Source organism: Sarcophilus harrisii, chromosome X, assembly GCF_902635505.1.
Source record: "Sarcophilus harrisii chromosome X, mSarHar1.11, whole genome shotgun sequence".
In the NCBI taxonomy this organism is placed as follows: Eukaryota; Metazoa; Chordata; class Mammalia; order Dasyuromorphia; family Dasyuridae; genus Sarcophilus; species Sarcophilus harrisii.
Window position 1 is genome coordinate 44242509 of NC_045432.1, and position 144179 is coordinate 44386687.

Here is a 144179-nt window from a genome sequence, read left to right on the forward strand (position 1 = left end):
TTCTTTGCTTTTCAATTCACAAATCCTACTCTAGTGATTCTTTTTTTTTCAATTCACAATTCTTACTTTCCTGAGATTTTTTATTTTTTCCAATTCACCAATTTTGTTTCCCACCTTCCTAAATTTTTAACTTTTTCAATTCGTTTTCAGGAAGTTTTTTGCTCTCTTTTAAAAGGCTTCTCTTTCCTTTCCCCATTTTCTTCTAACTCTTTTGGGACTTTTTGGTTCTTCTTGGGACATTATGTAAAGGAAGGACAATCTGTCATTTTGCTGTTTGAGGTTCTTAGGTTTGCACCTGCTCTTTTTCTCATAAACTGTCGTTGTTCTTTTCATCTTTTTTATTCATTTTTAAAAACCTTTGGGTGGTCTCCTAGGCAAAGGGGTTACCACTTCCCTGCAGACGGGGAAGATGTAAACCGATTTCCGGCTCCGGTATGGATCTCTGGGTGGGGATTTTCCCCTTCCCCAACAGGGGTGGTTAGAGGCCATAAAACTGTTAGGGCGGTGGTTATCGATTGCCCTGGGCTGAGACTAATGGTGAAAGTGTCACCCCAGGCCGGGCCTCTTGTGGGACTGTGGTTTGGACTGCCGCAGAATGCAACGCCACAAACTCTCCCAGCGTCTCTGCCTGGTCCTCGCCCTGGAAAAGCTCATGGCACCACTCCCCCCTGCGCAGATTGGAGGCTAACCCGGGCTGTGTCCTCCCCGGCGGATCACAACTGCCCAAGGAAAAGCCCCTTCTGCGGGTTGGGGATGGCGCTTGTGCTGAATCTGCCTTCACCCTCGGTTTGGACTCTCCTCGGAACCTAATTTCTCCCCAGTCTGCCCAATCTCCCCCCTGGCCCGGGAACCAACCTTTTTGGTGAGACTGCAGATTTTCTTCGGGTGGGTTGTTCTACTACTTATCTTTACAGTTGTAGCAGTCAAGACTATTTTTGAGGCTCGATTAAATTTGTGAGGGTAAAGAGAAAATTAGAAGACGCGGTGTCTTCTCCGCCATCTTGGCTCCCGCCCGTTTTTTTCTAAGTCATTAAAATAGTTTCTTGGGTCGTTGATTGGCACTAAATAATTTTAGATTAATTTAGGGAGTATTGTCATCTTTATTTATTCCTTTTCCAAGGCCAAAATTTTAATTATTTAAATCGCTTTATTTGTGTGGAAAGGGTGTTTTGTAATTTTGCTCAATAATTCCCTGATTTTCCTTTGGTAGATGGATTCCCAAATTTTTATGCTATTGATTATTTTGAAAATTTCTTTGTTCTCTTGCTGTTGGATTTTGTTGGTGATGTTAAAATGCTGAGGTTTATTGGATTTATTTTTTCCTAAATTTGCTGAAATTGTGAATTATTTCTAATAACTTTTTTAGTGTCTCTGGGGTTCTCTAAGGTATACCATCATATCATCTGCAAAGGTGATGGTTTGGTTTCCTCATTACCTACTCTTTCCAATTACTTTCTCCACTCTTATTTGAGGCTAGCGTTTCTAATACAGTTTGAATAATAAGTGATCTGGGCAACCTTGTTTCCTCCGTCTTACTGAAAGGTTGTTTTCCCTATTGCATTGATGCATGAAGATTTTAAATAGATGCTCCTGACTGTTTTAAAGAAAAGTCCACTTATTCCTATCATCTCAAGTGTTTTTATTAGGAATGGATGTTGGATTTTATCAAATGCTTTTTCTGCATCTTTTGAGATGATTATATGGTTTTTGTTGATTTGGTTATTGATAGTCAATTATGCTAATAGTTTTCCTAATATTGAACCAGCCCTGCATTCCTGGTATAAATCCTACTTGCTCATGGTGTATTATTGAGGGAATGATTTTCTGTAATCTTTTTGCTAATATTTTATTTAAGATTTTAGCATCAATATTCATTAGGGAGATTGGTCTATAATTTTCTTTCTCTTGTTTTCATCCTACCTAGTTTAGGTATCAGTACCATGTCTGTGTCATAAAAGGAATTTGCTATGACTTCTTCAATCCCTATTTTTTTTTCAAATAGTTTATATACCATTGGAGTTAATTGTTCTTTAAATGTTTGATAGAATTCACATGTAAATCCATCTGGTCCTGGGGATTTTTTTCTCAGGGAGTTGGTTAATAACTTGTTCTATTTCTTTTTCTAAAATGGGACTGTTTAGACAATTTACTTCTTCCTCTGTTAATCTAGGAAAGCTATATTTTTGAAGGTATTCTTCCATTTCATTTAAGTTATCGAATTTATTGGCATAAAGTTGGGCAAAGTACCTCCTTATTATTGCTCTAATTTCCTCTTCATTGGGAATGTTCTCCCTTTTCATTTTTAAGACTAACAATTTGATTTTCCTCTTTCCTTTTTTAAATCAGATTTACCAAGGGTTTGTCTATTTTGTTGTTTTTTCATAGAACCAACACTTAGTTTCATTAATTAATTCAGTAGTATTTTTTTTTACTTTCAATTTCATTGATCTCTCCTTTTATTTTTAGAATTTCAAGTTTGGTGTTTGGAGGTTTTTAATTTGTTTCTTTTCCAGCATTTTTTGTTGCAAGCCCAATTCATTAAGCTTCTCTGTCTCTATGTTATGCAAGTAGGCCTCTAAAGATATGAAATTTCCCCTTATTACTACTTTGGCTTCATCCCACACATTTTGGTATGACGTCTCATTATTGTCATTTTCTTGGGTGAAGTTATTAATTATGTCTATGATTTGCTGTTTCACCAATCATTCTTTAGTATGAGATTATTTAGTTTCCAATTATTTTTTGTTCTTTTTTCCCCTGGCTTTTTATTGAATGTAATTTTCATTGCATTGTGATCTGAAAGGAATGCATTTACTATTTCTGCCTTACTGCATTTGAGTTTGAGGTTTTTCTGTCCTAATATATGGTCAATTTTTGTACAGGTTCCATGAACTGCTGAGAAGAAAGATGCTCCTTTCTGTCTCCATTTGTTTTCTCAGGGTCTATCATATCTAACTTTTCTAGTATTCTATTTACCTCTTTGACTTCTTTCTTATTTATTTTGTGCTTTGATTTATCTAATTCTGAGAGTGCAAGGTTGAGATATCCCACTATTATGGTTTTGCTGTCTATTTCTTCTTGCAGCTGTCTTAATTTCCTCTTTCAAGAATTTAAATGCTACACAACTTGGTGCATATATATATATATATATATATATATATATATAATATTGATAAAGCTTCATTACCTATGCTACCCTTTAGCAAGATATAGTGTCCTTCCTTATCTCTTTTAATTAGATCAATTTTTGCTTTTGCTTGATCTGAGATAAGGATGGCTACCCCTGTTTTTTTTACTTCACCTGAAGCATAGTAGAGTCTGCTCTAACCTTTTCCCTTTACTCTGTAGTATCACCCTGTTTCAGGTGTATTTCCTGTAAACAACATATTGTTGGATTCTGGCTTTTAATTCAGTCTGCTAATCGATTCCTCTTTATGGGAGAGTTTACCCCATTCACATTTATGGTTAAAAGACCAATTCTGTATTACTTGCCGTCTTGTTAACCCCTGCTTATGCTTTTTTCCTTTCCTTACCCCTTATCCCCCTCCCCAATATTAAACTTGTAAACACCACTTGCTTCTCACAGCTCTCCCTTTTTAGTATCCCTCCCCCACCTCAGAGTTCCTCCCCTTATCTTACCCCTTTTCCTCACAATTTCTGTATTCCCTTCCCCTTAGCTTACTTCTTCCCTTTTCTCTTTTCCCTTCCCACTTTTCAATGAGGTGGGAGAAGTTTCACCATAAATCGAATATGTCTAATATTTTTCTCCTTAAGCCAATTCTGATGGCAGTAACATACACATTATGTTCATCCCCCTCCATTTTTTCTCTCAGATATAATAGGTTTCCTTTTCCTCTTCGTGAGATGTAGTATCCCCACTTTACCCTTTTCTGGTACAATTTCCTTTTCACCTCTAGTTTCTAAAACAAAGTATACATGTGTTCTTTATATATCTTTCTAGCAGAAATATAGTTACCAAGATTTCTTTTTACCTTTTTAGGTTTCTCATAAGTTCTATATTTGTACATCAAAATTTTTGTGAAGTTCTGTTTTTTTCATCAAAAATGGATGAAATTCACTTATTTCTTTGAATTTCCATCTTCTTCCCTGGAAAAAGATGCTCATTTTGGCTGGGTAAATTGTTTTTGTCTGCATACCAAATTCCTTAGCTTTTTGGAGTATCTTATTCCAGGCCCTTCAATCCTTTAACATGTACCCTGCTAGATCCTGGGTAATCCTTACTGTGGCTCCTCTATATTGGAATTGATTTTTTCTAGCAGCTTGCAGTATTTTTTCCTTAGTCTGATAGTTCTGGAATTTGGCCATTATATTTCTTGATGTTTTGATTTTAGGGTTCCTTTTCAGTAGGTGATCAATGAATTCTTTCAATTTCTATTTTACCTTCTGTTTCTATAACTTCTGGGCAATTTTCTTTGATAATTTCCTGGAAAATAGTGTCCAGGCTCTTTTTTTCACCATATTTTTCGGGAAATGCAATAATTCTCAGATTGTTTCTCCTAGATCTATTTTCCAGGTCTGTTGTTTTTCCAAGAAGGTATTTGGCATTTTTTTCCATTGTTTCATTTTTTTGGTTTTGCTTGACTGATTCTTGGTGTCTCTTCAAATCATTCGATTCCATTTGTTTGATTCTGATTTTCAGTGAAGTATTTTCTTCACTCACTTTTTAAATATCTTTTTCTAATTGTCCAATTGAGTCTTTAGTGAGTTGTTTTGTTCTATGGAATTTTTTTCCATTTCACCAATTTTATTTTTTAGAGAGCTATTTTTTTTCCAACTCACTAATTCTGTTTTTCAAGGATTTTATTTCTTTATCCACTCTATCTTTAAATGAATGAGATGACTTATCCAGATTCTCTTGCCAAGCTTCCCTTTCCTTTTCCCATTTTTCTTCTAGCTCTCTTGTGAGAGTCTTTTTAATTTTTTCTATGAGAGTCTTATGTGTTGAGGACCAGATCATATCCCCCTTTGGTGAATCATCTGGAGACAGTCTGTTTTTAGTCTCCTCAGGGTTTAGAGTCTGCTTTTTCTCCATATAGAAGCTATGAATAGTTAGACTGTGCTTTCATTTTTTGCTCATTTTGTCAAAGAAGAGTCAAAGAAAACAAACTAAAAAGAAAAACAAATGGTCTGGTTTTTTTTGGGGGGGAGGTAGGGGGGGCTGGGCCCTGGATGGTATTACTGGGCTTCCTCTACAGACTGCAGGGGGCAGCAGGGAGGCACTAGAGGGACAGCAATGGATGCACTGAATCTATGCTCTGAGACTCTGAGAGTGTGCTGAGACACTGTGGGTAGGTGTGGCCATGTTCCAAGAGACCCTATCTTTTTGGGATTATAGTCTTCACCTCCTGTGTTTTTAGCTTCTCTGCTTGTCTACTGGCTTGCTGCCAGGGCAAAGTAGCCAACACTGTGTTAAAGATATCCCCACAGAAATAGCTGAAATCACACTCTAACCCACTCTGGTCTGCTCAGCTGTGAGCTGCTTTCCTTACTCTATCTTCTGTGCTGCTGCTGCCTGCCTTCAGTTTGTGCCCAATCTATCCATCCCCATCAGCAAGCAAGAACAGACCTTTTCTGGCACATTTGAAGGATATCTTCTCTTGGTAATTATTGATGCTTTTTTTTTTTTTCAGTCAAGCACTAATTCCGAGGCTTGTCATGAAATAAATTATTCTGAGAGAAAACACCGAGCTTAGGTAGATGTGTGCATCCTCTCTGCTATCTTGGCCAGAAATCTATTTGATTATTTTCAAAACTTTTTAACTTTCAAAAAATATGCATGAGTAATTTTTCAACACTGACCCTCACAAAACCTTGTGTTCCAATTTCCCCATCTTTCCTAGATAGTGAGTAATCCAATGTATGTTAAACGTATGTGTGTATGTGTGTGTTAAATCCAATATATCCAGACATATTTATACAGTTATCTTGTAGCACAAGAAAAATCAAATCAAAGGAAAAAAATGAGAAAGAACATAAAATGCAATCAAACAATAACAAAAAAAGTGAAAATACTCTACTGTGGTCCACACTCAGTTCCCACAGTCCTGGGTGCACATGGCTCTCTTCATCAAAAGACCTTTGAAACTGGCCTGAATTACCTCACTATTGAATAGAGCCACTTCCATCAGAACTTGTCATCGTATCATCTTGCTGTCATTGTGTGCAATGTTCTCCTGGTTCTACTCACTTCGCTTAGCATCAGTTCATGTAAGTCTCTCCAGGCCTCTCTGATTATTGAATTCTTATGCCAGCAAAGAGAGAGTGCACTACTCAGTATGTTTAGAATCTTGGAGTTGAGGCAGCTGGTTTAAAGTCCATTGTTGCAGGTGAAAATCTGTGAGCTGGAAAAATGGTGAAAAAGCATTTTCATTATATGTGTATATCATTACCAAATACATGTAAATACAGTCAGATGTGAAATCTAAAAGGGATCTTAGGGATTATCTTGTCTATTTCATTTTTTCAAGAAAGAAACTGAAACCAAGAGAGAAGAGACTTGCCTAAGATTCTCCTACTTATTGGTATCAAATCTGGTTCTTTTTCACACTGCATGCTACTTTTCTTGCCACTGACCTGCTTAGCTCTAAGACTAGAATGGGAGAAGAGAGAAGGTATTCTTTTAAACAAAAGTAACTAAAGGTTTCACTTCTCTTCAAAGGTAGTAGTGAAATATCCTGTACCAATATTGACTTCTTTTTTAGGATGTGGATATATTGAAAAAGTAGCTCTTTTCCTTATAATTGGATTTATGTAATCAATAATGTGATTTCTCAAAACTAGTTAATAAATTTAGTTGATTAAAGCTTGAAGAAATTAAATAGAACCATTGAGCAGGAACAAATGAATAGATGTGTTTAAAAATACAGCAACAGTGTGTTTGGGGTACTCATCCCCATTTGACTCTTGAACTAGTTTGACTTTTTTAAAAGATAATTTTTTTCTTTTATACCTTTGTCCAATTCAAAGTAAATTCATTAAACCCCTTCTTTGTGTAAAAAGAAAGGCAGGGTGCTATAGAGAAGTCAAGGAGTTGTTGATATTCCATGATGAATGGCTCTTTGTGATATCATGGACCATAGTACAAAAGTGCTGGCCATGGGGTTTTCTTGGCAAAGATACTGGAGTGCTTTGCCATTTCCTTTTATAGTGGATTGAGGCAACCAGAGATTATGACTTGTCCAGAATTATGCAGATAAGTGTTGGAGGGTAGATTTGAATTTAATCTTCCTGCCTTCAGGACCAGGGTTGTGCCTACTGAGCCAACTAGCTGCCTCAAGTCAAGAAGATCCACCATCAAGTCTTGTCTCTTATAGTATCTTAGTGTCCATGGACAAGGCATTTAATCCGTTGTTGCCCCAAGAAACTTTTTTTTTCAAGGACTGATATACTTAACGATCTCCATTTATGTTTTATTGAATAATAATAAAGTTTTATGTACACATATACATATGGATTAACACAGGTCTAAATATAAACATGTATTTTATACATCTGTGTGTTTTATTTAATAATCTTATTTAATCCTCACATTAGTAATATTTTACAGATGCAAAAACTGGGGATCAAAGTGATTAAGTGACTTTCCTGAAGGTCCCATATTAGAGAGTTAAGATCAAATCTAAGTCTTCTGACTCATGAGTACAATTTTTAGTATATCTTGTTGCCTCTAGAGTTTAGATCTATAGATCCATCTGCTTATCCATCAAACAGGTAAGCATTTTTTATTAAATTAAACAACAAAGTGATTTTTAGTAATGCTAGAAATGCTCTTACCTGGCATTCATGCCTCTAACTAAACCTCGTCTTGTGCTTAAGGTTTGTTCTCAGGATACTTCTTAAGACTAAATTACAGAAAGTTCCTTATTTGCTTTCATTTTGAAAATTCTCCACATGACTAAAATCATGTCTGGATCTCCCACCTCCAGAGTGTTCAAGTCACCATGCCAAGTGCCATGGAGATAGAGAGAAAGAGAAAGGAAAAAAAAAAACAAAACTCTCTTGTACTCCAGGAGCTTAGATTCCCTTTTTGAAGGTGGATTAGGGATAGGGAAAGCTCCATTAATTCGTATGCATGACTGCCATGAGTGATGGTTTTGTTTCTTGATTGCCTCATTTTCTTCAATGTCTTTTTTCTTCTCTTATTGCTATAGCTAACATTTCTACTGTGACATTGAATAATAGTGGTGATAATGGGCATTTTTGCTTCACCCCATCTAACTGGGAAGACTTCTAGCTTTTTTTCACAACAAAATTATTATTTTAAGGAAAACTCCATTTATTTCTATGCTTCTGGGTTTTTAAAAATAAAAGTGAATGCTGTATTTTGTCAAACTTTTTTTTATACATCTATTGAGATAATTATGTGATTTTTGTTGTTTTTGTCCTTTGACATGGTCAGTTTTGCTGATAGTTTTCCTTGTAGTGAACTGGCTCTGCCTTACTGGTATAAATCCCACCTAGTCATAGTGTATAATCTTTGTGATATATTGCTCTAATATCCTCATTAGTATTTTATTTACAAATTTTGTATCAATATTCATTAAGGAATTTGGTTTATAGGTTTTTTCTGCTTTTGCTCTTCCTGCTTTAGATATCAGCACCATATTTGTGTTATAAAAGGAATTTAGTTAGACCCCTTCTTTGCCTATTTTTTCCAAATAGTTTATATTGTATTATTATTAATTGTTCTTTAACTGTTTGGGAGAATTCTTTTGTGGATCCATCTGGCCCTGGGGATTTTTTTCTTAGGGAGTTCATTAATGCTTTGTTCAATTTCTTTTTCTAAGTTAGGACTATTTATTCTCTTTCCCCTTCTATTAATCTGGGAAATTTGCATTTTTGTAACTATTCATCCATCTGATTTACCTTGTCAGGCTTTTTGACATAAATTTGGGCAAGATAGCTGCTACAAATTGCTTTAATTTCATCTTTGTTGGCGATACGTTCAACCTTTAATTTTTGTTATTGGTCACCTGATTTTCTTATTTCTTTTTAAAAATCAGATTAATCAATGGTTTATCTTTTTTTCTTCTGGGTTTTTCTTTTCTCTCAAAAACCTGGCTTCTAATTTTATTTATTAGTTCAGTGGGGTTTCTTACTTTCACTTATGAATCTCTCCTTTGATTTTTGCCACTGCTAATTCTTGGTCAGGAGAGTGACTTGGTCAGACTTGTGCTTTAGGACCATTGGTTAGAGAGGAGAAAATAGAAGGCAATTAGGAATCTTCCAAAAGTTTAGAGAACCAGGTGATAAGGATTCGAAATTGGGATGATGATCTTGTGAGTTTAGAGAATCTGTGTGTTCCATTGTCATTCACACATTGTAAAGAACTAAAGGAGAGACCACAGCATATCTGATGGGCCTTTTGTAAATGAGAATACATGGATAAGGGCTGCACAGGATAAACAGCTGAGGATAATTGATGCATGTTGTGGTCCTTTTAAGAAACTAGTCCTTTCAGATTGATTTATTCCTTTCTGATTCCCAACCCCTCCTAGCAGATGTATTATCAATTCAAGAAGCTAGGAATTTTGATTCACAAATCCTGGTCAAAAGCACACCTTTGATTTCCAATAGGAAATCTGGCTTGTCTCAGCCCCCATCAGATCTGAGCCAACTTGGGATTCTACCCATAGACCCCTTTAGCTAAATCTTTCATTATAAAAGAGCCAAGCCAGAGTCCTCTCTTTTCAGAGGGTCGAAACATGCCATCACCATGCTTGGTACCAAGGACTCTGTGCCCACTGGAATCCTGTTTCCTGTGCCCTCTTATCTTTACCTTCACCTATTTCCTTAACTAGACTTTAACCTTACTTCCAAATCCCATAATAAATCTCTTTTATCAATCTAGGTTTTGGGGACTGTAAATTCCTTTACAGGGGACTCTTGCATCATTACTAGACCTCATTTAACTCCGTATCCTTGCGCCGAGTCCAAAGCGGTTGCAGAAGAGCTCTATTTGACCCCCTCTACCCCAAACCTGCCACTAGGCCTCAATTAAACCCTAATTTCATTTAGGTATCCCAAATCTAGACCTCATCATAATGAATTGCAATCTATTCCACAGGAGAGAATATCTCTATTGATGAAATGAAAGATTCATTGAGGTAGCATGTGAAATTTCATGACATTTCATGAAATGTCACTAAATTCCTGAACGACTGGCAATTATTAGCATGTATTCAAAACTTTAAAAACTTATTGCAAGTAAGCTAGACAGGCCATAAAGATTCCCCAAACAATTTTGGTGTAGTCTCTTGGGTCAGCTGGGATATATGGGGATAAACTCTTCAGGAGTTATGCTCTTGCAGAGACTACTCAGAAAATCAGCCTGACTATACATCCTTGGTTTTTGCTGACACAATACGTCAGCTACTGCTAAAATGGCTTTTGAATCCCTGGGGCAAATGATTCTCTTTTGCTAACAGAGATGTCTGAATAGAGGATCAGCTCTTCTACTATATAACAGTTAAATGATGGCACAGTTAACATCAGGGATGAAAATGTTTTTTTTTTCTTTTATGTGTGTAGATGTAGAAGTCATTATAGAGATTAGGATACTGTGTAGATAAAGAGTATTAACCTCTCCCAAGATCCCACTGGTGACTCCATGCCTGAGTTAGGATCAGAATGTAGAATCCTTCCCTGATTTCTTGCCTTTGTTTAAAAGACAAGCATGATAAGAGGATGTATAAATTGATGTGTTATATGAAGGGATAGTAGGGGCACATATCTACCATGCTAGAACTACCAAATACTTTCTCAACTACCGTGTCCCACTGCCCAGGAAGATAGTTTACTTCTATGTCAATACTTGTGATTTTAGTTAAACATGGATTCTAGGAATGGTCAAGATTATCTAAAGCAACTGACACCAATGCAGGTCCATAAAGAATATGCAGGCATTGGAAAATTGCATATGCAAATACATCTTGAGGTTAAACTGCACCTGTGTTTACCAAAATCTTTGTCAATCTTTTCCACTTTTTACAGTTGAGGAAATTGAGACAAATAGAGTTTTAAATATCTTCACCAGGGTCACAAGAACTCATGGACAAGACCTTTAATCTCTCAGTACTCCCAGAACACTTCTTAAGACTAAATTATATTACCTAAACTAATCTATTTATTCAGCGCTATACCAATCAGAGTCCCAAAAAACTATTTTAATGACCTAGAAAAAATAACAACAAAGTTCATATGGAAAAACAAAAGGTCAAGAATTTCAAGGGAATTAATGAAAAAAAATCAAATGAAGGTGGCTTAGCTGTATCAGATCTAAAATTATATTATAGAGCAGCAGTTACCAAAACTATTTGGTATTGGCTAAGGAATAGATTAGTTGATCAGTGGAATAGATTAGGTTCAAGGGATAAAACAGTCAACAAATATAGCAACCTAGTCTTTGACAAACCCAAAGATCCCAGCTTTTGGGATAAGAACTTACTGTTTGATAAAAATTGCTGGGAAAATTGGAAACTAATATGGCAGAAACTAGGCATTGATCCATACTTAACGCCGTACACCAAGATAAGGTCAAAATGGGTTCATGACCTAGGCATAAAGAATGAAATTATTAATAAATTAGAGGAACATAGGATAGTTTACCTCTCAGACCTGTGGAAGGGGAAGGTCTTTATGACCAAAGCAGAACTAGAGATCATTACTGATCACAAAATAGAAAATTTCGATTATACCAAACTGAAAAGTTTTTGTACAAACAAAACTAATGCAGACAAGATTAGAAGGGAAGCAATAAACTGGGAAAATATTTTTACAGTCAAAGGTTCTGATAAAGGCCTCATTTCCAAAATATATAGAGAATTAACTCTAATTTATAAAAAATCAAGCCATTCTCCAATTGAAAAATGGTCAAAGGATATGAACAGACAATTCTCAGATGAAGAAATTGAAACTATTTCTAGTCATATGAAAAGATGCTCCAAGTCATTATTAATCAGAGAAATGCAAATTAAGACAACTCTAAGATACCACTACACACCTGTCAGATTGGCTAAGATGACAGGAAAAAATAATGATGATTGTTGGAGGGGATGCGGGAAAACTGGGACATTGATGCATTGTTGGTGGAGTTGTGAACGAATCCAACCATTTTGGAGAGTAGTTTGGAACTATGCTCAAAAAGTTATCAAACTGTGCATACCCTTTGATCCAGCAGTGTTACTACTGGGATTATATCCCAAAGAGATTATAAAGAAGGGAAAGGGACCTGTATGTGCACGAATGTTTGTGGCAGCCCTTTTTGTAGTGGCTAGAAACTGGAAACTGAATGGATGTCCATCAGTTGGAGAATGGCTGAATAAATTGTGGTATATGAATATTATGGAATATTATTGTTCTGTAAGAAATGACCAACAGGATGATTTCAGAAAGGCCTGGAGAGACTTACACGAACTGATGCTGAGTGAAATGAGCAGGACCAGGAGATCATTATATACTTCAACAACAATACTATATGATGACCAGTTCTGATGGACCAGGCCATCCTCAGCAACAAGATCAACCAAATCATTTCCAATGGAGCAGTAATGAACTGAACCAGCTACGCCCAGAAAAAGAACTCTGGGAGATGACTAAAAACCATTACATTGAATTCCCAATCCCTGTATTTATGCCCACCTGCATTTTTGATTTCCTTCACAAGCTAATTGTACAATATTTCAGAGTCTGATTCTTTTTGTACAGCAAAATAACGTTTTGGTCATGTATACTTATTTTGTATCTAATTTATATTTTAATATATTTAACATCTACTGGTCATCCTGCCATCTAGAGGAGGGGGTGGGGGGGTAAGAGGTGAAAAACTGGAACAAGAGGTTTGGCAATTGTTAATGCTGTAAAGTTACCCATGCATATATCCTGTAAATAAAAGGCTATTAAATAAATTAAAAAAAAAAAAGACTAAATTAGAGAGTGTCTGAAGTCAAAGTTGAATTCAGTTTTCCTGACTCCCAACCCAGGACTTTGGGCTCTTTGATACCAGCTCCCTCTCAACTTATAAGTAAGGTAATAAAAGAAAAAGTGTGTGTTGAGAGTGTAGTGCCTAACAAAAGATTATAAGTGGAACTCAAATGGTTAGAAATAAGGATGTGTAAGGGTCTTTGGAACTATCTTAGTGAAAGGACTAATTAAGGGTGTGAAGCTACTCCTGGCTTATTTTGTGACCAAAAAAATTTGTGGAGTTAAGGATAGAATCATAGTTTGAGAATTTGAAATTTGGAAGGAACCTTAAAAATACTTCAGTCTTGATACCCAGAGAATATTTAGTGCTTTTAAATGAACAGTAAGTTAGTGAAGGAACTGATCAGACAAGAGGGAATGTCTCCAACTTTCTGCCTTGTGCTAAAACTTCCATAAACTACATGAATGGTTTTAATAAGCTTGCTTAATATTTGAGTACTAAGGAGATTTTTACTGTATGGTTCCTGATTTCAAGGTACTTAAATTCCAAGTCACCATGACTTAATTTCTGAATAAAACATAAACCTTGCCAGGAGGTAATCCTCTATTATTCTCTTTTATTTTTGAAATGAAAGTAGACTGGCTTAAGGGGGTTACTCCTTGATGAATTCTCAGATATTTCCTACCTGGTTCCCATTTTAAAAAATCAACAAAATGCAAGTGTCCAGGAAATAATTGTAATTGATTTTTAAAAATAAGAAATTTGAGAAGTGTGCAAGAAACAGACTTAATACTTAATCATGTTAATAGCTCATTGTACTATCACTTTTATTCTAATTCAGATAAAGTGTTATGTCAAAGAGAATGTACTGTGAGAAGTGAGATATTTCTAGAGAATTTTGAATTGAAAGAACAAGGTTATTGGAAGTCAGAGAAAAGAACCCAGTTATATATTTACATATCACAGGCTTTTGATAGCTTTTAAATGGTTGGAGGGTTTAAAATTTTTTTTTATTACCTCCAATTTTGAAATATATTTTATAGTTCTTTGAGGTTTTCATACCTTAAAAAAGATTACAGAACATGAGATGTGGGGAAAGTGCACTCCCCGATGAGTGAGGAAATCTGAGGAGGCATGCTGGCAGAGAAAGCATAGAAATATCACCTGCTGAAACATGGTTTCTTACAAGTTGAATTTTATAAACATGGTTTTCTGCCCCCTAGAGAGGTTGAATAACACTTAGTCGGAAGTCCACATGGTAGGATAATTACCTAGTGTCCAAGTCAAGCCTCCCCAAATACACTTGTTCTTTTCAAAAGTCTAAGGAAAACAAACATGAAAGCTGTTTCTTGGTAATATAGCCATTCAGATTTTATATCCACCGGAACTTCTCTCAACTCTTCTGTTCAAGTTGGTTTCATTTGATTAGTTGCTCTTTTATTTGCATACTTCTCTCTCCCTTTAGTCTAGTTCTTCTGGCCTCTGTAAAATCTTATAACAAACACCAGTTTGTCATTTAGCATTGGGGTCTATACAAACGGTTTTTCAACATGTGGTTCATTGTGTACTAACACCCATTTCCATATGTAAACAGTGATATCATTCGTTCTTCGTAGGAGCCCTGTGAGTTAGGTCATTTAGATTTTATTATCATTTTGCAAGTAAAGAAAATGAAATGACTTAGCCCAAATCATGCAGATAGGAAACAACAGAGCCAGATTCTAACCCAAGTCCTTTTAGCTTCTCCTGCCTCACAGCCACCAGCTGGGATTATTTACCTAGCTATAAAATTGGATGTCAGATACTCTCTTTTTGTAGGGATTTTGAGACTGATTTGAAGGATTAGATGTAATACGCTATTGATGGCAGGAAAGTATTTTTGATTTAAGCAAATTGGTGTTATTTATTAACTTCTTTACAGAGATAACTTCTTGGTGAATTTTAAAAATTCTTTATATCAGTTGTCACTCATCTGAATGATAATATAGTCCTTTGTGTTCCTTTGGTGCTGATAGTTCTTATTAATTATTATCTCTTCAGTTGTGCCTCTTAGGTCATCTCTTAGAATGAATGAATGAAAATATTTATTAATCATTTACTGTATTCCTGGTACTGTTTTAAGGACTGGGGATATAAATAAAAGCAAACGAATATCCCCTGTTGATATACTCTCTTAATTCCAATTTGAAGTGGCCATTTTGAAAGTAATATGGTGGCCGTGACTCATGCTGACTTATATACAGGTAGGAAGTAGCGTAGGTAAAAGCTCTGAGGACAGGCAATAACATTATTGAAAAGTTTCCTCATTCTTCTTGACCCCTCTGCAGTATTTAAATGTTGTTCATCATCTGTTCCTCCTGGATACTCTCTTTTCTGGATTTTTTCTATTTAATTTATTTTTTAATTAAAAAAGTATTTATTTTCCTTTCCTTCACCCTTCTCCTCCCTGAAAAAAAGAGAGACACAAATCCATGTAATAAATTAGTCAAGAGAGCAAATTCCCATACTGGTCATGTCCAAAAATGTGTGTCTTATTCTATGTTTGTTTATGATCTCTCTGAAAAGAAACTAGGTAGCAGTTTTCTTCATCATTTCTCTAAAATAATGATCATTTCATTGAACAAAATTCTTGAACATAGTCTTAAAATTTAGTTTTAAAATCTTGATGTTTACACTAAAATTCTTCTCCAGGTTCTGCTCACTTCATTCTTTTTCAGCCTATATCTTCTCATGTTTCTTTGAAGCTGACTTTTTCATATATAACAGCACACTCACATTCTATTTTATTTAAATACCATAGTTTGTTCAGTTACTCTGAATTTGGTGAGCATCTTCTTAAATTTCAGTTTTGTGACACCACAAGGAAAGCTACTTTAAATATTTTGGCGGGGATATAGGACCTTTTCTTCTTTCTTGGATCTATTAGCCTAGTAGTGATATATTCCTGGGTGTAAGTAACTTTTTGGCATGGTTCCAAATTTGCTTTCCAAAATGACTAGATAAGTTCATAACTCTACCAACAGTGCATTACTGTGCTTCTTTCCCACAGCCCCTCCAATAGCTGTCATTTGCATTTTTTGGTCAAATTTGCCACTGATGGGGGTGAAGAGTTGTCTCAGAGTTGCTTTAATTTGCAGCTTTCTAATTATTTGTGATTTGAGTGTTTTTTCATGTGACTATAGATTATATTTCCTCCCTTGAGAACTGCCTGTTTGTAGCTTTTGGCCACTTACCAATGGCAATTGTTGTTATAAATTTAGATCAGTTTCCTTTATGTTATTGAAATGAGGCCTTTTTCTGAGAATTTGGATATGAAAAAAATTTTCCTAATTGACAAGCTCCATTCTATTCTCATCTGCATTGAATTTGTACAAAGTCTTTCACATTTTATGTATTTCCCTCCATCTTATTCTGCTATTATTTTTCCTTCATTATTCCCTGCCTTCTCTTGCTCATCTAGCTCAGAACTCTGGCCACAGAGTCCATTATCCTTGCCCATCCCTGTTGCATTGTTCCTGCCCTGGTCACTTAACTATCGGTTGAATATGTGATTTTTGGCAGGAACATGATCCATTGTAGTTTTTGCTTTCATTTTCTGCTCACTACTTGGATTGTCACTCTTCAGAAATCATTGCTGGAGCTATTATAGGAGAATCTGATCTATACTACTAGTATATCCTAACCCATTGTCTGTGTACCTTTTTGGGATTTTTGTGACACTGCTCCCTCTTGGTTATTCTGTCTGTCCAACTGATCCTTCTCCATCTTCTTTGCTGGTTCTTTATGCATGTTACACCCACTGACCTGATTGTCCCAAGGCTCTTTACTGGGTTCACTTCTCTTTTCAACACATAATATCTCACTTTGTAGTATCATCAGCTCCCATGAATTAAATTATCATCTCTGTGCAGAATATTCCCAAATCTATATATTCTGAGCTAGTATTTTTCATGAGCTCCAGGCTCATAAAAATGCCTCATCAACAGTGACTTTAAGTATCTCAAGCTCAAAGTTCCCAACCTCACCATTTCCAAAAAAGAACTTGTCATCTCCCCCCTCCCAAAAAACCTGCTCTTTTGCACTTCTCTGTGATTGTGCAGCTTACCACCTTCTTCCTACTCTCCCAGGCTTACAACCCTGATGTTTTTCCTTTACTCCTTACTCCTTTTTACTCTGCATAGTCAGCCTGTTGTTTGTTCTTGTCATTTCTGCCTAAAATGCCATGCCCTTCCTTCTCTTGAGTCAGAGAGCTGCTGTTTCGTTACAGGCCCTCAACATCTCTTGCTTGGTCTGTTATGATGATCTTTTAATTTTCCTTTCTGCCCCAGGTCTCTTCCCATTCTTATCCATCCTCCATTCTGCTGCCAAAGTGATTTCTCTGAAGTATAGTGCTTCCCGTGTTATCTTCACTCCCCATCTTCTAATCACTGAACTACAGTGGCTCCCTAACACTTCCAGGATGACATGTCAGTTGGCATTTAAAGTTCTTCATAGCCAGATTTCTTATGCTTTACTCTGAACCTCCCCTACTATGCCCTCTTTTTTATCCTGAAGCTTAGCACTTTAAAAACGCTTGTTCAATATTGGTATTAAACCTTTCTAAACTTCAGGCAATTCTAAGAGTATAAGTTATAGGTCAATTGCCATATGTCTTAGAGGAGCATTTTCTCACAGCAATAAAGAATGATTCTTTGATGTATTGGTAGATCTGCCTATTAAAGGTGAATATTAAATGGTGAATCTATTGTAGAAGATGAAGCCTTTCCCCTTTTAACCAGATAATTATAGCTCACATTTATATAATGCATAAGATTTGCAAAGTACAGACTATGAAATAAAGAATGGGAGGAAATTGGCATGCCCATTGTAGAAAGCTACAACTGGGAGTAAAAGAATAAAATCAGAAAAGTAAAATGTAGGCTAACTGGTAGGGCATTCTTTGGGCAGCATTTTCCCAATACAAATAGCTCACCTTTTGAGTTTAGAGTATGTGACCTTTTTGATTTGAGAAGAATTTTGCCTGAGGAATGGATATTTGTAATGTAATGGTGATCCATCTTAGAGAAGAGCTAGGTTAGAAAACAGTCTTTTGGTCCTCAAAAATATAGGTGTTAATTGTTTTCCATTTCAGAATATGACACAAACACAAATTACAATAAGTACATTGCATTTATCCTTTTAAATATTAAAAAAAAAAACTAAAGATGAGTACCAGTGAGTTTATTTCATAGTGAGATCAGTCATTTGGTTTTCCAAAGAAAGCTAGTTGTCAAGGTCAGAATTTCCAAACATTTCTGCTTCACTGAAATCTATTGTTTACCACTTTCCTTGCCCTCTAATTGATATTCTGCATTTCTTAGCACAACACTTCTTGGCAGCTCCTTCCTTAAAATATATTTGGACTTTTGATTTCCAATTTGCAAATGGGCCATTATTTTAATCTAGCCTTTAGAATAGATTGGCTTTATTTGAAAAATAGAAATCAAGGCAATCGCTTGAGAATGATGCAGGTCCAAGCTGAAGAACATTGCTTTATCTTTAGTCATTCTCTTTCCCTCAGATATGATATTAATTTACTTACTGATTATAAGTAATATAATCTGTTTTGACCTCTGAATTAGATAAGGAAACATTATTTATGTTTAGTATGATGCAGGTTGGAGTCCTGATATGACAAACACAATTTAGGATATCTAGATCTATTCCTTGACCTGTCATGTGGAAATTTACTGTTACCAAGGTTAATATGCATTCTTGCAGATTGTGTGGAAAAGAACTCCAATGTATATTTTTATCCCAGTAAATTGTCATTTTAAAAGAAAACATTATTACTAATAGATGACTCTTTCTGCCTTGAATGGCCCTGAAACCATCTAGTTTCTCATGATATTTTATCCTGACCCCTAAAAACCTTGGAAAGTAAAAACCTAAAATAACTTTTCTTTACTTAAACATAACTTTATTTTCTCTCCCTCCTACCTCTTGGCCCATTAGAAAAAAAGAAAGAAAAAGAAAATCTTTGTGACAAAGAAGCAAAATAAATTTCTTCATTGATCATGTCCAAAAGAATGTTTCTGCACCCTAAGTTTATTAGCTCTTGTCTGAAGGTGGGCAAGATGCTTCATCTTAAGTATTCTGGAATTGCAAGTTCTTAAGTCTTTCAGAATTGTTTGTCTTTAACTCGTTGCTATTTTTAATCGTAATTTATTTTTCCCCAATTATACATCAAGAAAATTGTTAGCATTCATTTTCATAAGATTTTGAGCTCAACATTTTTCCCTTTCCTCCCTCCTCTATCTTCTGAATATGGTAAGCGGTTTGATATAGGTCATACATGTGCTATCACATAAAATATATTTCCATACACAGTTGTAAAAGAAGAAACAGACAAAAAGGGGGGAAATCATGAGAAAGAATAAATTAGTACGTGATGGTGGTGGTGGGGAAGCTTCAATCTGCATTCAGAGTCCATCATTCTTTATCTGGGTATGGATAGCATTTTCCTTTGTGAGTCCCTTTTTACTTATCTTGGATCATTTTGCTAGTGAGAAGAGCTGTCTTTCATAGCTGATGAGTTCACAAAGTTGCTGATACTGTATACAATGTTTTCTTGGTTCATCTTATTTCACTTTCCATCAGTTTTTTCAAGTCCTTCCAGGATTTTCTGAAATCTGCCTATTCATCATTTCTTAAAGCCCAGTAGTATTCTATTACATTCACATACCACAGCTTGTTCAGCTGTTCTCCAATTTTTACGTTTCCCCTCAATTTCCAATATCTTGTCATCATGAAAAGGGCTGCAGTAAATATTTTTGCACATACAGGTCCCTTTCCCTTTTTTATTATTTCCTTGGGATACAGACCTAGTAGTAATTTTGTTGGGTCAAAGGGTATGCAAAGTTGGATTGCTCTTTGGGCATAGTACCAAACTGCTCTCCAGATTGGTTGAATCAGTTCACAACTTTCTCAACAATATATTTGTGTCTCAATTTTTCCACATCCTCTCCAACTTTTATTACTTTCCTTTTTTGTCTTATTGGCCATTCTGTGTTAGTGTGAGGTGGAGTTTTGAGTTGTTTTAATTTGCATTTCTCTAATTAAAAGTGATTTAAAGTACTTCTTTATATGTCCATAGATGACTTTGATTTCTTCGTCTGAAAACTACCTGCTCATATCCTTTGACTAATTTCTCATTTGCTGAATGGCTTGTATTCTTATAAATTTTACTCATTTCTCTCAATATTACTTAGTGTCAATTACTTCTAATATTTCAAATTTTATAATTCTCTCCCTCCCTCCCTCCATGTCTGTCTCTGTCTCTCTGTTTCTCTGTGTCTCTCTTTCTCTCTCTATCCTTCCCTGTCTCCCTCCTTCCCTCTCTCCATCCTTCCTCGTGTCTCTCTCTCTCTGTCTCTTGTCTCTTCCCGTCCCTCTATCCCTCCTCTCTCTCCTCCTCCATCTTTCTCTGCTCTCTCCCTATAGATCTGATAGCTAGACTATTTCTTGCTCTACTAATTTGCTTATGGTGTCACCCTTTATGTCTAAATCATGCACCCATTTTGACCTTAGTTGGTCTATACCTAGGTTGTATCTCATTGTTTACCAGTTTTTGTCAAATACAGTGGTACCTTGGTACTCATCATTAATTGGTTCCAGAAATCACAATGAATGGTGAAAACAAGTACTGAATGAAATTTTCCCATAAGAAGTGTATCTCCAGTATAGGGGCAAATGGGACTTCCATCTGTGGAGAAACAAGCTAGCCTTCTTTCTTCTGACTCAACTCACTTTCTGAAAGGAGCTATGACCTTTGTGCTCTCTGCTTAGTCCTTCCCATTCAAGCTTCCTTTTTGGGGAGAAGGGTTTTGTTGGATGTGGAGACAGAAGCTGTGGTTCTTGACTAACATCCGGGGTTTGGGGATGCCAGTCTGCCTCCACCTGGGTTCTTGCTGCTGCTACTATTGCTTCTCATTCTGTTGAGGCCAGCTGCCCCTTACCCTTTCCAGTACTACTGTTTTGGGAGCTGAAAAGACTTTATATAACAGGAAGTGTCCCATGACTTGATCTGCCCATTGAGGTGCACAATCTAAACATTCTGGGATCCAACCTGACAGATGTATGCAGCACCATCTTTGCTGGAAAGGAGCTTCCCACAGTGGAGGACAATAATCTTGGCAGTGGAGGCTGGGAAGTATGCCTGGCCAACCTCACATCACTACTGCTCAACCAAGACAACAACCAAGTGTGATGAGTGCCAAGCAAGTATATGCTGAAGCATTTTTTTTTCGACTCAAAATGCATTGCATACTGAATTTGATGAGTTTTGAAGCAAATGAGTACCAAGGTACCTCTATAATCAGTTATTATCGCAAAAGCTGAGGTCTTTGGTTTTATCAAACACTAAGTAACTGTGGTCACCGATTGTCATGTTTTGTGTACCAAATCTATTCCACTGATTCACCACTCTATTTCTTAGCCAGTATCAGATAGTTTTGATGATTGCTGCTTTATAATATACTTTGAGATCCGTTATTCCTAGCCTATCTTCCTTTGTATTTTTTTTTCATTAATGTCTTTAATATTTTTGACCTTTTTGTTCTTTCAGATGAATTTTGTTATTTTTTTTCTAAGTTTATCATATCATTTTTTTTGAAGTTTAATTGGCTTGGCACTGAGTAAGTCGATTAATTTAGGTAGAATTGTCACTTATTATAGTGGCTTGGCCTACCCATGAACAATTGTTATTTTTCCAGTTGTTTAGATCTGACGTTATTTGTGTGAAACATGTTTTGAAATTGTGTTCATATAGTTCCTGGGTTTGTCTTGCCAGGTAGATTCTTAAGTATTTTATATTATTTATAATTATTTTAAATAGAATTTCTCTTTCTGTCTCTTGCTGCTGGGATTTATTGGTCATATAAAGAAATGCTGATGATAGGCTTATCTTGTATCCTGAAACTTTGCTAAAGTTAATTATTTCAAGCAATTTTTTAGAGTTCTCTATACCATCATATCATCTGCAAATAGCAATAGTTTTGTTTCCTCATTGCCTAGTCTGATTCTTTTTATTTCTTTTTTTCTCTTATTGATATGTTAATATTTTAGTATTACATTGAATAATGATCACAATGAGCATCTTGCTTCACTCCTGATCTTAATAAGAATGCTTCTAGCTTGTTATTATTCATTATTTATAGATAACGCTTACTCTTGGTTTTAGATACTGCTTATAATTTTAAGGAAAGCTTCATTTATAGCTATGCTTTCAAAATTTTTAAAATTAGGAATGGATGCTGTATTTTCTCAAAAGCTTTTTCGGTGTCTGTTGAGATATTCATGATTTCTGCTGGTTTTGTTATTGAGTTTGTCAGTTATCTTGATAGTTTTCCGAATGTTAAATCAGCCCTGCATTCCTGGTATAAATCCCATCTGGTCATAGAGTATGATCAGTGTGCTATATTGCTGTAAATGCTTTATTACTGTTTTGGTCACATTTTTTGCATCAGTATCCATTAGGGAAATTGATTTATAATTTTATTTCTCAGTTTTAGCTCTTCCTGGTGTAGGTTTCAGCACCATATTCATGTCATAAAAGGTATTTGAAAGGTATTCCTTCTTTGTCTATTTTTAGTATTGGAATTAATTGTTTAAAGGTTTGGTAGAATTCACTCTTCAACCCAACTACCCTTGGGAATTATTCTTAGAGAATTAATTAATGGCTTCAATTTCTTTTTCTCAGAAGGAGTTTTTTTAGGCTTCCTAATTTTTGATCTGTTAATTTAGTTATTTATTTTGTTATAAATATTCACTGATTTTGCTCAGATTGTCACATTTATTGGTACAGAATTGGGCACAATATTTCCTAATATTGCTAAAATTTCCTCTTTATTTCACTGTTTTCATTTTTGATGCTGGTAATTAGATTTTCTTTTTTAAATCAAATTAACCAATGGTTTATATATCTCATTGTTTTTTTGTTTCATAAAACCGGCTCTTAGAATTATTTTTTAGCTCAATATTTTTCCCTTTCAATCTTATCTTACCTTTGATGGTGAGGATTTCCGATTGGATGTTCAATTGGGAATTTTTCATTTGTCTTTTTTCATGTTTTTTAAAGTGGTATTCTTAATTCAATGATCTGTTCTTTTTCCATTTTATTGATGAAAGACTTTAGAGAAATAATTTTTTCCTAAGTACGCTTTGGCAGAATTCTGTAAATTTTGGTATGTTTTCACATTGTCATCATTTTCTTTTTTTTTTTTTTTTAATTTAATAGCCTTTTATTTACAGGTTATATGTATGGGTAACTTTACAGCATTAACAATTGCCAAACCTCTTGTTCCAATTTTTCACCTCTTACCCCCCACCCTCTCCCCCAGATGGCAAGATGACCAGTAGATGTTAAATATATTAAAATATAAATTAGATACACAATAAGTATACATGACCAAACCGTTATTTTGCTGTACAAAAAGAATCAGACTCTGAAATATTGTACATTTAGCTTGTGAAGGAAATCAAAAATGCAGGCGAGCAAAAATATAGGGATTGGGAATTCAATGTAATGGATTTTAGTCATCACCCAGAGTTCTTTCTCTGGGCGTAGCTGGTTCAGTTCATTACTGCTCCATTGGAAATGATTTGGTTGATCTCCTTGCTGAGGATGGCCAGGTCCATCAGAACTGGTCATCATATAGTATTGTTGTTGAAGTATATAATGATCTCTTGGCCCTGCTCATTTCACTCAGCATCAGTTCATGTAAGTTTCTCCAGGCCTTTCTGAAATCATCCTGTTGGTCATTTCTTACAGAACAATAATATTCCATAATATTCATATACCACAATTTATTCAGCCATTCTCCAACTGATGGGCATCCACTCAGTTTCCAGTTTCTAGCCACTACAAAGAGGGCTGCCAGAAACATTTGTGCACATACAGGTCCCTTTCCCTTCTTTATGATCTCTTTGGGATATAACCCCAGTAGAAACACTGCTGGATCAAAGGGTATGCACAGTTTGATAACTTTTTGAGCATAGTTCCAAATTGCTCTCCAGAATGGTTGGATGTATTCACAGTTCCACCAACAATGTATTAGTGTCCCTGTTTTCCCACATCCCTTCCAACATTCCGCATTAACTTTCCCTGTCATTCTAGCCATTCTGAAAGGTGTGTAGTGGTATCTCAGAGTTGTCTTAATTTGCATTTCTCTAATTAATAATGACTTGGAGCATCTTTTCATATGGTTAGAAATAGTTTCAATTTGTTCATCTGAGAATTGTCTGTTCATATCCTTTGACCATTTATCAATTGGAGAATGGCTTGATTTCTTATAAATTAGAATCAATTCTCTATATATTTTGGAAATGAGGCCTTTATCAGAACCTTTGACTGTAAAAATGTTTTCCCAGTTTGTCATCATTTTCTTTAATGAAATTATTAAATTTTCTACTATTTGTTTTTTAACACACTAATTATTTAGGATTAGATTATTTAGTTTCCAATTAATTTTTAACCTAACTTTCCATTCCCCATTTTTTGAATGTAATTCTTATTGCCTTATGATCTGAAAAGAATGCTTTAATATTTTCATCCTTTTAAATTTGATTTTGAAGGTTTTATATTCTATTACATGGTCATTTTTTCGTGTAGGTACCATGTCCTGTTGAGAGAAATATTCCCTTTCTCTTCCCATTCAGTTTTCTCAAAAAAATCTATCATATCTAAATTTTCTAATATTTGGTTTACTTCCTTAGTTTATTTCTTGTTTGTTTTTTGTTTGGATTTATTGAATTTTGAGAAGAGATATTTGACAAGGTCCTCGACTAATATAGTTTGTTTTTTATTTCTTCTTGTAATTTGCTTACTTTTCCTTTAAGAATTTGGATGCTGTATCAACTGTTACACATATGTTTAGTATTTATATTGCTTTATTGTTTATGGTAATTTATAGCAAGATGTTTCCTTCCATATTTCTTTTAATTAGGTCTGTTTTTGCTGTTACTTTGAGATCAGGGTTGTTACCCCGCTTTTTTTTTTTTTTTAAAGCTGAAGCATAATAGATTCTGGCTCAGTCCCTTATGTTTACTATGTATGTGTCTTTTTCTGCTTCAAGTATGTTTCCTAAAAAACATGTTGTACATTGTATTTAACATATACTTTACCTATTTAACATGTATGGGACTACCTGCCATCTAAGAGAGGCGGTGGAGTGAAGGAGGGGAAAAATTGAAACAGAAGTTTTGCAAGGGTCATTGTTGAAAAATTATCCCTGCATATGTTTTGTATATAAAAAGCTATAATCATAATAATTAAAAAATGTTGTAGAAGTCTGTAGGACTGCTATCACTTATGTTTTAGTGCTTCCCATTCCCATTTACAGTTATTATTACTGCCTATTTCCCTCTATCCTATTCTGCTTCCTCTTTGTTCTCTTTGTCCTTTCACCCTTTCTCTCCTCACCAGTGTATTTTGCTTCTGTCTACCACTTCCCCTGATCTTCCCTCCCTTCTGTCAGTCCCCCTCTTTACTTAACAGCTTCCTCTCCTACTTCCCTGTTGAGCAAGATACATTTTTATATTCAACTGATTGTATTTATTATTTCTTTTTTGAGTCAATACAGATGAGAGTAAAGTTCAAGTGTTGCTTATTGCCCATCTTACCCTCTTTCCCTCCAATGTAATGGGTCTTTTGTGCCTCTTCTTGTGAAATAGTTCACCCCCATTCTACCTCTTTCTTCATTTTGTACCTGACGTACTCCTCTTTCCAATTCCTTAATTTTTTTGTCATTTTCTCAAATTCACCTTATACCTGTACCCTCTGTCTATGTATATTTCTTCTAGCTGCAGTATTAGTGATACCATTTTTAAGAAATACAAGAATCAAAAAATAATAATAAAAAAGAAATACAAGAAACACTTTTCCATATAAGCATAAAAATAATTTAGCTCTATTGAACCCTTATATTTTCTTTCCTCTTTTTACCTTGGAGCTTAACTTTTTTATTTAGTTCTGTTCTTATTACGAAAGAAGGCAGTGTTGCCTTCTATTTCATTGGATGTATTCTTTCCCTCTCTTGATGTAATATTTTTAATTTTGCTCTAATTTCTGCTCTGTAACTTTCCTTTCTATTACTTAACCTCCCCCCACACAAGAATCCCTCCTTTGTTTTCTTCCCTCACCTTTTGCTTCCCCATCCACCCATCCCTCCCCTTTTTATTTCATTACTGATTTTGGAGGGAGCTAGACTCTTCATGGTATATATGTAGTATAGGCCTATTGAATCCATTCCTGATGTGAGTAGGTTTTCAGAACTATGAGCTCTCCTCCCCACTCTTATGCATCAGTGTTAAGTCCAAGCTAGCTCCCTGGAGGCCTCAAGGATCAACCAGAGTCAGGACAAGTAAAAGTCCTTTGGATTTGTCAAACATTAGATTGCTATAGTCATTGCCTATTTTGTCCTGTGAACCTAATGTATTCCACTGATCAACTACTCTCTTAGGCAGTAGCAAATGGTTTTGATGACTGCTGCTTTATAATATAGTTTTAGGTGTGGTACCTTCCTGTGTGCAACCTTGTTTCACTCCTGATCTTATTTGCAGTGGTTCTAGTTTGTCCCCATTACAGAAATCCCCATTACACATGATGCTTACTTGGTGGTTTTAAATAGATGCTACTGATTGTTTTGGAGAAAAGTCATTTATCCTATGCTCTATAGTGTTTTTAATAGAAATGGGTTTGGATTTTATCAAATGCTTTTTTTGGGTATTTATTGAGATGATCATATGGCTTTTGTTAATTTGGTTATTGATATAATTAATTATGCCAATAATTTTCCTAATATTGAACCAGTCCTGCCTTCCTGGCATAAATCCTACTTGGTCGTGGTGTATTATCCTGGTGATAACTATCTGTAATCTCTTTGCTAATTTTTTTTTCAGATTTTTGTGTCAATATTCATCAGGGAAAATGGTCTATAATTTTCTTTTTATGTTTTGACCCTACCTGGCTTAGGTATCAACAACATGTCTGTGTCATAAAAGGAATTTGGTAGGACTTCTTCTTTCTTTATTTTTCCAAATACTTTGCATAATATTGGAGTTAATTGTTCTTTAAGTGTTTGGTAAAATTCACATGTAAATCCATCTGCTCCTGTTGATTTTTTTCTTAGGGAGTTGATTATTAGCTTGTTTAATTTCTTTTTCTAATATGGGACTAAGTAATTTATTTCTTCCTCTGTTAATCTGGACAATCTATATTTTTGTAGATATTCCTCCATTTCCCTTTATTGACACACATTTGGGCAAAATAACACCGAATTATTGCTTTAACTTCCTTTTCATTGGTGGAAAGTTTCCCTTTTTCATTTTTGAGACTAACAATTTGTTTTTCTTCTTTCCTTTTTCTAATGAAATTAACTAAACGTTTGTTGTTTTTTCATAAAATCAACTTGTTTTGTTTCATTCAATAATTTTTTAACTTTCACTTTTATTAATCTACCCTTTTATTTTGAGAATTTCAAATTTTGTATTTAATTGATGGTTTTTAATTTGTTCTTTTTCTAGCTTTTCTACTTTATATCCCAATTCATTGATCTTCTCTTTCTCTATTTTATATGTAAGTATCTAGAGATATAAAATTTCCCCTACTAACTGCTTTGACTGGTTCCCACAAATTTTGGAATGTTATCTCTTTATTGTCATTCACTTGAATGAAATTATTGATTGTGTCTATGATTTGTTATTTCACCCATTTATTCTTTAGGATTAGATTATTCAGTTTTAATTACTTTTTGGTCTATTTTCCCTGCCTTTTATTGCATGTGATTTTTATTGTATCATGATCTGAACATAAGGCATTTACTATTTCTGCCTTCTTGCATTTGATTTTGAGGTTTTTATGCCCTAATACAAGATCAGATTTTGTTTAGGTTCCATGAACCACCAAGAAAACAGTATTCTCCTTTCTGTCTCCATTCAGTTTTTTTCCAGAGATCTGTCATACCTGACTTTTCTAAAATTTGATTTACCACCTTCTTTCTTATTTCTTGTGTGGTTTGATTTATCTAGTTTTGAGAGAGCAAGGTTGAGATTTCCCATTAGTATAGTTTTGCTGTCTATTTCTTCTTGCATCTCTCTTAATTTCTCCTCTAAGGAATTCGCATGCTATATCACTTGGTGCATACATGTTTAGTATTGATACTGCTTCCTTATCTATGGTACCCTTTAGCAAGATATCATTCCCTTCCTTATCTCTTTTAATTAGATCTATTTTTGCTTTTGCCTGATCTGTGATCAGGATCACTAACCCTGCTTTTTTTTTTTTTTTTTTTTACTTCACCTGAAGCATAATAGACTCAGCTCCAGCCTTTTACCTTTGCTCTGTATGTATCACTCTGCTTTAAAAATGTTTCTTGTAAACAACATATTGTAAGATTCTGGCTTTCAATCCAGTCTGCTATCCACTTCTGTTTTATGGCAGAGTTCATCCCATTCATTGCTATGGGCCAGAACTTGAAACAAGGTGCTAAGTCAGTGGAATTCATAGAGACAATATTTATCTAATTTAGCATGGTACTTAACAGTTCTCTATTTCAGTATATGTTCTTAGTACTTAGTAGAGTTCCACAAGATTCACACCTTTAAGAGAGCATATATAAGCTAGGAAACTAAACCAAGAGTCAGTCGGGGAGATTCAAAAGCCAGAGAAGGCAGTCAGGAAGAACTAAAGAAGACAGAGAAATGGTGGCAGGCTGTCCTGTGGAGAACATTGAAATCAGGATCTGGAAGGCCTCCAGAAAACTAGCTGAGCCCCAAATGAAGGAGATAAGACTCTGAAGGGAACAATAAAGGATTTGGATTTTTAACTCTTGGCTACATTTGGGGTGATTACTGAACTGAAACAAAGGCTGCCTCCAAAAGCCCCCCAAGAAACCTGCTCCCAGAGAAGATTACATTTTAGAGAAGAACGTTACAATTCACATTCACAGTTGAAATGACTAATTCTGTATTTCCTGCCATCTTATTTACTCCACATTATACTTTTCTCTTTCCTTTCCCCCTTCTCTCCTCCCCAGTATTTTGTCAAACAGCCCTCAGCATTTACAGCTCCTACTCCTTTTTTACACCTTTCCCCTAATACTTCTGTTTTCCCTTCACTTATTCTTTCCCTTTCTTTTGTCCTTTTCCCTCCCACTTCCCTATAAGGTGAGATAAGTTTCTATGTGAAACCAAATGTGTCTGATATTCTCTCTTTTAGCCAAATTTGATGAGAGTATTCTTTCCTCAATTATAATAGGTCTTCTTTGCCTCTTCATGAGGTGTAGTTTCCCTCATTTTACCTCAATTTTCTTCTTTTTCTGGTACAATTACTTTTCCACCTCTAGTTTCTTTTTCATATTTTCACAATAAAATAAAATTATACCCACACTCTCTAAGTTTTGTTTAGCTCTGATCTTTTCATCAGAAATAAATGGCATTTACTTTATCATTGAATGTTGGTCTTCTTTCCTGAAATATAGTTGATTCTTGGCTGCGCTCCAAGTTCCTTTGCCTTTTGGAATATCAGATTCCAGGCCTTTTAAGGTGGAAACTACTAGGTCCTGGGCAAAGCTGATTGTGACTCCTTGATATTTGAATTGTATCTTTCTGGTTATTTGCAGTATTTTTTCCTTGATCCTGTAATTCTGATTTTTAGCCACAATATTCCTTGGAGTTTTTATTTTAGGGTCTCTTTCAAGAGGTGATTGGTGAATTCTTTCAATAGCTACTTTACTTTCTGGTTCTATGACCTCAGGGCAGTTTTCCTTGTTGATTTTTTGAAAGATGATGTCTAGGCTTTTTTTTTTTCTTCATGGCTTTTAGGAAGTCGAATAATCCAATAATCCTTAATTGGTCTCTCCTAGATTTATTTTCGAGGTCGGTTGTTTTTCCAAGGAGGTATTTCACATTTTCTTCTATTTTAAAAATTTTTTTGGTTTTGTTTAACTGATTCATGAAGTCTTATTGAGTCATTCGCCTCCATTTGTTCAATTCTGATTTTTAGTGTAGTATTTTCTTTAGTTACCTTTTTTAGTTCCTTTTGTATTTGGCCAATTGGATTTTTAAATGAGCTGTTTTGCTCATTGAATTTTTTTCCGTTTTGTGAATTCTGTTTTTCAACGAATTGTTTTCTGATTTTTCTATTTCATCATATATATTTTAAGGAGTTTTCTTCAGATAATTTTTGGTTTTCCTTTTCCATATTCTCTTGCAAAGATCTCATTTCCTTTCCCCATTTTTCTTTTAACTCTCTTTTAAGATGCTTTTCAAAATATTCAAAGAAAGCCTTTTGAAATGGGGACCAACTCATATCTCCCTTTGGGGCTTCAGTTGGCATTGATTTGCCTTCAGGAACCTTAGGATTTGTTCTTTTCTCTCTCCAAAGCTATCTAAGGTCAGACTTCTTTTTACTTTTATGCTCATTTTTTTAAGGGTTGAGCTTTGATCTTAAGGCAAAGTGGTGAGAACCACTTTAGTTTGCCCTGGAGCAGTTCTGCTGACTGACTGATAGTGCTGGTTAATTTGAGCCAGGTCCTGCTTTCTTCTGGTGCTCATTGCCTTAAAATTTGCCTTTTGTGTTTGCTTCTGGGTATTTTACAGTAAATCTGCTCAACCACCTGCTTACAACCAGGACAGAGTATTCTCAGAGGCTCACAGAAGATTCCCCAGTGCTCTGGCTTCATGCTTCAGCTCCTTGTCCCAGGCTCCCTATCCTGTGGTCTGGGCTTGGCATACTGTCCCCCTTCCAGATTGAAACAGACCTGTTCTGAAGTTCTTCAAAATTATTTTCTTCTCAAAATGTGTTGCACTTCAAATATTTGTGGGTTCTGCCATTCTAAAACCAGTTCAGAGGCTTAATCTGCTGTTAGTTTGAGAGAAGGTCAGAGGAGATCACAGAAAGCCATGTTTGCGCTCTGCCATCTTGACTCTGCCCCAGCTTCCTTCTCTCTTTTAGGCCTTTGGAAATAGGATTCTTCCACTCTTTGAATGTGATGTCACCTCCAGCATGGTTTTCCTTTGGGTTTACTTGCTTCAGTCTGGCTGTTATTCCTGACTTTGTTTTCTTTAGCACCATTTCTCCTCCTTGTGCATCATGTTGGGGACTGTTCCCTTAGTGTCTGGATGTGGTGGGTTCAGTTTTATTAAGGGACAACTGTTTGTAATTTAGTTTTTCTTTCACAGAACCTAGTATAATTGGCTCTCAGCTCCCAAACAAAATCATTCAGAGTTCTTTTTCCACTATTACACTTAAATGGTTCTCTTCTTTAGGTCATTAATGACACATTTGGCACTCTAATACATTTACATACAATATGTATTTCCATTTTTAAAATATGATGAGCTGCTTACTTTATCATAGTTCTCATTTTATATTTATATTCCAGAAACAGAAAATTCTTTGGAACAGACAGATATTATTTCTGTCATTTTATAGAGGTTGTCTTCCATTTTTTCTCACTGCAGAAAGGACCAAAAGCATTTACCGGCTTGTCATATGCTTCATGTAGCTGCCTGTGTTGTTTTTGTGCCTATTCCCATTTTTTTCCCATTAGGGATAGACTTGAAAGGACATCATTCAGCTAGAACTAGCTGTAGGATTTACAGAAATCAGACATGTATAGCTTGTAAACACTGAAACAAATTGTTTTTACACGCAAATATTTACATAGAGTAATTTTCAGAACTGTTTTAAAAATTGTCTTTCTCAACCTTTTTCTTAAGAGAAGTTAGTTGTAATATCATTAAAACAAAATATCATACTTTACATCTGTGAATCTAAGGGCTGGCCCCTGCTTCCTTACTAGGAGAGTAAACTGCACCAAGTTTCTGTGACTCCTTTGACTGTTAATAAAAGGTACCCAAAGTGACTAGTAATGACAGTACAATAGGAGCACTGGTCTTACCTGAGCCTTTCTGGGTATTAGATCCTAGATTTGGAAAAGGAAAAGTTGGACTAGGCTGTAACCCCTAAGGCCACTTAGAGACCTTATCCATCCTTTTTCTCAGGTAACTTTTCTATGAAAACTAAAGGAATAGAACAGGGCTTTCACCTAAGCCTAGGACATTGTTTGTGCTTAATTCAACTTGAGTACTTGTATTAGAGTTGGTTAGGAAGATACTTCTGGTGAGAAAAAAAGGACCAAAGATACTCTAGGGGGCAGAGAGAAAGAAAAAGAGAGTCTTTGAAACAGAACACATGTAGGGGCCAGCCAGTTCATGTAAAAAAAAAAAATCAGTCCTTCCTTTCCCTCAAAAAAAAAAAAAAGAAAAGAAAAAAGTCATAGATTCATTGGAAAAAATTAGGCTGGATTTGGAAAAAAAAAAAAAAAAAACAAGCTATTACATGAATCTGTTGACTATGATAAAGTACACTGGGGAAATTGTGTTTTTAAAAATTCAACAGAAATTTTAAAAAAATTTACAATTCATATTTTTAATCTACTAATCCAGTTTAATTCAACAGACTTTTACTAAGTGTTTACAGGTGAGTAAGCAGGTCATTCTGGGCATGAGAACAGCCTGTGCAAAGACAACAGAAGCAGCAGATGAAAAGCTGGATTTGAGGACCAGCCCAACTCCCTCTATGTTCTCCTGGAACCTGGCCAGCTTCTGCCTTGTCCAGTACTTAAAAGCAAAAGACCCAAGACTTCTCATTGGATAAACTAAAAGGACATAACATCCTTGACCATTGGCCACCATTGATGTCTTCCTCCCACTGGTCATGTACCTTTCAGCAACTTCACTAATTTGCTGCATCCCTATATTCAAAGTTCATCCCTCCAGAGATCAAGGCCCAGGGTCCCACCTCTGGGAACAGGGATCATGTGACACAATACTGAGAAACAGAGAGGCTGAGCCATCTTAGGATAATTGGAGGAGACCTCCCAGGTCATCTTGCTTAATCTTATCTGAAATAGGATACCCTTTCTTTAGATATGCAGTAAGAAAAATAGCACCACCTCACAAGTAGCCATTATGCTTTCAATGACTCTAGCAAGTTTTGCATACTTGAATTTTCCTCTTTAGAACTTAAAATATTTCTGTGGTTAATCCCTTTATAGCCAAGCTAAACAATTCTATTTTCTTTTATATTTTCAAAGTGTGACTTGTCTCTGGGATGGGCCTATGTGAAATAATGCACTACTACCCTGTTATATACTTCCCCCAAAGTGGGGGGAGGAGTTTCCTTTTCTCACTCTCATAAATTCCTTTAGGAGACTTCTACCTTGCCTTACCTGGGGACAGTTTCAATTATATTTACTGAGATTATGGCTCTTAAATCTAAGTGGTTCCTCAAAAGAGCGAACTTAAAAGAAGTGACTAGAGCACATTATGAATCTGACATGGTACAAATAATTTAATCCTACATATAAAAGAATTAATGAGCATCAAGGAATCTTAGAACATATTAACAATTAATAATGAGTAACAACATATAACTATAGTCATAATTTGCATATATGGTTTATATAAGTAGATTATACATCTGCCAGTCAGGCATTTTACATTTCACCTCAGCTGTATATTGTTCAAATAACTCCTAGTATATATCTGGCAAAATAGGCTGACTTGAGCCAATCTTCTTGTCTCTGGCTGTCCATTATAATGCATAAGCTCCTTCCTGCTTTCAGCTAACTGACCCTCAAAGTCTCCAGGCCTTTAAAATTCACAGTTGTCTTACAATTCTGATCCCGTTCACAATGGAATGCTGTTTTTACCTAAGATCATGAAAGAATAAGGAAAAAGAACAAATATATAAGTACCTAATTGTGTGTCAGACATCTTGCTAAGAACTCTACAAACTTCCCTATTTTGTAGTTGAGGATACTGAGGCATGCCAAGCTTAATTGATTTGCCCAGAATCAGTTTCTGAGGCTGGATTTGAATTCAAGTCTTCTCAGTTCAAGCCCAAAGCATTATCTACAATGCCTAAAGATAGACTCAAAAGCTTCCCCTCCCAGTAAAGCTCCTTGTCCCTCATTAGTATAACAGGATTGAAAAAGTTCTGTTCTTTCCCATGCCATACTGGATTCATATGATGCCACCTTCATAGTAGCAGCCAAAAGGATCAGGTCAGAAGCTATTGCTTCTTTGAGAAGATACAGAATCTGTCTCGCTGTTTCTCTCTGTGTCTCTCACTTTTTCCTTCTCTGTCTGTTTCTCTCTCTGTCTCTTTCTTTGTCTCTCTCTCTGACCCCTCAGTCGCTGACATGGGGAGAGGAAAACCACGGCCAGGGGAATACTAAGTTTGTCACATTCCATCCTTTCAGTGCTGAGCCTCCACATGAGCAGAAGCACCAAAGAACATGGTAGTTACCAAAAGGCCCAAGCGCTAAGTCATTGTGTTAGTGGAGTTCCTGGAATTTCTTAGAGGACTTCTAAAATTTTATACATTTCATGAAATGGCCCTTATAGGCCCTCTGCCATGGTAGACTTTCAAATATTTGAAGGTAGCTGTCATTCTACTACCTTTCCCCCAATTCTTCCCTCATTTCATCTTTAAAATCTCTTATCTAAATGCTGCAATCCTAATTCTAGATGGTTTGTGAGACCTCTTCAGATCCTAAATCCTATGATCATATGTGTATATGCAAAGGAGGGATAGTTGTTAGATGTTACTATTTGTCTGTGGATTGAATAGTACAACACAGAGAGTCATTATAGCTTGTCACTATATAGGGCTATACATGTATCTTATGTGAAAGGAATGAGCTGGTTACAGTTACTTTAAAAACCAGACAGGAGCAGCTCAGTTATGTGTTGTCACAGATAAAGGCTGTATTTTTGTCAGTTGGATTGGGAAGGTACTTGGTTTGTAAATGATGGGTTTTCCAAGATGGTCTTTCAAAATATGATTCCAGCTTACCTTTGAAGACTTAGTACACATTACTACTCTTCCAGCAATCTGTGTTATAGCTAAAAGAGGGTCCTTGCCAAACCAGATACATGACATTCAATCTTCCTCCGCTGTGCTTTTGTCCAGACTATCTTCCATGCCTGTAGTACACTCCCTACTCCAATCTGATGCCTCTTGGACTTTCTAGCTTCCATCAAAGCTCAGCTCAAGTTCCTCTAACACATGGTCAGTACTTAATAAATGATTGTTGACTCATTGATTCATTGGCTTATTCAGCATCACACAGATATAATATGGTAACTGTTCAGGGTTTGACTTGACATTCTATCAAACGTGCACTGAATATTTCATGTGTGTTTTCATCTGAACCTTGACTACTTTATAACTAAGCAGAGGAAAAAAAATATGAACGTTTAATATAATTCAGTGGGAATATTTATTTTCTCAATTAAATAGTTTTCCTTTTCCTTTTTGTTTGTTGGCTTGCAGAAATTTAAAGTTGAACCTTAGGGTGTGTGGCAGTGGATATTGCAGTTGATGGTGGTGGTAGGGACATTGGTAATGATTTTAAATGGACACAAGGGTAGCTTCATTACAAAATAGATTTTTAAAAATTCCTTTATTCATTATGGAGAGTTTAACAGTGATTTTTACATTTAAAATTCAGTGTTTGGGTTTGTCTACAATAAGATTTTCTCAGCGTTTTGTTCTCAGTATTTTTATATTTTGAAAAATTATTGAGATTCTGTCCAAAGAGTTTTTGTTTATATCGGCTGTATTTATAGATATTTACCATGTTAGAAATAAAAAGTAATTTTGAATTTGTAGACCTTTTGAAGGGTTTTCAGACATCCCCAGATTTTCCGGACTATACTTTGAGAACCATTGGTCTATAAGACATGACTAAATAAAAATCCCTGTAATTACCAGTTCAGCACTATTTCTGAATTTTAACAACATGGCCTCATGACGTGAAATATTTTGATAAAAAGAAAGTGTTCACCAGCCTTATGGGAGCTATTTGAAATGGAAAATTACATTTTACTCAGCACTTTAAAACTGTTGTGAGTTTACAGGTCAGACCTTTGATGGAGTCCATGCTTGGCCATACAAATAAAAAAGTAAAAGATTAAAGAGATAATAGCTAGAAATCTGTATTTTAAAGTTGCCAACTTAATATGGATATGAATATGTATAACCAACATAATAGACCAACACTACAGTTTTCTCTTAGATACATTTTTCCTGTATTAAAAGAAGTTTTTATTGTTACATTGTCATTTGATGTACCATATTTTTCCCAGTAGACACCCAAAGTCACCATTAAATATATTACCTGAAAATAGTTAAGCGAAATGATTTAATGGTGATAGTATATTTACCTTTGTTTAAGAAATGAGCAGAATCAGATCTGGGCTTGAGCTTGAATGGGGTTGTATCGATTTATCTCTTTCAAATTTCTTACCTTTTACTGTTGTCTTTATTTACATTTAATGTAGCCATTGTGTATGTTGTTCTTTTGGCTATGCTTTCTTCATTTTGCATATGGTCAAGGGAAGCTTCCTATGCTCCTTTGAATTTTTAACACTGTATCTATTTTTTTGGTTCCTGGTTATTGTACCCACAATCATGATTATTTGTATTTACCTGGTGATCCCAGTGACTCGGAATTCCTGTAGTTCTGTCTCAATCTTCTCATCCCAAAGATTCAACCTAACTTCACTCACCTTTTTCACCATACCCTCTGGAATATCTGTTCCATAGGCAACAAACAAACTCTCCTTCATCTTAAATGTTTTCCTCTCCTATTGTTGCCATTTACTAATTCTTACTGAGCTCTGACTTTCCCAATGATACAGTCTCCTTGGCCACCCTTTATGGTGCTGGCTGAACCTTGACTCATTTTCTTTGACTCTGGTTGAGGCAGGAGAGTTGACATAGTCCTTACTTCCCATTGCCATGCCCAGGTTTTCTGCCTACCTCCATCACACACTGACTGATCTTCCTTTGAAGTTCCTGTGATACATATCTATCATCCAATAAAAACCCTAGTGGCTGTTGTCTTTAGACCTCACCCTGATCATTCCCCTTCCTTTGGTTTGCTGCCTGCCATCATTCTAGAAAATTTCAGTATACATATTGATTTACCCAAAACACCCTAACCACTCAAATACTCAATATTCTCATTTCCCATAAGCTACTCCTTTACCCTACATCTGCCACACACAAAGATAGTCTTATTCTTGATCTTTCCATTACTCATCATCTGTCTTCCAGGATTTTGAAATCACCTTATCTGAACATACACTATTGACTTTTCACGTCCATGTGTGCTTTCCCTTCCAAAATCTTACTCTTCATCCATATCATTACCTTCAATCCCTTGACCCCTCAGTTCTCTCCCAAGTCTTCTCCTTTCATTAGCCATTCTTTCCTCTTCTCCCTATCTTGTTCCTTTGATGAACCAATTCACTTCCACATTGTTCCGCTCTCTTGACTCTCTAGCCCTCTTATCATATTGTCACTTATACCTAGACAAGCCTCAGCCTTGGATTGCTTCTACACAAATGCTGTTGAATAATGGTAGAGAGAAATCATGCAAACATTCTGACTGTCTGCTACAAATTTATATTACAGAAACTCATTTGAACTGCTAGACAGTTGTACTGTACCTCCCCTGTTAACTCACTGTCCTATTCTCCTCCAAAGTACTTGCAAATTTTTTCATCCCTTCTCACACTTCCTCCTTCCCCCTTTCTATCAGCGGAGGATCTTGCTTCATATTTTATAGAAAAAAATTGAACCCATTCACTGTGAACTCTCTACTCTCCCCCTTCCTCCTCTTGTGTCACAAGGAGATACCTTCTGCCACTTTCTCTTCCTTCATCCCTGTCTCATATGATGAACAACCTTACTCCTTATCAAGGCTAGCCCCTCCACTTGTTTGTGATTTGCATTACATCCTGTTTCTTCCAACAGACTGCTCCTTCTGTCATCCTCACTGTTTTCCTTATTTTGAATCTCTTGGCTCATTCCTACTCCCTACAAATATACCCATGGCTTCTCCTGTCCTGAAAAAAAATCTCAGTTGATTATTCAGTTCTTACTAAATATTGCCCTATATCCCTTCTGCCCTTTGTAGCTAAACTCCTTGAAAAGGCTGTCTAAAATAGATACTTCAACTTTCTCTCATCTCACTCTTTTATCAACCCCTTACAATCTAGCTTCCAACCTCATTAGTTCACTGAAACTGCTCTCTCCAAAGGTACTCTTGAACTCTTACTTGCCAAATCCAGTGACCTTTTCTTATGCTTTTTGCCTCCTTGATGTTGTCTTCTCTCCTGGTTCTCCTCTCACCTATGTGACCTTTCCAGTTCTGTCTCTTTTGGTGGATTCTCTTGCAGATACTATCCTTTAACCATAGGTGTCTCTCTGGGTTCTGTGCTGGGCCCTCTGCTATTCTCTCTCTGTATTACTTCACATGGTGATCTCATCAGTTCCCTTGGATTTAATGACCTTCTCTATGTTGATGATTCTCCAGTCTGCTTTTTTTTTTTTTTTTTTTTTGCTACAGTCTCTCAGCTGACCTCCCATTTCACATCATCAGCCGACTGTCAGGCATCTTAAACTAAGTAGTAGTACTCTGGTATGATCACCTCATACTTGGATTATTGTAATAGCCTGCTGGTTTTTCTGCCTGCTTTATGTCATTCCTTTTTCATTCTACTTAATTATCTACTCTTTATCTTATATGTAGCCTATTTTGTGTGGATTTGTTTTCCTGTTGCCTAGTCCATTTGACTGTAAGCTTTTTTATTATTATTATTTTTATTATAGCTTTTTATTGACAAAACATATGCATGGGTAATTTTTCAACATTGACCCTTACAAAAACTTCTGTTCCAACTTTTCCCCTCCTTCCTCCCACCCTCTCCCTTAGATGGCAGGCAGTCCCATACATGTTAAACATGTTAAAATATGTGTTAAATACAATATATGTATACATAATTTATACAGTTATGTTGTTGCACAAGAAAAATCGGATTTAGAAAGAAGGTAAAAATAAGCTGGGAAGAAAAACAAAAATGCAAGCAAATAACAACAGAAAGAGTACAAACGCTATGTTGTGGTGTACACTCATTTCCCAGATTCTTTTGCTGGGTGTAGTTGGTTTTGGTCATCACTGACCAATTAGAACTGAATTGGATCTTCTCATTGCTGAAGATAGCCACTCCCATCAGAATTGATCCTCATGTAGTATTGTTGTTGAAGTATATAATGATCTCCTGGTCCTGCTCATTTCATTCAGCATCAGTTCATGTAAGTCTCTCTGGGCCTTTCTGAAATCCTCCTGCTGGTCATTTCTTACAGACCAATATTATTCCATAACATTCATAAACCACAATTTATTCAACCATTCTCCTATTGATGGGAATTCACTCAGTTTCCAGTTTCTGTCCACTACAAAGAGGGCGGCCACAAACATTCTTGCACATCCAGGTCCTTTTCCCTTCTTTAAGATCTCTTTGGGATATAAGCCCAGTAGTAACACTGCTGGATCACAGGGTATACACAGTTTGATAACTTTTTGAGCATAGTTCCAAACCGCTCTCCAGAATGGCTGGATGTATTCTCAACTCCACCAACAATGCATCAGTGCCCCAGTTTTCCCACATCCCCTCCAACATTTTGCATTGTCTTTTCCTGTCATCCTAGCCAATCTGACAGGTGTATAGTGGTATCTCAGAATTGTCTTAATTTGCATTTCTCTGGTTAATAATGACTTGGAGCATCTTTTCATAGGACTAGAAATAGTTTCAGTTTCATCTTCTGAAAATTGTCTGTTCATATCCTTTGACCGTTTATCAATTGGAGAATGACTTGATTTCTTATAAATTAGAGTCAGTTCCCTATATATTTTGGAAATGAGGCTTTTATCAGAACCTTTAACTGTAAAAAATATTTTCCCAGTTTATTGAGACTGTAAGCTTCTTGAAATCAGTGACTGTCTTTTTCTTCTTTGTATCCCCAGAACTCAGCAAAGTGTCTGGCATTTAGAATCTATTTAATAAATTTATTGACTGGCATGGGTCTTTTCTTGTTTTTAGGAAGCTCATAAAAACTCATTAGGGATTCTTTTGAGTCAATATAGTAACTTTTCTTGCATTACTAGAAATTATTTTCCAGAATGATTGGAGTAATTTGCAACTATATTATCAGTGTATTAATATGCCCATTTTCTTCATATGTCCTCCAGTGTCGAACTTTCCCATCTTTTGTACTTTGATATTTTGGATATTTCAGAAATTTTTAATATGCATCTCGTTAATTGTTAGTGATTTTGAACATATTTTCAGGTAGCTGTTAATTTGTGTTTCTTATTTTGAAAATTGTTCCTATACTTTGTCTATTGTGGTATTATTTATATTTTAATCATATAGATTTATGTCGATTCCTTATGGATTTTAGATGTCAGAGAGAGCAAAATGAATATAGGAAGAAATATTCTTTTGCTTCTTTTTTTTCTCTTACTAATGGAGAAAAAAGGAGAGAGAATTGAGAGAAAAACAACAAAGAGAAGCTTTCTTTTTGTACAACACCAGTAGGTGTTGCTGTTGCAGTCAGTCAGCCTTCCAGTCCATTTGAATCTTTCCCAGGCCTTTTCCTTTCTCTTCCCTGGAGATTGTTTTAGGGTGGGATCTTTTCTCTGGTCAGTGCCCAGCACAGTTAAAACAATTACCTCACCTTTTAACATCTGGACAATATTATGTTACTCAGATCCACACACCCGAGTTCTTTGTTTTATGGAATTTGAATCAGATAGGAACTTACACAATCTCCATAGCTATGAATCCCTAATTAGGAAAATTTCTAGAGATTTGACTGTGCTAATTTAAACTTGTGTATCACCTACTAACTCCTGGCCTTTTTAATGCTTGAAGTAAAAATTTGGAGATAGGAAATGTTTAGATAAATTAAGTGTTTAGAGTATATTACAGTATTAGTGAAGTTGAGGAAAAGGCAGACCTTGGGGGGGAGGAACAGAGGACTTTAGTTCTTGAAGAAATGAGTGTGACTAACAGCTTCAGTTCTAGTCCTCTGTTCCTAAATGTTTGCAAGACCTAGCCACTCTCCTAGATCTTTTCCTTCCCTGCAGTAACCCAGCCCTTCTTTTAAATTCTCTTTTTCATTTTCTCCTTTCAATTGTTGTCCCTGAGCTACTAATTCCATTTCAGCTTGCTAAATCCTGGGTTTCTCCAATACTGCTACTGCTGCTCAGCTCTTAGTATCTATCCCCAACTTCTTCCTCTCAGTCTATCTCTCCTAAACACTTTGTGACCCTTAAAAAAAAAACCCTGGGAGTGATTAAGTCCACCTCCAGGCTTTAAAATTGTATTAGCACCAAACTGATTGCTCTTAGTACTAAGAGGGTTTGTTTGTCCCTCCTAAGTATAAATCCCATGGTGCCAGTTCTCAAGCCCCTATTACATCTCTGGATTTCTTTCTGTTTATTTGAGTGAAACAGAAAGAAACTTAGAGGAGGAGAGAGGAAGAGTGAAAGAACCAGGGGAAAAAACAAACAAAAGGGAAGCAAAGGAAAGTAAAAAAGGAAGAATAAAACCAGAAATAAAACTAGGCAAAACAAGAGAAAAAAGGAAAAGGGAAAGAAAGAATTCTTTTATTTGCAGTTTGAATAAAGGCATATACAAAAAACTAGGTGGTACAGTGGATAGAATGCCCTGGAGTCAGGAGGATTTATCTTTGTGAGTTCAAAGCAGACCTAGGCAAGTCCTGTTTGCCTCAGTTTCCTCATATGTAAAATGAACTGGAGAAGGGGCAAACTACTTGACTATCTTTGCAAAGAAATCTTTAAATGGGATTATGAAGCGTTGGGCATCACTGAAAAATGACTCAACAGCATAGCTTGCTTCTAGTTGGCAGGCTTAGGATGCAAAAAGATTGAGCTGTCGAGTCTTGGAATGAATCTAGTAAAATGAAATTCAATAGATGTAATTGTAAAGTCTTAGACTTGGTTTTAGAAAACAGCTGCGTAAGTACAAGCCAAGAAAGACATGGTTAGATGGCAGTTTGCAAGGTAGCTAAGAGCTCACAAAGTGATGTATTTTGAAAAGCTAATGCAGCCTTGGGCAACATTTTAATAGGGCATAACTTCCAGGAATAAGAAGATGATAGTATCACTAGTCCCTGAGTCAGACCACATCTGGACTATTGTGTTGAGTGGTAGATGCCACAGTTTAAGAAGGTCGTTGATAAGCTACTGAATGTCCAGAAGAAAGCAGCAAGGATACTGAAAAACCTTGATTTCATGCCATTTGAGACTTGGTTAAAGGAACTGAGCATGTTGAACTTGGAGAAGAAGACACAGGGGCTCATAGGATAATTGTATTCCAATATATGAAGGGTTGTCCTGTGAAAGCATGATTAGACTCATTCTCTTGTTCCAAGAGATCCAATTGGAGCCAGAAGTATTAGGTGAAAGTTGTAAAAAATGCAAATTTAGGTTTGATATTAGGAAAAATGTCCTAATAATTGGAGCTTTTCATCTAAAAGTGGAGTGGGCTTCTTTGGGAGAGAATGACTTTTCCCTCACTGGAGCCCTTCAAACAGGTCTTTTAAAACTGGAGGACAAAGTAGAAATAAAAAACACTAATTACTTCAAGCAACCACAACCGCCCCCCCCCCCCAATCTCCCAGTAACATTATAGCAACAAAATCTACAAACCCATCCGGTTTGAAGAAAGATGATTTCAAATAGTGAGGATGAAAAATTTCTCTTACCACGTAATCAAGTTCACATATGATTCTTCAGTTACCAGTATAAAGGATCGGAGAGCTTACAAATAGTATTCCAAAAGAGAAGGGATATAGAATTATAGCCAACAATCACTTACCCAGCAAAACTGAGTATAATCCTAAATGGAGAAAATGATTTTTAATGAAATTAAGGATATTCGAGAATTTCTGATGAAAGGACCAGAGCAAATACAGGACTGGGTGGTAGAGTAGATCTTAAGCATCTTAACCTCTGTTTGCCTCAGTTTCCTCATCTCCAAGTTGAAGTAATAATTGTACTTACCTTCCAGGGTTGTTGTAAGGATCAAATAAGAAGATTATTGAGCTTTTAGTACAGTGCCTAACACTTAGTAATACTCTATAAATGTTAGCTGCTATTTTAAAAAAATATTATTATGGTGACTCAAGTGGGAAACATCAATGACCCATTGTAAAAGACTAAACAAGGATAAACTGTTTATATGCTAATATGGGGAGAGGAAGTAAGTGTCCCTCTTGAACCCTATTATTATAATGGGACATAGAAGGAGCCTAATTAGCATGAAAGTCTGAAACTGATTATGCTTTTTATCTTTATGATCATAAAATAATGGAAAAGATGGAGAAATAATGGAAAAGAGTATGTTAAAGGAGTAAAGAGAAAAAGGAACTTAGGGAAATTTATGTCATATAATTGAGATATGAAGAAGAAACCCTATATGGTCATTTAAGAAGGATTGAGGGGGATACCTAATAATAGAACTTCAGTCTCATCAACTACTTAACGTATGGAAAAATACACAAATACAAATGGATACAGAAATATATTTCACTAAATAGGCAAACAGGAACAAAAGGGATAGAGAACAGAGATGGGAAAATAAGTAGTTTTCATGGAAGAATTAACCATAAGCAAAACAAATTTTAACCTTAGATGTAGATTGTGAAAATGGATTTGTAAGGATAAAAAAAAATTTATAGAATGTGCTTGGGATTTGGATGAAGGGAAAAGAAGGGGGGGGTGGTGGAGGGGGTAGGGGAGGAGCAGAAGTAGATTATTTAAAACGGGGAATAATAGTACACAGCACTCTAAATCACGTTGTTCTTTGTAAAGCCAGAGATAAGGGCAAAGGGAGAGAATGAAGAGATAGGATGAAGGAGCAAGCCTAGTAATCATAACTCCAAATTTGAATGGAATGAACTCACTGATAAAATGGAAGAGGATAATAGAATGAATTAGAAAGTGGAAGTCAACCATATATTATTCACAAGAAACAAACTTAGAAGATAAGAATTCACATATAATTAAACTAAGCAACTAGATAAGAATCTATTATGCTTCCTTTGGTGTTAAAAAAAAAAAAAAAAGCAGGGTTAGCAATCATCCCTGCTTGTTTGCAAAATCAAACAATGCAATCACTATGTAGATTTGATTAAAGAAAAATAGGGAAACTTGATTATGCTGCAAGCCACCATAGACTGAATTAATATCAATATTTAATGTTTATGCTCTAAATGGCAAAACATTTAAAAAAAATACATGAAGCACAGGGGAAAGTAGCCTTGGTGTTCTGCCTTTAGGCATAGATCAATCTAATGAATAAAAAAGCAAATAGAGAATTTAAGGACTTGAGAATTTTAGAAACATTATAATTGATAGCTTTCTAGCAGTTATTGAAGAACAATAGAAATTAATTTACATGTTTCTCAACTGTGCTTAATAATTTTACAAACATTTCCAATGTATTTATGCCATAAAGACCTGACAGAAATTCAGATATTAAGTATATCTATTACTGTCCACAATATAATAAAAATTATATTCTATAAAGTGCCTTTTAAGATAGTATTAAAAATCATTTAATTTTAAAAATTTTAATAGTTTTTATTTTTCCAAATATGTATAAAGATAATTTTTAACATTTATTTTTGTAAAATTTTGTGTTCCAAATTTTTCTCCCTCCCTGCCCCCTCTTCAAGACTGCAAGCAATCTGATAAAGGTTAAATATGTACAGTTCTTTTAAACATATTTCCATACTTTACAGGTTGTGCAAGAAAAATCAAACAAAAAGGGAAAATACCGTGAGAAAGAAAAAAAAATCAAACAACAACAACAACAGGAGAAAAATAATTGTTTTGCTATTCATTTAATCTCCATAGTTCCCTTTGATGTAGATAGTATTTTCCATCATGAGTCTGTTGAAATTGTCTTGAATCATTGCTTTGTTGAAAATTCCCAAGTCCATCACGTTTAATCATCACATAATCCTGTTGGTACTGTGTACAACGTTCTCTTGGTTCTGCTTACTTCACTCAGCATTAGTTCATGTCAGTTTTAAAATTAATTTTAAAGAAAATAACAGTTCTAAAGAATTGGTATGTCACACAGATCACTGAAACAATATATAATTTCCTTAAAGATAATTACAACAGTGAGAAAACATATACATATTTTTGGTTTGTAACCAAATTGTTCCTGAGGAATAAGTTTCTATCTTTAACACTTTCATCAGGAAAAAAGAGGAAGGGCTTCAAGCCTCAGCCTTGGGGCGCTCTCACGATCAGCTGCCTTAACTCCTACTCATGTGTTAAACAGAGCTGGAGAAAATCAAGAAAGCATAATGACAGAGTTCACTTCAAATTTGGGTTACATCACCTTAACTGAACTCTCACTGCTACAAGTCAATATTTGTATACTTCCTGATTAATCCATTATTCCACTAATTACAGCAGCTTTTCTAAACATTTTCATCCATCTTCAAAATCTCCATGACTCCCCATATTATTACCTTCTCTGCTGAGGACTTAGCCTAATATTTTACAGAAAAAATTAAGCTCATTCACTGAAAACTCACTCTTATTTTCTCTTATCACCCAGGTGAGTTCTGCTAGTATCTCCTCCTTTTCTCTAATTTTACATGAAGTGGTGGCTTTTCTACTTGTCAAGCCAAAACTATCTACATGTGCAAGTGATCCCTTTCCATCCATTCTTCTCTAACCTTTGACCATTCATTACTTATTTATTTATTTAAAACTTTATTTGGGGAGGCAATTGGGGTTAAGTGACTTGCTCAGGGTCACATAACTAGTAATTGTCAAGTGAATGAGGCGGGTTGAACTCAGGTCCTCCTGACTCTTGGGGCCAGTCCTCTATCTACTGGATCACTTATCTGCCACAACTCATTTGTTTTCAATTTATTTGTGACTCATATATTGTATCTAGGATATACTGCAACATATTCAACATATATAGGACTGCTTGCCATCTAGGGGAGGGGATGGAGGGAGAGAGGGGAAAAATTGGAACAGAAGTGGGTGCAAGGGATAATGTTATAAAAAAAATTACCCTGGTATGGGTTCTGTCAATAAAAAGTTATTATAATAATAAAAAAATAAATGTTGCTCCATAAATTTAAAAAAAATTTTCTTTGTGACTACTGGTTGCTTCTTTACTGCCTAACAACATATCTCCCCCAACCTCAAAAAAATTTGTTTATCTCTACTAGATATCATCCTCTCTCTTTTCTCCATTTGGTGGCTAAACTTCTTGGGAAGCCTGTTTACGTGAGATGTCTCTATTACCTTTCTTCTTAGTCTCTTAACTCACTAAAATCTGGCTTCTGATCTCATTCAACTGAAACTTTTCTCTCTGAAGTTACCAATTAATTTCTAAATCTAATGGCCTTTCCTCATTTACCTTTTTTGGTCATACTGCAGCCTTTGACACTGTCAATCACCTTCTCCTTCATACTGTCTTCTATCTAGGCTTTTTAGACAAGAGTATCACCTGGTTCTCCTCTTCTCTATCTGCTTCTCTTTTGTTAGGTCTTCATTTAGATTATGCTGTCCTACAATGGGTGTCGCATATGATTCTTTCAGGTGCTCTCTTCATTTTTCCCTCTATACTGTTTCACTTGATGATCTTCAGAGAGTGCCATTGAATCCAGTCATGGATTCAATTATCACCTTTTTGCTAATGTTTCACTAACTTACTTATCCTATACTAATATCTCTGCTGACCTTCGGTCTCCTATTTTTAAATGCTTATTGTTTATTAGACATCTTAAGGTGAAGATGTGTAAAACTGAACTTGGAAGGAGAAAATAAACAGTTGGATTTTATCAGCTGGCTGCATTTGAAGTGATTATTACTTGGAACTGAAACTAAGGCTGCCTCCAGAAAACCTCCCCAAGAAACCTGCTCCCAGAGAACCATTATATTATAAAAAAAGAAGAGAACACCACACCCTACCTGAGTACATCTTCCAGTCACCTGTCAAAGTGATGTCCCTAACTCTCAGGCCTTTCTCAGTGAATTCCAGTAACTCCCTAACATTTTTAGACTAAAATATAAAACCCTCCATTTGGTAATCAAAACCCTTCATCTCCTTTCCCCACCTTTTCAGTATACCTTATACCTAGCTTGTCTTCTTCATTCCCGTGATGCTGGCCTGTTGCTGTTCTTTGAACAAGACGTTCCATCTCTCATTTCTGGGTATTTCCACTTGACAGTCATATTCTTGGGATGCACTACCTCCTCACCCCTATTTCTCTCAATTCTTTCAAGCTCAAACTATAACCTCACCTACAGGAAACTTTTCTTGATCTTTATTAAATTGTAATGCCTTCCCTCTGTTGATTATTTCCAATTTATTCTGTATATAGCTTGTTTCCATATAATTGTTTACATGTTATTACTCCTAGTAGATTGTAAGGTCCTTGAGAGCAGGTACAGTCTTTTACCTTTCTTAAAAAGGAAATCCCCAGTGATTAACATCATTCCTGCCACATAGTAAGTGCTTAATGAATGTTTATTGACTGCCTTGTTAAATAAAAATAAGGTTAAGAATAAAATTAATAATCATTAATTAAATTTTTTTTAAAAAAGAAAGAAAACCAAATGATTAGTTTCAAAAGTGAAAGTACTTATAAAAAATGAGAAAAACTATGTCAATATGTATATGTCAATAAAACTGACAACTGACATTGAATTGATACAAAAACATTAAATACAATGATCAACAGAATAAGAAATAGAGAATTTAAGTAGCCATATTCAGAAAAATAAATTTCAGAAGTTCTAATCAGACTTCCAAAAGGGAGAACACCCACAATCAGATGAATTTATAAACAAATTCTTTGGAAACAGTTAGAAATACAATTTCTAATATTACATAAACTGTAGAGATCCTATCATTTATTTCTATGATATAAACATAGTCCTGATATGTAAACTTTGGAAAGTCACAATAAAGAGAACTATAACCAATATCCCTAGTGAACAGTGATAAAACATTTAAAATATTTTTAAAAAAAATTTTTAAAAATTAGTACAATATATCAAAAAGAATATATATTATAACCAAGTTGTTTCATGCCAGGAATACATAGTTCATTCAATATTGTTAAAAGTCTAAATAGACCATATTCATACAAAAAAACAAAAATCCTAAGATTGGATAGATGTAGAAATCTTTGGATATAATCCACTATCCATTTGAGAAAAAAAAAAAAAACAGTAATGAATAGTTTTTCCCCCTTAATATGATGTGTAACATTTGTTGAGAACTAAAAGCTGGCTTTGGAATCAACTATAGGCCTCTTCAGTAAAATCAGGGGTAAAGCAAGGATGTGCATTGTCTTTTTTCTTTAATAAAGCTAGAAACACTAGCTATAGCAGTAAAATGAGAACCAGAAATGAAGAGTACTTAGTCAAGGTAAAGAGGAAGGAACATCGTAACTTTTTGCAGCTAATTTGTTTGTCTTTGGCGAGATAATTATGAAGACTGAATATGGATCAAAGCTTAGTATTTTCTCTTTTTTGGTTTGTTTTTCCTTTCTTCCCAGTTTTCTTTCCCTTTTGGTCTGATTTTTCATGAGCAACATGACAAGTGTGAAAGTATGTGTAAAAGAATTGCACATATTTAACCTATATTAGATTGCTGTCTTGCAGAAGGGGTAAGTTGAAGAAAAAAATTTGTAACACAGTCTTGCAGAAATTAATGTTGAAAATGATCTTTACATGTATTTGGGAAAAAAAAAAAGCTGCTATTGAACATTTTAAAAAAGAAAACATGTTCCCGTTTACAAGAAAAAATAACTACACAACATGAAATACTTGGAAATATACATATTAAGACAGAGGGACAATATGAAAATGACAACAAAATATTTTAAGGAAGTATAGTTCTAATTGTATGGATATGAATTGCATATGGGTAGGCTGAACTAAAATAATTAAAATGACAATACCTAAATTACTTTAATTATTAACTGTCATTTCAGTCAAACTAACAATGGATTTAATAACAAAGCTCAAAAATCTCAAAGGAAGTCACTAAAAAAAGTGGGAAAGAAGAACCTTAAACTATATATAATGTTTGTTGTAATGTATAAATATATGAAAGGTAGGATCAGTAAATGATCCCTAAATCCCTGGTTGATCAGTTACATTCCTCTAAAAATGAGGGTTTTCTGTAATAACATTATTTTTAATGGAAGCATTAAGTAACTTTTTTTTTGCCCGTTAGAATGAGAGGGCAAAGAGAGGTTGGACTTGGGATTAACCAACCAACAGCAACAAAGTCACCTAGACAGGACTATAAATCATGGATTGCAGTAAACTATCATTCTAATAGTACACAGAGATTCTTTTGGTCAGTGTCTGGTTGATGAATTCTTCCTTATCAGTTGCTGCCTTACTCCAACTATAGAGCAGTAATCAAAATGCTTTAGCACTGGTTAAAAATTTAAAGAGGTTGATGAATGGGACCGACAGGTATGCAACATGCAGAATGTGACTCACAGGAAGTGAGTTTAGTAACCTAGTGATCAATAAACTTAATAACCCTGGCTATTGAAGTAAAGACTTAGTATTGTACAAAACATACTGAGAAAACTGGAAAACATTCTCTTAGGTATAGACCAATACCTCAAACCATATATCAGATTAGCTCCAAATGGAGACATGAATTAAATGTAAAAGTTAAGATCATAAATTAGTGGGGGAAGAAATTTTTTTCATACATATGCATAGAGAAAGAGTTTATGATCTTTCATCAAGACTAGCATTCATTTGTTAAATCAGTGGATGTTATCAGTAGCCCCAAAATATTCTGTTGTTAAATTAGTTTGGAAAACTTTATTTTTTTTTTGTGTTTCTACATCTGTTTTCAAGAACATGAATATGTATGTTCCATAACTTAATTTTCTGTTTTCCTGCTAAAGCTTTTCAATTTTGAATTTTGAAAAGTTGTCTTGAACAGAACATAATAAGAGGAAAATAATTAAGTTTTGTCTTGTCTCAGGAAATGAAGGTTTTTTCTTTGGGCAACTCAAACAGAAGGGGTAGTAAATGGTACTCTAGCTTTGACCATATTAGCCTGCTGCCCTTTGTGGGAGGCCAACATAAGGAGAGATTGGATTGTGGTGTACCAAGATGGTACCTTGGCTTGATTGCAAAGCTCTAAGTGAAATGCATTCTTTAAAAATGTGTACATTCAGCAGGAACATATGGGTATTTTGCAATCTTGAAAGGATAACTATGCACCATTTGGCACAAAGGCAATTCGTGGCTTTGCTTGTTTGATTGATTCAATAGATGCTCATTGTTTTTAACTATATATTGGACTTTCTTTTATCTTATAATAAAATAACAAGCAAACAAACAAAAAACTATACAGTTACCAGGATCTGAACTATCATTTTCCTCATAAGAAATGTGTCAAAGAAATGAAGACATTTTTCGTACTCCATGAGATCTCTGCTATTAAATATAATTCATAGGTGATAAAGAGTTTCAATTGCAGTTCATCATTAGCATTTTCATGTTTATCAAGTTTTATTTTCACTGTTTTTTGAAGCGTACCTATTAGGCTCCAGAGATGGGAAAATAGGTAAGTTACTATCTCTGCCTTGGGCCTTTTTTCCTCATTGAAGAAGTGCACACAGAATTGATATATCAAAGATAAATAACACAAGATAGTTCAGCACCAAATAAGTAGTGCAGGGCTTTATCACCAGCAGCAGTATTACAGACTTGAATTGGTCAGAAAAAGGTATCATATATGGGATGGAAAAAAAACTAGACTTTAAAGGAATGAACAAAATTGTGCTGACTAAAGGTAAGATGACACCTTGAGACTTAACCATTACCTAAAACTGCTTTCCCTCCAAAATAGCAAACTCTGTTTCACAGTCTTTTCTCTTGTCATAATATCCTGTCCTTATAACTCCTCTGGCTCACAAATCTTAAACTTGCTTTGTTATCTGCCATTACCTCTGCTCTTCTATAATTACCTCTCTAGCACCCTATTCTGATTTTTCTTTCTCTTTACAATCCAGACTCTATAGTTGGCCATTTCAACAAGCCACTGTCTTTCACCATTGGTACTGCCCTCCAAACTTTCTCCATAGTTATTTTAATTTTCTCTTATTCTATATGGTGTATTGGAGGGTTTTCTCTAGATCTCTGGATACTGGGTAAGAATGGAGCTCATGGACTCACTATCCATAATAATTTATTCTCATTACATAATTGTCCCCCCCACTTTCTAGTCATGCTTTTCTAATGATATTCTTTAGGCCTATTCACCTAAATATTTATTTGTTATGTATATTTCTATATCTATATTTGTATATAGATATAGATATTTCACCTAAATAATTTATTTGTTATAAAAAAGAAATAATAAAAAACAAAAGAGACCATTTCATTTATATTAAACTAAAGAACTTTTCCATAAATACAAGTATAACATTAAGAATAAGAAAAGTTACAGACAGAATGAAGTTTATATTAGATATAATTTATAAAAGTTACTGTGGGCATATATCCATATGCACATATGTACATGTGCATGTGTATATTTTGTTTTTATCTATGTTTGTATCTCTAGCTATGTTTGTATCTCTGTCTTTATACATCTAAATTGATCTATACATAGAAATATATTTACAGATGATGGTAATATAGATATGTTAACATAGACAGAGATAAGCAAGTAATTTCAACTTATTCTTTAACATATACTGTGGAGTTAAGAGGTGGAAACATAAGAACTCAGCAAGACCATTAAAATTTCTAACATTAACAAACACAATCATGAACATTTCATTGTACACAGTAGAGCCCAAAGACATGAAACTGAGTATCTTTTTTAAATTTTTTTTTTATTTAATAGCCTTTTATTTACAGGTTATATGCATGGGTAACTTTACAGCATTAACAATTGCCAAAACTCTTGTTCCAATTTTTCACCTCTTACCCCCCCACCCTCTCCCCTAGATGGCAGGATGACCAGTAGATGTTAAATATATTAAAATATAAATTAGATACACAATAAGTATACATGACTAAAACGGTATTTTTGCTGACAAAAAGAATCAGACTCTGAAATATTGTACAATTAGCTTGTGAAGGACATCAAAAAATGCAGGTGGGCATAAATATAGAGATTGGGAATTCAATGTAATGGTTTTTAGTCATCACCCAGAGTTCTTTCTCTGGGCATAGCTGGTTCAGTTCATTACTGCTCCATTGGAAATGATTTGGTTGATCTCCTTGCTGAGGATGGCCAGGGCCATCAGAACTGGTCATCATATAGTATTGTTGTTTATAATTATTATAATTATTATTTATAATATATTATATTATATTATAAGTATATAATGATCTCCTGGTCCTGCTCATTTCACTCAGCATCAGTTCATGTAAGTCTTTCCAGGCCTTTCTGAAATCATCTTGTTTGTCATTTCTTAAAGAACAATAATATTCCATAATATTCATATACCACAATTTATTCAGCCATTCTCCAACTGATGGGCATCCATTCAGTTTCAGTTTTAACACTAAAAAAGGGCTGCCACAAACATTCAGTGACATACAGGTCCCTTTCCCTTCTTTATGATCTCTTTGGGATATAAGCCCAGTAGTAACACTGCTGGATCAAAGGGTATGCACAGTTTGATAACTTTTTGAGCATAGTTCCAAACTACTCTCCAAAATGGTTGGATTCGTTCACAACTCTACCAACAATGCATCAATGTCCCAGTTTTCCTGCATCCCCTGCAACAATCATCATTATTTTTTCCTGTCATCTTAGCCAATCTGACAGGTGTGTAGTGGTATCTTAGAGTTGTCTTAATTTGCATTTCTCTGATTAATAATGACTTGGAGCATCTTTTCATATGACTAGAAATAGTTTCAATTTCTTCATCTGAGAATTGTCTGTTCATATCCTTTGACCATTTTTCAATTGGAGAATGGCTTGATTTTTTATGAATTAGAGTTAATTCTCTATATATTTTGGAAATGAGGCCTTTATCAGAACCTTTGACTGTAAAAATATTTTCCCAGTTTATTGCTTCCCTTCTAATCTTGTCTGCATTAGTTTTGTTTGTACAACAACTTTTCAGTTTGGTATAATCGAAATTTTCTATTTTGTGATCAGTAATGATCTCTAGTTCTTTTTTGGTCATAAAGTCCTTCCCCTTCCACAGATCTGAGAGGTAAACTATTAGAGTGTTCCTCTAATTTATTAATAATTTCATTCTTTATGCCTAGGTCATGAACCCATTTTGTCCTTATCTTGGTGTACGGTGTTAAGTGTGGATCAATGCCTAGTTTCTGCCATATTAGTTTCCAATTTTCCCAGCAATTTTTATCAAACAGTAGAAACTGAGTATCTTTTATGGACAGGTTCAAATATCTAATAAATTCACCATGTTATTTTATAAGCTGTCCTATTTTTCTTCAATTCACTCTGGTCTTCCTTCTGTTCTTTTTGGTGCATTTATAAATACTTCGGTGACATTTATTTATTCTAGTAGCGAAGGGAGAGTGTGGTGCTAAGGGATCCCTTATCCTTATTTTGTTTTTCTCCCTTCTAATCCCTCTTCTCATCAAAGAAAACACACACACACACACACACACACACACACCAACCACCACACAATAAAACAAACTTTTTTCCTATAGAGAAATATCGATATCTCTGTATGCATCTATATCTAGATCATGTTTTCATGTTGTCTCCCCCTTTAGGTTGTAAGCTCCTTAAGGGCAGGAAATGTCTCTTTTTATATCTCCAAAGTTTAGAACAGTTCTTGGCACACAACAGGAACTTAATAATTCGTGATTAATTGATGTAGTATAGTGTGTTTAACTATTCCCTAACCATTTAGTACCATTTGTGTTTCTTGTTCTTTGCCACTAGAAAAAGACCTGTTATAAATACAGAATGTTCTAAAAGTTTTAGTGCAGTTTTAAGCTTAATATTAGTATTTAAACTGCAATGAAGGTTTTGGGAAACCTTGTATTTTTATACAAAGAAAGAAGTCCTTTTTTTATTCATTCTGTTTGGGGTACACACCTAGTACAGATATCACTTGTTGAAAGAGTATAAGCAATGCAGTAATTTCATGGATGTGGTCCCAAGTTGCTATACAGAATATAAGGAAGATGTTACAGCTGTATGGGGTGACTAAAAATTGGACAAAACTAAAATGACTTATCAACAACAACAAATAGAAACAAAGAGAAATTAGAAAAGTACCAAACAACTTGAAATTTTTAATCTTGTATAATTGTCTACTACCTAGGGGCCTGTGTGGAGAGAGATGAAAAAGTTAATCTTCCTATTTTTACTCGCTGCCAAATACTTTATTTCAAACTACATGATTTTGGAGTCTCATTTTTTAAAAATTAATTCTTCAGATGTTTTCTAGACTCAATTACAAAGTTTTGCTGCAATTTCATTTGCATGTCTGTGATTGTTGATGACCATCTTTCTAGTAGTGCAAATCATAGCTCTTTCATGCCTTTTTCTATGTGATTTTTGGGTGTGTCTCCTAGTAAATCTTCCTCAGGGGTCTAGCCCATGTACATAGTTTACCAAATGCAATAGAGTCTTATGGCATCTCCCTGTGCAATTCTATGTTCAGTTCATTGTGTATCTATAATAACTGTCCTGAATATAAATACCCTGATGGACTAAATCATTGAGATGCCAGTACAGTGGGATATTATATAGTCTGAACAAGATGCAGTATTTACTTGCTTTACCCAATTCAGATAACTAGGCCATTCTTCTGAATAGTTTTAGTTCTATCTTATTGAGGAAACCCTGTAAAATTCCAGGATTAGATGTGCTGAGCACATCACAGTGTCAGAGAATCTTTCCATTCTCAATGAGTTCCTCTTGCTTTTGTCCTCTGAGTGTGATACTCCTTGCAACAGAATGTTTTATTTATTTTGAATTTTAAGAAATGATTCCTTTTATTTGCCTTTACCTTTAGCCAACTCCAACAAAATTCAGATGTTGTACTGACCCTTTAGAGTCAGGAACTGATCTGACAAGAAGAGAGAGTGGATTTACTTTTTTTTGCCTATATTGACTTCCAAATGATAAAACACACAGATGGAATTATCTAACAGATGGCTAGAGATATGATGTGAGGGTTGAAAAAAGTGGTCAGTACTGAAAATGTGGATTTGATGAGAGTCACACAGAAATAATATCTGAAATCCTAAGAGCAATTCATTTTAGAGTTAGTTAGTTCTAAGAAGAAGTATGTGGAGAATGAAGACTAAAACCCTGAGAAGTAGACCCCAGGTTGAGCTTAGGTTTAGGAGGAGGAAGTGTAACTGGTCTGAAGAAGACAGGTAAGATGGAGATAGAAAAATATGATAGAGAGAAGGATATTTGATGGAACAAAATCCTAGAGAAAATAGGAGGACATGGAATGAAGAATGTGGGCAAAGATGGGATGTTTTCATTTAGATGTGTTCTGGAGTATACTTCATTTTCTTTTGGAAAAGAAGGAATGCAGAAACTAGGCATTGATCCATACTTAACGCCGTACACCAAGATAAGGTCAAAATGGGTTCATGACCTAGGCATAAAGAATGAAATCATTAATAAATTAGAGGAACATAGGATAGTTTACCTCTCAGACCTGTGGAAGGGGAAGGTCTTTATGACCAAAGAAGAACTAGAGATCATTACTGATCACAAAATAGAAAATTTCGATTATACCAAACTGAAAAGTTTTTGTACAAACAAAACTAATGCAGACAAGATTAGAAGGGAAGCAATAAACTGGGAAAATATTTTTACAGTCAAAGGTTATTAAAGGCCTCATTTCCAAAATATATAGAGAATTAACTCTAATTTATAAAAAATCAAGCCATTCTCCAATTGAAAAATGGTCAAAGGATATGAACAGACAATTCTCAGATGAAGAAATTGAAACTATTTCTAGTCATATGAAAAGATGCTCCAAGTCATTATTAATCAGAGAAATGCAAATTAAGACAACTCTAAGATACCACTACACACCTGTCAGATTGGCTAAGATGACAGGAAAAAATAATGATGATTGTTGGAGGGGATGTGGGAAAACTGGGACATTGATTCATTGTTGGTGGAGTTGTGAACGAATCCAACCATTTTGGAGAGTAGTTTGGAACTATGCTCAAAAAGTTATCAAACTGTGCATACCCTTTGATCCAGCAGTGTTACTACTGGGATTATATCCCAAAGAGATTATAAAGAAGGGAAAGGGACCTGTATGTGCACGAATGTTTGTGGCAGCCCTTTTTGTAGTGGCTAGAAACTGGAAACTGAATGGATGTCCATCAGTTGGAGAATGGCTGAATAAATTGTGGTATATGAAAATTATGGAATATTACTGTTCTGTAAGAAATGACCAACAGGATGATTTCAGAAAGGCCTGGAGAGACTTACACGAACTGATGCTGAGTGAAATGAGCAGGACCAGGAGATCATTATATACTTCAACAACAATACTAGATGATGACCAGTTCTGATGGATCAGGCCATCCTCAGCAACGAAATCAACCAAATCATTTCTAATGGAGCAGTAATGAACTGAACTAGCTATACCCAGAAAAAGAACTCTGGGAGATGACTAAAAACCATTACATTGAATTCCCAATCCCTATATTTATGCACACCTGCATTTTTGATTTCCTTCACAAGCTAATTGTACAATAATTCAGAGTCTGATTCTTTTTGTACAGCAAAATAAATGTTTTGGTCATGTATACTTATTGTGTATCTAAGTTATATTTTAATATATTTAACATCTACTGGTCATCCTGCCATTTAGGGGAGGGGGTGGGGGGTTAAGAGGTGAAAAATTGGAACAAGAGTTTTGGCAATTGTTAATGCTGTAAAGTTACCCATGTATATATCCTGTAAATAAAAGGCTATTAAATAAAATAAAAAAAAAGGAAAAGAAGGAATGAAGAAGTCGAGATATAGAAAAATATTTGGAATTAGAAAGGAGCATGGATGCAGGAACTCACTCCTACTGAACTTAGTCTTCTCAATAAAGGAGAGAGCTCTTCTACTTTTCAGGAGGGATAGCTTGGAATCTGAGCAGCGTGGAAAATATTTTTAATAGCTATTGTAGGGAAAAATTAGGAAATTGGAAAGGAAAGGTTTACAAGGAAGTCTACAGGAAGAGTTAAACTCTTATTTTTAGATTTCGAAAGGTCAATCTTGAATTCCCAAATCACACATCAAAGTTAATTTTATTGATTACATTTTTTAAATTGCACCTGTCATGAAACCATGCCAATAGACATATACAAAATGAAAGCATTAAAATAGATAAAATATAACAAGACCAGAATATTGTAAACTCAATTAGTTATTTAAAAGCCATTAGCCTTAAATGTTAGCCAGTCAAGGGAAAAAATCCCATTTTACAAAAGCTGAGTTTTGAAGGTCAGCTAATGGGAAGTGGATAAAATTAGGAGAGGCAGGGAGTTCAATAAGGTGGCCTTTTTAGTGCAAAATACTTAGCCTTGTTCTCTTGGTAGAAGACTTAGGAAAGCTTTTTTAGACACATTCTTAGAGATCTCAATTGTCTTAATGGTAAACTGAAAGGAAGAAAATTGATTACTTTTGAAGTTGCACAGACCTTAAATCATAGGGAGCTCTCCCAGACATATGTGGGCTCCAATATTAGAATAAGTACTACCTGAAAATTCATTTTTGCCTAACAGGTGTATTAAGAGCTGGTGGTAATGATTCAAATCACCAAAAGATAATTTATCGGATTCCTTTGAAGAATGAGCTGTCCTGGATATAAAATATAATTGGATTTCCATTTAACTTTTCAGGAATAAACATATTCCATAATGTATCAGAACTGTTGGCTAATTCAGACAATAACAGATCAACAGATCTTTTATCAACGGATTTTTAAAAGTTACCTACTGTGTTCAAGACATCATGCTGGATAAAAAGCCAAAATTACAAGTAAAGCCCTACTCGGGGACCTCATATTTTACTGGTAGGGATGTAACACATATACAGATAAATACATTTGAGGAGAGAGAAAGAAGTAACAAGGAGGCAACTAGGGCAGTGCAGTGGAATGCCTGGCCTGCAGTCAGAAAGCCTCATTTTGACCCTGAGCAAGTCACTTACCTCTGTTATTATTACCCTGTTAATCGTTTACCTCAATTTCCTCATCTGTAAGAGCTGTGGAAAGAAATGACAAACTTGCATTCTCTTTACTAAAACCCCCAAATGGGGTCACAGAGTCTGAGCAAAATGAAAAATGACTAACAAAAAATGGGATTAGCCCAATGATTGCTTTTCCTGCCTTTCTCACATTGAGTGATCTAAGAAGGAAAGGGAGGAAAGTTGGTTTTTGAGCAGAGGAGTGACTTGATTTGGCCTGTGTCTTAGAGGAAAGGAATGCAAAAAGTCAGTCTCTTGGTTATTTGGCCAACAAAGGGGATAGGTGACATGTGTTTTCATTGGTATGGGCAGCGTCTTGGCGAGTAAACTTCCTCTACCAATAAAGAAGAGCATTGCAGAGAAGGAGAAGACAGTGAAAAGGCAACAGAGGTGGTAGAAGAAGAAATACAAATGTCTTACATTGAGATTTACGGGTTCCACAGTAGCTGGATAGCTCAGTGACACAGTAGATAGAGCATCTAGCTTGGTCAGGAGGACACATCTTCCTTAGTTCAAGTACAGCATCATACACTTATTAGCTAATATGACTGGAAAGAAGAGAACCGATCTGAGTTTCATTTTGGGAGGAAGAACTGCCAAGACTTGAAACCTGATAGTGATAGAATGTGGCAAGTGGAAGAAAGGGAAGATTCATAAGCTAATTCAAGGTTTCAGATTTGGGTACCTGGGAAGATGATAGTGCCACGACAAGAAATAAGTAAATTAGGAGGAGTGTGAGCAATGTTAATTTTGTTTCCTTGGTTAAAATACCAAAATGAACATCCAGGCAGAGTTCAAGCTGTGTGTTGATGGAGTGGCTCATCAGTGTAAGACTAACCACTAGATAAAGAACTGTTCTTACCTACAGCAACTTACATGTTAACTTACTAGAACATGGTGGAATTTTGATCTGAGACTAGGAAGAAGGAACCATACAAGATCAAAACTGTCTGGGAGTACTGAAATTGAAGTAAAATTCATACTTCAGTCTAAAAGGAACCTGATATATCACATTTGGTGAAACCTTCCACATAAAGAAATAATTACTTCTTTAGCAGTTCTGGTAAGTTGTCAGCCACCTCTGTATGAAAACATTAAGTGATATAGAACTCACTTTCTTAGACTGCTCTGTTGCTCGAGAGCTAAAGTTATTGGGCATTTCTTCTTTATATTGAGTTGAAATGTGTTTCCTTAGAATTTTTTCACTTATCCTAGTTCTTTCTGAGGCAATAAAATTGCTATTTTTTTGTCTCTAAAAGATCTTCCAATAATTGCAAAAAGTAATGATAGCTCCACTTTTCTTCTGAAAATATAGCCCCAATTTCATCAATCCTCACTTATTTGGCATGGTTTCTAGAACGTTTTCCTGATTGCCATTCTCTGAATATATCAGTGTTCTTACTGCTCAAAAGGTAATTCTCATATGTGGTCTTACCAACAGGGACTGAAATGAGAATTATGTGAAGCTTTGAAGTATATAATGTTAATAATGAAGACTGTTAGAAATTAGTGCAACCTCCCCATTTTATATGTGAAGGAAGGATGCAGAGTTTGTGGCACAGATGGAACTAGAACTCAGCTAATTTGCCACGCAAAAGCTTTTTCTTTTTTTTAATAATAGCTTTTTGTTTTCAAAATATATTCAGAGATGGTTTTCAGCATTCATCCTTGCAAATCTTGTGTTCCACATTATTTTTCTCCCCGTCCCCCTCACCCTCTCCCACAAACTGCAAGTAATGCAATATATATTAAACATGTACAATTCTTCTATACATATTTCCATAATCATGCTGCACAAGAAAAATCAGATCAAAAAGGAAAAAAATGAGAAAAAGGCAAGTGAACAACAATAAAAAAGATGAAAATACTATGTTGTGATCCACATTCAGTTCCCACAACCCTCTTTCTGGATGCAGATGGCTCTCTCCAACACAAGTCTATTGGAATTGACTTGAATCGCCTCAGTGTTGAAAAGAGCCGGGTCTGTAAGAATTGATCATCATCCAACCATTCTGGAGAGCAGTTTGGAACTATGCCCAAAGAGCTATCAAAATGTGCATACTCTTTGTTACAGCAGTATTTCTACTGGACCTATATCCCGAAGATCTTAAAGGAGGGAAAGGGACCCACATGTGCAAACATGTTTGTGTCAGCCCTTTTTGTAGTGGCAAGAAATTGAAATCTAATTGGATGCCCATCAGTTGGACAATGGTTGAATAAGTTATGGTATATTAATGTTGTGGAATATTATTGCTCTGTAAGAAACGACCAGCAGGATGATTTAGAGAGGCCTGGAGAGACTTACACGAATTTATGCTAAGTGAAATGAGCAGAACCAGGAGATCATTGTACACAGCAACAGCAATATTATATGATGATCAATTCTGATAGTCATGGCTCTTTTCAACAATGAGATGATTGAGGCCAATTCCAATAGTCTTGTGATGAAGAGAGCCATCTACACCCAGAGAAAGGACTGTGGGAACTGAGTGTGGACCACAAAATTGCATTTTTGCTCTTTTTGTTGTTGTTTGCTTGCATTTTATTTTCTCTCAATTTTTTTCCTTTTTGATTTGAATTTTTTGTGTGGCAAGATAATTTTATAAATATGTATACATGTATTGGATTTAACATATATATTTTAACATGTTTAACATATATTGGTTGCTCTAGGGGAGGGAGTGGGGGGAAAGGGTAGAATATTGGAACACAAGGTTTTGCAAGGGTTAATGTTAAAAAATTATGCATGCATATGTTTTGAAAATATAAAAGCTTTAATAAAAAAAGAAATTGATCATCATTTAATCTTGTTGCTGCCATGTACAATGTTCTCTTGGTTCTACTCACTTCAGTTGGTATCAATTCATGTAAGTCTCTCTAGGCCTTTCTGAAATCATCCCACTTATCATTTCTTATAGAACTACTTAATAATATTCCTTAGCATTCATATACCATAACTTACTCAGCCATTCCCCAACTGATGGACATCTACTCAGTTTCTAGTTCCTTCCCATTACAAAAAGGGCTACCACAAACATTTTTGCACGTGTATCCTTTTCTCTTTTTAATGATCTTCAGGAACTTTTTCAACTACAGTATCTGGCCTTTGTACTTGAGCACAAACTTGTATTATCTTTTCATATATTCACCTTAGCAGGCACATCTTAAACACTGACTCATACTGAACTTGTGGTCAACCATAATCCTAAGCTTATTTACCTGGCTGCCAAGCCAGATCTCATGTATCCTCTACTATTATGATTGATTTTCAAAAGCATAAGTGTAGGAACTTATGTCTACTCTTGTTAAATTTCATCTCAGTGGATGGAGGCCTAACATTTCCACCTTTAGAAATAATTTTCCAACTTGATTTTGTCATCTTAATGTATTATCTTATCCCTTCCAGCTTTGTGCTATTTGCATAAAACATAATAAGAAAACTTTTTCATCTAAGTCATAATTTCATTTAATAAGCCTCCACTAAGAGCAAAGAATGTGGTATTTTTGTACTGCTGCTCTGGGGCCCTGGAATGCTTTCCTCACTCGAGCTTCTCTGAAAGACCTACTGGTTTCAAGACTCTTATCTCTGCTTAGAGAGGGTGTTTCTTGCAGCTCCCAGGTATTAGAGGGTCCTATAATGTTGCATTTATTTGGTAGATACTTTGTATTTATTCATCTGTGTATTAAGTGTTTTTCCTCTAGTATAATGCACACATCTTAGGGAGATGGATTATTTTGTTCATTGTTTGAAGTGAATGCAAAATGCAAGCCTCAGAGTGTGTGTGTGTGTGTGTGTCTGTCTGTCAGTCTGTCCATACATGCTGTCTTCATGGCGTTTACACAGAGATTTAGAGACACAAACACACAACAGTAAGGGAATTAGAGCTCATGAGTGGAAGATATTGATTGCTCTTTACTGTCTAAGGAAGAAAGATCACTTCTGACTGGTTGATGAGTGGCAGGTGGGGAATTCATGAGGAACTTTGGGTAGTCATCAGACAGCTTACTTGGCATAATGAGACAAAGGAGTTCCAGCCCAAAAAGGCAGCTCAGAAAAGTAGCAGGGAAAGGAGAACAGAATTTGCCCCATCTCAAACTTTTGTTCTAGATTTTCATTATTTCTATCCTGTGTCTTGACACTGTTCCTCACCCTCATCCCATTTCCATTTTTCACTCACTTACAACTGTGAGCTTCTCCCCATGATGAAATGTACAGAAAACCAAGATACTTCTTGAAAGCATGTCCAAAAGTAATCTGTTATGGCAAACAAAAAGAAGGTATCTTTAGGTTCTTTTCTCCTTTAAAGTCTTTATTTTATTTAAAATTTAGAAATTCTTTGCAGCCTTGCTTGTAAGCCTGATTTCTTCTTTTTCTTTTTTCTTTTTTCTTTTTTGGGGGGACACTTGTTTTTTCTCCAATAATATTTTTTTGTATACAAGGAGACACTTTTTTCAACATTTATTTCTGTAGGATTTTTAGTTCCAAATTTTTCTTCCTCCCTCCCTTATCTTCTCCTTCTCAAGACAGCAAACAATCTGATATAGTTTAAATATGTGCAATCCTTTAAAACCTGCTTCCATGTTTGTTATGTTGTGCAAGAAAAATCAGACCAAGAGGGAAAAAACATGAGAAACAAAGTAAATAGATAAACAAATTTGAAAATACTATTCTTTGACTCACAGTCACTCTCCACAGTTCTCTCTTTGGATGTGAATAGCATTTTCCATCCCAAGTCTATTGGAATTGTTTTGTAATTGCTGAGAAGAGCCAAGTCTGTCTTAGTTGATAATCTCATAATCTTTCTGTTTCTGTGTACAATGTTCTCCTGGTTTTGCTCAGCATTAGTTCATTTAAGTTTTTCCAGACCTCTCTGAAATCATCTTCCTGATCATTTCTTATAGAACAATAATATCTCATTACATTCACACACCATAACTTATTCATCCATTCCTCAACTGAGCATCATCCACTCCATTTCCAATTTCTTGCCATTAGAAGAAAAGTTGCTACAAACATTTTGCCCAAGTGGTTGGTTCCTTTTCCCTCTTTTATGGTATTTTTGTGATGCAGATCCAGTAGTGGTGCTGCTGGATCAAAGGGTCTGTATCATTTTATAGCCATTTGGGCATAGCTCCAAGTTGCTCTTCACAATGATTGGATCATTTCACAACTCCAACAATGCATTAGTGTTCCAGTTTCATCACAAACTCTCCTGCATTGATCATTATCTTTTCCTTTCATCTTAGCCACCTGTGAGAGGTGTGTAATAGTATCTCAGAGCTGTCTTAACTTGCATTTCTCTGGTCAGTAGTGATTTAGAACATTTTTTTCATATGACTATAGATGGTTTTAATTTCTTTGTCTGAAAGTTGTCTGTTTATATCTTTTGACCATTAATCAATTGGGGAATGATTGGTATTCTCATAAATTTGACTCACTTCTCTATATATTTCAGAAATAAAGCCTTTAGAGGGGGCGGAGCCAAGATGGCGGAGAAGACACACGCGACTTTCTAAGCTCTTCTCTTACCCTCTTTATCAATATTATATCAAGCCTCAAAAATAGTCTTGACTGCTACAATTCGTAAAGACCAGGGGGGAGATCGGCGCAGACTGGGAGAAAATCTGCAGTCTCGCCAAAAAAGGTTGGTTCCGGGGCCAGGGGGGAGATCGGCGCAGACTGGGAGAGAAATTAGGTTCCGAGGAGAGTCTCAAACCGAGGGTGAAGGCACACATCTCAGCACAAGCGCGCAGCCCCAACCCGCAGTACGGGGCTTTTCCTTGGGGCAGTTGTGATCCTGCACGGCAGGAGGATGCAGCCCAGGTTAGCCTCCAATCTGCGCAGTGGGGAGCTCGGCTTGGGGCCATAGAGCTTTTCCAGGGCCGATTTGCATCAGGCAGAGACACTGGGCAGAGTTTGTGGCGGTCTGCAGTCAGCTGCTAATACTCACAGTCCCACAAGAGGCTCGGGCCTGGGGCAGTGACACTTTCACCACTTAGTCTCTAGCCAAGGGCAATCGATAATCCACTCAGCCCTACTAAGCAGTTTGATAGCTCGGCCAGTGCTGAATCCACCTCCTGTTGGGGAAAGGGAAAACTCTCACACAAAGCACTGCCATACCTCGGAGCCAGAAATCGGTTTACATCTTTCCCTGCTCTGCAGAGGAAGCTGGTAACCCCCTTGCCAAGGAGACCTACCCTAAAGGCTTTAAAACATGAATAAAAAGATGAAAAGAACAATCCACAGCTTCTATGCAGAAAAAGAGCAGGTCAGCAAACCTGAAGAGACCTCAAACAGCAAAAATGCATCAGACTGTCCTCCTTTACATAATGCTCTCATAGAAGAGACCATTAAAAGTCTCAAAAAAAGTCTCAAAAGAGAGTTAGAAGATAAATGGGGAAAGAGAAGCCTTACAAGAGAGCAACAACTTCCTGAAATACTAATTGGAAAAGTTAAAAAATTCTCAGGAAGTGCAGGGAAACAAAATTGGTGAATTGGAAAAAATAAAGAACTCGCAAGAAAGTAGGATCTGTGAATTGGAAAAAGAAAATAATTCACTAAAAAAAAAATTAGTGAAATGGAAAAAAATTCCACAGACCAAAACAATACATTCAAAAACTCAATTGGACATATACAGAAAGAAGTAAAAAAGCTATTGAAGAAAATAATTCTTTAAAAATTAGAACTGAACAAATTGAAACTAATGATTCATTGAGACAGCAAGAATCAGTCAAGCAAAACAAAAATGAAAAACTGGAAAAACCATGAATTATCTACTTGCAAAAACGACAGACTTGGAAAATAGATCTAGGAGAGATAATCTGAGGATTATTGGACTTTCTGAAAACTATGATGAAAAAAAGAGCCTAGATACTATTTTACAAGAAATCATCAAAGAGAACTGCCCAGATGTAATAGAATCAGAAGGTAAAATAGGCATTGAAAGAATTCATCGAACACCTTCTGAAAGAAACCCTAAAATAAAAACCCAAGGAATATTGTGGCAAAATTTCAGAACTATCAGATTAAGGAAAAATTTTACAAGCAGCCAAAAACCCCATTTAAATACTGAGGTGCCACAATAAGGATCACCCAAGATCTGGCTGCCTCTACATTAAAGGAAAGAAGGGCCTGGAATATGATATTCCGAAAGGCACAAGAACTTGAGATGCAGCCAAGAATAAACTACCCAGCTAGCTGAGCATTTTCTCTCAGGGAAGAAGATGGATATTTAATGAAACAAATGAATTCCATTTGTTTCTGAAGAAAAACCAGAACTAAACAAAAATTTGATCTCCAAGCATAGAACTCAAGAGATGCAGAAAAGGTAAAAATAACTCTTGAGAATTGTATTTCTGTTGTGGATATACAAAAGAATACATGTATAATTTGATTGTACTGATATAACATAAAAAGGGAAGTAGATATGGAAAAGGGATGATGGCAGAATAAGGTGGGAAGGAGGGATAAAAAGAGGGAAACCACATCCCACAAAGAGGCTAAGGAAATTTATCATATCTGAGGGAATTTAGAGAGGGTCAGGAACATTGTGTGAATCTTACTCTCATCAGAGTTGGCTCAAAGAAAAAATAATTGACATTTGTTTTAGAGAAAATTCTCTCTCGCCTCATTAAAAACGGGGGGAGAGGAAAAGGGAAAAGAAAAAGAGTAATAAGGGAAGGAAGGGGGGAAAGACTCAAAGGGGGGGGAGGATTATAAAGAGGATAAGTATCGTGATACAAGAGGGTACATAAGTTTAAAAGGGGAAAGAGGGTTGGGGGAGGCAAGAATAAGTAAAGCACAATCTGGGGTTATTAGGATGGCAGGAAATACAGATTTAGTAATTCTAACCGTAAATGTAAATGGGATGAACTCCCCCATAAAGAGGAGGCAGATAGCAGACTGGATCAAAAGTCAGAACCATACAATATATTGTTTACAAGAAACACATTTAAAGCAGGGGGATGCATATAGAGTAAAAGTAAAAGGCTGGAGCAAAATCTATTATGCTTCAGGTGAAGTCAAAAAAGCAGGGGTAGCCATGCTTATCTCAGATCAAGCAAAAGTAAAAATTGATCTAATTAAAAGAGATAAGGAAGGTAACTACATCCTGCTAAAGGCAGCATAAACAACGAAGCAATATCAATATTAAACATATATGCACCAAGTGGTATGGCACTCAACTTCCTAAAGGAGAAGTTAAGAGAGTTGCAAGAAGAAATAGACAACAAAACTGTAATAGTAGGAGATCTCAACCTTGCACTCTCAGAATTAGACAAATCAAACCACAAAACAAATAAGAAAGAAATTAAAGAAGTAAATATAATATTAGAAAAATTAGGTATGTTGGATCTTTGGAGAAAATTGAATGGAGATAGAAGGGAATATACTTACTTCTCAGCAGTTCATGGAACCTATTCAAAAATTGACCATATCTTAGGACATAAAGACCTCAAAATTAAATGCAAGAAAGCAGAAATAGTAAATGCTTTCTTTTCAGATCATGATGCAATAAAACTACATTCAACAAAAAGTTAGGGGAAATAGACCAAAAAGTAATTGAAACCAAACAATCTCATCTTAAAAATGATTGGGTGAAGCAGCAAATTATAGATACAATTAATAATTTCACTCAAGATAATGACAATGATGAGACATCATACCAAAATTTGGGATGCAGCCAAAGCGGTAATAAGAGGAATTTTATATCCTTAGAGGCTTACTTGAATAAAACAGAGAAAGAAAAGATTAATGAATTGGGCTTGCAACTAAAAAAACTAAAAAAAGACCAAATTAAAAACCCCCAATCAAAAACTAAATTGGAAATTCTAAAATTAAAGGAGAAATTAAAAATATTGAAAGTAAAAAAACTATTGAACTAATTAATAAAACTAAGAGTTGGTTCTATGAAAAGCCAATAAAATAGATAAGACTTTGGTAAATCTGATTAGAAAAAGGAGGAGGAAAATGAAATTAGTAGTCTTAAAATGAAAAGGAGAACTTTCCACCAATGAAGAGGAAATTAGAGAAATAATAAGGAGTTATTTTGCTCAAATTTATGCCAATAAATTTGATAACCTAAGTGAAATGGATGACTACCTCCAAAAATACAGACTTCCCAGACTAACAGAGGAAGAAGAAAATTGCTTGAATAGTCCCATTTCAGAAAAAGAAATAGAACAGGCAATTAAACAACTCCCTAAGAAAAAATCCCCAGGACCAGATGGATTTACATGTGAATTTTACCAAACATTTAAAGAACAGTTGGCCCCAATGCTATATAAATTATTTGATAAAATAGGGAATGAAGGAGTCCTACCAAATTCCTTCTATGACACAGACATGGTACTGATACCTAAACCAGGTAGGCTGAAAACAGAGAAAGAAAATTATAGACCAATCTCCCTAATGAATATTGATGCTAAAATCTTAAATAAGATATTAGCAAAAGACTACAGAAAATCATCTCCAAGATAATACACTATGATCAAGTAGGATTTATACCAGGAATGCAGGGCTGGTTCAATATTAGGAAAACTATCAATATAATTGGCCATGTTAATAACTAAATTAACAAAAACCATGATCATCTCAATAGATGCAGAAAAAGCATTTGATAAAATCCAACATCCATTCCTATTAAAAACACTTGAGAGTATAGGAATAAATGGACTTTTCCTTAAAATAATCAACAGCATCTATTTAAAACCATCAGTAAGCATCATATGTAATGGAGACAAACTGCAACCATTCCCAATAAGATCTGGAGTGAAACAAGGTTGCCCACTATCACCGTTACTATTTAATATTGTATTAGAAACGCTAGTATAGCAATAAGAGGTGAGAAAGAGATTAAAGTAATAAGAATAGGCAATGAGGAAGCAAATTATCACTCTTTGCCGATGACATGATGGTATACTTAGAGAACCCCAGAGATTCTGCTAAAAAGTTATTAGAAATAATCCACAACTTTAGCAAAGTTACTGGTTATAAAATAAACCCACATAAGTCATCAGCATTCTTATATATCACTAACAAAATCCAACAGTCAGAGCAAAGAGAAATTCCATTTAAAGTAACTACTGATAATATAAAATATTTAGGAATCTATCTGCCAAGGGAAAATCAGAAACTTTATGAGCAAAATTACAGACCACTTTTCACACAAATTAAGTCTGATCTAACCAATTGGAAAAATATTAAATGCTCTTGGATAGGGCGAGCAAATATAATAAAGATGACAATATTACCTAAACTAATCTATTTATTTAGCGCTATACCAATCAGACTCCCAAAAACTATTTTAATGACCTAGAAAAATAACAACAAAGTTCATATATGGAAAACAAAAGGTCAGGAATTTCAAGGGAATTAATGAAAAAAAAAATCAAATGATGGTGGCTTAGCTGTACCAGATCTAAAACTATATTATAGAGCAGCAATTACCAAAACTATTTGGTATTGTCTAAGGAATAGATTAGTTGATCAGTGGAATAGATTAGGTTCAAGGGATAAAACAGTCAACAAATATAGCAACCTAGTCTTTGACAAACCCAAAGATCCAGCTTTGGGATAAGAACTTACTGTTTAATAAAAATTGCTGGGAAAATTGGAAACTAATATGGCAGAAACTAGGCATTGATCCATACTTAACACCGTACACCAAGATAAGGTCAAAATGGGTTCATGACCTAGGCATAAAGAGTGAAATTATTAATAAATTAGAGGAACACAGGATAGTTTACCTCTCAGAACTGTGGAAGGAGAAGGTCTTTATGACCAAAGCAGAACTAGAGATCATTACTGATCACAAAATAGAAAATTTCGATTATACCAAACTGAAAAGTTTTTGTACAAACAAAACTAATGCAGACAAGATTAGAAGGAAGCAATAAACTGGGAAAATATTTTTACAGTCAAAGGTTCTGATAAAGGCCTCATTTCCAAAAATATATAGAGAATTAACTCTAATTTATAAAAATCAAGCCATTCTCCAATTGAAAAATGGTCAAAGGATATGAACAGACAATTCTCAGATGAAGAAATTGAAACTATTTCTAGTCATATGAAAAGATGCTCCAAGTCATTATTAATCAGGAAATGCAAATTAAGACAACTCTAAGATACCACTACACACCTGTCAGATTGGCTAAGATGACAGGAAAATAATGATGATTGTTGAGGGGATGTGGAGAAAACTGGGACATTGATGCATTGTTGGTGGAGTTGTGAACGAATCCAACCATTTTGGAAGTAGTTTGAACTATGCTCAAAAAGTTATCAAACTGTGCATACCCTTTGATCCACAGTGTACTACTCGGGATTATATCCCAAAGAGTTGATAAAGAAGGAAAGGACCTGTATGTAGCACGAATGTTTGTGGCAGCCCTTTTGTAGTGGCTAGAAACTGGAAACTGAATGGATGTCCATCAGTTGGAGAATGGCTGAATAAATTGTGGTATATGAAAAATTATGGAATATATTACTGTTCTGTAAGAAATGACCAACAGGATGATTTCAAGCTGAGAGACTTACACGAACGTGCTGAGTGAAATGAGCAGGACCAGGAGATCATATATACCATCTTACACAATCTAGATGATGACCAGTTCTGATGGATAAGGCCATCCTAGCAACGAAGATCAACCAAATCATTTCTAATGGAGCAGTAATAACTGAACTTATGCTCCCAGAAAAGAACTCTGGGAGATGACTAAAACCATTATATTGAATTCCAATCCCTATATTTATGCACACCTATCTTTGATTTCCTTCAACAGCTAATTGTACAATAATTCAGAGTCTGATTTCTTTTTGTACAGCAAAATAATGTTTAATGTCATATATACTTATTTTGTATCTAAGTTATATTTTAATATATTTAACATCTACTGGTCATCCTGCCATTTAGGGAGGGTGTAGGTAAGAGGTGAAAAATTCAGAATCAAGAGGTTTGGCAATTGTTAATGCTGTGGAGTTACCCATGTATATATCCTGTAAATAAAAGGCTATTAAAAAAAAAAAAAGAAATAAAGCCTTTATCAGAAACACTGGCTTTAAAAACCAATTTCTCAACTTTCTGCTTCCCTTCTAATCGTGGCTGCACTGGTTTTGTTTGTGCAAAAACTTTTTAACTTTAATATAATCAAAATTATTCATTTTGCATTTCATAATGTTCTCTAGTTTTTCTTTAACCATAAATCCCTCCCTTCTCCAAAAATCTGACAGGTACACTTTCCCTTACTCCCTTAATCTGCTTATAGTATCACTTTTTATGTCTAAATCATGAACCCATTTTGACTTTATCTTCATATAGGATGTAAGATGTTGGTCTATGCCTAGTTTCTACCATACTTTTTTACAATTTTCCCAGCATTTTTGTGAGCCTCAATTCTTAATTAGCTTACGCTACTACATTTTCTATCTCTAGAAATTCAGGACAGGTATCATAATCATGCACATTACCCTATGTTTATTAAATAAGCATCATTGTGCTTATAGATATAATAGAGAATTAATACTACAAATTCTGGAAGAGGTGTGTGTGTGTTCGTTTGTGTGTGCATGTGTTCGTTAATGTCTGCATTCATTCATTGTAGTTGAGGCAAATGGGCCTAAGTGACTTGTGTGGGGTCATAAAACTAGTAATGTTAAGTATCTGAGGCCAGATTTAAACTAAGGTCCTCCTGATTTCTGGGCTGATGCTCTGTCCATTGTACTATTCAGCTGCCTCCTATAAGACATTTTAATAATCTGGTCCCAATAGACCTTTCCAAGCTTATTCTACTTTATGACCTTCTCACATAATAGCTGGTAGAGCCAAACACTTTTAACTCGGTAGTTCTCATGTATAACATTCAGTCTCTCTGCCTCTGTGCAGTCCATGCCCCAGCATGGAATGAATTTGCTCCTCAAGTTGGTGTCTTGGAGTGCACAGTCTATTTCTCATTGAAATGTTTTCTATTGTTTATTTACTTTTTACATTTAAAATTTTTTTCAGTTTTGAATTATCTTTTTCTTCTTTCTCCATCTATTGAGAAGGCAAGAAATGTTATATCACTTATATGTGTGAAATCATGCAGAATATATGTCCATATTAGCCATGTTTTAAAAACAAAAGCAAGAAAGATAAAGTGAAAAATTGCCTTGATCTGCATTTAAGAGTTCAGCAGTTTCTTTTCCTGTCATATTAGCCAATCTGAGAAGTGTGTAGTGGTACTTCAGAGTTTTCTTAATTTGCATTTCCCTGATCAATAGTGATTTAGAACATCTTTCCATATGACTAGAAATGTTTTCAATTTCTTCATCTGAAAATTGTCTGTTCATATCCTTTGACAATTTGGAGAATTACTTGAATTCTTATAAATTTGAATCAATTCTCTCTTTTTAAAGTGAGGCATTTATCAGAACACTTGAATATAAAATTTTTTTCTGGTTTATTGGTTTCCTTCTAATTTCGTCTGCATTGGTTTTGTTTATATTAAGTTTAAAAGATTTTGTACAATCAAAATTATCTATTTGGTATTTAGTAATGAACTCCAGTTCTTATATATTATCCTTTGTTCTTCTAATTTGATTTTAATATCATTCTTTGTGTCTTAAATATGAATCCATTTCTACTGTATCTTGGTATATGGTGTTAGATGTGGGTCAATACCTAGTTTTTGCCATACTAATTTCTAATTTTCCTAGCAGTTTTTGTCAAATAGTGAGTTCTTATCCCAAAAGCTGGGATCTTTGGGTTTGTCAAATACCAGATTACTATAGTCATTGACTGTTTTGTCCTGTGAGCCTAACCTATTTCACTGGTTTACTACTCTTGTTTCCTTAGCCAATACCAAAGGGTTTTGATGACCACTGATTTATAATATAGTTTTAGGGCTGGTACAGCTAGGCCACATTCAGTTTCATTTTTTTTTTTCATTAATTCCTTTGAGAGTCAATCTTTTGTTCTTTCATATGTATTTTGTTAATTTTTTTCTAGTTCTGTAAAGTAGTTTCTTGGCAGTTTGATTGGTATGGCACTAAATAAGTAGATTAATTTACGTAATATTTGTCATTTTTATTAGATTCACTTGACATTTGTCAAACTGATTAGATCTAACTTTAAGTGGAAAATGTTTTGTGTTTGTGTTCATATAGTTCTTGACTTTGCCTTGGCAGGTAGACTCCCAAATATTTTACATTATCCACAGTTATTTTAAATGGCGTTTCTCTTTGTATCTCTTGCTGTTGGGTTTTGTTAGTGATGTAGAAAAATACTGATGATTTATGTGGATTTATTTTGTATCCTGCAACTTTGCTAAAGTTGTGGACTATTTCTAATAGCTTTTAGTTGGTTCTTTGGGGTTCTCTAAGTATTCCATCATATAATTTGCAAAGAATGATGATTTGGTTTCCTCATTACCTACTCTAATTCCTTTAATCTCTTTTTCTTCTCTTATTGCCAAAGCTAACATTTCTAATATAATATTGAATAGTAAAGATGATAGTAGACAACCTTGTTTCAACACTAATCTTATTGAGAATGGTTCTAGTCTGTCCCCATTCCATATTGGTGGTGGTTTTAAATATATGCTTCTGATCATTTTAAGGAAAAGTCCACTTATTCCTATAGTCTTTAGTGTTTAGTTTAGGAATGGGTGCTGGATATTGTCAAATTCTTTTTCTGCATCTATTGAGATAGTCATTTGACTTTTGTTAGTTTGGTTATTGATATAGTCATTTATGCTAATAGTTTTCCTAATATTGAATCAGCCCTGCATTGCTGGTATAAATCCTACTTGGTCATAGTATATTATTCTGGGGATGACTTGCTGTGATATTTTTGCTAATATTTTAAGGATCAATATTCATTAGGGAAAGTGCTCTATAGTTTTCTTTCTCTGTTTTGACTTTACCTGGTTTCAGTTTCAACACCATATCTGTGTCATAAAAGGAATTTGGTAAAAGTCCTTCTTTCCCTTTTTTCCCCAAATAGTTTCCCTTGTGTTGGAGTTAATTGTTCTTTAAATGTTTGATAGAATTCACATGTAAATCCATCTGGACCTGGAGAATTTTTCTTAGGGAGTTGATTAATATTTTGTTCCATTTCTTTTTCTAAAATGGGACTATTTAAGTCATTTATTTCCTCTTCTGTTTAATCTGGGCAATCTATATTTTTGTAAGTATTCATCCATTTCACTTACATTATTAGATTTATTGAGATATAGTTGGGAAAAATAATCCCTAATTATTGTTCTGGTTTCTTCATTGGTGGAGAGTTTTCCCTTTTCATTTTTGATACTAATCATTTGATTTTCTTCTTTCAGTTTTCTAATCAAATTAACTAAAGGTTTATCTATTTTGTTGTTTTTTTTATAAAACCAACTCTTTTATTTAATAATTCAGTAGTTTTCTTAGTTTCAACTTTATTAATTCCCCCTTTTCAGAATTTTAAATTTGGAATTTAATCCAGGTTTTTAATTAGTTATTTTTCTAGCTTTTTTTTTTAGTTGCAAGCCCAATTCATTAATTTTTCTTTCTCTATTTAATGCAAGTAAGCACCTAGAGATATAAAAATTCCCCTAAGAATTGCTTTGGCTGCATCCCATAAATTTTAGTACCTTGCCTCATTATTGTCAGTCTGTTGGATGAAATTATTGATTGTGGCTATGAATTGTTGTTTCACCCACTAATTCTTTGGGATCACATTATTTAGTTTCCATTTAATTTTTGGTCTATTTTCCCCTGACTTTTTATTGTATGTAATTTTTATTGCATCATGATCTGAAAATAAGGCATTTACTATTTCTGCCTTTCTGCATTTGATTTTGAGATTTTTACGCTCTAATACATGGTTAATTTTTGTATAGGTTCCATGTACTTCCAAGAAAAAAGTGTATTTCTTTCTGTCTTTGTTCAGTTTTCTCCATCATACCTAACTGTTTTATAGTTCTGTTTACCTCCTTAACTTCTTATTTATTTTGTGGTTTGATTTATCTAGTTTTGAGACAGCAAGGTTGAGATCCTCCATTAGTATAGTTTTGCTGTCCAATTCTTCTTTCAGCTCTCTTAACTTCTCCTCTAGGATTTTTGATGCTGTACCACTTGGTGTATATATGTTTAGTATTTATATTACTTTATTATCTGTAGTACCTTTTAGTAGGATGCAGTTTCCTTCCTTATCTCTTTTAATTATATCTATTTTTGCTTTTTCTTGATCTCAGATCAGGATTGCTACCCCTGCTTTTTTTTTTTTTTTTTTTTTTTACTTCAGCTGAAGCATAATCGATTTTGTTCCAGCCTTTTATCTTTACTCTGGATTCTGGCTTTTAATCCAGTCTGCTATTAACTTCCGTTTTATGGGAGAGTTCATCCCATTCCCATTAACAGTTAAAATCACAAACTCTATATTTCCTGCTACCTTTTCCCTCAGTTATACTTTTCTCTTTCCTTTCTCCTTTTCCCCCTTTCCCTCCACCCTAGTATTTTATTTCTTACCACTCCTTCCCTCAAATAGTCCTCCTCTTTTACTGCCCCTTCCCCTTTACAGCCCCTACTCCTTTCTTATCCTTTCCCCATCTACTTTTGGTCTCCCTTATATTAGGCTCCCCCTTTCCTTTCCCTTTTCCCTCCTTCCTTATAGGATGAGAGAAACATCTTTGTGATGCTAAATGTATCTGATATTCTCTCTTTGAGCCAAATCTGATGAGAGTAAGATTCATACAATGTTTATCCCTCTCCCTTCTTTCCCTCAATTGTAATAGGTCTTTTTTGCCCCATTTTAAGTTTATTTTACCCCATTTTAAGTTCATTTTTTTCTTCTTCCAATAGAATCAGTTTTCCTTTTCTAGCTTCTGTATCATCACAATCAAGTCAAATTATACCTGTACCCTCTAAATATACCCACAACTGAAATACAGATCTCAAAAGTTAAACATATCATCTTTCCATATAGAAATATAAGTTTTTAACTTTTAAAAGAATGTTTTTTCTTTTTACATTTTGAACCTTAAGTTCTGCATTTGAAGATCAAATTTTCTGTTAAGCTTTTCATCAGAAATAAAGGAAATTCATGTGTTTCACTGAATCTCCATCTTCTCCTATCCCCCAAAGATAATACTCAATTTTGTTGGATAGTTGATGCTAAGTTGCAGTTCAAGTTCCTTTGCCTTTTGGAATATCAGATTCCAGGCTCTGTGATCCTTTACATTGGAAGCTTCTAGCTCCTGGGTGATTTTGATTGTGGATCCTTGATATTTGAATTATTTCCTTCTGGCTGCTTGCAGTAATTTTTCCTTGATTTGATAATTCTGAAATTTAGCTACGATGTTCCTTACAGTTTTCATTTTGAGTTCTCTTTCAAGAGGTAATTGGTCAATTCTGGCCATGGCTATTTTATCCTCTGGTTCTAGAACATAAGTACAGTTTTTCTTGATGCTTTCCTTAAGGATAATGTCTAAGATTTTTATTTCATCATAGTTTTCATGAAGTGCAATAATTCTTAAATTGTCTCTCCTAGATCTGTTTTCCAGGTCAATTGTTTTTCCTATGAGGTATTTTGCATTTTCTTCTCTTTCTTAATTTTTTTCGGAATTTGTTTGACTCATTCTTGAAGTCTCATTGAGTCATTCACTTCCATTTTTTTTAAATTCTGATTTTTAATGATTTATTTTCACCAGTTAGCTTTTTCATCTCCTTTTACATTTGGTCAATTGAACTTTTAAATATCATGGTTTTTTATTGCATTTTTTTTCCATTTCACAAATTCTTTTTTTCAACCAATTGATTTCTTTTTCATACCTATTTTGTAAGGAGTTATTTTCCTTTTCCATTTCATCACATCTATTTTATAAGTAGTTATATGCTTTTTCCATTTCATAAAATCTATTTTTAAGGAGTTTTCTTGAGATAATTTTTGTTTTTCCTTTTCCATATCCTTAAGTTCTTGCCAAATTCTCTTTTCCTTTCCCCATTTTCATTCTAACTCTCTTTTAACATTCTTTTTGAATTCTTCCAGTAGAGCCTTGTGAAGTGGGGACCAATTCATATCACCCTTTGGGGATCTGGAGATTATTTACCTTTAGGATCCTCCAGGTTTAAAATATGTTTTTCTTTTTATCCAAAAAAGCTAACTATGGTCAGTGTTCTTCTTTGCTTTTTTGTCATTTTTTAAAGGTTGAGGTCTGCTCTTAAGGCAAAGTGGCGATAGCCACTTTAGGTTGCTCTGGGGCCAGTACTGCTAACTGACATTCTGTGCTGGGTAGGTGTGGCCAGGTTCTGGGGTTTTTTGGGGTTCAGAGGCTCACTGTTTGCCTTTTGTATTTGCTTTGGGTGTCTCACAGCTAATCTGCTGATTAACTGGCTTGTAACCAGGACAGAGTAACCTAAGAGCCCCAGATTCCCTGGTGTAAAATGCCACAAAATCCCAGATCCCTGCCTTAGGGCTCCTTATACTGTGGTCTGGGGTTGGCAGCTTCTCCCCCTGCTCGATTGAAACAAACCTTTTCTAAATTTTTCCAAAGTATCTTCTTCTGGAAATTTGTTACACTCCAAATATTTGTGAGTTCTGTCACTCTAAGTTCAAGGACTTTATGTGGTCTTGATCTGAGGGACACTAGGAGGAGCTCACATAAAGAGGTGTTTTACTCTCCATCATATTGCCTCTGCCCCATTGCCTGCTTTGTCTGGCTCTTGGGTGCTGGTCTCTGTCTATCCTGACTTGTCTCCACTTAGAGTATCCACAATGCTGTGTACATCTTGTCTGCATTCCTGGAATGTATGGAATAATATATAGTTCATTCTCTTCCGTTTTCATTATCATTGTTCTGTCATATTTTTTCTTTCTTTCTTTCTTTCTTTTTAATAGCCTTTTATTTACAGGTTATATGTATGGGTAACTTTACAGCATTGACAATTGCCAAACCTCTTGTTCCAATTTTTCCCCTCCTTCCCCTCATCTCCCTCCCCCAGATGACAGGATGACGAGTAGATGTTAAATATATTAAAATATAAATTTCTCTCATATTTTTAATATATTGCTGGAGTGTTGTGGAAAATCTGGACTCCTCTAAATCTTTATAGACTGCCATCTTTCTCCACAATTCACTAGATTTCCTTTAAAATGCCATTATTATCTGCCCTAGGCTGTCAGTCTACGATGTTAAAATAGTTGATGGAATTACTCCTGGACCTTGAATTTCATTTTAAAATAGTTTAGTTATAAAAGTTGAGTTCTGAACAGTGGTGGTGGAGGGGTGGAAGTAGGTGGTTCAAATGCAGCATCTACCAGAAACACAAGTAAAGTGTCACCTAAAAATTTGAAAAGTGTACCACCAAACAATGTGAAACTGCAAACATTTGAGGAATTGCTACCTAACTTCTGAACCCCAATATATCTTCACCACTTCTCTATACCTTGTCTATTTATCCTTTTCATCAATCTTCAAACATAAGATGGTTTTTCTTAACCAAGGCCAGCCCCTCTGCTTGTATCTCTGATCCCATCCTGGTTTTTCTTTCTTTCTTTAGCTTGCCCAGGATCAGGAAAAATAAAACAAAAGCATTTTTTTTTCAGTATAACCCAATGTACCCTTATAGGTTCTCTTTAGGGAAGCTATCTCTCATGCATGTGGTAAAATATGTATGATTTTACACCAGGCACAGGGACCAAGATAACTTTGTTCAACAGCTTGCTAAACACTAATCCTACTACAATAAGCTTGCTTCTTAATGTCATGCCAGACTTAAATATGTGATAACCTAAGATGTTGGCTAGTGTCATGAAGGTAGAAGTTCAACAATAGAGTTGATGAATTTCTTTTTGACAAGGAAAAGGTCTGCTGCTTTTTCAGAGACGTGAGAAAAACCGGGGAGAATAGGAAAAGATTTACAGATGCTTTGAATGGAGGCATAACTAGGCATTTCAGTATCTGGTGCAAATTCAGTTGAGTAGAGAAAGAATTGGGTAGGTCTGTGGTAGGTCTGATATTGTGTGTGGCTGAATTAAACCAAATTCAGAGATTTTATGATAGTTTAGAAGGTTTAAGAACTGTAAGAAACTGGAGTGTTTGAAGGGTTCAAGAATTGGGTAAGAGTTATTCAAGTACTGAACTTATTGGAGAGGAGAGTGACCTAGAAGTCCATTGTAACAACAAGAATTTCAATATAATGTTGTGAACTTTAAGAAGGAGGAATGGTTTCTTAATGATACTGACAAAGGGAAGTCTGAAAGTAGAAATTGGTAGTAAAGAATATGCCAATTCCTCTTTATGGCACAGTTTCAGGTATGAAAAAGGGAGAGCCAGTCTTGAAGAGAGTACTAAAAGATGTAGTGATTTCCAAGATAAAGATTTCAGTATGAGAAATGGAAAGAATCTGAAAGAGATCCAGCATAAGTGGGATTTTATTAAAAATCAAGTTGGGCCATAGAGGGCATGATAGAAAAGCAGAGAGGATGCTAATGGGTACTAGGAATGCCCAGAACTAAGATTACAATTTGAAGTGAGGGGCACTATTTTCAATATTTCCCTTTTACACATAATGCCTTATTTTATGTTTGAGGAATTAGTTGGTTGAGATAGGATAGGTAAAATTGGGATCTCTTATCTGTTCTCCACCATTTAGTAGCAATAGCTCTTTGAGCAGTTAGTTATGCAGTAAGACTGCCAGCATAACAAGGATGGAAAAAGACAGTCCTTGCTTGGTGTGGTTTCTTGAAGGATATAGTTACAAAAGTCAAGTAGCATGAGCATTAAGGACATATTCTTTTAGCTGAGAGATTTATATGTATCTGGGCTTATAGGTCACATCTGACATCAATTAAACTCAACTCCTCTGATGGGAGCAATACAGAGTGGTATACTTGACTGTTTTCTTAGACAGAGAATATTTCCCCTCTCTAATTTGATTATGTGTCAGAGTTTCCACTTTCTTAAGGAGTCCTAAGCTAAATAAGAGGTAGACAGACATAAATTTGGGATGTGTGACCTGTATCTGTGCTCAAGATCTTTGGTTAGGTTAGGGGCTGTCATCTCTATCTTTACATTTGTGTAAATGAGGAAGGATAAAATAAATCCTTTTCTTTTTGAAATGCATGCACATATATAAGATTATAACTTTCCTTTTGGACAAATGGACCTCTGAAGAAGGACATCAGTGCACCTGATGGCAAAGAAACACAAAAGGAAACATTGAATTATGAGGAAGCAAGAGAAAAGCTATCTATGTATATGTACATGAGTTATCTGATACAAGCATTTCCACTTTTTTCTGATCCTCTCCTTATGCAGAATGGACTTGCTTCTTACATTTATAATATGGTGAAAAATACAGATTAAAAAAAACCATAATGTCTAAGCATAATCCTGTATGATTTCTTTTATTTACTTCCTCTCCTGCACATAGAAAAGCAGGTAAACAGAGCCACAAATTTGGGGAGGAATGTTTTCCCTGAAAGAGAAAAGCACCTCACAGCACAGCCCTGAAAATTATCAAATATACATTATTTTTAACAAATCAATTTTAAATAATTTCTATTCATTTAATGCATTTTTAAATGGAAAAGTAAAAGTTTCACATTGTAAAGGTATAATTGATTTTCAAGATTATGGAGGAATTTTGTCATAATAAATAACAAATATATAGAGAGCCAGCTGGCTAAGATTTCCTTCCCCTTCTGGTAGCAATATTCACTTTACATTAATAATGAGAGGAGGGCATTTTGACATGTCAAAAGGACATGTTCAGTAGTTCAATGGCAGAGGCCGATCATGCTGTTAACACATCATCGAATGGGGAGTAAAGAGTTATAAACTTGATTCCCACCTTCCTGCATGACACACTAGAAGCCTTTGATCCTAGTGGGAAATTAGGTCCAAGGAAAAGAGAATGTGGTAGCCTGGGGGCTGAGTGAAAGAGTAGGGTTTTGCAGGAGATGGTGAAAGGGCAAATATGCCCTCTCTCTTTCGATGTTATTCTTGGGCTTAAGCCCTGGATATCCAACACTAATTCTGGTGATTTTGAGATATCGAATAGGGAAAGCAGACAAAGCCCATGGAAAATGGCCTCTATTTTCTGAGTAAAGTAAGAGGGAGGGGGGGGGTGGACTTGGGAGTAGAAAAATTTGTCTTGTTTACTTAGGAGAATGATATAGTCAGGAAGAAAAAAAAATTGGTATGTGCAATGAGAGCTCAGATGATAGTAGATAATTTAAAAATATAATGGACTTACTCAGCATAGTGATATGAGTTCTTATGGCAGTGTTTAGTAGCTTAGGAGAATAAACAGAACAGGATGAGAACAGTGTATAGCTGAACCGGTTAACTAGAGGAAAAAGGAAAATGAGCTTAGCGTGAACAAGGAAAGATGGAAAGAAAAGATGATTTCTGCTTTATTAGATTTCGCCTGATCTGCTTAATTATTTAGTCATTATTGCTTTTTTAATACTCTAGGGAGTAAAAAAGTCATTCTCTCTATTTATAAAACTGGCATGTCTCACAGACCCATCTGGGAGGAGAGAGGATACCAAGCATATTCCAGGGTTAGGTGAAAGATTAAAATGTGTGAATCAGTCCAAGGTCTGAGAGAATCAGCAGGCCTGAAAGAGATAAAGCAGGCTTGGTTGGAACATGACTCCAAGATTTTGGAATCAACAGAGCAAATGGTAGCCAAAAATCCACCAATCATGATGTACCAGATATAAAAACTAGCCAGGGAAAAAGGGTCTAAGGACAGGTGCAGAGTGTGTAAAGCCAAGAAGGATACACATGAGAGGAGGTCAGGAGAACAACAGGAGAATAAGAGTATGCTGATTCAGATAATCACAATTACTTCACTGCAAGGATCAGCTCAAGGCAACATCATTTGATGGAGGCAGTCTGCTAACTGCTCTTTCCTGCTCCCACCCAACACTGCAGCTGTGGGCTTAGACAAACATATTTAATACCTTGAGCCAAGCTCAGCCTATGGATATGTCTGTATAGACATGGTGTAACTTGGGTGTGTGGGCTTGTATTTATGGCTGTGCTCTCCTAAAGAGACCTAAAAGTGCATTTCATCAAGACAGGGCCAGAGGAAAGGAGAATGACACTTTTTGATCTTGGTTCCTACTATTATTCTTTATTGCTACTGGGGTATGGCTAAGTAGGAAAAGTTGTCACCATTGTTTATCACAGGTATATATATTACCTCAGATTATTCCCAAAATATTGTTGTTAACTATGCCTAGACCCTGGAGTAGCATCACCTGAATCACACGAGAAACAGGAGGGAAACAATCATTTCATTCCATTTTCCTGGTTACCTTTCTTCAAGGTTCAATGGAAAGGCAATCATTCAGGATCTAGGACTTCCACAGACTGAACTCTCTCTGCTTTCTCCTCCCTTTCTTTGTGCTTCCTTTGTCAGCGGAGTAATGGTAAAGGGACCCTATGCTCTCTGGAAGGATTCTTTCTATTTTTTTGTTATAGCATCCCATCTTACCAAAGTTTAATACAAACAGCCACCCCTGCTCTCTTCCTGTGTCTGTGATTCCATAGCCTTATATCTGCTGCTTTACTAATGTTCTGATTTACTCTTAGTATAATATACAGATGCAGCTAAATGTGCAAAATGACAAAAAATTTTAAGCTTATTTTAAAGATTTTCATCAGCAATGTCCAACTAATTGAGACACAAGAAAGACTTAATTTGCATCATTCTAAAATTACCTCGATTTTTCACTTTAGTCATATATACATATTATAATTTAAAAGCTATGAGAGTCGTGGCCAGTTAGCCATGAGTCAACAGTATGATGTGACTGTCAATATGAACATAATGTTCAGTTTTTTTTAAGAGATATAGCTTCTAGGTTAGAGAGAGGACAAGATCACTGCACTCTGGTGTGATCAGTGAGACAAAAAACATTTATTAAGCACCTACAGAGTGCGAAACAGTGTGTTAAGATCACATGTGGATTAGTGTTCTATTATGGATACCTTATTTTTAGAAAGATAGTGTTAAAATGGGGAGCGTTTTTGGGAGTAACCAGAGTGATGAAGGGCCTCAAGAGCAAGTCAAGGGGGGTATATTTGTTTTATATATATATATATATATATATATATATATATATATATATATATATATATACATATATATATATATAAAATTTGTATAATTTGTTATTAGCAAATGTTTGATGTTCATACCTATTTGATTTACCTATATACCTGGGGTCATGTAAAAATTTCTCAGGCAAAAAGGGGTCATGTGTGGAAAAAAGTTTAAGAAGCCCTGCTCTAGAGAATATGCAACAGAGAAAAGAATTAGAAGACCAAAAATGTAGGGAGAGGTCATGTGTAAAAAGCTCACAGTGCTCAAGACAAGAATTTATATTTGATCTTGAAAATGATAGGGAAACACTGGATTTTATTGAGTAAAGGGGTAGCATAGAATTACATTTCAGGAAAATAACTTGGTAAGTTGTATGGAAAATAGAGTAGAGTGGGGTGAAACTTGGAGAAAGTCTAAGTAGAAGACTTTTGCAATAGTCCAGGAGAGAAATGATGAGGGCCTGAACTAGGGTGGTTAGTGACTATATGAGTGGAGTGAAGTATGCATTCAGTGATGGCAAAAATAATAAGCTATGATGCCTTATTGGATTCATTGAGTGAATCGAGGATGACACTGAGGTTGCCAACCTGGCTGATTGGGAGGATTTTGGTGCTTTCTACAGTAGAAGTAATATTTTCAAAAGAGGTTTGGAGATGGGAAGAAGATAAAGTTTTGAACAAGTTTAGTTTAAGGTGTCTATGGATATACAGTTTGAATTGTCAAATACACAGTATCATTGAAGGAAAAGCATTCAGGACAGAAACTAGGTTTAAGTAAATAGATCTGAGAATCACCACATAGAGATGATAATTGAACTCCTGGCAGCTGATGAAATTGTATATAAGAGTATAAAGCAAAAAATCAGAAGTGGGTTGAAGAAAGAGCCTTAGGGGCTATCCACTATTAGTTGGCATGATATGGATGATGATTCAGCAAAGCAGACTGAGAAGGATGGAGAGGAAAAGTAGGAGGCTAAACAAGTGAAAGAAATGTCACAAAAATCCAGGGAGGCAAGACACTGCAAACATCAGCAATGTCAAATGTCGCAGAGAAGTTAAGAAACATGAATATGGAAACAAGACAATGAGATTTGCCATTGATAAATATGGAGAGAATAATTTCATTTGAAAGATGAAATTAAAAAAAATATTGCAGAGGATTTTGATGTAAGGCAATAGAGATAGCAAGTTTAGAGGACTTTTCAAAGATTTGATCTGAAAAGGAGAGAATGGATATAGGACAATGGCAAGTGGGTATGGTAGGAACTAGCGAGGATTTTTTTTTAAATGGGGGAGACTTGAGCATGTTGGCAGCAGGAAAACAACAAGTCGTCAGGGAGAGATTAATGATATGAAGTGTGACTGATGGTGGGGCAGTATGATGGGGTAGTTGGAAGGATACATATAAGTTTATGGAAGGATAGTGGTATTATTAGGATTTAACAGAGGTCAAGTTCTTTACGAAAACCTTTGTAAAACTCTAAAATTTCACTGGAAGAAACATTGATAAAGAAAGAGAAAAAGAGAAACAAAGAGAAATAGCTATAAACTTGTCCATTCTTTCAAAGACTACACAGGAAGTCTGCCAGAATCCCACAAAAACCCTGAGCAGAGGTAAGCCAGGATAGATGGAAGGCCAAATGCAAAGCAGTCTGGTCTCACAGCAGGAGACAGGGCCAGAATAGCATCCAGGCAGCCTGGCCCTGAACCCCAGCAGGGAACAAGGCCAGACAATTCCTGTAGAAGATGGGGCCTAGTCTTAGCTTAAATGGAAACATATGATAATTATAAGGGATGCTGTTCTGAGAATTGTTATGTAAGCTCTTGGATAAGAAGAAGCATCTCTAATAACTGTCCTAGTAAATGATGAGGAAGGAGCATTAGAGGTAATTCTCTATCATTTACCTGTGTTTACAAATGGTCACCAAGTAGGTATGAGTTGGCTTTGGTTTTTGGAATTCCATTTTAAATGACTATAGACAAAGCTCATTGCAGGCCAAAAAGCAGAGAAAGATTCATGATTGAACTGATGAAGGGGAAAGCAAGTAACTAATGATCCATTATGTAAAAATTCAGCTTAGGTTCCATATCATAAGCTTCTATATAAGGAGGTTTCTCTTTGTTGTACTCTTGTTTCTGGAAGTCTTCCTGTGCACTACAGATTTCATACTAGCAGTATCTTCATTGGAGTTGTCTGGCACCATAATCCTAAACACAAGTAACTCTCTTCTTTTTTGTCCAAATGAACAGATCCTTTGAGCCAGGAGGGGAGCTCCATAAGTAACTGTTACCTTCTTCAAGTCGCTGGGGAGGTACAGATGCACATCCAGGATGTGCTCTCAGCTCTGAGCACCATCATATGAAGTGAACTGCACCTTGGGAAGACAGCAGAGATATCATCTTAGGATGACACAAAGCCAAGAGATACTAACAGGTTAGTATCCAAAAGGGTTCAGTAAAAAAATGAGAGAAAATCAAATAGAGCCAAATGTAGTGTCGTAAACTTGGATTGAAAAATCGACAGTAACAAGCTCAGGGTAAAGGAAGCCTGCATAAGCAAGGATTTTTGTGAAAGAGAACAAAATACCTGGGCTTTCAGAGTATCTGTGAATGTCGTATGCATCAATATTGTTACAGGTCAGTTAAAGAAGCCAGTAGTGACTTAGTGGCCAAGAGATATGCAAGTGATAGTCTAGTCATCCTCTGCACTGATCACATCCCACAGTATTGCATTCTCTTCTAGATACCACTTTTTAGGAAGGACCTTGATAAGCTAGGAAGCATTTAAAGGAAGGCACTTAGGGTGGTAATGAGCCTTCACTTTGTGCCATATGATAATTGTATGAAGAAAATGAAGATATTTTGCATGGAGAAAAGAAGACTTGGACATATGAAAGTCATATTGGAGTATCTGAAAGACTGTCATGTGGAAGAGAGTTTAGATGTGTTCTATTTTGCACTTGGGGGAAGTTCTTAGGAGGTACATTTAGACATGGTGTTGGGGAAAAAACCTGCCTGAGAAGTAAAGCTCTCCAAAAGTGCAATGAACTGCTTCAAGGGGGCAATCTGCAAGTAAAGATTGATGACTACTTGTTAGGCTTTTTGTAGAAAGATGTTTTTATTCAGTTGTAGATCCTCTAATATCATGTGATATTCAGTAAGAACAAAGTTATCCAAAAAGTCTTCTCTCAAGAGCTGCTGGATAGCTGCCTATTTGTCATCACATTGACACTTTCTATATCCTTAAGTACTTGCCCCCTATTTAGCTCAGGGAAGTTCTATTGATGCTGAAGCATCTGGATGCAAGGAGAAAAAGGAGCTACCTGTCTGGATGTTTGATTCACTGGATGCCATGCCACTTTGGATATGTCCAAAGTAACTGCGTTGCATTTTTCATCAGGAAATATCATATTTGTATGGACAAAACCTGTGTTTGAGTGTAGCCAGAAGTATTAAAAGCGAGACTCGTAGCAAGTTAATAGATTATTGGTTTAGAATGAAAAGGGATCTTTGAAAGTCATCTCATCCACCACCTTCATTTTCTGGATGAAGAAACAAAGGCACAAAGAATTTAAATAATTTGCCCATGGTAGTAAATGGCAAAGCCATGACTGGAAACCATTCTTATTGATTATTTCTTCTAGTTGCCTAATTTTAGATCTGGAAATTTATTCCCCGAGACAAGTGTCCATGCTTACAAGGCTACTTACTGAGTGACAGGATGCTTAAAAGATTTTGTTTCAAATTCTTTTTAGTGTAAGCTTCAACCTGCTCTTTGGGTTTTATACAGATATTTGATTAGTTGATCAGTCTTTTTTTTTTTTTAACTAGCTTGTACTTTGAATCAGTGCTATTTGGATATTTTGGTTATTCTTTCAGGGCATAATTTAGCCCCTCTATGTTAAGATTCTGACTTGAAAAAGAGATATTTTGTGCACAGAATGGATAAAATTAAGCTTTAAAAGAGTTTCTTTTAAAATTTAAAGAGCAGTGGGCATTCATCTCTTGTGAGCTTGAAAAACTTTTACTACAGAGTAAAAATGATGGTAATTCAGAGCCATATTTTTTTAAACATGAAGTCAAGTTAACACGGTAATATGCAGTCCTCATAGATTGTTTTGCTTCACTATTGCATGGTACATTGATCCAGGAAAAACATGAAAATTGTACTCTAAGTATTGTGGTAAGATACTTGATTGTTCATGACTGGAGCTTAGGAAATTAAATCTCTTTCCACTGCCCTTTCCTCTCCCTCATTTCCCTTTCTTTCGCCTTTCCTTTTACTGTCTCTTTCTTCAGAACCAAACCCTGATTATAGTGAATTAAGTCAAAGTGATAGCAGAGTTATGAGTAGAGAATTATCAAGTTCAAGCCATAAAATGATAAGAGAAAGCTAAAGAAAAATGAGGTCAGTGTGTGTTTTGTAGTGTATCTCTTTAGATTTATTATTGCACAGTATAGTGGAAAGAGAATTGGATTAAAATTCAGGAAACCTCATTGGTTCTTCCCTCCTCTTCCTCTCTTCTTTCATTTCCCAATCTTTTTTGCTTCTCTGTCAAATATCCTTATGATAGATAGGAAATTACTATTAGAAAGAAAACAGAAAAAAATCCAGACCTTTTCCTGGGTCCTTTCTTTCCCATTTAAAAATGTTTGTTTGAATACACATTGCTTTATGAATCCTGTTGGGAGAGAAAAATCAGAACTAAAGGGAAAACATTGGGAGAGAAAAAAACACAGAAAAAAGAAGTGAACATAGAATGTGTTGATTTACATTCAAATCTCCATAGTTCATTTTCTGCATGCAGATAGCATTTTCTGTCCAAAGTCTATTGGGATTGTTTTGGATTGAAGAACTGAGTCTTTCACAGGTGATCACCTCATATTCTTGCTGTTATTTTGTACAACATATTCCTGGTTCTGCTTGTTTCTCTCAGCATCAGTTAATGCAAATCTTTCCAGGCCTTTCTAAAATCAGCTTGTTCATCATTGTTTATAGAAGAGTAATGTTCCATTATCTCCATATATCACAGTTTATTTAGCCATTCCCCAATTGATGGGCATCCATTTCATTTCCAATTCTTTGCTTCCACAAAAGAGCTGCTACAAAAATTTTTATACATGTGGATCCTTTTTCCTTTTATATATCTTTTTGGGACATAAGCCCAGTAGAAACACTGTTGGGTCAAAGGGAAGGCACAGTTTGATAGACCTTTGGGCATACTTTCAGATTGTTCTCCAGAATGGTTGGATCATTTCATAACTCCATCAACAATTCATTAGAGTGCTGGTTTTCCCACATGCCCTCCAATAGTTATCATCTTTTCCTGTCATCTTAGCCAGTCTGAGAGGGGTGAGGTGGTGCTTCAGAGTTTGTTTTAATTTGCATTTCTCTAATTAATAGTGATTTAGAGCATTTTTTCATGTAACAATAGATAGCTTTTTTCATCATCTGAAAATTGTCTGTTCATATCATTAGGCAATTTATCTATTGGGGGATGACTTGTATTCTTATAAATTTGACACAGTTTTTTATATATTTTAGAAATGAGACCTTTATCAGAAAAAATGGTTAGAAAGATTTTTTCCCTAGTTTTGTACTTGCCTTTTAATCTTGTTTCTCTTTTTTTTGTGTGCAAAACCTTTTTAATTTAGTGTAATCAAAGTTGTCCACTTTGCCTTTCATAATGTTCTCTAGTTTTTCTTTGGTCATAAATTTTCCCTTCTCCAAAGATCTGATAGGTAAATTACCCCTGGCTCTCCTAATTTGTTTATGGTATCATCTTTTATGCCCAAATCATCTATCAATTTTGACCTCATTTTGGCATAGGATGTGAGATATAGGTCTATGCTGAGTTTCTGACATATTAATTTCCCACTTTTCCCAGGAATTTTTTTTTTCAAATAGTAAATTCTTATTCCAGAGGCTGTTTGGGGGTTTATAAAATGCTGGATTACTATAGGCCTTGATTATTTTGTCATGTGTATCTAATTTATTCCATTCATATACACTCTTGTTTCTTAGCCAGTACCAAATGGTTTTGATGACTGATGCTTAAAAATAAAGTTTTTGGCTTGGTACTACTAACAACAAACAACAGCAGCAGCAAATTGAAAATACTATGCTTTGATCTGCCTTCAGTCTCCATAATTGTCTCTCTGGATGTGGATGGTTCTTTCCATCACAAGTGTATTGGAATTGCCATTGTTGATTTTAAAGAGCCAAGTTCATCAGAGTTGATCATCACACAGTCTTCTTGTTGCTGTGTACAATGTTCTCTTGGTTCTGTTCACTTCACTCAGTGCCAGTTCATGTAAGTCTTTCCAGGCTTTTCTGAAATCTGGCTGCTCATCATTTCTTATAGAACACTAATATTCCATTATCTTTATATACTATAACTTATTCAGCCATTCCCCAACTAATGGTTTCAGTTTCTAGCCACTACAAAAAGGGCTGCCACAAACATTTTTGCACATGTAGGTCCTTTTCCCTCCTTTATGATCTCTTTGGGGCCTGTATCCCCTGTATGGACTACAGGCCCAGTAGAGACATTGCTGTATTAAAGAGCATGCACAGTTTGATAGCCCTTTAAGTTAAGTTCCAAATTGCTCTCCAGAATGGTTGGATCAGTTCACAACTCCACTAACAATGTATTAAGTGTCCCAGTTTTCCCACATTCCTTCTAGCATTAACATCTTTTTTTCCTATCCTCTTAGCCAATCTGAGAGGTATGAGGTGGTTCCTCATAATTCTTTCAAATTGCATTTCTCTAATCAATAGTGATTTAGAGCATTTTTTAGATGACTATAGATGGCTTTAATTTCTTCATCTGAAAATTGTCTATTCATATGCTTTGACTATCAGTTGGGGAATGGCTTGTATAGAACATGATTTCCTGAGCTGAGAGAAGGGTTTTCATTGCTAAGGAATAACACCACTTCAAGGCAACTGGGTGACACAGTGGATAGTACCATGGTCTTGGAATCAGGAAGGCTTGTCTTTATGAGTTCAAATCCAGCTTCAGACACTTAATAACTATGAAATCTGGGCAAGTCACTTAACCCTATTTGCCTGAATTTCTTGTCCTGTAAATGAGCTGGAAAAGGAAATGGCAAAGTACTCTTAAGAGTTGGGCACAACTAGACAACAACAGCAAGGTCACCTCATCATATGAGACAGAATTGAAGGAGGAGAGAGAGTGGAAGAAATCACCTGAGTGATCAGAGATGAAGAAGAGGAGAGAAGAGAGGACCTAAGAATTGTATCTATTTGAAACTTACCTTGCTATACAATGTGAGATGTTAATCTAAACCTAAATTTCTGTCAAGACTGTTTTTCCATTTTCCCTGTAGATTTTGTGAGATACTGAATCCTTATTTCAATAGCTGTGCTCTTTATTTTTTGAATTTTTGAACATTATTCATTTGATTCTATATTTTTTGTACTGAATCTATTATATTCATCAAACTTTCTATTTTCTACCAATAAGAAGTTATTTTAATCATTACTTCTTTGTGCAGTATAGTTTGAGATCTGATACTATCCTTCCTTCCCACATTTTCCCCTTTATTTAACTTGAAATATTTGACTTTTTGTTTTACTTCAAACAAGATATTTGGCTCTTTGAGGTAAGAAAAAAATGTCCCCTAACAATTTAGGGGGTGATTGGGGTTATTAAAGTTGTCTCATTCAGATTATGTGTTTGTTGTCCTTGGCACCTCCACGAACCAGTAGAGGTAGGTGAAAATACCCAGCATATTGAATGGATCTGGTGTGAAGGATTAATAGAAGGATATGAACAAGAAGGCAATGGATGCACTACAATCGGTATCTTTAGTGAGAATGTCCACCTTAATGAATTCACAAATTGCCAATGTCCAAAAGTTTTATCACTTTCTATTATATTTCTCAAGAAGGGGGCCCAGTCCAAAAAAAAGTTGCTCCTAACCTGTGTAATTCTTTTTCCCCAACCTAATAGTAGAGTATTTCTCCTAGAAGCCAAGTAGGATGCCTTATACAAAGAAGGCTGTATAAATCTATACCTTGCTGAATCTTATGTGTGACATTCCATTTCTCACCTCCTTTTGTCCAGCTTATTTCTTGTGTGTGGAATGTTTTCCTTCTTCACTTCATTTGCATCAGGATTGTTGCTCTTTTTAGAATTTAGCTCTTCTCTGTTCTCTTATATAGAAGGTCTTTCAGGATCTCTTACAGTTAATTATATTCCCTCCAAAACTACTTTGTATATATTTTCTATTTGCTTGATTTTATGTACATGTTATTCCACTTCTCTCCACAGGACCTAGCACAGTTCTTGGCACATAGTAGGCATTCCTAAAATGTTTATAGTATGAAATTGAATTAAACTTAATTTAAAAAATGCTTAAAGGTGGAGCTCTTTTAAAGCATATCCTCTAAAAATTTTAATAACATTTTATTTTTCCCAATTCCATATAAGAATTCCCAATTTTATAAACAATTCTTAAAATCATTTTTAAGAATTTTGAGTTCCATTTCCTCTCCTTTCCTCAGTTATCTCTTCTTCCCACCTGCCTCCCACCCCATGGTAAACTATTTATCTGCTGTGTTCCATTGGGCAAGTCACTTTACCTCACCGACCTCAGTACCTCATCTGTAAAATGAGTTATAGAAGGAATGGCAAACTACTCTAGTATCTTTGCCCCAAAAAACCCAATTGGGATCATGAAGAATTGGAAATGACTGAACAACAACAATGTACCATTAAAGTTACATTTTGTATTTTATAGTACCTTCTCGTCAGTACAGTATCCTACAAAACTCTTGGGATTTCTACTTTTAGTTTTGCTACTAACTTAGGCAAGTTATTTTGCTTCCTGTTCTTTATGTGTCAATTAGGGACTCTCAAGTACCAGTCCTAAGTCTTCTTTCAGCTCTAACATTGGGGTCTATTCTCTGTTTGTATTTATTATGAAAACTAAACAAAATTAAGTTAGTTGTAATTTTTTAAAAGTTGTGATTAACCTGTGAGAAAAAGGATGGTATTCAGGAATATTTTCAAAGTGGTTTTGGAATTGTGGTTTATGTGCATACCTTGGATCTAGCAGTGTTTCTATTGGGCCTATATCCCAATAAGGATATGTCCTATATTCTTAAAGGAGAGAACGGGACCCACATATGCAAAACTGTTTGTGGCAGCCTTTTTTGTAGAGGCAAAAAACTGGAAACTGAGTGGATGCTCATCAATTGGGGAATGGCTGAACAAGTTAGGTTATATGAATGTTGTGGAATATTATTGTTCTATAAGAAATGATGAGAAGGATGATTTCAGAGAGGCCTGGAGAGATTTATGTGAACTGAAGCTAAGTGAGCAGAACCAGGAGATCATTGTACATGGCAAGAAGATTATATGATGATTGAATCTGATGGACATGGCTCTTTTCAACAATGAGATGATTCAGGCCACTTCCAGTGGTCTTCTGATTAAGAGAACCGTCTGCATCCAGAAAGAGGACTGTAAGAACTGGATGTCGATCACAACATAACCGTTTCACTCTTTTTGTTGTTATTCACTTGCATTTTGTTTTCTTAATCATTTACTTTTCTTTGAATCTTATTTTTGATCTGATTTTTCTTGTGCAGCAAGAGAATAGTATAAATATGTTTACACATATTGGATTTAATATATATTTTAACATGTATAACATAAAAAAGGAATTGTGTTTTGGCCAGTAGTTGAAAAGCAATTGTGGACACAATGTGATCCTTTTCCACATAGGTTATGCTTTTGCTAGAGCTAAATTAAAATTCAAAGCCCATGAAGTTGAAATGCTAAACAGTGCTTAAGCTAGAAAGCTCTGCTTAAAATAAATGACTCAAAAGGAAGAAATTCTTCTTTTTCTTTTCACCAATAGTCAAAAAGTCAAAGATTAAAATTTAATGAAGATTTTTTTCCTTCAGTTAATTTCTTTGTGATTCATTTCTGAAATGTTGGCTTAAAGAAGTTTCTGCCTTAGAAGTATATTGTCTAACATTTTGTTGTGCGATAGTGAGTTTGGAGAGATGAAAGCTAGACATGAAGAATCTGTTGAGAAGTAGAACAGGCCTCAGCTCTGCAGGAAAAAGCATTTTCTAATAACCAGTTCCAAGAACAATGATTTACAAATTCATTATGAGTGCTATCTCACAATTCTTTGACCTGGTGAAGACATAGGTCACTAATTAGTTAATCCAGGTTCAATTCTGGCCAGAAGACAAAGCCAATCAGACTCATGTGTTTATGCTATAGACTAGTATTATCTGTTTCATTGATACTACTCTAAAGATTATATCAGGCCCTAATGCTTTATTAGCTTTGTGATCATGGGCAATTTACTTCTCTGATTTTGAATTTCCTAATTTGTTACCTAGAATTGAGTCCTTCTCCTTGTGGTATACTGGGCTTCTTTAGCAGTCTGGTAAAGCCTGTAGATTTCTTCTTCAAATAGTACTTTAAAATTCATAAGCTAAAATACCTTGAATTACAATACCTTGAATTATGCCAAAACATAGTTGTTAAAATATTTTTAAAAAGCAGATGTTCAAGGACCCCAGGTGAGAAAGTGGGGTGGGGGGGGGAGTGCTAGTCTTAATGAGGAAGATATGAGTTTAATCCTCCTTCTGACATACACTGGCTTTGTGACCAACCCCTGGCAAAGCACTTACTTTTCAGGGTCTCAGCAGCTAGTCCTATGAGGGTTTAATGTGCCCAGCAGTTAGTGGCTAATCTGTAGGGCAAAGGGATTTTCCTCTCTGCAGCATTACCTACTTCAAAAACAAGTTCAAGTTCAGGATCAAAGTACTTGTACCATTTTTTCTATAAGGAAGAATGTTGTTGTGAGAAGATACATTGTAAACTCTAGAGCAATATGCACATTTTTTTTTATTCCAGGTCTGGCAATCTGTGATTTTATAAGAGAAATTCATCATCTTGGAATCTGAAAACTGACCCAGCTTCAGTAGAAACTGTTCGAGAGAGGGAGGGGACATTCAAAACTTAACTTAGAGATATGACATTGCTGGTAAATCTCAGACTACTTATGGAGGCTTCTGAGTTTAGGCACTTCTAAGCCAAGAGGACTCACATTACTTTTTAAAATATCCCTGATGGTCATTCACTTTAGTTCCACAAATATCTTTAGGTAGGGATTGAGACAAAAAAGAAACATTCCATATCTTTAAGGAGCTTAAGATATGCTTTCCTGGGAAAACATATATTAATTCAGTGAGCATTTATTTAGTATATAAATGTAACTCTAGTTCCAAGAGAGAGATCCATCATGACCCACAACCAAAAGGCTCTTCAACCTTTCTCTGGGGCCTCCTGTGCTTAAACTTCTATCTCTTTCTGCCCAGTCTCTATTATTTTCCAGCTCTGTCCCAGGGCAATCATCATGTTTATAGTTCAGATTATTAACTTGACTCCAGGCATTCAAATCATCAGGTTTTTGTTCTGATGGAATAAAGGAAGGTGCTAGTTTGCTATGAAAATAAAGATCATAAAGAGGGGTTTTTACTTATCGGTAATTCATGTTTATCTCATCCTTGGGTCAACTTAGTCCAACGGAGACACCTCTTGGCTGAGACTCACAGGTGCTGGAGAGTTGAACTGATCCTGTTTGTGATTTCAGGCTCTTTGGTTGTAGATAAAGTCTTTGTTAGGACCCCTTTCCCTCAATTAGGGGGATAAGATTTCCTTTCTTCACTTGTTTTCTCAAAGAGAAGGTCTTCCTATTCATGTGAGATGAAGGTGAATGAGTAGAAAAGTTGTGAGAGGCATTTGAGAAATATGAAGGGAAGAAGAAGTGATATGAGGAAACTTTTGATGAATGGCATGAATTTTTTTAGGGCAACTTGAGGCAAGGTTGTTAGCTGAAAGGGTGGGGCAAAGAGAGCCTTGGGAGTGGAGAGGGATGAAAAGTTTTAGAAAAAAAGTTCAAAACTATGAGTCAGACTGTTGGTGAATAAATTAGAAAAGTATAAGAGGATTGCCTTGTGACAATGAGATTATATTGAGATAATAAATTCAAAGTGAGCTCAAGCAGTATAACTTTATGATTTTCTCAAATTTTGTTAAACAGTATGTAAATAGAAATGAAGTCCTCTAATGGGAGGCGTAATCTAAGACTTGGATTTCACAAGACAAGTAAGGAGTTCAGAGGGCAAGTAACATAAAAGAATAAGATAGTACTGAATTGAATGTGTTCACTGAGAACACAAGATGGACGATGGCTTTGGGGGGAAAAGAACTGATGGTGGGATTGGCAGTTACTGTGAGGATAACAAATGGGGTAGGTTTTTTAAGGCAGAGGAAAAGTAGAAAGACACAAGTAATGTTACAAAGTCATAAAGAATCACAGTGTTCAATAACAGAATGATTACAACAGAATTTAGCATCAACCTATAAATATGGTACCCAGCTGTCCTATGTCAAGGTTTCCTATGCCATCAGCCACCAGTGGTTCTGGTGGATATGACTGCTGTTGCCATCATAGTGGCAGACATTTTTATTGCTGTTGTATGCAAAGATAATAACCCTGAAGCTGCAAACCTCCAGACCTTTAAAAAACCCCAAGATCACCTGGATGCTTATAATTCTAGGTTTTTATTTGGTCACCTAGCTGGCAACAAAAAGAACTAAAAAGTAGTCCCATCTTAGGTTCAGGTTTGCTTCGTAAAGACATGGGCTTAACTCAGCTGCCCTTTGCCCCACGCAGCTCTCAGGAGACAGATTAAAACAGTCCTTGGATTTTGAAGCCAAAGGGGAGAGACAGAGGTGGAAGGACAGGGTATCACTTCTGTATATTCACTAAGTTCCTGATTAGTAGCTAACAAGAAAGCTCTTTCATCATCTCTTCTTGCAGCACCTTAACAGTGAATCATGTGTAATCCGAAACAAGTTTCCCCAAGCTTGTGTATGGTGAACTGGAATTGGGCAAGGAACATTATCTACATACACTCCAAATTACAGCCTTTGCCAGTCAATTCACCCATGCTACATTACCATACAGAATTATGAGAAATGATGTCATGGATTTGCCCCCAAAATTCTATAAAAATGTAAAATGGCCTTTGACTATGTCAGTCTCACTAATTTTCATATCTCAACACTTATAATAGAGCTCTCTATATACTAGGTGTTTAATAATTGTTGAATGAGTTATATGTGGCTAGATGGCTGAGTGGATAGCATGCTGAAGCTAGAGTCAGGAAGATCTGAGTTAAAATCTGGCCTCAGATACTAGCTATGTGACCCTGTGCAAATCACTTTACCCTATTTGCTTCAGTTTTCTCATCTGTAAAATGAGTTTGAGAAGGAAATGGCAAACAACTCCAGTATCTTTGCCAAATGGGGTCATGAAGAGTTGGGCATGACTGAAGTGACTGAACAAAAATAAACAGATGGTTCTTTGACTGGATTTGGAATTTTCATCTATTAGGAGGGTTTCAGAACTTGTTCAGTAGTTTGGAACTTTTTGCCCAATGTTTGTACTGGCAGATTGATAACAGTAAAAATTGGTCCATGAGGTGTATAAACAACCCCAATATTTTTCTACATAAAAAAACCCCCAAATGCAAGTACATCAAGTAGGCCTTTTGTAAGTACTATACAATAGAATGGATGGTCTGTTGATCTGGTTCATTTGTACGTATATTTTGGTGAGACTACGGGTAGAAACTAATAAGCTAGATCAAAAAATCAACAAGAGGAAGAGAAGAGGTGATATTGCATTTTGCAAATTGCAAAGAACTCTCAAGGACAAGCAGATGATTCAAAAATTGCTCTTTTTATTGATGCTGTGTAGGTATGATTCACAGACTATTGTAATCTCCCATCAAATAGAGTGATAAGGTAGGAATATTGCAAGATTTGGAATCGGGAATATTGAGTTCAAATTTTGCCGAACTCTGAGGCTACATATTATTGTACATGTTTTCTTGGAGTTTGGTAGAGTTCTATACAGAAACATCCTGACATTGAGTTTGAGTACACATCTCCTTATTAGCCAAGGACCATTTCTTTGCCAACTAGAGATAGACCTAGTAAAACAGTCTGTATTTATCAGTAGAATGGTAATTAACTGTTTGGTCTAATGAATATATATTCATTACTTTTGATCATATAATTTACAAGAAAATGAGGTAGTAAAAAGGTTGTGATGAAGAACAGAGGAAAGGTTCCCACAAATTGCATTCTGTGTGAAACTGTAGTATATTATAGTCTTCATTTGTTGAAATGAGTTGAAGGGGAAAATCTTATTACAATTGGGATGAAAATGCACAATTTGTTATTTGTTGTTGTTGTTAGTTTTTTTTTTTTTTTGGTAAAATGTTAAAGTGGATAATCATTAGTTCACTTGATAGTCATGGTAGTGAATTAATCATAATGAATCCATTCAGTGATGATATGGATATAAGATGCAGTGTCAGAAATTCTAATTTAATTTATCAAATAATTAACATAATGTCCTTGGAAGCATTGCCCTCTAATCCTGGGCAATATTTTAAATGGAAAAAATGTTAATTTTATTGGTGCTACAATAATAAGATGGAACATGATAGGATTCCTCTAGATGTAATGAGCAATTTCAGTGTAATTTACAATTATATTAAAGAGTTTGGAGAGATTTGATTTTTTTGTTTTACTTTGCAGAAATTAAAGGCAAAGATATAATAATTTAGTAACAATATAGAGCAAGGTAAATAATTATATGCGTTTTTGGGCAAATCTGAAAGATGTTAATTTTAATTAATCCCTTTTCTTTGGTGTTACATATACATATTTACATATGTGTGTGTGTGTGTGTGTGTGTGTGTGTGTAATTATTCAGTTAAGCTGTGAAGAGCCAATAATGTATTTTAGAAATTGAATAACTATGGTGAGGTGACTGAGCTTTTGTCACACTGACATGGATGGGTGTGAGTAGTACATTTCCATCCTTTTCTGTGCCCCATTGTCCTCTGCTTTTCAAATATGAAGTGATAGAACCCATAAATGTTCCATTCCTTTCTTGGTACCCATATTCCTTTGTTGCTGAACCTTTGTGCATGCTGCTAGGAGACGGAAAGTTTGTGATCTTTGGCTCTTAGCCGCCATCAACCTCCCTGCTCAATTGAATTTGCTCAGGTTGTCAGAATAGGAAAAGAACTGTGAGAGAGAAAATTCCTTTTCCATACATCTCGGGGAATATAATAAGGCCCAAACAGGGGAAAACACTTGGCTCATATATAGTTATTGAGTTATCATAAGAGCCAAGAAGGAAGCAAGGTCTCTTGAGTCCACTTTTGTTTCAGTTGCACAACTTAGTATTTAGCAAATGAGAAGAGATTTTAGTGAGAATATGGCTTTTTTGTTTGCACTAAGAATAATTTTAGTTTTTATGGGTTTTAGTTTAATATAGTGAGCTGAATCTTTTTCTCAGAAGCATATACTTGCAGATAATGATATATTTGTATTCATAAGTAGAAACTTAATCTTTATTGTTGGTTGTTAGCAGTCATTTATTATTAGATATTATCCCTAGCATTATTACAAAACATTATTACAAAATATCAATTGAATGTTTTTTCTTCCTGTGATATAATACTCCATATTTCACACTGAATGTAGTGGTAATTTGGCAAAATAAAGCTGGATTGGAAAGGGGGCTTAATCAAAAATTCTTCTTAAAAAGAGCAATTTAATGATTATCTTTTGTGACTGACAGAAATACAATAAATTATAGAATCCTTAAGGGCAGGAACTATCTCCTTATTGTCTTTGTATTTTAAGTGTTTGAAACACAGTAGGTGCTTAATAAGTGTTTGCTGAATTGAATTAAATTGAAATTAGTTTTGCAAATATTTTGACATTTACAGTTAGTGACATTATAAACTTATAATACTCATTGAAAATTTATAGTTAGGAAGAAACTTACAAATTGATCAAATCAATTGAGGCCTAAAGTGTTTTTAGTAAAATACTGTTTTCTCTTTCCATACTTTCCAGCATAAATCAATCAACAAACTATCAATTGAGTATATTCATAAAACAGTATAAAGTGTGATATCACTTAATATTTTATATGCTTAGGTGAGCATATATTGTATTTAGGAGGGGATTTACATTTTTCTAGCCACTCTTCCTGCAAATATTTAGAATATAGTTCTATCCAGTAAGGAGTCAGAGGATGGATTTAATGTATATGGCCATCCTTTAGTCACAAAGAATTTATTAAGCACCTACTGTGTAACAGCATGCACTGTGCTAAGTCCCAGGAATACCAAGGCAAGAGTGAAGTTGTCCTTGCCCACAAAACAATTACAGGATTTTTTAACAGTGAAGACATACCGTTTACATAAGTTAGCAAATCTAAAATTTTCTTCTCAGACCAGATGTGACTTCATGAATAAAGGGAGCTCCAAGTGGGAAGAATGAATCCCTGTAATGCAGGAGTGTACTTCTGAAATTTTGAGTCTTAGAGACCTGCCTATGGCATGAGGAGTTAAGGGACTTCCAGGGGCCCTAGTTCTCCCCAGAATATCTAGGGCTGGCTATAGCAATGAGAAAGTTCTTGTGTGAGAGTAAAGTGGTGCTTTGGTCCCTCTCCTGAATAAGTGATGATTTGTTAATTGAAATCAACTGGGAAATAATTTATCCCACCATCCTGGAAGAATTGCCATGTAAAGTCCTTAAAACTTTTGCTATAAACATCATTGTATCAGATATATTGAAGTGTCTGAATGAAATGGTAGAAGGTTCTAATCTGTTCTCTCCAGGGATCTGATATGTGATTTGAGATCTCTGTTCATCCTAACTGCAGTATCACTCCTCGGCTATCACTTATAAATGGAAATTACATGTAAATCACCCTGTGACAATTTTAGTACAGATAAGAAAATGTCACTAATATTTCATTTCCAGGCCATTTTTTGGAATCACTGTATGAATATTACATATGACTGATTTTTACAGTGAGGTTGGAATTTCTGTGCTGTGTGCATATTTGGCTTGGCTGAAGACCATACTCAGGCAGAGAGCCTCTAAGAGCTCCAATGAGAGAGAAGGCTTCAATTGCAAATTGAGCATAGGCGTGTCTATACTTCAGTGATAAGAGAATGATTTTTTTGAGGGATGAGGGAGAATGTGAAGAAGAGTCTTCTTCAGCCAGGGGTTCACTAAGTGTAGAGAACACTAAGTAATTTGTTCTTAAAAGACCTGAGAATCCTGCCAGTTATGCCAAGCCAAGTATGCATTCATCTGGACATATAAGGTAGCTTAGTATCAACCTAGATAGGAATGGGTAGAGAATGAGTGGACAAGAACTAATAGACAAACCATAGAAGGAATGAGGAAGTTCTGAAGGATCACAGTCCATAAGTAGGAATTTGCTGAATTTGGGTATGACAGGTTCAACAAGTGATAGAGAAAATGTTTGATTCAGAAACAACATATGTTTTCTATCAACTAAAGTAGAACTAACCATTACCGGAGGAAAAAAAGCCATCAAGAATAGAAGCCAAATACTAGAAGTACATCTGTTAGAGAGAGGAAGCAAATTTCTTCTTTTTTAAAAATTTCTTTTTTTCTTTTTTCTTTTAAAGTTTTTTTTTCAAAACATATCCTGGATAATTCTTCAGAATTAGCCTTTGCAAAACCTTGTGTTCCAATTTTCCTCTCTTTCCCCACACATCCCTTAGATGAGAAGAAGTCCAATATATGGTAGAAATATATGTTAAATCCAATATATACATACATATTTATACAATTATCATGCTGCACAAGAAAAATCAAATCAAACCAGTAAAAGTAAGAGAGAGAGAAGCAACATAAAATGCAAGCAAACAACAACAAAAAGAATGAAAATGCTATGTTATGAACTACACTCAATACTTGCAGTCCTCTCTATGGGTGTAGATAGCTCTCTTCGTCACTGAACAATTGTACCTGGATTGAATCGTCTCATTGTTGAAAGAGGCACATTCATCAGAATTGACCATCCTATAATCTTGTTGTTGCCTTGTATAATGATCTCCTGGTTCTACTCACTTTACTCAGCATCAGTTCATGTAAGTCTCTCCAGGTCTCTCTGAAATCCTCCTGCTGGTCGTTTCTTACAAAACAATAATATTCCATAACATTCATATCCCACAATTTATTCAGCCTTTCTCCAGTTGATGGGCAGCCATTCAGTTTCCCAGTTTCTTGCCACTACAAAGAGGGCCACCACAAACATTTTTGCACGTATGGGTCCCTTTCCCTCCTGTAAAATCTCTTTGGGATATAAGCCCAGTAGAAACATTGCTGGATCAAAGAGTATGCACAGTATGAACATATTTCCAAATTGTTCTCCAGAATGATTGGATCTGTTCACAGTTCAAACAACAATGTATTAGTGTCCCAGTTTTCCCACATCCCCTCCTGCCTTTGTCATTATCTTTTCCTGTTATCTTAGCAGATCTGAGAGCTGTGTAGTGCTCAGAGCTGTCTTAATTTGCCTTTCTTTGATCATTAGTGATTTAGAGCACCTTTTCATATGACTAGAAATGGTTTCATTTTCTTCATCTGAAAATTGTCTGTTGATATTCTTTGACCATTTATCAATTGGAGAATGGCTTGAATTCTTACAAATTTGAGTCAGTTCTTTATATATTTTAGAAATGAGGCCTTTATCAGAACCTTTGAATTTAAAAATGTTTTCCCAGTTTATTGCTTCCCTTCTAATCCTGTCTGCATTAGTTTTGTTTGTGTAAAAACTTTTTAACTTAATCAAAATTACCTATTTTGTGATCAGTTATGATCTCCAGTTTTTCTTTGGTCACAAATTCCTTGGAAGAAGCAAATTTCAAGATAACTCTAGGTGTTTTCTGTAGAGGGCCAGAACTCTAGAAAAGTATACTTGAAACAAGGATACTTACAACAAGTTGTTAACTCAGTGAAATTGATGAGATAATAGTTTTCTAGTTCATATATATCTAGAATGATATAATGATATAATCACTCTAGTTGACATATACTCAGGATGCTTTAATGATGTAATTGTAATAGGGTATTTAAGGGCTGAGAGAACTGGGGAGTGAGTAAGTCAGATACAGTGAACAGACTGTAAAGAAGTCAATAAAGACTTTAGATTGGTGACTATCCTGCTGAGACCAAAGGCCCTTCCATAGAACCTCCAGAAAGCTAACCCAGACAGTACAGTTCTCTAAACTCTGGCACTTCAAGACACCACTTTAATGGAGACCAAAGCTAGCTTTTAACACTTGTTACTTTTCCCTTTGGTTTATTTTAGGCCCCTTCCTCTTTTCCTAGAAATTGGCAGTAAATATTTTAGAGTTAAAAAAAAAAAAGAATGGAGAGAGGGATTATTTGTTTACTCCTGAGAAAGTCAGGAGGGAACCATGAGTGAGAAAACAAGGCAAAACAAAAACTCTGGTGCAGTTAGGAGCTGGCTCAACAGTGAACTGTGTCTTAAGAGGGGCACTAGGTGGCGCCATAGTGCGAGTACTTGGCCTGGGTTCTGAATTCAGATGTGATTTAAAAAGCTTCCTAGCTAAGTCACTTAACCTCTTTGCTTTGGTTTCCTCAGCTGTACAATGGGGAACTAATGGCATCCCACTCTTAGGGTCATCAAGAAGATCAAATGATATCATATTTGGGTTTTGCCTATAGTAGACCATTCTTAAGGAATTTGAAAGTGACAGGGAGTCTAGATTAGCAGAATCAAAGAATAAACAGTGAACCAATTAATCATGGTCTGTGGTATATATCTAGTGTGAATGCCTAGAATCTGATATCTTGTATTTTGAAGTCAGGTCCTCCTGACTCCAGGACAAGTGATCTATCTACTTCCCCACCTAGCTTCTCCATTGTGGATCTCTTCTGAGAATAATGTTAGAAGTATAAAATTTCAAAAAACATAGGGTTACAAAGGAAGTCAATTAGATATTTATATGTGTGCATGTTATACACACACATGTAAATATCTAATGTTTATACCTGTATATGCGTGCATGTACTCACATACATGCTCATTTATGTGTATAATTTAAAATAAGTTCATATACTCCAGGTTAAGAACCTCTAGGATATAGAAAGTCTGTCAAGTATGCTCATATACCCTACAGTGGTACATACTTTCTAGGCATGTCTATGACTATGAAGATTAATCATTTATTTCATTAAGTGAGATCCTATGAGTTTATTACAATTAAACTTCCTATTATCTGTGTCTCAGAATCCTTGTCTTTATTTAAGACTCCATTCTTAAACTTCTTCCTCTAGGAAGCCTTCTTTGATCTTCTAGGGATCTTTTCCTTCTCAATTTTCCTTGCAGTGTATTTATATGTGTGTATGTGTTTATGTGTCTAGATATATCTTTCTGTTGTATTCTAGACAAGGACAGGCATTTTTTTTTCTTTTCTGCTTTTTTTTTGGTCTCCCCAGCTGCTAGTACAATGCCCCACATACACCTAGTAACTGCTTGAATGTTGTTGAATGAACTTTGAGTTTCTGTCGTTAATGCAAGTGCATGACACCCAATTGACATATAATCATTTAGATTTGTAATCACAACAGTATGGGCATTCCCTATAGTGATGTAGCATGCCACCCATACCTCCCCATCTCATGCATTTTTTTCTTTATATACTCACGTGTTTGTCTCTGCCAAAATAATAAGAGTCTATTCTACTTCATCCTAACATCAGGGCTCTTCTTGGCACGATCTATCACAGAGTTGAAAATTATATTCTCACAAAGCTTCCGCTTTACACTTTCTGATCTTAAATGTGCTGTTGCTTGGTCATACCTACTGGGTACCTCTCCACTACCCTTTGAGTGATAGATATTAAACCTTTGCGTTTGATGCCTATGATTTGGGGCCACACATGAGATGGGCCTCTGTTTCAAGTACAAATTTGGGATCCTAAAGAGCAGTGGTGTCAAACTTAAATAGAAATAAATTCCTATAGATAAAATATTGACTTAACCACAAATTACCATTATCCATGTTTCATTGGTTTTTTAAATTCTTTTTTTATTAAACATTTCCCATTTATATTTTAATCTGGTTCCAAATGTACTGAAGTGTTCTCCTGCATGTAAGGCCTATGCTAATAAGAAAACTTTATAATTTCTCAAAGAAAACAAAGCTTACAGTTTTTGTATTATATTATGGACCCAACACATCTTTCAATTGCAGTGTCTATGCAAGAAACATAGAAGTAGAAGAGATAAAGAAGTTTTAATAATTTAAATTGCACTAAGATTTTTAGGATACCCTGTATAAATACACAAATACATAGATACAAGCAGTCAGGCAACAAATATTTATTTACTACTTGTTATATACTGATATTTTATGGCATACCAGGGAGTCAAAGACAAAAAAAAGTCCCTGCACACACACACACACACACACACACACACACACACACAAACACACGTACAGTGCAAGGAAAACTGAAGAGAAAGAGATTATAGTTATTGGGAAAATCAGGGAAAGCTTCTTGGGGGAGGCTGAACCTTGAAGACTTGAGCTCTGAGATGGAGATATAAGGAAGAAAGTCCTTGAGGAACTCACATTTCAATGCTAGATATACCATGTGAAAAATTGCACAGAACATAAATGGAAGGTAATTTCTTAAGGAGGGAAGGCACGGGGGAAGTATGGAAGGACAGAAAAGATGTGCAATAGATGAGACTTGAGTTCAATACGGAAGTAAAGACAGGGAGAAAGGGGAAATGGAGGAGCAGAGAGAGGGGCCAGGGGATTCCGGGCTTGGGAACCAGTGTGAAATGTCACAGAGTCAAAAGATAGAGTGCTATATGAAAAATAGCAAGACCCCTCTCAGATCTAGAGAAAATTAACAGCAGCAACAATGACAAAAAGAAATGAGGCATATATAAATAGATTTTTAGCAAAGACTCATGGTGATATATCCCTAGAGATTAGTGAAGGGGTTATAGAAAGAAGCATATCTATTTCTGTATATGTAGATACAGGAATTTTCTGCAAAGATGATGATTGAATTCATGGACACTGATAGGATTACTAATTGAGATTAAAAAAAAAAGAGGAAGAAGAGATGAAGGCTCAGGATAGACTCATGAGAGATATTCGCAGATAGTAGATGGGACCTGAGTGAAAATCCAATAAATAAGAATGAGAAAGAATAGTTAGGTAAAACATGAAACAGAATAAAACAATGTCACAGAAACTTAGGCAGGAGAGAGTATTAAGGAGAAGAAGGTGATCAGTAGTGTCTATGATTGTAGAGAGATCAGGAAGGATGAGAATTTGTTATATTTGCTATCAAGTCATTGTAACAAATTCACAGATGAATAAACACAAAGAATACTCAAACTAGATGCCAAGTAATGTTGAAAAGGAATGGGAAGTAATTGCAGAGTGTTGGAGGGAATGAGGGAGGTAAATTAAGGTCTTATAAGAGGTGGCCCCTGTCAAGTATGTTACAAATTTTATAAGATGGAGTTCAGTGTGATTATAACAAACCAGCTTTACCAACTAAATCACTGTTTAATTTCACCAATTCATTTCTTTGTAACCTGTAGTAGATCCTTGAGGGGAACATTTGTATATAACTAGAAATGTGATCTATATCATGGGGAGAATTCCCACATCAATGAGATCATATAGCCTTTGAAGTATAACTTGTCAACGATCCAAAAAACTGTAATGAGTCGAGTCATGAGAAATTAATGATGTAGAGTTTCTAGTAAATGCCACAGGATGGGCTAACTCAACGAGACTGTCAATATTATCTTAATTGCTAAGTGCATTTTTTGCTTCCCAATCTCCCTATGCAATTCTTTCTTGGTTTGCAGTGTTTATTCTCCCTCAGATTTTTCCCGACAATAATTCGTTCATCATTCAGGAAAGCTACAGGGTGCCTTGTCCTTTCTTCTGTTGGACATCATGGAGCATACAAACATCTGGAAGGAAATATTATGTTTAAGTGACTTTTGGCTTTATTTTCACTGCAGCAGAAACTGATAACAGGAAGGGGAAAGTTCAATGCTTTCAGTATATTTTAGAAAATAGTATCCTCTTAAAATGATGCAATTGAGGATTAAAATATGGAAAATAACAGAAATAAAAGTCAGAGGGTAGAAATCTTGAATATAGGAACATAGCAATGAGATATAAAAACATTTCCATTTGTACTAAGGTACCAGGTATGCATCAAACCATTGGAATATCAGACAGTATAGTGTTTTCTCCCTTTTGCTTAACCACCAAATCCATGGCTCAAAATGTATTCATTTCAAGTACCCTTAGATCAAAAGATTTCCCAAAACATTATTTTTCACAAGCTTGAATACATATAGTGTGTATCTATACATATATACATAATAATACATGCACATATGATAAATAACATTACATTGAATTATGTGGAGTACTATAGGAGGCTCTGAAAGGCCGTGAATACTACTGCATGTTTCTAGTATGTATCATCAGAAGAGGCAACACATGTAGTAGAGTGAGCCTAATATCTGTTTTTAAAGGGCCTTGTTTTGAAACGTTTTCTTACCAGTTATTCTCAGTGACATGGTATCTGTGGAGTGCTTAGCACCCAGTGCTTGGTATATTGTGTGTGCTTAACTTCTTGTTTTCCTTTTCCCATCGGGCAAGTCATTTCCTCTGCCTGGCCTCAGTTTTGTCCTTTATAAAATGACGGAAATGGATTAGAATTTCTCCAAGGTCTTCCTCAGCTCTAAATCTGTGAGCCTGTGATTAATATTATTAACATGATTATCATTATTAATAATTCAGTTCATTTCAACACTGGGCACATCTGCATCCTAGAATTAAAATGGCAAACATGGGACTGCCCTTGCTGCCAAGGAGATTATATTCTACTGGGTAGGAAAAACATACACAGTAATATAAAGTAGTTTTAACTGGGAGACAGTGCTAATAACTGGGTGGGAGAAGTTTGAGGATAAAGAAAGTTTTCATGAAGGAAGTTATTTGAAGGAATCTTTGAATTCTACAAGGTACAAGTAAAGAGAGAAGCAATGCTATAATGGGTACCACTTTCAACAGAAGTGGAGGCAGAATGTGGAATGTCATATATAGGAAGTGGCTAAAAGGCCACTTTGACTAGAATGCAGAATACATGAAAGGATAATATGAAATAAGCTTGAAAAGTTAGGTGGAAGCCAATGCATTGAGGATTTCATATGTTATTCATGAAATAATAGGAGAAGTACTAAAGAATTTTGAGAGAGGTCAAGGGGGAAGAGAGATGACAAAATCAGATGTCCACTAAAAATAATTACTTTTTCTATAGTAGTTTAAGGTTTACCAAGCACTTTCCTCACAACACTTGAGGGAGGAGATAGTGCAAGGAATATTCTCCACTTTATAGCTGAGCGTTTGAAAGATGTTCAGTGTCACATAACTATGAAGAAGTCTTTTGATTCTGGGACCAGTACTCTGTCCATCAGATGACGCTGCCTCAACTCAATTTCCATATTGTCTAGGACTCCTGAATTGTTTTCTTAGGTTACTAAGATAACATTATTTATATTTCCCCCAGAATTTTGAAGGGTCATTCATCCTACTGTGGGAGAGTAAATTTGCCAGGGGAAGTCATAAGGTGTCAGTTTTAGCAAAGCAATTATTCTTGTGTCCCGTCATGAGGTATATGAGTAGTAAAAAATGATTCAGTTTTGCTACAAATTTCAGTGATTATATTGACAGGTTAATTGGCAAATCTAGTTAGCAAGTTGGTTTTCTTTGTTCCAGAATTAAAATGTAGTTTAATTTAAATGTCATCCAAAATGAAGTTCTTAAGGAGAGAATAACTTGAAATGATCCTATTTTGGTACATTGTAATTACATCTTTCTTATTACTCCTTCATTTCAATCTTCTTTCAGATAGTCGAGTATAATTTCTAAGCTTTTCATTTATGAATCAAGCAACAGTAATCACAGAGGACATAAAAAGTTGACTTAAAGAGGAATTCGGTAACCTGGTTTCCAAATCAAAGTTATTTATTATCATATTTCTTACACAAATATTTTACCCTTTTCTGTGATAAGAGCCACTGAATTCACATTAGTCTCCTTCACACATTGTAGCCAAACCGTCACATAGCCTTCTGTCAAATGTCTCTGCAACATGGAATATTTCCCTAAATAATGTATTATCTTCCCTACTTGCCTTGTAATCCATAACCTCTTCAAAATTCAGTTCAAGGAATTTTTTGATTCTATATGCCCTCCCCCATTAGAGATACTGTTTTTAGAAATGACTTTGCATTTCCTTTACAACCACTAGCTTTTTTTTTTCCTTTCTTTTTGATACTCATTTCTTTTTTGTTTTGGGGCACATCACTCTTACTTTCTAATGATGCCTTCTGCCCAAAAAACTCTCCCTGGTTGTAAATAAATGAAGTCAGGTAAGACAAATCAATGCACTGCTCATATCTGAAAAGTATGTCTCCTTCTGCACCTAGTCTCCCACCTCTTTGTGTGCTTTAACATTAGTTCTTTGAAATCATGATTGGTCACTGCTTTTTTTTTCAGAGTCCTGAAGCCTTTCAGTGTCTTTTTTCCTTCCCATTATTAAGGCAGCTATGTCCATTGATTCAATAGAGTAAAAGTACTGCTTAAGGACTCTCTGCTAACAAGATATAGCCTTCATAAAATTTCTGGATTATAAAATAGTCCATCACACACACATACATACACACACACATGCATAATTTGGCAAAATTTATTGATAATGTCACGTAGGGGGTCCAGGGTAAAATTCAAATTGAAGAATAATTCTGTAAACATACTGAGGGGATCTGACTTCTCTTCTTTGTAGATGGCATTGCCACTCAAAAGATTTGAGCTCTTTGACACAGGAAAAACCAAATGGGTGAAGAATGACTTTTGTCAGGACTGGCATGTAGTTAGGTAGTCAAACCATAGAATTGATTCATTAGCATTTATACCTTGGAAGACACTGCAAATAGACAGTGAGTTGGATGCAGAATTAAATAGTTGGAAGAAAACATGCTGAATTGCCCACGGAAAACTCCTTTTATGATCACAGATTTCTCCCTAAGATAAATGCTCTTATTTTTAACACCAAAATTTAAGAGATGTAAGGCATAGAACACTACCATCTCCAAAAAAACATTATTTAGAATCTCTCAGTTGTATGATGAGGATGAGCAAATGGCAGTACAAAATAAATAACTGAAAGTTGCCTGAATCATCACACATTTTTTTGTCCTTTCTTCTTTCTTTTGCTTATCATATTCTAGTAACTATGCTATGTATTTTCATGGTTAAATTAATAACAATGACTATATGTATATGTTACGTAATTTATTTGTAGGTTACAATATCTAAATTGTGTAAAGCTCTTAGAGGTTGGGTTGCTTGCTCAAAATCATACAGTTAATCCTATAGTTCTTTCTTGAAGTAAAGTAGGACATATGCCTTTGCTACATTTATTACAAGCCTATTATGTGCCAGGTACTGTGCTAATAAGCATTTTACAATTATTATATAACTTGACCCTGGAGGAGATTTAGAGAAGCAGATATAGATAAATCTATGACATTTGTAATTGAATGTGTGTATGTGTGTATATGGAGAGAGAGAGACACAGAAAAATGATAGATAACTTTAAATTTTGTTGGTCAGTGTTCTTCTGTTGTGTATGATTGTGACTTTAGGTTTTCTTGTCAGAAATGGTTTAGAGAGTCATTCTGGACTAGAGTGGTTTACCATTTTTTTCTCCAGTTCATTTTACAAATAAGGAAACTGAAGCAAACAGGATGTAGTAACTTGCCCAGGGTCACACAGCTAGTAAGTGTCTGAGGCTGGATTTGACCTCAGGAAGAAGAGTTTTCCTAATTACAGGCCTGGCTCTCTATCCACTTTGCCACCTAGATACCCTATGTGATAACAAAACAGGAAAATCTTCCTAATTATGAGAGCTGTCCAAAAATAGAATGGAAAGGGGGTAGAGTGAGAGGTAATGATTTTTTCTTCAGCATTATTTCAACTTCTTCTATTGTGTCCTAGAAAATGTACAAAACCTAATTCATGTTGAGAAAGTGAAAAAGTAGTCACATCATATTTTTCAGCCCCAAGACAACTTAGGAAGGTAAAGGAGTCTGCGTTTATTGGAATGGAGGCTGGACAAAAGTATGGGACTGTAGGTTATGGTGTTGGCAGCAGTGGCAGTAAAAAGCCCAGTGCCCAGAGACTGTACAAGTCTAAACACCTGGGCAGAATGAGATCCCAGAGGATGCCTGTATTAGCACTGGGATCAGGAGTGAGTGCCATCTGGAAACTGTCACTCATTACCAAATCTCAACTCACAGTTACAGGGGAGGAGAGCAGTAAGTCCTCATTATGAGTAATCAGGGGCGTTACCTGTGTGAGGAACAAGGAATGTGATCCACAAACTTAGCAGTATGACTGGACTCAAAAGAGAGTGGGGACTTCATTCCAATCTTTAGCTGTGCATAAAAATCTTCAGTAAAAAACAAAACAAAACAAAACAAAAAAAAAACAACAGGGTAGGATACAAAAACCAAAGGAGAGCCACAAATTCAGTCAACTCTGAACATGAAAAACCTCCCAGTGGAATATGACTGAGTTCAGCAGCAATCTACTGAGATTCAACCACACACGATCCAACAGACTCAAACTAGATTAGGAATTGGCAGAGTACTGACTAGAAGGGCAGTAAATGAACCTCTTCCTAGGTCACACCACTTTCGAAGCACCTATAAATTGCCCAGATCAGCAGAACAGAAAATAATGCTTAAAATAACCCTGTCTTAGTAAAAGAAACTTGACAATTCACTAATGAGGTCTTTTAGGGAAGAAAAAAATAACAGAAAACCAAGACTGGATGGATTTACAAGCAAATTTTACCAAACATTTAAAATACAGTTAATTTTGAGTCTATATAAACTGTTTGAAGAAAATAGTTAAAGAAGGAATACTACCAATTTGCATTTACAACAAAAAAGGTCTTTACACCTAAACCAGGGAGGAATTAAACAGAGAAAGAAAATTGTAGTAGCATCTTCCTACTGAATATTGATACAAAAATGACAGAAAAATACTTAAAAGATTATGAGAATATGTCTCAAAGATCATAAGAGTACAACCATACTGGATTTATAACATGATACAGGAATATTAGGAAAATGCTGTCTTAATAAATTTAATTTTAATTAAATTAATTATTTAATTAAGTCTGTTGGAATTGTTTTGGGTCACTGTTTTGCTGAGAAGAGCTAAGTATCATAGTTGGTCATCACACAGTCTTACTGTGACTGTGTATAATGTTCTCTTGATTTGTCTCACATCGATCAGTTTAGGATTTTCTGAAATCAGCCTACTCATCAAATAATATTCAGTTGCATTCATATACCAAAACTTATTCATCCATTTCCCAATTGATGGGCTTCCCCTCAGTTTCTGATTCCTTGCCACCATAAAAAAGAACTGCTAGAAATGTTTTTCCACATGTGGGTCTTTTTTACTTTTTAGAGATGCTGCTGGATCAAAAGGTATGCACAGTTTGATAGCCATTTAGGTATAGTTCTCACTTGTTCTCTATATTGGCTAGATCAGTTTCACAGTTCCACGAACAATTGCATTAATGTCCTAGTTTTCTCATATCCCCTCCAACATTTATCATTATCTTTTTCTTATTTTATTAGTCAATGTGATAGATGCTAGGTGGTACTTCAGAATTATTTTAATTTGCATTTCTCTAATCAATGGTGATGTAAAATATTTCTTCATGTGAATATAGATTACTTTTATTCCTTCATCTGAAAATTGCCTGTTCATTTTTTTTTTTTTACCATTTATCAATTGGGGAATGGTTTTCATTCTTATAAATTTGACTCAGTTCTCTATATATTTTAGAAATTAGATCTTTATTCGGACTCCTTATTTGAATAAGTTTTACAGTAGCCAATGACCTGAGAGAGTTAACTTCCATCCTCAACCAAATCATGTAGGCTCACAACAGGGAACTTACTTGTTCAAGGCCATATAGTTAACTGATTATAGAGCTTGATTGTTGTTGGCATTTGAATGTCTTTGTCATCAAGGTAGAATGGAACTCTTAAGATCTGAGTCCATAGTCCATTAGTCCATAGATGTTCTTTCTTTCTTTTAAATAAGAATGATATAAATGTACATTAATGGCCAAAAGTCTGTACCATGTTTTCACAGAAATAGATTTTTTTTCTTTTAGTCATAAATGCTATTTTCAGTATGATGTTTTATGTTGTCTTGCAATTTAGTTTGCTTTTGATCTATTTGGATCCAAACGTCAGGCTACAGGAGCTACCTGCTGGACTTCATAAATCCCCTTGTGGATCCACCCTGCACTAACTATAGACTTCTGAAAGAAGGTCACGGGACTTAGTGATTAGGGTCAATTAAATGGAGAGAGAATTGGTTTCATGGTTCACTCTTTACAAGAGAACTAGAAGCTCTGTAGTAAAGAGTTTTATGAATACCTACAGTTAAGACATTTTGTTGCTGTGAAAATCGACCCAAAGCTTATTAACTTAAGAACTAACTCTCGGGAGACCATTCTATATCAAAACAGATCAGTGAGTAAATTTGTCAAATGAGCCTATCTAAACTCTAGTATCCTGTGAATACTCACACCATTCTCCCAAGGGTTGACAGTCTAAACTAGAATCAAACCTTGCAAACATGCAGAGACTTCATTACCCAAATTAAAGGTTATTTGATGTGAACTAGATATAGATCATTTTCATTTGGTTTCACATCTGAGTGCTTTACAATCCCCAGAATTTAAATAACATCTCTCTTAAGACATCTGGTAGAAAATCCAGTAGTGATCATAGTGTGTGCGTATTTAAATAGACAATCACAGAATTGAATAATTGGAAGGGACCTCAACATTCACTTAATCCAAACCATATGTGAAAGGAATACTCTCTCTTACCTGGCAAGTCGTTATCTAGTCTTTGCTTGTAGACCTTTAATGAGGGGGAGTCCACCACTTCTAGAAGCAGTGGAAATACATATATATTGAATCTGTTTCCCACTTGTAGATTGGATAATGGGTTCATCTCCAAACTCTAAGGGGATACATTCTATGTGTATCTTAGTTATGGCTAAGCTTAAGTCCCACAGCTGTCAAGCTATTGAGCCCATTCCTCATGTCCACCATGATCATGAAGACCATCGTCTTCAGAGGCAATGGATTTGGGGTCAAGTTTTGCAGAAGATGATGTAGGATATAGACATCATTGGGGGATTTTCCAAGAGAAAAACAGACAACATAACCATTGGCACAGAGTTGGCCTTTTTTCTTGACCTGTAGCAGTATTCCTCTTGTAAGATTCTATTATTGATACTGCTTATTCAGCAGGAACAGACTCACAGTAGAGAAAGTGAAAGTATGTAGCAGCAAGAAATTTGAGGCTTTGCCATAAGAGAGGAGGAATAAGTGAAGGAAAGAGGATCACAGATTTAGAAATGGAAGGGACCTTACAGGTCATCCAGCTCAATTCCTTTATTTTACCAATGTGGGAATTTAAATGATTTACCCAGAGTCCCACAGGTAGAAAACATCAGAGATGGTAGTTGAACCATGGTCTTCTCAATCTAGAAACAGTGATCTTTCCACTATGCTGCTTCAGATTTCCTTGGAAGCTGTTCTTAAGGTTTAAATCTGAACACCCAATCTGTGTTTCTTTGAACTCTTGGTTTTGGATCATTTATAGAGAGAGTATTGGGAAGGGAGTTAAAAATTTGAGCTCCTGAATTGCTTGTTCTTCGAATTCCAAGGCATTTGGCTTGTCTCCATAAAACTTTTTTGGACATATGCAGTTGTTACTTAATATATGGGGGTTTTATTCTCTTCCCTATTGTTAAAGGACCATATAATGATTGCCTTGCTTATCTGATTGAGTGCCATTGAAATTGGACAAAGGGGTGGAATATACCAGTGGGTAGAGTTTGAATTAGGTTTTGATTAGATATAGCTGTAATATTTGTAGGGAGGCAACTTCCTATGTAATAAAGTGTCCCATAGAGGAGAACTCGAAATTACTGTCATAGGAAAAAACAAAACAAAACAAAGAGGAGAGATAAAACTGCAAAGATGTTGAAGATAAGTGTGCAGGTTTCTTTTCTTTTTCTTTTTTCTTTTTTATTATAGCTTTTTATTTACAAGATATATGCATAGGTAATTTTTCAGCATTGACCCTTGCAAAACCTTTTGTTCCAATTTTCCCCCTCCTTTCCCCCATGCCCTCCACGTAGACCAGTACGTGTTAAATATGTTAAAGTATATGTTAAATACATCATATGTATACATATCCATACAGTTATTTTGCTGCACAAGAAAAATCGGACTTAGAAAATAAAAACAATCTGAGAAGGAAATAAAAAATGCAAGCAGACAAAAACAGAGGGAATAGAAATGCAATGTTGTGGTTCATTTCCCATAGTTCTTTCACTGGGTGTAGCTGGTTCTCTTCATTATTGAACAGATGGAACTGGTTTGGTTCATCTCATTGTTGAAGAGGGCCATGTCCATCAGAATTGATCATCATATAGAATTGTTGTTGAAGTGTACAATGATCTCCTGTTCCCGCTCATTTCACTCAGCATCAGTTCATGTAAGTCTCTCCAGGCCTTTCTTTTTTTTTCTTAAAGCTTTTTATTTTTCAAAACATATGCATAGATTATTCTGCAATATTATCCATTGCAACATTTTGTGTTGTTCTTCTCCCTTCTCCCCCCCAGATGTCAAGTAGTCTAATATATGTTAAACATGGTAGAAATATATGTTAAATTCAATATATGCATACATATTTATACAATTGTCTTGCTGTACAAGAAAAACCAAATCAAAACAGAAAAGAAAATGATGAAGAAAATAAAATGCAAGCAAGCAACAGTGTGGAGGTTTCAAATGAGGTAACCATCTCATTTTCTAACTCCACTCACTGTGAGATTTGATCTGCCCAGACTTCTATTTGTTTGAAGTGTTGCTAAGTATACAAATTCATGAATTTTGGTTACATGATCATATACTTTTATTATTATTGAAAATTAGTTTGCTTAAGGGGTGTGATTATGATGCCTTTCTTGCTTGTGGGAAATCAAAAGGGAATCCATGCCTACTTCTCCAGTCCATGTCTCTGCTCAAGCAGTGATAAAAACTTCTTCCAAAATGTCTACCTCCTACTGTCATTAGCCACAAGAAAAAAAAAAGTAATGGCTGTTTAATCTTTCCCCTCCTTTATATAAAAGAATACCAAAGAATAATAACAGTAATGATAAGCAAATGAGGATGAAATCTCTTGTGGTTAAAACAGCTCCCTATGATAGCAAACAGAATTGCCTTCTTTCCCTAAGGCTCCACCTTTTTTTTTTTTTTTTTTTTTTAATAGGGAGGGAGAAGCAGAAAGACATCATCTACTACCTTAACATAGCTATGCACTTTAAGCTTACTTCCTGTAATAGGCAAGTGAACAAAGTGAAAGGAAAGCTCTCTGTCCCATTGGGTCTCAGCTGTGGGAGAAGGTCACTCCTTAACTGACACTCCACCATCCTCCATCTGCTACAGGACATGAACACAATTCTAAGGGAAAGATTCGGGAAAACAGGTATTTGAGCCTTCTCTTTTCCCCTATGCTTCTTTCTGTGTAGTACAAACAATAATTCATTTTATAGAACAGGGAATTGAGGCTAAATAGTAGATTTAGAATTTGACTTCACATATCTTAAATCCAGATCCAGGATTCTTTCTGTTTCTCTCTAATGTTTGTTCCTACACATTCAGATGTCCATGAGGAAGGAATGTTGAGAAATGAAAAGAGATGGAAACTGAAATCATTTACTCTAGGCACTCTGGTAAGACTTTTATTAGCTTTGTATAGCTAAATGACCAGCATCATATTCCTAATTACCATTTCTGGAACTAGATATGTGAAAGACACTATAGGCATGAATTATTATCTAGTCTGTAGGGCTTGTATTTTTGGAGACTCTCTCACTCATTTTCAGTTGTGTTTGATTCTTCACTACCCCATTTGGAGTTTTCTTGGCAAAGATAGGAGAGTGCTTTGTCATTTCTTTCTTCAGCTCATTTTATAGATGAGATCTCGGAGGCAAACAGGGTGAAGTGACTTATCTAGTAGGATCACACAGCTAGTATGTTTGAGGCCAGTTTTGAATCCAGGAAGATGTGTCATCTTGACTTCAGGCCCAGTGTTCTATCCACTGCAGTGCCACCTAGCTGCCCCATGAGATGTCATTGAGTAGGGCAACCAGAATTTAGTCCTTGGACATTGAAATTTAGATAGTGTCAATTGTGTTGTCTCAAGACATGCTGCTTCTCTTCTTTCTCCTTCCAGCAGCCATACTCCAAGTAAACTTTCATTCATTCACTCATACCTCCTGCCCTGTTCTGGGTAAACATTTCCCTAGTTGTAGTAGCTCTGTCTGAGATAGCATTATATCCCCATGGGCTTGCCAAAAAATGGTTCTAAATTATCTTTCTACTCTTGATGCTTAGTGAGTTGTTCTTCCTTTGTTACTTGACCCAATCTCCTTCCTTTACCCCGCCAAAAAAAAACCCCTATATTTTCAAACCATCTCTGCCACCAGTACAGTTGGTACTGTGTATTCATAGTATCTGCTCTTTACCTTTTAAATTCACCTCAATGCAAGATTACTACCAGCAATTTCATATTGTACCAAATAATTTTTTTATGTCACCGCCCTAATCAAAATCCCAGTTTAATCAGACTTTCTCAGGGCTTAGCTTCAAAATACCCTCCTATTCCAATTTTCAATCTCTACCTTGAGAGAAACATGCATAAAGGGTCTATAAGTGACAGTTAATCTTGTAGTGATTTTTTTTCATCAAAAATTAGTTTCTAAAATTATTTCTAAATTTCATTCATCTCAGAATGTTAGACTGCATCAAGATTTATAGTTTGCCTTTTTCTTAAGTAAAGACTCTTTAAATCACTCTTTTTCTTTCTGGGCAGCAACTGTTATTTCCTGTATATTAGTGACAATACCACATTTTCTCCCCTTTCTAATTAACTTTCTTGTTCAATTAAATATATGCAAGCTTTCCTGACAGCTTTCCCTCTCTCAGATCTCGATTTCTCACTTTGCTTTATCTTTCAACTGTTTTCACTAAATAGAACAAAGAAAGAAAATTAAACAAAGGTGCAGCCACATCAGACATAGATGTCAACATACTTGCTAGTATGGATTGTTTTTTTTGTTTTTTTTAATAAAAACTGTTTTCTTTTTATTAACCCATGCAGTTTGATAGACTCCTAGTTCACTGTACTATCTTACTTTTCCTGTTCATGTGTTTTCAAAACATGTGGAGTGATTCACCCTTGGAATAATAACTTAGCACTTCATTAAAAACACTGGTCCATTAATAAGATTCCTAGTTCCAGAATTATTAGCAGGCATGACATTCTTTTTAAGAATGTCTTAGTGATTGGCACACTCAGTTTCTCCCTATTTACTTTAGGCACCTTACTATGCCAAGTGAACATATTTAACATGATTAATCTCTTTGGAGACAGAAGTTGGAATGCTTATCAGCAAGGCCTGAATGAACAAAAAATATTTGAACAAAACATTTACCCATACGTGGAGTGATCTTGACTTTTTGAGTAAAAATGCTTCTAGATGATGATTTACACATTGAATGAAGACTGTAGATGGACAGTAAACCAGTCCTATCATTGAATAGGTAGAGAGCAGTCTAGGTTTCACTTGAGAAGTTACAAACAGCCATCAGTTATCTCAAGCTTTACCATGATATGAAAATCTATATTTTAACTCTGATATTTGTAATGGCATGTGGGATAAATCATGGATCATCTGAATCTTGGAAAAATTAAACTTCACAAGTCACCCCAAGGGCGAATGATTCATGATGGTAGTTAATAAGGTTCAATATATCATTAATGTACAATTGTGCGCAAGAAGTGGTTTAATATTTTTCTGAGAGAGGTATGATCACCAAGGAAGGTGGACCAGTCACATAGTACGAGTAAGGTTTAAATATCAGACAGTTTGTGCTTCCTTGGTACTCATGAAATGTCATTAGTCATGAAGGGAAGTTCCCGGCATCTTGGAAAGGCCTGTATGTAGTATTTACAAGAATGAAAACAAGAGCAACACAGAATAAAAAGACATTGGATTATGATCTGCTCATGTGGAAGAAATACTTACATGGAGGAAATCCTAGAATTGTTGAAATATGTTATCCTTTGTGATAAAATCCCTGTATGAATATCTGAGTTGTTAGTGCCTTACTTGAGCCTCCAGCTATATTTTATTCAAGTGGTAGTACCCAATGCACATGTATTTCCATATAGCACATCTGTTTGAAACTTTTGCTTCCATTCAAAGAAACTGCACAATTTAAGGTCTTATTTAATTTTTTTTAACTTTTAACAATTTAACTTCTTTTTATTAAATTTCCTTCAGAGGTCACTCATCCCTGATGGGAGTGACATCTTTCTCTTGTCTCACCACATTTCCTTGTCTAGCACACCAGTAGACTTAGAAATCCCAGATCCTTTAAACCTTTCTTGAATCATTTGAAGAGATATTGATTTAACCTAATGCCTCGCAGCTTGAACAGGTATCTCTTCCATTTCTCCTTTGCTCATTTGTTCCACAGCTCATCTGGAGTGTAAATATTGAATTAAGTGCCTGAAACCTTCCCATGCCTGGGAAGTGGCCTGTCCAATGTGGACTATGCACATCAAATATGTGTAGTCATAATGTGTTTTTCCACATTGTTTCTATCTTTTTTCCTTGAATAGTGATCTTTTCCTTTGCTTGCAAACACTTTATCATTAAAACTTTATCATATGTGAGTAGAGCACTTGATTGCAAAAACAGGTTTCATGGTCACCTTTAAATAAATGACCTTCCCCAATTAATCAGGATTAACAAAATTTCTGCAGATTAAAAAAAATAAAGTAATAAACAGAAATAGCAAGTTCTAATTCTTATTTTTCCTCAGTTTCATTTTGCTTCCCTGAAATGGTTTCTATAGTTATATGACAAAAGAAGAAATATACAATCTACAATACAAATATGGGAAAAATACAATATCATGAGAGAAATATACAGTATTATCTTTAGTGTGTTTCTATTTACGATATCCTCTCTCTCATTCACTCTCCAAGAGGGTCCCCAGTAGGAGGTTAAAAGGAATCTTCCTTTGAATTCATGTGGGTTCTTTAGGGACAAGTAAAACCCCTTTTCAGAATGCAGCCTCAGTGAATACCCCAGCATTTCAAGAGGCCTACTTAATTTGAGCATATGGAAACAGAACTGACTGCACTTTTAATTATTTTTAATCAAAGTGAAAAGAAGCTCCTTCAGCTGAAACACATAGATCATCTGTCTTGGTATTGACACATAGTAATATCATTCAGAGCTTGGCAAAAACACATCCCTTTCTTTGTCATTGGCACACTCAGTTTCTCCCTATTTACTTTAGGCACCTTACTATGCCAAATGAACATATTTAACATGATTAATCTCTTTGGAGACAGAAGTTGGAATGCTTATCAGCAAGGCCTGAATGAACAAAAAATATTTGAACAAAACATTTACCCACAATATATTAAATCAGACTAGCAAAGAGAAAAATCCCATTTAGCCTTATCTATAAATGCTTCACACTTTTAACTTGAACACTGCTTGACTTATTGTATGTTTTGGTCCACAAATAGATTTATGTGTTAGAGAAAATTTCAGGGGTTATGTTATCTATTTTTTATTTGAGGTGTGTGTGTGTGTGGGTGAATGCCTTCAGGGTGAGTAAAAATATTTTCTTCTTTTTGTGATGCTAGAAACATAGAGTGCAGCAGTGCTTCTGGGTACGATCACCACCATCTTCTTACTGCCTTCAAATAAGATAATAGAGATAAATAGAGATAAAGATAGGGGCTATATGCTGAGTATAAATGCTTATTTTGAGAACTTTGTGGGGAGAGTTGACACTAACTTGTTCTTTACCCTCTGGAAACCGACAGTCTATGGTGATAGAAATCCTAAGAGAATTCTGGCAATATTTTTATGGCTAAAATGATTAAATGGGGATATGACCAGTTAAGGAAATCTTTAGGCCATTATAAGTGCTTACTCAGAGATAAACACAGATTCAGAGAAACAGATTGAGTATGCTTTTACCCCTTTATTAATTGAGAGCCATCATTTGTTTTCATAAGCAAGATTACACAGATCATATTAACATAATCTATCAGGTCAGGAAAGGTATTAGCTTAGAACTGAAGGTAACAAAGAACTCATTTGTATTAGAGTAACCTAATGGCCACCTGAGAAAGCCTAAGGTGGCAGAAACTGTTCTTGGAACACTCTCTCCAACCTTACTCAACCTAGCAAAAAAAAAAAAAAATTAACCACCGATTTAACGCTGCAATGGAACTGAAAAAATTGAGGGGATTGAGGAAGGGAATATATGGCTACAGCAGGCCTGGAGGAAAGGGAACTGAAATCCAATTGGGACCAGTTCTGTTCCATCAGAAGGACCTTGGGGAAAGAGCCAAGACTTCCCAAAGATGGGGAGGAAGCCAAGATAGGTTCAAAGGAGGAAGAGTCCAACTGATAAGGAAATATTAGAAAGATAAAAGCACCAAAAGTTTCACTAGGAAGAAAATTCATTTAAAAATAATAAAAGGAAGATCTCTACATCTTACATCATATAAGTGCTATGTATCAAATCATACAAGTGACTAAATTCTCTCAATAAATATTCCATTGCCAAGGAAATTGAACCAATACTTGATGAAATGCAGAACCCAAGAGACTAGAGAGATGTTAGAGGTTATTCTGTGATTTTTCAAGAAAGAAATAAGTGATGAGAGAAGTTATTAGAAGAAAAATGGCAGAATTTATGTCTTGCTTGGCAGAAATGATTAGCATGATAGAAAAACTTGAATTCACACAATGCTCAAATGAAAGATAACATTGAACAAGAGTCAGAAAAAGAAGATCATAAAAAGAAAATATTTCACCTCTGTGAATGAATAGACAAAAATATGAACCCTATATTACAAGCAAGAATACAGTAAAACTGTCCAGAACTACTAAATACAGAACACTAAGTGCCAATTCAAAGGTTTCACAGATACCTTCCAGGAAAAAACAAAACCCAAAATGGGAATAAACAAACAAAAACCCTGTGTTTCAAATTTCAGGACACTAGTGGTCAAATTTCAGAATCCAATGACATATAACACATTTTCTTTTTTTTTTTTATTTAATAGCCTTTTATTTACAGGATATATACATGGGTAACTTTACAGCATTAACAATTGCCAAACCTCTTGTTCCAATTTTTCACCTCTTACCCCCACCCTCCCCTAGATGACAGGATGACTTCAGTAGATGTTAAATATATTAAAATATAAATTAGATACACAGTAGTATACATGACCAAAACATTATTTTGCTGTACAAAAAGGATCAGACTCTGAAATATTGTACAATTAAGCTTGTGAAGGAAATCAAAATGCAGGTGTGCATAAATATAGGGATTAGGAATTCAATGTAATGGTTTTAGTCATCTCCCAGAGTTCTTTTTTCTGGGCATAGCTAGTTCAGTTCATTACTGCTCCATTAGAAATGATTTGGTTGATCTCGTTGCTGAGGATGGCCTGGTCCATCAGAACTGGTCATCATCTAGTATTATTGTTGAAGTATATAATGATCTCCTGGTCCTGCTCATTTCACTCAGCATCAGTTCATGTAACTCTCTCAGGCCTTTCTGAAATTATCCTGTTGGTCATTTTCTTACAGAACAGTAATATTCCATAATATTCATATACACAATTTATTCAGCCATTCTCCAACTGATGGACAACCATTCAGTTTCAGTTTTAGCTACAACAAAAGGGCTGCCACTAAACATTCGATGCACATTACAGGTCCCTTCCCTTCTTTATACTCTCTTTGGGATATAATCGCAGTAGTAACACTGCTGGATCAAAGGGTATGCACAGTTTGATAACTTTTTGAGCATAGTTCCAAACTACTCTCCAGAATGGTTGGATTCGTTCACAACTCCACCAACAATGCATCAATGTCCCAGTTTTCCCACATCCCTCTAACAATCATATTACTTTTTTGTCATCTTAGCCAATCTGACAGGTGTGTAGTGGTATCTTAGAGTTGTCTTAATTTGCATTTCTCTGATTAATAATGACTTGGAGCATCTTTTCATATGACTAGAAATATTTTCAATTTCTTCATCTGAAGAATTGTCTGTTCATATCCTTTCACCATTTTTCAATTGGAGAATGGCTTGATTTTTATAAATTAGAGTTAATTCTCTATATATTTTGGAAATGAGGCTTTATCAGAACCTTTAACTGTAAAATATTTTTCCAGTTTATTGCTTCCCTTCTAATCTTGTCTGCATTAGTTTTGTTTGTACAAAAACTTTTCAGTTTGGTATAATCGAAATTTTCTATTTTGTGATCAGTAATGATCTCTAGTTTTTCTTTGGTCATAAAGACCTTCCCCTTCCACAGGTCTGAGGTAAACTATCCTGTGTTCCTCTAATTTATTAATAATTTCATTCTTTATGCCTAGGTCATGAACCCATTTTGACCTTATCTTGGTGTAGCAGCGTTAAGTATGGATCAATGCCTAGTTTTCTGCCATATTAGTTTCCAATTTTCCCAGCAATTTTTATCAAACAGTAAGTTCTTATCCCAAAAGCTGGGATCTTTGGGTTTGTCAAAGACTAGGTTGCTATATTTGTTGACTGTTTTAACCCTTGAACCTAATCTATTCACTGATCAACTAATCTAGTTCCTTAGCCAATACCAAATAGTTTTGGTAACTGCTGCTCTATAATATAATTTTAGATCTGGTACAGCTAAGCCACCTTCATTTGATTTTTTTTTTTCATTAATTCCTTGAAATTCTTGACCTTTTGTTTTTCCATATGAACTTTGTTGTTATTTTTTCTAGGTCATTAAAATAGTTTTTTGGGACTCTGATTGGTATAGCGCTAAATAAATACATTAGTTTAGGTAATATTGTCATCTTTATTATATTTGCTCGCCCTATCCAAGAGCATTTAATATTTTTCCAATTGGTTAGATCAGACTTAATTTGTGTGAAAAGTGGTCTGTAATTTTGCTCATAAAGTTTCTGATGTTCCCTTGGCAGATAGATTCCTAAATATTTTATATTACAGTAGTTACTTTAAATGGAATTTCTCTTTGTAACACTGACTGTTGGATTTTGTTAGTGATATATAAGAATGCTGATGACTTATGTGGGTTTATTTTATAACCAGCAACTTTGCTAAAGTTGTGGATTATTTCTAATAACTTTTTAGCAGAATCTCTGGGGTTCTCTAAGTATACCATCATGTCAACGGCAAAGAGTGATAATTTGGTTTCCTCATTGCCTATTCTTATTCCTTTAATCTCTTTCTCAGCTCTTATTGCTAAAGCTAGCATTTCTAATACAATATTAAATAGTAACGGTGATAGTGGGCAACCTTGTTTCACTCCAGATCTTATTGGGAATGGTTGCAGTTTGTCTCCATTACATATGATGTTTACTGATGGTTTTAAATAGATGCTGCTGATTATTTTAAGGAAAAGTCCATTTATTCCTATACTCTCAAGTATTTTTAATGGGAATGGATGTTGCATTTTATCAAATGCTTTTTCTGCATCTATTGAGATGATCATATGTTTTTTTGTTAATTTGGTTATTAACATGGCCAATTATATTGATAGTTTTCCTAATATTGAACCAGCCCTGCATTCCTGGTATAAATCCTACTTGATCATAGTGTATTATCTTGGTGATGATTTTCTGTAGTCTTTTTTGCTAATATCTTATTTAAGATTTTAGCATCAATATTCATTAGGGAGATTGGTCTATAATTTTCTTTCTCTGTTTTCAGGCTACCTGGTTTAGGTATCAGTACCATGTCTGTGTCATAGAAGGCATTTGGTAGGACTCCTTCATTCCCTATTTTATCAAATAATTTATATAGCATTGGGGCCAATTGTTCTTTAAATGTTTGGTAAAATTCACATGTAAATCCATCTGGTCCTGGGATTTTTCTTAGGGAGTTGTTTAATTGCCTGTTCTATTTCTTTTTCTGAAATGGGACTATTCAAGTAATTTACTTCCTCCTCTGTTAGTCTGGGAAGTCTATATTTTTGGAGGTAGTCATCCATTTCACTTAGGTTATCAAATTTATTGGTATAAAGTTGAGCAAAATAACTCCTTATTATTTCTCTAATTTCCTCTTCATTGGTGGAAAGTTCTCCCTTTTCATTTTTAAGACTACTAATTTCATTTTCCTCCCTCCTTTTTCTAATCAGATTTACCAAAGGCTTATCTATTTTATTGGCTTTTTCATAGAACCAACTCTTAGTTTTATTAATTAGTTCAATAGTTTTTTTACTTTCAATATTTTTAATTTCTCGTTTTAATTTTAGAATTTCCAATTTAGTATTTGATTGGGGGTTTTTAATTTGGTCTTTTTTTAGTTTTTAGTTGCAAGCCCAATTCATTAATCTTTTCTTTCTCTGTTTTATTCAAGTAAGCCTCTAAGGATATAAAATTCCCTCTTATTACCCTTTGGCTGCATCCCACAAATTTTGGTATGATGTCTCATCATTGTCATTATCTTAGGTGAAATTATTAATTGTATCTATAATTTGCTTGCTTCACCCAATCATTCTTTAAGATGAATTGTTTAGTTTCAATTACTTTTTGGTCTATTTCCCCTAACTTTTTGTTGAATGTAGTTTTTATTGCATCATGATCTGAAAAGAAAGCATTTACTATTTCTGCCTCTTGCATTTAATTTTGAGGTCTTTATGTCCTAATATATGGTCAATTTTTGAATAGGTTCCATGAACTGCTGAGGAAGAAAGTATATTCCTTTCTATCTCCATTCAATTTTCTCCAAAGATCCAACATACCTAATTTTCTAATATTCTATTTACTTCTTTAATTTCTTTCTTATTTGTTTTGTGGTTTGATTTGTCTAATTCTGAGAGTGCAAGGTTGAGATCTCCTACTATTACAGTTTTGTTGTCTATTTCTTCTTGCAACTCTCTTAACTTCTCCTTTAGGAAGTTGGATGCCATACCACTTGGTGCGTATATGTTTAATATTGATATTGCTTCGTTGTTTATGCTACCCTTTAGCAGGATGTAGTTTCCTTCCTTATCTCTTTTAATTAGATCAATTTTTACTTTTCCTTGATCTGAGATAAGGATGGCTACCCCTGCTTTTTTGACTTCACCTGAAGCATAATATATTTTGCTCCAGCCTTTTACCTTTACTCTATATGTATCTCCCTGCTTTAAATGTGTTTCTTGTAAACAACATATTGTAGGATTCTGACTTTTGATCCAGTCTGCTCTCTGCCTCCTCTTTATGGGGGAGTTCATCCCATTCACATTTACGGTTAGAATTACTAAATCTGCATTTCCTGCCATCCTAATAACCCCAGATTATGCTTTACTTATTCTTGCCTCCCCCAACCCTCTTTCCCCCTTTTAAACTTATGTACCCCTCTTGTATCTCGATGCTTATCTTCTTTATAATCCCTCCCTCCCCCTTTGAGTCTTTCCCCTTCCTTCCCTTATTTCTCTTTTTCTTTTCCTTTTCCTCTCCCTGTTTTTAATGAGGCGAGAGAGAATTTTCTCTAAAACAAATGTCAATTATTTTTCTTTGAGCCAACTCTGATGAGAGTAAGATTCACACAATGTTCCTCCCCTCTCTAAATTCCCTCAGATATGATAAGTTTCCTTTGCCTCTTTGTGGGATGTGGTTTCCCTTTTTATCCCTCCTTCCCACCTTATTCTGCCATCATCCCTTTTCCATATCTGCTTCCCTTTTTATATTATATCAGTACAATCAAATTATACATGTATTCTTTTGTATATCCACAACAGAAATACAATTCTCAAGAGTTATTTTTACCTTTTCTGCATCTCTTGAGTTCTATTCTTGGAGATCAAATTTTTTGTTTAATTCTGGTTTTTTCTTCAGAAACAAATGGAATTCATTTTTTTCATTAAATGTCCATCTTCTTCCCTGGAAGAAAATGCTCAGCTTAGCTGGGTAGTTTATTCTTGGCTGCATCCCAAGTTCTTGTGCCTTTCGAGATATCTATATTCAGGCCCTTCTTTCCTTTAATGTAGAGGCAGCCAGATCTTGGGTGATCCTTATTGTGGCACCTCGGTATTTAAAATGGTTTTTGGCTGCTTGTAAATTTTTTCCTTAATTCATAGTTCTGAAATTTGGCCACAATATTCCTTGGGGTTTTATTTTAGGGTTTCTTTTCAGAAGGTGTTCGATGAATTCTTTCAATGCCTATTTTACCTTCTGATTCTATTACATCTGGGCAGTTCTCTTTGATAATTTCTTGTAAAATAGTATCTAGGCTCTTTTTTTCATCATAGTTTTTGAAAAGTCCAATAATCCTCAGATTATCTCTCCTAGATCTATTTTCCAAGTCTGTCGTTTTTGCAAGTAGATAATTCATGGTTTTTTCCAGTTTGTCATTTTTTTGTTTTTGCTTGACTGATTCTTGCTGTCTCAATGAATCATTAGTTTCTATTTGTTCAGTTCTAATTTTTAAAGAATTATTTTCTTCATTAGCTTTTTTTACTTCTTTCTGTATATGTCCAATTGAGTTTTTAAATGTATTGTTTTGGTCTGTGGAATTTTTTTCCATTTCACTAATTTTTTTTTTTAGTGAATTATTTTCTTTTTCCAATTCACAGATCCTACTTTCTTGAGTGTTCTTTGTCTTTTCCAATTCACAGATCCTACTTTCTTGCGAGTTCTTTGTCTTTTCCAATTCACAAATCCTACTTTCTAGTGAATTCTTTATTTTTTCCAATTCACAATTCTTACTTTCCTGAGATTTTTTTATTTTTTCCAATTCACCAATTTTGTTTCCCTGCACTTCCTGGGAATTTTTTAACTTTTCCAATTCGTATTTCAGGAAGTTGTTGCTCTCTTGTAAGGCTTCTCTTTCCTTTCCCCATTTATCTTCTAACTCTCTTTTGAGACTTTTAATGGTCTCTTCTATGAGAGCATCATGTAAAGGAGGACAGTCTGATGCATTTTTGCTGTTTGAGGTCTCTTCAGGTTTGCTGACCTGCTCTTTTTCTGCATAGAAGCTGTCGATCGTTCTTTTCATCTTTTTATTCATGTTTTAAAGCCTTTAGGGTATGTCTCCTAGGCAAGGGGGTTACCAGCTTCCTCTGCAGAGCAGGGAGAGATGTAAACTGATTTCCGGCTCCGAGGTATGGGAGTGCTCTGAGTGAGAGTTTTCCCTTCCCCCAACAGGAAGTGGATTCAGCACTGGCCGAGCTATCAAAGTGCCCAGTTGGGCTGTGTGGGTTAGCGATTGCCCTGGGCTAGAGACTAAGGGGTGAAAGTGTCACTGCCCCAGGCCGGAGCCTCTTGTGGGACTGTGAGTATTAGCAGCTGACCGCAGACCGCAGACTGCAGCAAACTCTGCCCAGTGTCTCTGCCTGATGCAAATCGGCCCTGGAAAAGCTCTATGGCCCCAAGCCGAGCTCCCCACTGCGCAGATTGGAGGCTAACCCGGGCTGCGTCCTCCTGCCGTGCAGGATCACAACTGCCCCAAGGAAAAGCCCCGTACTGGGGGTTGGGGCTGTGAGCTTGTGCTGAGATCTGTGCTTTCACTTTCGGTTTGAGGCTCTCCTGGGAACCTAATTTCTCTCCTAGTCTGCCCTGATCTCCCCCCTGGCCCCGGAACCAAACTTTTTTTGGCGAGACTGCAGATTTTCTTTGGCCGGTGAGTTGTTCTACTTCTTATCTTTACGAATTGTAGCAGTCAAGACTATTTTTTGAGGCTCGATATAATATTGATAAAGAGGGTAAGAGAAGAGCTTAGAAAGTCCCGTGTGCCTTCTCGGCCATCTTGGCTCCGCCCCCATATAACACATTTTCAAACAATCGGGAGTAAAATCTTCAAATAGAAAGGAGGGAAATTCTGGAAACAAAAGACTATTCACTGATCTTGAGAAACCCCATCATGGAATGGAATAATATATTCTGAAAAGCAGAGGGGTTCAAAATACAATCCAAAATGACATAACCTGAAAATCTGAACATACTCATTATAAGAAATGGACATTCAATAAGAAAAGGCATTTGAAAGGTTTCAGAAAAATTTAAAATATGTGAGTGCACATATAATTAATATCATATTCTATCAATATGATATTCTTCCTTCTCATTGGATAGGGAATGGGCAGGAAGAAGGTAGAGAATTTGTAATTCAAAAACTAAAATAATAGCAATCATATTTTAAAGTATGTGAGCAACAACATAAAAGTCATAATTAAAATTATTAAGGAAAGAATAAGTATTGACATTACTGTATCTCCAGAAAGTATTTTTAAAAAGGAAGAAAATGAAGGCAGATAAGGGATTAAAACCACTGATAGCAAAGAAACTAATAAGAAATTTCAAAAAGTATACAGAGGGATAAAGATGAAAATTGTATTTAAATGTATTAGAAAAGTGACAGAGGTTGAAAACATAGACTATACTGTGTAATACTCCACCCCCTACTCATCTGAGATGAATCTTTTAAGTCCAAATTGCAGAATGAGAGGGTGCATAAAAGGCTGGTGGAGGAAAGAGGATACTATGGTATATATCCTAATAAAGTTAATGGGTAAATAATGAAGGGTAGATAACTCCTGTGGTTCTCTCAAGTCAATTCAGCAAGTTTTTATACTAAGCTCCTAAAATATGTTAGGTGTTGTACTAAGCTCTTAAAGCACTAACACTCTAACTCTCATGTAAATTACTATGCATAAAGAAGATATATTTCAAAAAGGGTAAATAGGAAGAATGGTAATAAGTAAAGCGACAATAAGAGAAAAGAGAGTGGACAAAGGGAAAGATTGAAGCAAGGTGAAACAAGTCTTGCCTCAGTGGCTGAGGTGAGGGAGAATTCTCAAGAGGGAAGTGGGATATATATTCTACAAAGGGAGATGGATACCTTAAAATGGGTCTGGTTTGCAAAGAGTTGGTGAACCAAGGAGACGTCTTTCTCTGAGAAAATGCTGAACATGTTTGGATAATATTTTGCCTCAGGAGAAGAAAAATCATAGATCCTGAGATAAACCTACAAAACTGAGCAAAGACCTAGAGAGATGACTATCACAAATGAGAAAGAATGATCATGGGATAACAGGTTATAAAACTGGAACATGTGATTTGGGGCATAGAAAAATTGTTATCATGTGGCCCAGATTCTGTTTTTTGTTACTTCTCTTTTAAGTGTCTGAAGATACAAAAGGCAGTAAAGGGTGATGGAGCAAGATCTACAAAGGCAATAAAAAAGTAGTTGGAAGAAGTTTGAACTTGGTATTTTAGGAGTTTTAATTTCATGAAGAACACAGAGGCTAAAAAAAGGACAATTATTTAATTAATACAAAGACCTTGAACCAAAGGCAAACACATGTAGGACAGGAAAGAGAATTGATCGAAGGGCACAAGGTGAAGAAATCTTTCTTAGAAAAGTGTAGAGATTAAGAAAAAAATCCAAAAGTTGTGAGGGGAGGAAGGGGAGATTTTGAAAAATGCAAGCAAACAACAACAGAAAGAGTGCAAATGCTATATTGTGGTCCACACTCATATCCCGGTGTTCTTTTGCTGGGCCTAGCTGGTTGTGTTCATCACTGATCAATTGGAACTGAATTGGATCCTCTCATTGCCGAAGATAGCCACTTCCATCAGAATCGATACTCATCATGAGTATCATGAGAAGAGAAAAAAGCATGGGAGAAAGAACTAGATAGCTAAATAATAGAAGAAAAAATCAATAAGTTAAGTGAAACTTCCAAACCAGACGAAGGGTTGTCAAAGAGAGAAAAACAGGGAAAAGGAGAGGCTATGAGAATAGAGTTGCCTTAAAGCAGATTAAGCAGAAGTAATCACAGAGACAAAACTATTGGCTTAAAAGAAAAAGTATAAATTTTTAAAAATTTTAGCTCAGGAAAAGTCTGCTACAGACAGAAACAATTGAAAGCATAAACGTATCAAGCATAGCTTTGAATGTGGATGGATTAAACAATCCAGTCATACAAGAGTTACATATTGGATACAAAAAACATCCTACAACCTGTTAGTCATGGTAAGATGCATAAAAAATAAAGAAATCCATAGAACATAGGTGAGAAAGTAGAAGAAAACTTACTCTGTACCCTAGATGGCAAGTAATCCAATGTATGTTAAACATGTGTAATTCTTCTATACATATTTTTACAAATATCATGCTGTACAAGAAAAAATCAGATCAGAAAGGGAAAAAAATGAGAAAGAAAACAAAATGTAAGCAAACAACAACAAAAAAGAGTGAGAATACTATGTTATGGTCCACATTCAGTTTCCACAGTCCTCTCTCTGGTTGCAGATGGTTCTCTTCATCACAAGACGATTGGAACTGTCTTGAATAGATGATTTCTTTATTATTATAGCTTTTTATTGATAAAACATATGCTTGGATAATTTTTCAACATTGATCCTTGCAAACACTTCTGTTGCACCTTTCCCCTTCCTTCCCTCCACCCCCTCCCCTAGATGGCAGTTAGTCCCATACATGTTAAACATGTTAAAATATATGTTAAATACGATATATGTGTACATATATCTTGTTGCACAAGAAACTTCAGATTTAGAAAGGTAAAAATAACCTGGGAAGAAAAACAAAAATGCAAGCAAACAACAACAGAAAGAGTGCAAATGCTATATTGTGGTCCACACTCATATCCCAGTGTTCTTTTGCTGGGCGTAGACGGTTGTGTTCATCACTGATCAATTGGAACTGAATTGGATCCTCTCATTGCCGAAGATAGCCACTTCCATCAGAATTGATACTCATATAATATTGTTATTGAAGTGTATCATGATCTCCTGGTTCTGCTCATTTCACTTAGTATCAGTTCCTGTAAGTCTCTCCAAGCCTCTCTGTATTCATCCTGCTGTTCATTTCTTACAGAACAAAAATATTCCATAACATTCATATACCACAATTTACTCAGTCATTTTCTAATTGATGGGCATCCATTCAATTTCTAGTTTCTAGTCACTACGCAAAGGGCTGCTACAAACATATTTGCACATGTGGGTCCCTTTTCCTTCTTTAATATCTCTTTGGGATGTAAGCCTAGTAATAACACTTCTGGATCAAAGGGTATGCACAATTTGATAACTTTTTGAGTATAACTCCTAATTGCTCTCTGGAATGGTTGGATCCGTTCACAACTCCACCAACAATGCATCAGTATCCCAGTTTTTCCACATCCCTCCAATATTTGTCATTATCTTTTCCTATCATCTTAGTCAATCTGACAGGTGTGTAGTGGTATCTCAGAGTTGTCTTAATTTGCAATTCTCTGATCAATAATAATTTGGAAAACCTTTTCATATGAGTAGAAATAGCTTCAATTTCATCATCTGAAAATTGTTTATATCCTTTGACCATTTATCAGTTGGAGAATGGCTTGATTTCTTATAAATTAGAGTCAATTCTCTACATATTTTGGAAATGAGGCCTTTATCAGAACCTTTAACTCTAAAAATGTTTTCCCAGTTTATTGCTTCCCTTCTAATGTTGTCTGCATTAGTTTTGCTTGTACAAAAGCTTTTTGACTGAATGTAATCAAAATTTTCTATTTTGTGATCAATAATGATCTCTAATTCTTCTTTGGTCACAAATTCTTTCTTCCTCCACAAGTCTGAGAGGTAAACTATTCTATGTTATTCTAATGTATTTATAATCTCATTCTTTATGCCCAAATCATGAACCCATCTTTATCTTATCTTGGTGTATGTTGTTAAGTGTGGGTCAATGCCTAGTTTCTGCCATACTAATTTCCAATTTTCCCAGCAGTTTTTGTCAAATAGTGAATTCTTATTCCCAAAGTTGGGGTCTTTGGGTTTGTCAAACACTAGATTGCTATAGTTATTGACTATTTTGTCCTGTGAACCTAAACTATTCCAGTGATCAACTAATCTTGAATAGATGATTTTTTTTAAAGCATGATTTGCTTGCAAACTTGTTATTAAACAAAACAAAAACTCAAAATTAAAAAAAGGAATTAAAAAGGAAATTAGGTTAAGTCAAAAGAAACCATGGACAATATATCAATATTAGTATTAAACATATATGTTGTATTTTACACAACATCTAAATTTATCAAGGAAAATGAATTGCAAAAACAGATAATACAATAGTAGTAAAAATCTTTTGTTCCTTTTTCAGTGGGAAGAATATCTACCAGAAAGATAAATAAAAGGTTAAATATAGATTAAACAGATTGCTGGAGAAATTTAAGCTACAATAGTCATATCACCAACTGAATAGAACTAATAAAGATTATGAATATTTTCAGGATCACATGTGAATTTTACAAATATTGAAAATTTTCACTGTATTAGGTTACAAAAAAATTACAGGTAAATGTAATAGGCAGAAATAATGAAACATCTTTTAGAGGCCTATAATGCAATTAAAATACTAATAAATTCAAGGAGCATAAATAAATATCCAGGTCTAAATTCAGTCATTAATATTAAAATCCAAAATAATGAATAGGGCAAATAATAAATCATAGCAATTAATACTTATTTGTTCATATATCAATGATAATGAAAAACAACATGCAAACTTCTAGCATGTAGCTAAAGTAATCCTCAAAGAAAAAAAAAATACACTACGAAAATAGAAAAGAGGAGTAATTAACTGAATATATATGTATACACACTGGTATATTGTGTTTTTTGTGTATACACATGTAAATATATACACATACATACACACACATACACACATATGTAAGAAGCCCAGCTAATAAACTCAAAATTAGCACAAAGGATGAAATTTTCAAAGTTAAAGGTGACTTAGATAAATTTGAAAGTAAGACTGGAGAACTTATTGAGAAACCCAAAGCCTGGGTCTTCACAAAAAAAAAAAAAAGGCAACAAAATTGACAAATCTTAACCAACTTGATTTAAAGAAGGGAGGCAGAAAATCGAATCAGTAAAATAAAAAAAAAAATGAACCAGATGAAATCATAGCAAAACTGGAAGGAAAAGAATTATCAGAACTACTATGCCAACAAAACTGAGTACTGAAAAGAAATAGATTGCCTTCCAAGAAATAAAATAAAGTTATAGGATACCAAATTGAGATCTTAATCCTATCTCGGAAAAGGAAGTATTATTTTTTGTAGAAGAAATACCCAAGAAAGTATTCCTGGTCCTGATGGATTTACAAGAGCATTCTATTTAATTTTTAAAAAGTAATTCCAGTGTTATAAAAATTACTCAGAAAAGTTGAGAAAGGAAGCAATTTTTACCAAATTTACTTTTTGAAACAAGTACTATCTTAATACCAAAACAAAGGAAGGAGACAGCAAAAGAGGAGAATTGTAAACCAAAATTAATGAAATAGGAATTCACAATTTTAATGAAAACTCAGCAGTATAGAAATACTCTGTACAACAATAACAAAATCCAGTGGGCAACAACAGAATAGGCAGTTACTCTTCAAATAAGTACATAAAGCAGAAAATACTTCAGGTTCATTTTATAAAGCATATTCATTGCTTGAACAGATTCAGTTACAAAATGTTCTTTAAAGAAATGAAATTCAAATTAAATATTTAGCTTCTAGGCCAGGCCAGGGCACTATGATAAAAAAAATGAAAATAGTAACCAAATTAATTCATAGATTTAATGCTCTATCAATTAAATTACCAACAGGATACTTTACAATGCTAGAAAAAAAAATTAAAATTAATTTGGAGAAACAAAAGATCCAGAATATCAAGTTAAATGATGAAAAAAAATTGCTTTGACAAATTACTTAGACTCTCAATGCAGAAGATAAGGCTGTTTAATTTTTTTCTTGTGCATCTTTCTTCATTCCCTTTAGGTACACACACACACACACACACACACACACACACACGCACATATGTGCGTGTGTGTGTGTGTGGTGGAAAATCCATTTTTTTTCTTTTAAGTCCCTTTTTTGCAATTAGTACACAAAGTCCCTGGTTTCTTCTTTGAGGGATCTTTAGTTTTATGATATTTTTTTATATTGGTCAGTGTTATCATCTATTGTTTAGTGTGTTCTTTGATTTTCTCATCTCTACAACTTTTATTGCCTTAAGTGGGGCTTTTTTTTTTCTTTGCCACAGCCAGACTTGTCACCCTGTGGCATTTTTGGCTGGATTGGTTGACCCTACCTGGACTCTTCCTCAGTCTTCTTGGTTTGGCTGCCTTATATCTTTCAGATTCAGAGTGTTAAGTCTTTAATACCCTTTTTGGCATCTTAAGATAAGGTGATAGGGACGTAAAAGTCCTGTGACATCCTCATTGGAGCTGCACTCTTTTGGTCTCTGTCATGCCAATGCCAGTTGTATTCTCTTGGGGGCTTTCAAATATCCCTTCTTAGCTTTCGAACCATCCCGGAGTTTTCTCGGGGAATTCATGTTGTTGCATAAAGAGTCTTGCAGACAGAAAGCCCAGATATGTATGTAGTCCCTGGCCTTTCTCTGATTACACGAAGGTTGTGGGCTTGTTTGCCTGAGCGACACTGGTTTTGCTGACAGTCATCTTTCCTGTTGTCTGAGTTTCTTTCTGACCTTTTGTACAGCTTTTGTGTGAAAAAATCACTCACTGTAGTATATCATTATATTTCTTGATCATTATTTGATCTGGTATGAATATCAGGTTTTAATTGAAGAAAAGTTGTGGAAGAATTATAAAGCCAATTGTAATCTTGGCCAGAAATCAAAAGTTCTCATTTTACCTTCCTATATTCTTGATATTAGGATATTTTGATTTCTGGGTATATCTTAGCTTACTGTTTAATATCATGTTTTCTTGTTTGCTTAGTTATTTGTCACTTACCTTGAGTAAATCTGGGAAGTCACATCAAAATGATAGATTTTACAATGCCTCAATTCTACACTGTCTGGTGGCTATAGTTTGCTGTGACATCACCTTCCACGTTCATGGCTATACACTGACCCAGAGCTCTTTAGTCCTCCCTGAACACTCCATACACCAATGTCTTTGGGTTTTTTTTTAAAGAAAGGATGAACAATATTTCAGAGATATTTTCTTTAATGACTGCCAAATATAAAGGCAAATGAATACTTAAATCTGATTTTTAAAAAGCCTCAATCAGACTCTGTGAATTTGTATTGACCTAAGAGGGATGAATTAATGGGTCACTTTTTTGGAATGAGTGACATTCTGGCAGCTGGGCATATTTAAGCAGTGATACATAGCCAGAAGAAGTTTGACATTTCAAGTCCAAATTGTTAACATATAAATTATTAAAAAGCATTTGGCAAGGATTTGACTATATAGAAAATAGAAAGCAATCTGAAAAATTTATCCCCTTACCTTCATCCACATGTACAGAATTTGAGATTCAAGAAGAACTAGAAAAGAAGAATTAGGGAAAACCTATCCTGCTTTCAACAGAGTCCAAGAAGATTCTCTTACAGCATTTTCTAAATTGATTCTTATGGGGAGTTCAGTCTCCTGGCAGGAAGGCTAGAATTGTGCTACATTCTGGGTTTTTGTTTTAAGATGGCATTTATCAGCACAGGGGATTTTTTCTCTTAAGGAAACCCGATTTTTAGTACTTACTAGTGTAAGTTTGTGTGACCTTGGACAAGTCGCTCAATTTCTCAGACATTCTCTGTTCTCATCTGTAAAATAGGAATGATTACAAACCCAATAGTACTTAATGACAGTATTGTGGCAAGATAACAGTAAAGTAATATATGTGTAACATTTTGTCAAAATCAAAAAGCTTTCTCTGTTGTTAATAGCAATTACAAAAACAAATCAAATGGGAATCAGGTGCTGCCCCATGGTTTTATTAACTGGTAATTAGTAACTATACTCAGGTGAAACCATCTGTCCATCATTATGCTACAATCTGTTCCACCAGTTGGATATCTTAGAAGAACCAAGAAACCTTCTTTTCTAGATAATTAAACAGCACAGAAACTACCTTTACTCTTATGCCACATGTTCAGGGGTAGCAAAGATCCCACTTGAATGTGCTAGAGGCATTTCTTTAGGTTTCTTGACATAATGCAGGTAACTAGATACTGAAGGGCTGTTTTCTTCACTTCCTCCTACTACATGATCAGCCAATCTCCTTTTCCAGTTAACCATGCCCTTGATGATACTCTTTTTGACACTTGTTCCTCTTCTTTACTGCTAATATATTGTAGCCTCCTCATGTGTACTATGGGTTCCTTCATTGCCTTTTGAGTAACTAGAAACTTTTTTATTCCATAACTTGCAGGCATATAACATCACTGACGGAATATAAATGCAAAAACATCCACTCTTATTTCAGTGAGAAGTTTGAAGTCATGTAGATGCTGTTCATTGTTTTTGACTCCCTTTGACTCTATTTAGGAGTTTCTTGGTAGAGATACTGGAGTAGTTTGCCATTTCTTTCTCTACTTCATTTTATTATGAGGAAACTGAGGCAAATAAGCTGGAGTGACTTGCCCAGAGTCACATAGCTACCAAGTATGTTAGCTCCATCTACTGCGACACCTGGTTTACCGCTAAATGTAGTAATTATAGTAGGTTGTACTATGGAATAGAGTGCATGGTCTGAAGTCAGGAAAAGCAGAGTTCAAATGTGCTTTCACACACTTGATAGCTATGTGACTCTGGGCAAGTCACTTAAACTCTCTTTACTTCAGTTTCCTTAAGTGTAAAATGGGAATCGTAATAGCATCTGCCTCATGAAGTTATTATGAAGATCAACAAAGATATTTTAAAAGTGCTTGGCACAGTGCCTGGTGCTTAATAAATTCTGTTCCCTTCCTTCCTTCTTCATTACTGGACCTAGCTTGCACATTTAATATGTTCAAGATACATGTACTGGTGGAATAGCCTCCAACTTCATATTGTTATGTAGACAATATATGTTCTTCATGTTTAAATAATCTGAATTCTTTATCACTTTCACAGCTGCCCTGACCAGACTGATTTGCATATGCTTATATGTGTTCATGTTATCTCTTACTAAGGAATATAAACTTCCTGAGGGGAACTTTCACTTATAGCTTTGAATCTCCAGGACTTTGCACACTTCCTGGCTAACAGGTAGTATTTGATAACAAGTAGCACTACATTATCTATGCCTTAGTAAAGTCAGGGCCTTGGAATAGATGAGGCCACAGTTGGAAGGGAGCTAATGATTGTTTAAAAGACCCCAGATAGGTCCAATACTCAGGTTCCCTTTGGTGAAGGTTCATCTTGGCTTTCCTTTACAAGTGCTTCCTAGGAAATATAAATGTGAGAGGGATACACGTGGTATATGCAGACATATCAAAATGATTTTCTTCCGTTGTCTTAAGTAGAGAGGTACTGCTTAGTTACTGGGTCAGTTAACAATTCTTAAGCACCTGGTAGGTACTCCTCCTACCACTGTGCTAAATGCCAGGAAAAGGTAAAAGTGTGCTTTCATTGAGCTTTCAGTTCTAAGCTTAGCAAGGAAGCTGGATGTTTACAGCCAGGCCAAAGAAAGGGGAGTTGTAGAGTACAGGGAAGAGATGTGTCTAGACCAGATGTTCTGGCAAGAATAGTGAATTCTGCCCTTTAACACCCACAATGTGTGCCACTTAGCTGTTGCTTTGCGATTGCTTTTCTTTCATTAAACATAGGTGCACACACAGAGACATAGAAAGATAGCAAAATTTGTCTGGATTAATTCGCTTGCATTTAAGTTATTACATTGTTTTATTTCACTTTGGTTTCCAGATGTCTACTCATAGTTCTCCCTAGTCTTCATACTATTATGATTAAGTTCAGACTATAGTTAAAAGAGCTATATCTTCCAAATAAATAATCAACATAAGAAATGCTGAATAAAAAAGTTATTCTTTAACATATCTGATCCATTTCTCAATCATAGTTACTACCATTTCATAGCCCTTGAAATATTTTAATCTTGAAGCCATTTAAGGCTGCTGATAAATTGTATTTTGCAATATACCCTGACTGGGCTGAGTCCAGTGGTTTTAAAACAGATTGTGTTGCTTAATTCCTACTGAGGCTTAATTATAGCCTTAAAAGAAGCTAAACCAAATAGAGAATATCAACCAAGGGAAAACTTCAACAGCTCCTGAGGTAAGAATTGCTTGAATGTTACTAATATAGACACTGGTGATTAGATAGCACAAGTAAGGAGAAATAAGTATTGCTATGGAAAAAAGTTTAAAACAAAAAAGAAATGAAAAGAATATAGGAAATATAATAGCCAGGGGAAGATGACCTAGGTATGTTCAGGGAATAAAAAGTCTTTAAATTTGGCTCAAAGTGTGGAGTTGGTGAAGGAGACTTGGGAGGAATCAGACTGAAAGTCAAGGCTGAGTCATGGATGCTTGGAACGCCAAAGAAAGGAGTTTTCTAGGAAATCTGGAAGGGTTTTAGAGGTGGGGAAGAAAGACAGAAGGGGAAGGGGAAGAAAAGGAGAGGGGTAAGGGAAGGGAAAGGGAGGAAGGAGGAAGGAGAGGAACAAATGAAACATTTGTCCCTCAGAAGGTTAAAAAAAGTTTTTCACTGGAAGCATATATCAAAATCTTTTAAAAACGGAAATGGACATTCTTTTTTTTTTTCATAATTATAACTTTTTATTGAGAGAACCCATGCCTGGGTAATTTTTTACAACATTATCCCTTGAACTCACTTCTGTTCCAACTTTTCCCCTCCCTCCCTCTACCCCCTCCCCCAGATGGCAAGCAGTCCTATACATGTTAAATATGTCACAGTATATCCTAGATACAGTATATGTGTGCAGAACCGAACAGTTCTCTTGTTGCACAGGAAGAATTGGATTCAGAAGGTAAAAATAACCCGGGAAGAATAACAAAAGTGCAAACAGTTTACATTCATTTCCCAGTGTTCTTTCTTTGGGTATAGCTGCTTCTGTCCATCATTGATCAATTGAAACCGAGTTAGATCTTCTCTTTCTCGAAGAAATCCACTTACATCAGAATACATCCTCATACAGTATCACTGTTGAAGTATATAATGATCTCGTGGTTATGCTCATTTCACTTAGCATCAGTTCCTGTAAGTCTCTCCAACACTCTCTGTATTTATCCTGCTGGTCATTTCTTACAGAACAATAATATTCCATAACCCCAACCATTCTCCAATTGATAGACATCCATTCATTTTCCAGTTTCTGGCCACTACAAACGGGGCTGCCACAAACATTTTGGCACATACAGGTCCCTTTCCCTTCTTTAGTATCTCCTTGGGGTATAAGCCCAGTAGTAGCATTGCTGGATCAAAGGGTATGCACAGTTTGATAACTTTTTGAGCATAGTTCCAAATTGCTCTCCAGAATGGCTGGAGTATTCACAATTCCACCAACAATGCATCAATGTCTCTGTTTTCCCACATCCCCTCCAACATTACGCATTATCTTTCCCTGTCATTCTAGCTAATTTGACAGGTGATGTCTCAATGAATCAGTCATTTCTATTTGTTCATTTCTGATTTTTAATGAGTTATTTTCTTCATTAGCTTTTTAAACTTCTTTTTGTATATTTCCAATTGAGTTTTTAAATGAATTGTTTTGCTCTATGGATTTTTTTCCCATTTCACTAATTTTTTTTAGTGAGTTATTTTCTTTATCTTATTCACAGATTCTGTTTCCCTGCACTTCTTGGGAGTTTTTTTTTTACCTTTTCCAATTCACATTTCAGGAAGTTGTTGCTCTCTTGTATAGCTTCTCTTTCCTTTCCCCATTTTTCTTCTAGTTCTCTTTTAAGGTTTTTATTAGTGTCTTCTAGGAGAGCCTTTTGTGTTGGGGATCAACAATTGGCTGGAGTCTATCTGCTATTAGTCTCCTCGGGGTTGAAAAGCTGCTCTCTTTCTGTATAGAAGCTATCAATCATCCTTTTGATTTTTTTACTCATTTTTAAAAGCCTGTAGGGTCTGCCTTCAGGGCCAGGAGGTTACCAGCTTCCTCTGCAGAGCAGTGATAGGTGTATGGACAGGTAGCTGTCCTGCCAACCAGCTACAAAGAGCAGCGAGGTACTGAAGTGCTCTGGGAAAGAGTCCCCCCTCCCCCAAGTAACTCAGGCCTGCACGGCCCAGCTGGGAAAGTGCCCTGCAAAGAACCCTGGCTGTGTGGGATAACAACTGCCCTGGGGCTAGATGCTGGGCAGTGAAAATTGCACTACCTCAAGCCAAAGCCTGTCCTTGGGCTGTGGGTATTAGTGACTGAGCAGTGAATAGCCTGCAGGGACCCGAAGCATCTCTGCCCAGGAAGCACAGTTGTGCTGGGGAAGTTCTATTGCCCCAGGCCGAGCTCCCCACTGTGCAGATTAGAGGCTACCCCAGGCTGTGCCCCCCTGCTGTGCAGATTTGTAACTGCCCCCACAAAAGCCCTGTACTTCAGGATATGGCTGCGGAGCTGTGTTATGGGTCTGCCTGAGTCACTTCTGGGTTTGGGTAGTTAGTGCCAGACATTGTTAGGTTCTGGCGTTTTTTTTAGAGTTCCCTCTGTTTTAGTCTTTAATTTCTTTGCCAGTTTACTGCTTTGTAATCAAGGCAGAGCAGTTAGCCTATAGCAGAGTCATCTCTGTAACTTCTCTAGCCACAGAGATCACCCCCACCCCTGGTCTGCTCAGGACACTAGCCTCTCACTGCCTGTGCTAGTCTTTTCCTGGCCCCTCAGGACAAACCTTTCCTGGCAATGTTCCAGATTGACTTCAGCTGGTAAGTTGTATGCTTCTGATCTTCATTAATTTTACCAGTCAAGTGCTATTTTTGAGGCTGAATTTAATAGTCGGTTGTGAGGGGATGAAAGGAGCTTAGAAAGTTGAGTGTGCCTTCTCCACCATCTTGGCTCTGCCCCTGCTAATCCATTCTTTTTTTCACTGGAGTGGAGCAAAAGGGGAAAAGCTAATTTTTATCATTTCCTTTAAACATGTAATACATTTTAATGACCTACCTCTAGCTTTGTCTGTATTAACTCAGTGACAATAAATAACATGCACGTTGTGAACCATATTTCATGAATCTTTCATGTATAGAGCAACAAATGGTACTCCCAGGAGTTACAAACAGGTTGTAGAAAAACCTGTAATCTCTTTGCGAATGAAGTACACAAGAGACCTTTCGGGTGGACAGACACAGCTTTTGCCAGACAACAATGACTCCAGATAGTGCCCCTTCTGTGATGACAGAAAAGTAAAAAAATTCCATCATTTCCCAGCTTCTCAGAAGCTGATAAAGGCTAATCAAACTGAGATTTAGAAAAACAGTATTGTTCAATTTTTTATGCTCCAGAATGACAGTTCCTGTTATTTCCAATTGGCCCTGTCCCCTTGCTCTTCTTGTATGCTGACGTTTCATTTGCCTGTTGGTTTGGTTCCAGTAACATATTAGAGCCTCTACTGTTGTGATCACTGGCGGGCCAAAGAATGTCCTTTTGGGAGAAGGGAGCCAGTGGCAATTAAGAAATGATATTTACATTGAAAACTCCTGAGAGCAAACTACCATTTTGTCTGTTTATTTTTGCATTGTAGGCATTAATTTGTGGTTGGATGATGCATGCTATTTCTGTTGAGAAGTGTTGAATTAACTGGGTGGTGAATTTTTTTAATGCAAAATTTGCTAAGGTGCTGTTTAAAATGACATGATGCTTCTTTGCAGAAAAGTTTTGTATTGTTCATACTCACAAAAAAGTTTGATTTAGAAAGCTAGAAAAAGTGGTTTGTTGGATTGAATTCCTAAATTATTCCAAATGTACCACATGAGGAAATGCATTAAATAATTAAAACCATTCAATAATATATATTTTTATATACAAAGGTTGAGTGTTTATTTCAGATAAATTGTCCCCCAGCCATTACCTAAAGGAAAAATTTGGAAGCCATTTTTCCCCAGAGGGAATAATTCAATAACATATGTTACATATGTTACATACTGTAACCTCAGTGATATATGATACATACTGTCAATAGATGATGTGGTGGTTGGTTTTAGTTAACTGATCCTCTTTCCTCCAATACCTTTTCATCATGTGGCTCATCTGCAAGGAAAGCATATTGGTAACTATTGCAATAGTATAGATATCGTGTGATCAAGAACTGAACTAGAACCCGAATTATGGCTCTATGAGTGGAGAAGCACTAGAAAAGTAGAAATAGCAGAATTTGGTTATCAATATGATATCTATGTAGAAAGGCTGTAAATAAGGAGGTGAGGATGACAATGAGATTGCAAACCTAGGTAACTGGAAAGTTGGGGAATCGTTCGGTAAGGGGGAAGATAAATGAAGGTTGAAAGAGAAGTAGCTTGGGGGTTAAAACAAATCACATGCTTTCTAATCAAGGCACTTTGAATGTTCTTTTCTTTTTCTTGTAGCAGTGGATTTATAGCAGTTAAATTACTCTATAAATTATAATTGATAGTGCTGTCATTTCTGAGGTCCACTTCCCATTCTGGTTACTGATTGCTGGTTTCAATAGTTCAGAAATGAATTGGTTTCATTGGACATTATACTTTTTTCTTCTTGGTTTTTTGTTTGTTTTAAGAATTTTGATCTTTATCCAATCAAATCGGTGGATAGATTATACAAAGAGAGCTTATTCAGAGATAACTCCCATATCAGTAACAGATCTTTTCTTGTCTGTTAAAAAAATAATGTTTTTTATTTTTGGTTGTGCTGTTTGATGGTGCCAGTTTTTAGTGTGTTTAGTCGTCCTCTTTGAGGTCAATGATGGTTTTTATTGGATTGAAGTTTTTTTTCCCTTTCTTTGTGTCCCTAGTTTAGCACAGTGCCTGATATATTGTTTATGTCTAATGAAAACTTGTTAATGGATTTTTTCTAAAAAAAAAAAAAAAAAGTATTCATAATGTAAACACATGAATCTTCTGTGTAGTATGAAAAATCCTTGACTTCTTTCATTCATTTCTCTTGAAATTTTTCTCACAATTCTCATCTTTGCATTGAACTTACTTAGAATCAGTTCGTATCTCTGTCTGATGGAGTTGTATTTTCCTTCAAGATACAACTAAGGAGAGGAAGGGCGGAGCCAAGATGGCGGAGAAGTCACACGCGACTTTCTAAGCTCTTCTCTTACCCTCTTTATCAATATTATATCGAGCCTCAAAAATAGTCTTGACTGCTACAATTCGTAAAGATAAGAAGTAGAACAACTCACCGGCCGAAGAAAATCTGCAGTCTCGCCAAAAAAAGGTGGGTTCCGGGGCCAGGGGGGAGATCGGCGCAGACAGGGAGAGAAATTAGGTTCCGAGGAGAGTCTCAAACCGAGGGTGAAGGCACAGATCTCAGCACAAGCGCGCAGCCCCAACCCGCAGTACGGGGCTTCTTCTTGGGGCAGTTGTGATCCTGCACGGCAGGAGGACGCAGCCCAGGTTAGCCTCCAATCTGCACAGTGGGGAGCTCGGCTTGGGGCCATAGAGCTTTTCCAGGGCCGATTTGCATCAGGCAGAGATGCTAGGCAGAGTCTGTGGCGGTCTGCGTTCTGCAGTCAGCTGCTAATACTCACAGTCCCAAAAGAGGCTCCTGCCTGGGGCGGTGACACTTTCACCACTTAGTCTCTAGCCCAGGGCAATCGATAATCCACACAGCCCTACTAAGCAGTTTAATAGCTCGGCCAGTGCTGAATCCACTTCCTGTTGGGGGAAGGGAAAACTCTCACCCAGAGCACTCCCATACCTCAGAGCCAGAAATCGGTTTACATCTTTCCCTGCTCTGCAGAGGAAGCTGGTAACCCCCTTGCCTAGGAGACCTACCCTAAAGGCTTTAAAACATGAATAAAAAGATGAAAAGAACGATCGACAGCTTCTATGCAGAAAAAGAGCAGGTCAGCAAACCTGAAGAGACCTCAAACAGCAAAAATGCATCAGACTGTCCTCCTTTACATGATGCTCTCATAGAAGAGACCATTAAAAGTCTCAAAAGAGAGTTAGAAGATAAATGGGGAAAGGAAAGAGAAGCCTTACAAGAGAGCAACAACTTCCTGAAATACGAATTGGAAAAAGTAAAAAAATCTCAGGAAAGTAAGAATTGTGAATTGGAAAAAATAAAGAATTCACTAGAAAGTAGGATTTGTGAATTGGAAAAGACAAAGAACTCGCAAGAAAGTAGGATCCGTGAATTGGAAAAGACAAAGAACACGCAAGAAAGTAGGATCTGTGAATTGGAAAAAGAAAATAATTCACTAAAAAAAAAAATTAGTGAAATGGAAAAAAATTCCACAGACCAAAACAATACATTCAAAAACTCAATTGGACATATACAGAAAGAAGTAAAAAAAGCTAATGAAGAAAATAATTCTTTAAAAATTAGAACTGAACAAATAGAAACTAATGATTCATTGAGACAGCAAGAATCAGTCAAGCAAAAACAAAAAAATGACAAACTGGAAAAAACCATGAATTATCTACTTGCAAAAACGACAGACTTGGAAAATAGATCTAGGAGAGATAATCTGAGGATTATTGGACTTTCTGAAAACTATGATGAAAAAAAGAGCCTAGATACTATTTTACAAGAAATCATCAAAGAGAACTGCCCAGATGTAATAGAATCAGAAGGTAAAATAGGCATTGAAAGAATTCATCGAACACCTTCTGAAAGAAACCCTAAAATAAAAACCCCAAGGAATATTGTGGCAAAATTTCAGAACTATCAGATTAAGGAAAAAATTTTACAAGCAGCCAAAAAAAAACCATTTAAATACCGAGGTGCCACAATAAGGATCACCCAAGATCTGGCTGCCTCTACATTAAAGGAAAGAAG